The sequence below is a fragment of the Moschus berezovskii genome, chromosome 9 (assembly GCF_049115385.1).
Source record: "Moschus berezovskii isolate FMDL1 chromosome 9, NW_MosBer_1.0, whole genome shotgun sequence".
NCBI lineage: Eukaryota > Metazoa > Chordata > Mammalia > Artiodactyla > Moschidae > Moschus > Moschus berezovskii.
In genome coordinates, this window is record NC_142468.1 from 87,619,792 (window position 1) to 87,737,627 (window position 117,836).

At 39.9% G+C, this 117,836-nt stretch overlaps 2 protein-coding genes and 1 pseudogene across 8 annotated transcripts; 1 reads left to right on the forward strand and 2 right to left on the reverse strand.

The window, feature by feature from the left end:
* Positions 1 to 7,261: 7,261 nt before the first annotated feature.
* DPP8 (dipeptidyl peptidase 8) lies at positions 7,262 to 69,446 on the reverse strand. 7 transcript variants are annotated; one of them, XM_055435626.2, is made up of 21 exons: positions 69,308 to 69,446; positions 67,453 to 67,589; positions 65,020 to 65,289; positions 55,424 to 55,536; positions 49,686 to 49,859; positions 48,708 to 48,876; positions 42,911 to 43,021; positions 41,430 to 41,558; positions 40,831 to 40,892; positions 37,522 to 37,622; positions 36,572 to 36,749; positions 35,523 to 35,682; positions 32,280 to 32,359; positions 29,525 to 29,677; positions 29,139 to 29,274; positions 27,840 to 27,985; positions 17,610 to 17,756; positions 16,259 to 16,411; positions 14,903 to 15,045; positions 13,812 to 13,923; positions 7,262 to 11,473 (listed from the first exon to the last, which is right to left on the reverse strand). In XM_055435626.2, the coding sequence occupies exons 2-21, from the start codon at positions 67,487 to 67,489 to the stop codon at positions 11,351 to 11,353; spliced, it is 2,697 nt and encodes an 898-aa protein (XP_055291601.1). In that variant the 5' UTR covers positions 67,490 to 67,589; positions 69,308 to 69,446; the 3' UTR covers positions 7,262 to 11,350. The 7 variants fall into 7 exon arrangements, with proteins under 7 accessions (XP_055291601.1, XP_055291600.1, XP_055291603.1 ...); XM_055435625.2 differs by having other exon boundaries at positions 69,204 to 69,342; XM_055435628.2 differs by lacking the exon at positions 69,308 to 69,446 and adding an exon at positions 68,861 to 69,175.
* Positions 69,447 to 75,438: 5,992 nt separating this feature from the next.
* Positions 75,439 to 76,106, reverse strand: LOC129562771 (large ribosomal subunit protein eL13 pseudogene; annotated as a pseudogene).
* An 8,521-nt stretch (positions 76,107 to 84,627) lies between these two features.
* Positions 84,628 to 117,629, forward strand: HACD3 (3-hydroxyacyl-CoA dehydratase 3). Its single transcript, XM_055435716.2, has 11 exons — positions 84,628 to 84,869; positions 91,063 to 91,105; positions 93,418 to 93,491; positions 94,442 to 94,606; positions 96,173 to 96,224; positions 99,413 to 99,523; positions 106,675 to 106,802; positions 107,088 to 107,200; positions 112,039 to 112,145; positions 112,713 to 112,844; positions 115,933 to 117,629. Exons 1-11 carry the CDS (start codon positions 84,783 to 84,785, stop codon positions 116,007 to 116,009), a joined length of 1,089 nt encoding a protein of 362 aa, XP_055291691.1. The 5' UTR covers positions 84,628 to 84,782; the 3' UTR covers positions 116,010 to 117,629.
* The last annotated feature ends 207 nt before the right edge of the window (positions 117,630 to 117,836 follow it).

Consider the following 117,836-nt stretch of genomic DNA (forward strand, 5'->3'; position numbering starts at 1 on the left):
TCTTCCCAGACCAGGAATCGAACCAGTGTCCCCTGTACTGCAAGGTGGATTCTTAATCACTGGGAAGCCCTGACCATTCTCTTTTCCACTGCCCAGAGAAAACAGTCACTCATATTTGTTGAGTGCTGTGTGTCAGACACTAGGAATTCTGCATGCATTTTTTTCATACTGAAGCTCACAGCAACTCCAAGAAGTAGTACCATTAATAACTCTATGTTATAGAAGAGGTGGCAGAAGCACAGAGAGGTTAAGTAACTTGCCCAAGGTCACAGAGTAGAAAGTGATTCGGTGGGAAACAGGAAGACAGGCTCTCTAGGTAAAAGCCCATTGTTCTAACTGCTGTTCTTCCCTGCCTCCTGGGGGTAGGGGGCTCACACAAGACTCAGCACTCAACATCTCTCTTTGTACTGACCCTCTTTTCTTGATACATCTATCTCCACTTCTGGATTGAGAACCCTTTGAGAGTAGACTGACTCCTCTGAGCATTCCCAGATCCATGAATCCTTCAGCATGAGCCAGGTCATGGCAGCTGCTCAACTCATGTTGCTTGCTCAAGGATGAGTGAAGCCAGGAATAGCATTCTGCTTCTGCACTGTGACCTTGGACAAGGCACACAACCTCCCTGAACTCTCATTTCTTTCTCTGGAGGAAAAAAAAAAAAAAAGCAACGTGGCGGGAAGGGTATTAATACTGCATAACTAAGTTTACTATGAAGATCAAATTGAACATGATGCTGTCATGAGGAAATATAGTGTAAGCAGTGGAGAAGGCAATGGCAACCCACTCCAGTGTTCTTGCCTGGAGAATCCCAGGGATGGGGGAGCCTAGTGGGCTTCCGTCTATGGGGTCACACAGAGTCAGACACGACTGAAGTGATGCAGCAGCAGCAGCAGCAGCAGCAGCAGTGGGGCACTCACCATATAAGTGCTAGCAGTTGATATTCAGGGTTTCCTTGGTGGCCCAGTGGTAAAGAACCAAGGTGCCAATGCAGGAGACATAAGAGATATGGGTTTGATCCCTGAGTCAGGAAGATCCCCTGGAGAAGGACATGGCAACCGACTGCAGTATTCTTGCCTGGAGAACCTCCATGGACAGAGGAGCCTGGCAGGCTATAGTCCGTACAGTCGTAGAGTCAGACATGACTGAAGCAACTTAGCATGCAGCTGGTATTCAGAGGGAAATGTGTCAACTGCTCACAGGTAAAACATGTTATCCTAACAAGGGTCTTACAGTTAATGATACCTTCATCCATGTGTAATTCCGGAAGATCAGCCTTCAGTCAGGCCGATGAGAAGTATCTGAGGTCAAGGCAGAGCCTGGTCACCCCCATGGGACGCTTCTGTCCTCACCCTCCTTACTTGTCCTGGAACCTGGTCTTCTCCCAAGGTCTCTGGGGCTGACTCATGTTTCACTCCCCACCCAGCATCTAACTTCTCCCCAGGGCTTGGGTCTGACAGCTCAGGTCTTGGAAAGCAGACTGCTCCCTTTGGCAGCCCTTCACTCCTTGGAGGAGATGAGGTCAGATCAACGGTAGAAGTGCCAACTTGAACTTCATAAATCACTTCCAACATGTTGACCTCATTGCAACTCCGTGAAGAAGGTATTAGAACCCCACTGTAGAGTCCAAGGTTACAGAAGCCAAGGGCTTGCTCAAGAGCACAACTGCTGGACGCGAACACAAGTCTATCAGATTTAAAATATGCTAGTCTTTCTCATGCTCCCCCTTTTCTCTCTGGGCAAGTTCAGGGAGATTCATATCCAAGACCCACCCAGTACAGGCTTTCTGAGCTCAACATGAGCTCAGTCCCTAAAGGAACTCAGATTTCAGGCAAATTCCATATTTCCTTGATTCTAAGATGCATTCTTATTCAGTTTTATGTTTCTGATATGAAGATCATAAAAATGATAACATCTGAGACTTTAGGAAATTTAGGAGGAGTCCTGGGGACCACATTCAAGTGTCTCTATTCAGCTACCAACTGGTTTTTGTGCCTTTGTGATTTTACATGCCTGTACCTCAGGGAGTTGGCCTGATTTTTGGCACTGGCTCTGCCACTTGACAGCTATGTGGCTCTGTGGACCTCTCTGGGATTCAGTTTCCTTATCTCTAAAACAATTAGAGGGGTCGCTGATTTTATTTATTTAAATTTTTGGCCGTGCTGGGTCTTCACTGCTGTGCACGGGCTTTCTCTAGTTGCAGTATGCGGCCTTTTCACGTGATGGCTTCTCTCTTTGTGGAGCACAGGCTCTGAGGCACGCAGGCTCAGTAGTTGTGGCACACAGGATTAGTGGCTCCATGGCATGTGGCATCTTCCCAGACCAGGGATCAAACCCATGTCCCTGCACTGGCAGGAGGATTCTTAACCACCGGACCACCAGGGAAGTCCAAGATGATTTCTAAGACTCTGTTCTGACTCTGACATTCAATGAATACGGTCTTCCATTGCTCTATCTCAAAGGTTCTACATTACTCTGGCTGTACATTAGTATCACCTAGGGAGCTTATAAAAAATTATCAAAATATGGCTGACCTCCTCCCCCACTGACCATGTTGGTGTAACTGACCCCTGGAAAGACTCAGATATCTGCCTTTATATAAGCTCCCCTGGCAATTGTGACTGCAAGCAGGGCTCAGAAGTACCACTCCTCCAGACCTAAAGCCTCAGTGGGGGACAAAGAATAGAAATTCCAATGACATTTTAGAGGAGTCTTAAAAGCTTAAATCTGGGGAGAATTTTCTTTTGCAGTCTTACAAATAGATTGGTGGATGGGTGTTCAGGAACCTATAACCTATCAATTAGATGATCCCATATAGGGGAGGTCAAAATAATTTTTTCATTAAAAATTTTTTGATATTCAAGTATCTAATAAGTGATTCCTACCTGACTACAGTAGGTATGATGGGGAGAGTTAACCAAGTATAATACAGTGCCTAGTCTAACAGTCTCCACTCTGAGTGCAGAAACAAAATCAGAGGCAAACAGTATGGTATAAAATTAAATGCTAAATCTAAGATAATTTTTATTGAGCACTTTTATTGCATGCCAGGCACCAAGTGACTTCTTGTGTATTAAACGAATTTAATCTTCACAATAACCCACTGAGGAGGGTTCTGCTACTATTCCTACTTCTCACTTAAGGAAACCAAGGATCAGAGTGTTATGTAAACATGCACAAGTCCATAAAGATAGCAAGTAGCAGAGGCAAGGGTTGAAGCCAGGCTCCAAAGCTGACGCTGGTACCATTGTGCAATATCACCTATTTTGGTTGGGAGACTCTCATATAAGCTCTGTAGGGTACCAAGAGGAACCTGGGTCTGGCCTCAAAGCATGTGTTCTACTAATTACAAGAAGAAAAAAGGGAACTTTCCAGATGCTTGTGGGTGAGAGAAGAGACCATGTGAGGGAATGTGAGGTGACACAGGGCTTGGAGTGTCGAGTCCCACTTGGATTTGACTAGGGACAGGAGTGAGAAAGTGAATTTATCGTGCCGTTAGAAGGTGGCAGTGTGCTGCTGAGTGTCCTAGTGAGGCGGGCGGTGACGTCGGTCCTGAGAGCCTGCTGGGCAAGGGCTGTGTCCTCTCCACCTTTGTTTCCCCATGGTTTACACCGGCCTGGCACATGATTGCCTCTACGTTTGGTCAGTGAAGTTGGGAATTGCTTCTCTGAAGTCACTTGGAATTCTTTTTAACCTTTTATTTTGTATTGGGGTATAACCAATTAACAATGTCGTGCCAGTTTCAGCTTCAGAACATGGAAGGGACTCAGTCAATACATATAAATGTATCCACTCTCCTCCCAACTCCCCTCCCATCCAGGCTGCCACATAACATTGAGCGGAGTTTCATGGGCTATACTGTAGGTCCTTGCTGGTTATCCATTTAAATATAGCCGTGGGTACATGTCAATCCCAAACTATCTAACTATTCCTTTCCCCTGGCAACCATATCATTTTCAGTCTGTGGGTCTCTGTCTTGTAAGTAGGTTCTTTTATCATTTCTTTTTAGATTCCACCTAGAAGGGATGTCATACTATATTTCTCCTTCTCCGAAGAAAGTCACTTGGAAATCTTTTTGTTTTTTTAAAGTAGAAAACAAAACTTTGATGAAAACTTAAAAGTTCCAGTATGAAGTAACAAAATCAACAACCTCCAAATCTCTTTCAGTCCTTTGCCTTTCAAGCAAAATATTCTCTTCAAAAAAATGCCCATTTCATAATAAATATCCCCATCTATAGGCTAGGCGTGTCTGAGCTGATACATGGATATAAAATTCAAAAGAGAAGGAAACGAAAATATTTTAAAAATAAAAATCTGAACCCTTTCCTTGAGGTGTATTGCAATATGGTTACCAACATATTCAACACCTTGTAATAATCAAGTTACTGATTGGAGTCCTGGAACAGCCCCTGAAATGAAAGAACAAGAGATCCTAGTTGTTCATGAGTCACAAGTTGGCAGCAGAAGAAAAACTGACAGCAACCGGACAGGAGCTCAGATACATGAAATCCTCGTGTTCTGAACAATTACACACTCACTTCAAATAGCTAATAGTCTATATGGTTTTACAAAAGGAAAGAGCTCAGAGCCTGGAATATGGACAGTTGCCCTCTGAGTGATCGGCATTCCTAAAGCATCCTTAATGCCTTTTTAAAATTAATTCATGGCTCCACATGAGGGGACAAGTCAAACATCAGATCTCATCTCACAGATTACCTTGGGTGTAGAAACTTCAGATGTCACTTGTTATTTTGTTGTTTTAGTCGCTATGTCATGTCTGACTCTTTGCGACCCCATAGACTGTAGCCCGCCAGGCTCCTCTGTCCATGGGATTTCCCAGGCAAGAATACTGGAGTGGGTTGCCATTTCCACCTCCAGGTGGAATTCTTCATCTTCACTTTCTACTCCAATCCAGCATGACATTACAAGTCCTAGACTGAGGAGGTAGGAGAAGAGACAGGAATGAGGACGGACAGTTGAGACCACGAAAAACAATTACCTGGCTCAGCAACACACCATTAAGTACCCAAGTACATTAAGTACAGAGGGTGGTATTCACATGCCTGCTGAGGGACAGCACTGTGCATACATGTGCCCAGAAACCGAGCCAACATGGAGAGTCCATTTCACAGAAGAGCACCATAGTTTCCAGAACCTACCTGGCCAGAGGACTTTCCTGCAAATAATTGTCACTTGTGAGAAGAATGCTAAAAGTGAAAGTGTTAGTCACTCAGTCCCATCAAACTCTTTGTGACCCCAGGGACTGTAGCCCACCAGGCTCCTCTGTCCATGGGATTTCCCAGGCAAGAATACTGGAGTGGGTTACCACTTCCTTTTCTAGTGGATCTTTCCCACCCAGGGATCGAACTGCATTGCAGGCAGACTCTTTACCATCTGAGCCACCAGGGAAGTCTGAATGCTTCCACAGAGCGCTTTTCCAGTGAAGATGTATAGGTGGGGGCAGTGTCAGGGAGTGGATTCCTGAAACTTGCTAAGGACAACGGTCCTGTTCCCAAACTTCTATTTCAAGAACTTAAGTAGGGAGCCAATTTGAAGGTGTATCTTTCAGTAAGGAGCACACAAACTCAAAAATCTCATTCCCTGTGTCAGAGCTGATCCCATGTAACCCATTTCAGTGAGAGCTCACCCCCATCCAGGGTGGCATGGCCAGGGCACCAGACCTGCGGACAGAACTAGGCTGATTATTTAAATCCTGCTAATTCCCCAAACTGCTCCAAGCCCCAAATAAAATTATGGCTATGAGATCCTTATACTGCAGTTGTTTTAACTCTGCTCCCCTCCAAAGCACGAAGGGATCAATCCTCATTTCTCACAACCACTGCGTGGCTGAGGTCAGGCCAGAGGGCCATCAGAGGCCTTGAGGTCATACGCTTGATCAGACAGGGCCCTGGAGCCCAAGAGCCACTGGCAAATCCGCACCACCAGCCATCTTTGTGGGATGATTATGGCCAGGTTGAAAGCTGATTTTTGATTAGCAATAATCCTGGCTAAATTAAAGAGATCATATATAAAAGTTTCTCACCTGGAGTGCCATAAATTATATGTATCCTGAGGTATTAAATCTCTTTAGTTTGGGTGGGTCTGGCTGATCATTTCCGGCTAAAAGTAACCTCAACAGGTTAACCCAGTGCACCTTAGTTTATCCCAGAGTCATTTAAATGTCTTTTTTTCCTTTTTTTAAACATGTCATGAGGTAAAATGGATAGGTCTATGGCAGTATGATGCTTAATCTTTTATTTCTAAATTTTTATATATAAAAGTTTAAAGACCCTAATATAGAACACAGCATTAAAAAAAAAAAAATTATCCCTTTGAGAATCTGATGCCAAAGCCCTGCTCCCCAGAATGCACCTCCACTCATTCATGGAGTATCTTGCACACAACCTCAGAGGGCTATAGAATCCAAACTGAAAGTCTGTTCTGGAAGAATGATGAGAGAAATCCAAATTTACTATTTTTAGAGGGGTTCATCTGCTTTCCTCCACCCTTTCTCTAGTTCAGCCTTTAAAGACCAGAGAATTGCCAAAGAAATCTCTGAGGCAAGTATTACACTGAACTCCCTTGTAACTTCCTAGGGAGGATGCAGAAACCACTGTCAACTCCAAGAGGTATTCCAGAGAAACTGCCAGCTGCTCAGGGAGATGCTAATCACTGGCTCCAAGCATCGCCCACCCTTGCAGTACCAGCTCTGGGTGTTGGGAAGCACTTACACATACAAAGCACACCTCCCTCTGTGTCTGGCTCCATCTTTTAAAGTGAAAGTTGCTCAGTTGTATCTGACTCTTTGCAACCCCATGGAATATTCAGTCCATAGAATTCTCCAGGCAAGAATACTGGAGTGGGTAGCTTCTCCCTTCTCCAGGGGATCTTCCCAACCCAGGGATCGAACCCAGGTCTCCTGCATTGCAGGCGGATTCTTTACCAGCTGAGCCATAGGGAAAGCCCAAGAATACTGGAGTGGGTAGCCTATCCCTTCTCCAGGGGATCTTCCTGATTCAGGAATTGAACCAGGGTCTCCTGCATTGCAGGCAGATTTCTTTACCAACTGAACTATCAAGGAAGGCTGGATGTATCTTTGGTTAGTATCTATACTAGAAACCACATGGAACCAATCACCTTGCAGTCTCCATCCTCCACTGCAAGCACATGATATTGTTTCTGTGTTTTAACCAGTCACGGTTGCCACCAGTCAAGGCAAGAGTGTACGAATGCGGAATGGGGGAAAAAGGGACATTTACATCAATTAATTTTAGCAGCATCTTTATTGCAACAAAGAACCTGTAATAAAATGCAACAAAACTAATGTTTCACTTTACATGATTAAAAGCCATGTAGCTGAAAATGAGAAAACCCATAAACTTACTGGAGTGAGACATGCAGTTCTTTTTATACAAGTCAACGCTTAAAACAGCAGGCACTTTATGTTCTAAAATTAAAGACCTGAACTCCAATTGTGCTGAATACAACATAAATTTGTATTTGGGTTATTTAAAAACAAACATACAAACACTACTTCTCTCTCTCTGTGAGGGACTTCTTAAATGATTACCTAGAACTGTCTTTTGACAAAGTAAGAAAAAACTGGAGCCAGCACCTTGCACTAACATGCCTCCATATTTTAGGCTGCAAGATGGATAGGCGAGGTTGGGCTGTGGAAAGGTGAAAGTGAGGAAAATTTCCTATGTCTGCAGGGAATGGACACTCAGCTTCCATATCTTAGTTTAGATATGGCCATGTCTCTTTGCTTACTTTATTTATTTTTTTTTTCTTTGCTTACTTTAAATAGCTCTAATTTGGGTTCCTAGGCTTAAACAAACACTTTATATCCCAAGCCCCAAACCTCCCACTACACCCAGGAAGACACATTGAGTGTAACAATTCTAATTAACTTCAGAATGTCATATACTAATTAGAAGTACTGCTTCATTAATAAGCATGCCTAGCATTTACTTCAGAATGGAAAAATTAACCATTTCATGTTATCTTTAAAATGTTTCATAGGAATATATTAATAAATACTTCTTTAAAAATTTGCCTTTTCTGCATACCATTTAACTTCCATGAGCTGGGATATCTGGATGTAGTCTAATACCGACAAAGCACTAAGGGGCTATGTGGCCATGGGTTTATTTTCTCCTCTCTATATGGAGGTTCCTCCTCTAAAAAACGAGAACATCAGATTATATCAAAGATATAATAGCTTGAAAGTTCTGTAATTCTATAGTAATGAGAGATCTCATAGGAATCATTCCACCTAAAGAGAGAACAATGTTACAGAGAGGTGGGATACACTTTTCTTTAAGAAATAAAACCAGTAAAAGTAAGCATCAGTATCTATTACCTCATTCTTCTGAAAAATCATGCATGCATCATGACTTCTTCTTCTTATGTATGAGGCATTGGAAACAAGCCAGGAATAGCAAGAGGGAAAAACCTTCATTCCAAAATTAATCTCCAGACCAAGGGGAGATACAGTTAATGATACCTTCTGCTTCTTTCAGAGTGAAAACACGGCCAATAATTATTGTATGAGGAGCTATCTTGACTATTGTTTTAGGTTCTTGAAAATCAGTCCAGTGTAAAAACCATCTATTATTTTCTTAATCCAACTCAGTCCTATAGGAGAGTTTCTTAAAGTAGCCCCACAAATGACTTTAGAGTCACCTGGAAAGCTTGTTAGAAATGCAGATTCCGGGTCTCTGCTTAATCAACCAAATCCAAATTTCTAAGAGTGAGGTTCAAGAGTGCATTTCTTTTCAAAAGCATCCCAGATGAATCAGATCTTGAGTCTCTCTGCTCAACACACAAGCAACCATACCTACCTGATGTTTGTTCAAGTGCACCCAATTATCAAACCTGCAAAACTCCCCCTTGATGTTTAACCTAGTGCTTTTTGGTTCTCACTAAAAATGCTGCTATACTCTTGCCTTTTAGTTTGTTGCCCATACACAGGGTACAAACAGTTTTAGTGAGGTTTCTACAGACTGCCTGAATTGACCATGTTTTTCACACTGATTTTAAAAATCAAATTCAGTCAAGTTGTCTTTCAGCATGCAAATTCAGTCAGGTATTTTCCCCCTCCAGAGAAGGAGAATGGCCTTTAACTGACTGACAGGGAATGATAACAGAAGCATTCCTTGTGATGGAGGAAAGCAGATGGCAAGATGCAAAAGGAAAATACCTGTGAATCTGAGAGTCTATGAGGTTCCTTTAAGGTTTGTTTTGGTAAAATACGAGATGCCATTTTGAAAACACAGCCATATTGGGTAGGAGGTTTCAAATGAATAGCTGTCTAAAAGCTACTGTATACCATTTCTACTTTGCATGTTACATAAGGATATATCCTTGGAGGCCAACTAGGTCCACAAGCAAAAATCGTCTTCAGTAATTAGATACAAACTTAAGTCATGGGGGAAAATAGTTTCTTGGGGAAGAATATTACCCAAATCAATTTAATTTAACATTGAAAAGAATATAAACATATCTCAGCATGGGAAAATATCATAAACAAGAAAATCAATACATATACAGTCATAGGGAAAAGTGTGGTACCTATAATACAGTATAAATACAAAAACAGCAAAACCCAATCCCTCTCCACGGACAGAACCACCAGGTCACCCTGCCATCTCTGGACCTCTCCCACCTCCCTTGTGGCCCTCACAGACGAAGTCCACATCTCAAGCACAGTTATCTTTACTAATGGAGGCTGTGCTCTCCAGGATAGGAATCTATTCACTCTGTAATGGTGAGAGAGAGTAAAATTTTTTTCTTTTGGAACACTGTTTAGAAGTACTGATAACGACTTTCCAAACACTGAGGCTTGTGATAAAAAGGGTCAAACTCTTGGGTGCCTTCTCTGACACTGGCTCCAAGGTGACCCAGCCAGCACCCCAAGATTCTAAGATGACAGATCCCAATCAGCACCGTCAGCACTATGAGCTCCCTTACTAGTCAAGCGCTAGGGCTAAATCAGGAAAATGTCATGACCATTCAAGAAATTGCTTAAAAAACACTGAAAAAGAGAGTCATGGCTGGCTGGGGATCAGTTTATGGTAAAGAGGTTGTCTGGAAACCTCTGTATTTTAAGATCACAATATTTAAATAATGCTCAAATAATTTATAAAGGTTAGAGAAAGTTTCAATTTGTAAGGCTTCCAAAATTAAGAAGAAAATAACAAAAAATTAGAATTAGAAATTAACAGTAACTGTAAGGAGCTTTTCTTCCCCTGAATAATGTTAATCTGTAACTCTTGGCAAGAGAGTGATTTCTTAATTCTGGTTTCCTTAGCTAATATTCGAGGAGTTTAAATTTCAGTTCTTAAACTTTTTCATGAGTATTTTTGGTCAGATTATACTTCTACTTAGTTCTTAAGCAGACCCTTGCCTTCTCTCCTTGCCATTCTCCACACCCTGGTTTCCCCGACTCCACCAAAATTCCCTTCCATTGCCCTAAAACTCTGAAACATTTCTATGAGGAAATACCCAATGGAAAACGGCACCACTAAATTTTCTGAAGAATACGAGTGAATGTGTACTTTTTTCTTTTCCCAAAGGGAAAGGAACTGCCTGCAAATATTTAAGCTCTAATTGTCTGATTAAAATTTTCCTGCCTGTAATTATCAATATTATAATCATGCTACATATACAGTTACTTGCCTTTATGTGAAAAGAAAAACCCACTAGGTCATATCATCAAAGAGGACCATTTATACTAGATACAATTTAAATTGGCTAAAAACTGGTCAGTTTGAATGAAACAAATTAAGTGTCTTTAGGAGGCCACTAACTTAACCTTGAACAATCATTAATGATTGGTTAAGTCATAGGTTTAATAGTGATTAGTTTATAACATGCTGGATACACCCCAAGCAATGAAGCAGAAGCGATTCAATTACATTTAAGTGCTATCAAATCTGTAACTAGTCAGAGATTCTGGAATTGAACCAAGCCAATCACTAATTTCATCATATTTTAACAAACTCAAAATATGCTGTAAAAATACACTAAGTCCATGAGGTTTCATAATGCTATTAAAAATGAAAATAAGGTAGTATGAATACACGGTGCTAATGTCTTATTTCTTTCAGTGATTCTCAAGGTATTGCTGGGTCCCTTAGGAATATGTGTCATTTAATTTTGCGTGTGTATGGTTAAAGTATTAGATTACTATCCACAAGCTGTAAACACCTGCATGGCACCAGATATACTTTCAGAAGTAGATGTTATGTGGCAAGTACCAAAATGTGATGATCAATTCTCTATTGATTAAATTTAAACTTCCTCATTTGGTTAACAGCCAGTGTATACCAGAGTTCTACACAGGTCAAAATTATATCACTTTCAGAGCAGCAATACGTGATCCAAGGTTTTCTTGAAGGTAGTGCAAAAGATGCAGTTCATAATGTTCTCCAGATTCAGGAACTCTTATGCTGTGTCTCTCCTGAGGATAGATCTTAAAAAACAACAACAAAATTAAAATGCAAAAATTAAGAACTTAGTATGTCCTTCCAAAGCTTTCCAGAGATTTTCTACAGGATTAATAACATGGAGCAGAGCTTTTCAAATATATTGCATACACACCTCCAATGTAAAGGCCCCCTCCTTTTATTTTCATTAAAAAAAATTTTTTGGCCACGCCCCATGATAGGTAGGCTTTTAGTTCCTGTCCAAGGTAGGAACCCACGCCCCCTGCACTGGAAGTGTGGCATCTCAACCACTGAACTGCTGGGGAAGTCCCTCTTCTGTGTGTAATTCTCTATGTACCTCTAAGCTTACAGAAGGATTGATAGTTCTCCAAGTGTGGTTTGCAGACTTCTGGAGTCTTCAGAAACCCTTTCAAGGGATACACAGGGTCAAAACTACTTTCAGAACAAAACTAAGACGTTAGAGAATACGCGTTTATTCGCTGTGCTGGCATCTGCACTGGTAATGAAAGGCAGTGGTGGGGCAGAGCTGCTGGTGCCTCAGCATGAATCACACTAGTGACATACGCTTTAGCAAAGAAGAAAAAATGCCAGCTTCATCTCAGTAGAAGTAAAATTTAGAATTTTATTAAACTGCAACCCTTGAGCAGAGGTCTTTTTGTATTATTCTGTGGTGATAAAATGGGCAGAATGCATAAAGCACATTCTGCTACAGGATGTCTGAAGGAAAAGACTTGTACAACTGTTTTCTTTCTTTTATCTGTGCCTTGAGGCATGCAAGCTCTAAGTCCCCAACCAGGGATCGAAACCATGCCCCCTGCACTGGAAGTGTGGCGTCTTAACCACTGGATTACCAGGGTCTCTAAAACTGAGCTTTTAAATGGAACTCCGTTTTCTCACTTGAAAGAAAGACATCTACGGTAATTCAGACTTGGCTATTTGGCAAACATTTTCTCAAAAATAATGTGAGCTGGCTACTTCAAAGATAACATTGACAGTATTTGTTGCTAGTGATAAATTTCAAGATTTTAAGTGAAAATTAGAATTTTGGAAAACTTGCATCTACCACTACTATTTCATGAGTTTCCCAATACCTGGAAGACTTTTCTGTTGTGATCAGTGGTAGTATTAATGTATGTGATTTTAAAAATATTGCATGATGAAATGAGTCAACACTTAGAAGTGAACCAGTGTTTTCCAGATGACCAATGCGTGGATAAAAGATGCATCTGAAGTACAAGATCAACCCAACAGACTATACCAGAGCATGAAAAGTTTACAGATATGGCTTCAGATTCCACACTAAAACTAACCTTTAAGAAACTACCATTTGTCCAGTTTCAGTGTAGCAACAAAGAAGAACAGCCATTCTTACCTGAAAAAGCTAAAATATTACTCCCATTTCTTAGCTAGGTATTTTGTGAGGGCGAAATTTCTTCATTTACTTTAGCCAAAACAACATTTCAACAACAGACTATACATGGAAGTTGATATGAGCATTGAGGTGTGTTCTTATTAAGCCAGATATTAAAGGGATTTACAAATATGTAAAACAGTACTACTTTCTCAGTAAAGTTTAAATTGTTTTTCCTCCATTAAAAAAATGCGATCTGTGCTAACATGTAATAATAGTTTATCATTGTTAAATAAATATTTTAAGATTTTCTTAGTCAATATAAAAGCAACACTCACAGACATAACTCACGTGAACAAAAACTTTTTGGTATATAAAAGGGTCCTGAGACCCTTGAAAACTGATGCAATAGCCAAATATCTCATAGTTTACCTAAATAAATGTCAACTAAAACATAAAAGAAGGAAAAGTAACATTTTTCATTTCTTAGGAGCATATAATCCATGCAAGGAGTAGAAATAAGGAAGAAAAGGAAGAATGGTTTCTCTTAAAAGCTTTTTTTTTTTTTAATAATGGAGCAACGGAAGTGGCTAACTTTTGGTTTCTGCTCCAGTGTCAATATAAAATAGAAGAAAATTAAAAGACCATATATTCAGGTCCTAAAAATCCTTTACAACAATGAAATCAAGTAGCATTTCCTCACCCTTCCAAGGGGAAGAAGGAAAGCAAAGGAGGATAGTGAATGGACTCCTGTCATCTTGTCCACGATTACAAACTGAAAGCAGATACAGATACACAAGTCATGTAACCGGATAGGCCAGTTTTCATCCTGACTTCAATAGAATCTTAACTTTTATCCAACTAGAGGCACTGGAACTAAGCCTATTATTTCAGTTCTCTTAAGCAGAGAGTGGCCACAGCTGAAAATTCAACTGCACTCCATAGTTTATTATATTCCAAAGTAACCAATTATGAATCATGACTATTTTAATCAGAAAATTAAAAGAACTTACCTGTAAATCATATGGCTTTCCAGCCCTCACTAAAAAACTCAGTAATATACTGGTGTGTGCAAAATGAACATTCTCATCCAGGAACCCATGTAAGAGTAGTAAACGATTTGGTCTGGAGAAATGGAAATATTAGAGGATGAGGTAAAATAGAGTATTTGGGAAAACTACTTAACTTGTTAAAACTAACCATAACCTACTACAATAACTTCCTTATACTGTAATGTTAGAATAAGGATTCAACATTTCAATATTAAATTAGTAATATATTAACCAGATGCTACACGTGATGAAAAAAATTAAATCATATGTTCAATTTCCTATTAAGATATTAGCATACATCAATAATTACAGCATGTCCCTAGAAAAAGAATAATCATATATGCTATTTGTAAAATCTATGTGAGAAGAAATGGGATTTTTTCCACTCTGAAACAGTGGTGGTGTGCTGTGCTTAGTTGCTCAGTCATGTCTAACTCTTTGAGACCCCATGCACTGTAGCCTGCCAGGCTCCTCTGTCCACGGACATTCTCTAGGCAAGAATACTGGAGTGGGGTGCCATGCCCTCCTCCAGGGAAACAGTGGTATACTTAATTAATAAGCTTCTTTAAGCACTTAAGCAACTGCTTCAAATATAACTTGCTGCTGCTGCTGCTGCTAAGTCGCTTCAGTCGTGTCCGACTCTGTGCGACCCCATAGACGGCAGCCCACCAGGCTCCCCCGTCCTCAGGACTCTCCAGGCAAGAACACTGGAGTAGGTTGCCACTTCCTTCTCTGATGCGTGAAAGTGAAGTTGCTCAGTCGTGTCCTACTCTTCGCAACCCCATGGAGTGCAGCCTACCAGGCTCCTCTGCACATGGGATTTTCCAGGCAAGAGTACTGGAGTGGGTTGCCATTGCCTTCTCCGATATAACTTGCTAAAAAACCCAAATTATATGAACTGGCCTATAATTCAGCTTTAAGAAAACAGCCATGCTTTCTAGTAATCCATAAAATATTAGTTTTATTTTTGTCACATTTGTAGCTTTCCTTATTGTTAAAGACAATCTTAAAAAATACAATTTTAAATTTATAATTTTAAAGCTTGAACTTACTCAGAGGGGAATTTTTCTGCTTGCATGGCCACAGATCCTAAGTAATAGCCCTGTTCATTCTGGTCAGGGTGACCCATATAACGTTCCGTGTAGCCTGTATCATAGAAGATCCATAGAGTGACTGGGGCCCCAGCAATAGCAACCTACAGAAGGTAATAGTGACAGTCAAGTGTGGTTCAGAAAAGAATGGTTAACACCGAGAGTCTATAACTGCAAATTTATAGGCTAAAATTATCTTTAGGCTTTCCTCACAACTATGGTCTCAGGCAACTCAGAAAATCGAAGGGGAATGCCAAGGTCAAGAACTTGATACTTAATGAGTCAGCTAGTTTCATGTTCCACAGCGGTGCCACACACTAAATCCTTAACCTGGGCTGGATGAAACATAAACATGAGTCTCCGTTAGAAGAGGAGGATGAACTAGAACACAGGAATGCCTCAGTGTAAGCTGAGGAAAAAATATGGGACACATGTCAGCTTTACATGAGAAGAGCAGTCATTTTCTTCTTCTTTGGTTTTTTAGCTTCTGTTGGCAGTACAGAATTTAAAACAATGAATGAAATATATTTACGTACTAAACACTTGTCTCATTTAAGGCTCCCACACAGTTTTATATTTAAATATTATAATTATTTTCTTGACAGCTGCAAGACTGGGAAAATTATGGCAGCATTCAGACTTCATTTTGTGGTTACTATTATAAATAAAGATTATCTGAATATACAAAAACCCTATCACTTTTATTCCTAAAAGTAAATAATTTCCACTGTAAAATAAAATCATGTTAATGAAATATTAAAAATAGAAAAATGCTACTCATTATTTCCATTTTCTTAAAAGTTTTTAGCATTTTTTTTCTAACATTTTTCTAAGAGGTTGTTTATAAAGTTGTAATCACTGCTTATATATTTAGTAGTTTATTCATTTGGTACAGATTTACTGAGGACCTACTATGCACCAAGCACTGTGCTTGGCTGCTGGGGATACAATATAGGACAAATAGATCCCTGCCCTCAGAGGCTGTAGCCCAATAATTAAACAAGTTAAGAACAACCCAATACAAATGTGGGTTTTCCTAATCATGATTATCTCCCATAATATTTGGCATATGTCTTTTAAAAGCTAATAACTGATCAAGCTGACAAGTATTTTATACAGATATATACAGATAAAGAAATATAAATATATATCCCACAAGTTGACAAGATAAATCTATTATTTCTCATGGCTGTTAAACACACAAACCCTAACATTTCATAATACTGTCAACTTCAGAAAATTGATTCTTTTCTCGTATCTCAATTTATAGAAAATTCTACCCTTATTGCAAAAGAAATACCATAGGAAATCACATACCCTGAAGATATCTGACCTCTGCATTAACGCCATTAGGGACAGGTATCCTCCATAGGACCAGCCATGGATGCCCACACGATCTAAGTCAATGAAATCATATTGAGAGGCTAGATACTGGAGTCCTTCCACTTGATCGTCAATTTCTATTTGACCCTGTCAAAAAAAAGGGAGAACATTTCACTGATTCTGATAAATAAAAATCTCATTATAAGAGTGTTTTGAAAGCTGGCAGATGTTCTTACTAAAAACACCTGTGGTTTTTTTTTTTAGAAAAGAACTTATTATTGATTGAGATTCTGTGGCTTGGAAAAAAAATTTTTTTAACTCTATTTAGAGATAGGAAAATATAGCTTCTGTTGCTAGCCTGTCCTAGAGTTTAGTTACCCCTTAGTCACAAAGTTCTTTCCTACTGCAACCCAAAATGTCCTTTGTCATATGGGTATTGCCCATTTCCATTTGTTCTGTTGTCTGCTAAGAGGTCAGCATCTTCCTTGTAACAAGCCTTCCTATACCCAAAGATAAAAAATTAGCCCCCTTAAGTGGATGACTCACTTTACTTCTCTTTAAAACTTCATGCAATAAAGTGGAAGGACTCACTCTTGAGGTCTTGTCCTCCTCTTTGCCCATTATCTACCTCTAGGAATTGAACATACAGTTTCTTTAAAGTCCTATATAGTCCTAATTCCTATCACCACCACCCTGTCTGTATTACTAGGCCTGCCAGTGCACACAATCTCACTTCACTGAGCCAAAAACAAACATAAAAACAAAAACTTACATGAGAATACAACATAAGGTCAAAGAACTGGCTGTGGGAGAAAATCCCCATGTCTTACTCAGCATGTCCAATACACTGGCAAACACAGTAACTGCCTTACTGTGCAAAAGGAACATCGGATTCTCATCATTTCCCAAAGCAGCAGAAAGGACATGGGGCATCTCTAAAAGGTAGCATTTAAAGCTTCCTGTAGAGAGAAAGAGGCTTGTCACAAGGAAGGCACTAACCAGTTGGTTTCTCTCTTCACAGAGGACAGAACAAATCTCAATTATTCCTCTTAATAGTGTACAGGATGCTGAAAACTAAATGTGATGCCTTCTGGCTAAACTAGACATAAGAGAGGGGGTTTCTATGTAAAAGTGGTTCTATCTCAGCTCCACAAAGCTACATACAGGTGGACTGGAGTAGCCTAGTGCGTATCAGGTGGCGCCTTCCCTCCCACCCCAAACACATGCTCACACACACACTCACTCACAGTCCCTTCCCCCATTTCTGTCTCTGGGATTTCACATCAAACAAAGCACCAAGAAATGCAAATGTCTTTAAAAGAGAAATGCTGGTATGCTCACACACCATTTTATACTTAAAGGCGCCTTCAAATTTAAGCCCTCGGTGGCAAGACCCCCTGTTGTCTATCACCACAACCACATAGCCCAGAGAGGCCAGGGTGTTCAGTCGGAAGTACTTCACTCCTTTAAACCGATTATTCACCAACTGCACCTGAGGAAGAAAGACAGCTTCAGTGAAATGTATTCTATGGCAGCTACAAAAGCAAATCAGAGAGGCAGGATGCTGCGAAAACTAGAAAGCTTACATTTTTAGTATTAGTTTGCCTATAAAATGAAATTATTTTCCCTTGGCAAAAACACATAAAATGGACCCTCTTAAAAATTTAAGTGTACAACACCATATTGTTAATCATAAGACAATTTTGCACAGTGGATCTCTAGAACTTATTCATCTTGCATAACTCAGATTTTATGGTCACTGTTTAGTAACTCCCTCTTTCCCCTTCCCTGATATATTTTTAAATTAACTTAAAATCTTTTCACATTTATGTTATTTCTTTTCTTTCTTAACTTCACATGCAAAGTTCAGAGGATTAATGAACAATTACAGACTTAAAAATTATAATCTAGATATTAACTACTATAAGATAAATGATTTAGTCTATTCCATAAAAAAAGTTACTAAAATGATACTTCTACCCTGAGAAAGAAATGCACCCTTCAAATGATGGAACAGGACCATTTTTTTTTTCTCCCTACCTGTATCTTCTGGGATTATCTCTGACCAGTAGAGGGAAAACCTAAGTACTTTAATAAAATACTGTGACCAATCAGCTTATTTTTTCCTGTTACACAGATCAGTGCAAAAGGTAAGATAATTCTTAAAAAAACTTTAGCACCCTAGAAATTATACTTCAAAATGACTGAGAAATTAAATGTAGTTTATTGCTTCACCAGAAGTAAACTCTCCAGTGAAAAGAAGACTTTTAACTAACCGGCAAAAGGCTACAGAAGTTCAAGGTTTTGTTGGACACTAAGAGCACAGAGGGGCAAGAGACGCCGGCCCTGGCGGCGCAGACGCAAGAGACGCCAGCCCCGGTGCAACGGACCACGCAAAGAGGCGCGGCCGAGAGGAGCTGCCCCACATCCAATAGGCGGTGGCTGCGCGGGCGCAGGAGGGCGGAGAGGAGCTACTCCACGTTCAAGGTCAGGAGGGGCGGCGGCCTTGAGGAGACACCCCTCATCCAAGGTAAGGTGCAGCGGCTGCGCTTTCTTGGAGCAGCTGTGAAGAGATATCCCACGCCCAAGGTAAGAGAAACCCAAATAAGACGGTAGGTATTGCGAGGGGGCATCAGAGGGCAGACACACTGAAATCATAATCACAGGAAACTAGTCGATCTGATCACATGGACCACAGCCGAATGTGGTCCACTGGAGAAGGGAATGGCAAACCACTTCAGTATACTTGCCTTGAGAACCCCATGAACAGTATTAAAGGGCAAAATGATAGGATACTGAATGAGGAATTCCCCAGGTCGGTAGGTGCCAAGTATGCTACTGGAGCTCAGTGGAGAAGTAACTCTAGAAGGAATAAAGGGATGGAGCAAAAGCAAAACCAATACCCAGTTGTGGATGTGACTGGTGATAGAAGCAAGGTCCGGTGCTGTAAAGAGCAATATTGCATAGGAACCTGGACTGTTAGGTCCATGAATCAAGGCAAATTGGAAGTGGTCAAACAGGAGATGGCAAGAGTGAACATAGACATTCTAGGAATCAGTGAATTAAAATGGACTGGAATGGGTGAATTTAACTCAGATGACCATTATATCTACTACTGTGGGCAGGAATCCTTTAGAAGAAATGGAGTAGCCATTATGGTCAACAAAAGAGTCCGAAATGCAGTACTTGGATGCAATCTTAAAAACGACAGAATGATTTCTGTTCGTTTCCAAGGCAAACCATTCAATATTACAGTAATCCAGGCCTATGCCCCAACCAGTAACGCTGAAGAAGCCAAAGTTGAATGGTTCTATGAAGACCTACAAGACCTTTTAGAACTAACACCCAAAAAAGATGTCCTTTTCATTCTAGGGGACTGGAATGCAAAAGTAGGAAGTCAAGAAACACCTGGAGTAACAGGCAAATTTGGCCTTGGAGCACGGAATGAAGCAGGGCAAAGGCTAATAGAGTTTTGTCAAGAGAACGCACTGGTCATAGCAAACACCCTCTTCCAACAACACAAGAGAAGACTCTACACATGGACATCACCAGATGGTCAACATCGAAATCAGATTGATTATATTCTTTGCAGCCAAAGATAGAGAAGCTATATACAGTTAGCAAAAACAAAACCAGGAGCTGACTGTGGCTCAGATCATGAACTCCTCATTGCCAAATTCAGACTTGAAGAAAGTAGGGAAAACCACTAGACCATTCAGATATGACCTAAATCAAATCCCTTATGATTATACAGTGGAAGTGAGAAATAGCTTTAAGGGACTAGATCTGACAGACAGAGTGCCTGATGAACTCTGGACGGAGGTTTGTGACACTGTACAGGAGACAGGGACCAAGACCATCCCCATGGAAAAGAAATGCAAAAAAGCAAAATGGCTGTCTGAGGAGGCCTTACAAATAGCTGTGAAAAGAAGAGAAGCGAAAAGCAAAGGAGAAAAGGAAAGATATAAGCATCTGAATGCAGGGTTCCAAAGAATAGCAAGGAGAGATAAGAAAGCCGTCCTCAGTGATCAATGCAAAGAAACAGAGGAAAACAACAGAATAGGAAAAACAAGAGATCTCTTCAAGAAAATTAGAGATTCCAAGGGAATATTTCATGCAAAGATGGGCTCGATAAAGGACAGAAATGGTATGGACCTAATAGAAGCAGAAGATATTAAAAAGAGGTGGCAAGAATACACAGAAGAATTGTACAAAAAAGATCTTCACGACCAAGATAGTCACGATAATGTGATCACTGACCTAGAGCCAGACCTCTTGGAATGTGAAGTCAAGTGGGCCTTAGAAAGCATCACTACGAGGTGACGGAATTCCAGTTGAGCTATTTCAAATCTTGAAAGATGATGCTGTGAAAGTGCTGCACTCAATATGCCAGCAAATTTGGAAAACTCAGCAGTGGCCACAGGACTGGAAAAGGTCAGTCTTCATTCCAATCCAGAAGAAAGGCAATGCCAAAGAATGCTCAAACTACCGCACAATTGCACTCATCTCACACGCTAGTAAAGTCATGCTCAAAATTCTCCAAGCCAGGCTTCAGCAATATGTGAACCGTGAACTCCCAGATGTTCAAGCCGGTTTTAGAAAAGGCAGAGGCACCAGAGATCAAATTGCCAACATCTGCTGGATCATGGAGAAAGCAAGAGTTCCAGAAAAACATCTATTTCTGCTTCATTGACTATGCCAAAGCCTTTGACTGTGTGGATCACAATAAACTGTGGAAAATTCTGAGAGATGGGAATACCAGACCACCTGACCTGCCTCTTGAGAAACCTGTATGCAGGTCAGGAAGCAACAATCAGAACTGGACATGGAACAACAGACTGGTTCCAAATAGGAAAAGGAGTACGTCAAGGCTGTATATTGTCACCTTGCTTATTTAACTTATATGCAGAGTACATCATTAGGAACGCTGGGCTGGAAGAAGCACAAGCTGGAATCAAGATTGCTGGGAGAAATATTAATAACCTCAGATATGCAGATGATACTACCCTTATGGCAGAAAGTGAAGAGGAACTCAAAAGCCTCTTGATGAAAGTGAAAGAGGAGAGTGAAAAGGTTGGCTTGAAGCTCAACATTCAGAAAACAAAGATCATGGCATCTGGTCCCATCACTTCATGGGAAACAGATGGGAAAACAGTGGAAACAGTGTCAGACTTTATTGTTTTGGGCTCCAAAATCACTGCAGATGCTGACTGCAGCCATGAAATTAAAAGACACTTGCTCCTTGGAAGGAAAGTTATGACCAACCTTGATAGTATATTAAAAAGCAGAGACATTACTTTGCCAACAAAGGTCCATCTAGTCAAGGCTATGGTTTTTCCAGTGGTCATGTATGGATGTGAGTTGGACTGTGAAGAAAGCTGATCGCCGAAGAATTGATGCTTTTGAACTGTGGTGTTGGAGAAGACTCTTGAGAGTCCCTTGTACTGCAAGGAGATCCAACCAGTCCATTCTAAAGGAGATCAGTCCTGGGTGTTCATTGGAAGGACTGATGCTAGAGCTGAAACTGCAGTGCTTTGGCCACCTCATGCGACGAGTTGACTCACTGGAAAAGACTCTGATGCTGGGAAGGGTTGGGGGCGGGAGGAGAAGGGGACAACAGAGAATGAGATGGCTGGATGGCATCACTGACTCTGTAGACATGAGTTTAAGTGAACTCCGGGAGTTCGTGATGGACAGGGAGGCCTGGCATGCTGTGATTCGGGGGGTCGCGGAGAGTTGGACACGACTGAGCGACTGAACTGAACTGAAGAGCAAAGAGGAACTAAAGAGCCTCTTGATGAGGGTGAAGGAGGAGCGTGTAAGAGCTGGCCTAAGACTAAATATTTAAAAAACTAAGATAACGGCATCCAGCCTCATTACTGCATGGCAAACAGAAGGGAAAAGGCGGAAGTAGTGACAGATTTCCTCTTCTTGGGCTCCAAAATCACTGCAGATGGTGACTGCAGCCATGAAATCAGAAGACAATTGCTTCTTGGCAGGAAAGCGATGACAAACCTAGACAGTGTGTTGAAAAGCAGGGACATTACTCTGCCGACAAAGGTCTGTATAGTCAAGGCGATGGTCTTCCCAGGGGTCAGGTACGGTTGTGAGAGCTGGACCATAAAGAAGGTAGAACACCAAAGAACTGATGCCTTCAACTGCGGTGCTGGAGAAGACTCCTGAAAGTCCCTTGGACAGCAAGAAATCAAACCAATCTTTTGTTTTGTTCCGTTTCTTGGTGCCAGAACCTGGGACAAACCAGTCAATCTTAAGGAAGATCAACCCTGAATATTCACTGGAAGGACTGAAGCTGAAGCTCCAGTATCCTGGGCATCTGACGCAAACAGATGACTCATTGGAAAAGTCCCTGATGCTGGGAAAGATTGAGGGCAGAAGGAGAAGAGGGCGTCAGAGGAAGAGATGGCTGGAAGGCATCACCAATGCAATGAACATGAACTTGGGCAAACTCCAGGAGATGGTGAGGGACAGGGAGGCCTGGTGTGCTGCAATCCATGGGGTCGCAAAGAGTCAGACACAACTGGGGGACTGAACAACGACCAACAAAGACAGATAATAAACAAAAAATGGATTCTGGCAAAATTGAGAAAGTGTTCTCTGATGGAAACCATTGGTAAAACCAAGTTGGCCAGGAATTAAAATAAGAATTGATGCTGTCTTCACTCAATAAATACCTACTGATCATTTACTGGGCTAGACTGGAGGTGGGCATGTACAAAAATCTTCCTTTTGAACTTCTGGATGTTTAGTTACCACTGTAACAACTGCCAAACAGGTCTTTCTGTTTCTATACTTGTCCTCCATATAATCTATTCTCACAGTAACAGAATGATGTTTTAAAAATGTAAACCAGGTATGACTTTATAGCTTGGCTCCTCCTAATGGTAGGGCATTTAGATCAGAGTAAGATCTAAATTCCTTACCACTGCCTTTGAGACCCTACATTATTTGGTCCTTGGCTATTTTCTCTCACCTCATCTCATACCATTTCTCCCCCCGAGCACTGTATTCTAGTCTTACTATCAATTATATCAACTTGGTTCTAACCCCAGGACCTTGACATTTATTTTTCCCTCAGTCTGGAATGCTCTTCCCTCAGATCTTTAACATGGCTTATCCCTTCTCATCCTCTGCAACCTCAGAGAGCTTCCTTGAGCTTCCAATCAGAACCCTCATTTTAGTCACTTTGTTATCTTCCTTCTCAACAATTATTCGTAACACTTCCATTATATGAAGTTATATAATTTATCTTATTTTCCTCATTAATCTTCATGAGGGTGGGACATTACTCTGATTTGTTCATTATGGTACCCTCACTGCCTAGAATACTGCTTAGTACATAACAGGCACTCAGTAACTATTTGCTGAATAAATGAATGAAAAATAGAGAATGATGGTTTTCCTTTCTACCTTGGGAAGAGGTGTGTGGTGGGCAAAGGTGCTTGTTTTTAAAGAAGGGAGCTGCAAAAAGAAGTAGTAAGCCTAGATGAACACAGATACGAACATATAAGAAAATTAACTCACTTCTTTGCCTGCCGTAAATCACCGAAGACAGCCTCAGTTGCCCGATAGGAACTTTTCCCCCCAGAGCCAGTGTTTTTGCCTTTGCAGCCTCAAGGCCTGCTTCTTCTTAGAAGAAGGTACTTAAACATAATGCCCTTTAGCACCAAGAATTCAAAAGTTTTCTTCAGTATCAATTCTTCAAAGCCTGTATTCTGCTATTTTAACCTCTCATGCATTTATGTTTGCAGAACAGTGTCCGACACATAGGAAGTATTGTATTTGTTAAATAAACATTTTTAAACAACACTGCTGCTGCTGATGCTAAGTCGCTTCAGTCGTGTCCAACTCTATGAGACCACATGGATGGCAGCTTTGTTAAATAAACATTTTTAAACAACACTACTGTTATCAATAAAAAGTTTAAAGCAATAAGCCTTAACAACTTCAAATAGAATTATTTGTTGCTTTCTGTGGTTTCACTTATGTCCTACTGCAGGCATTGCTACATTTAATCAGGAAGTAATTCCTTTCATGTTATGAATTGAGACACTGTTCCTATTCAAAAAGACTCCCACTTTGACCTGAATACCCACCAAGGAAAGGAAAAAAAAAAAAAGGCTTGGATCACTTTTAGGATTTAATCAAATTTTGCAAGGTTACTGTGTGCTAGTAGAAAGATTCTGGTCTTACATTAAGGAGTCTCTTCATAACTAATCAAAATGACTATCAAACACAAGGATGAATGATCTCCCAATGGGTTGAAGTGCCAACCAATTCTATCACTCAAAGTCTTATGGTGATATCTCCCTGCAGACTGAATACCAGATTTTCCTGGGGCCGCACCAAATTTGAACGCATCCAAAGAACACTCTGAGAAACAAACAGCTCTATTTTAGTGGTATTACATACATTCACACTGTTGTACAACCACCACCACTACTGATTTCCAGAGCCTCTTCATCATCTCAAACAGAAACTTTAAATCTTTAACCAATAATCCCTATCCCTCCCCCAGTCCCTGACAAGCTCTATTCTACTTTCTATCTCTATGAATTTCCTTCTTCTGGGTATCTCACACAAGTGGAATAATACAACACTTATCCTTTTGTGCCTGGCTTATTTCACTTAGCATAATGTCCTCAAGGTTCATCCATGCAGCCTAAGTCAGAATTTCCTCCTTTTTTAAGGCTGCATAATATTCCTTGATGTATCACATTTTGTTTACCCATTCATCTATCAAAGGACACCGGGGTTGCTTCCACCTTTTGGCTATGGTCAATGATGTTGCAACTGACACTGCATACTTGTAACTCAAACAAATATCTGAGTCTCTGCTTTCAATTCTTTTGGGTATATAACCTGAAATGGAATTGCTGGATCAGATTATAATTCTATGTATAAATTTTTGAAGTACTGCTATATTTTTTTTCACAGCAGCTGCATCATTTTACATTCCCATCAGCAAAGTAGAGTTCCAATTTTCCTATACCCTTACCAACATTTATTATTTTTTTATTAAAAAAGAGCTATTCTAAAGGGTATGAAGTGCTATCTCATTGTGGTTTTGATTTGCATTTCCCTAATGATTAGTGACACTATCTTTTCTTATGGCTTAGACTTTTTAAACTTAATTACTAATATATGGGGGGCTTCCCTGGTAGCTCAGACAGTAAAGCGTCTGTCTACAATGCAGGAGATCTGGGTTCAATCAATGGGTTGGGAAGATGCCCTGGAAAAGAAAATGGCAACCCATTCCAGTACTCTTGCCTAGAAAATCCCATGGACTGAGGACCCTGGCAGGCTATAGTCCATGGGGTCACAAAGAGTTGGACACGACTGAGTGACTTCACTTCACTAATATAAGGAGTCCTTTAGTCTTAAAAATCTAGATGACCAGCTAGTTTTTATAGTATGTTTTTCACATATCTCATATATCATTTCTTCATTGGGAAGAAGAAACATCCTTTTTATTTAAATAACAGAACATGTAAAGCTTTTAAGAGTGTCCTGTAATTTCTCTCGAATTTCTTTATATTACGCCTTTTTTTTAAGTTCACAAAGATCTGGCTTCCAAGTTTTTAAGAGAAATCTCATTTAACTCTTTCATAATTTATGTGTAGATAACTACTATATAAATGCAAATCACGTTTTGTTTGTAAAACACATTAAACAATGGCAAAGTGACTTAAATTGATATATGATCATCACTGCTGAGATGTTATGGCTTATGTAGCTACCTTTTATGTTTTCAATAACGTGACACCTACATACACTTCCAGATCTGAATAACTGGATATAACTGTAAAATAGGATATTTACTGAATTCTAGAGAGTTGTAATTGGACCTCCCTGATGGTGAAGTAGGTAAGAATCCATCTGCGAATGCAGGAGACACAGGTTTGATCCCTGGTCTGGGAAGATCCTACATGCCACGGTGCAACTAAGTCCACGGGCCACAACTGCTGAGCCTGTGCTCTAGAGCCCAGGAGCCACAACTCCTGAAGCTGGGAAGCCCATGCACCTAGAGCTTGTGCTCTGCAGCAAGAGAAGCCATCACAGTGAGAAACCTGCGCAAGTGCAACAACGAGTAGCCCCTGCTGGCCAAACCTACAGAATGCCCGAGTACAGCAACAAAGACCCACACAATCGAAAAGCAGACTAATTTTAAAAGAGAGAGAGAGTTATATTAGGAAAAAACATATATATATGTATAATTCTAATTTCTTTAGGGGCTCAATGTGAGATATATAACCAAGATTAAACTTTAAAAAAAAATTACCAGTTAACCAACTAACCTACCCAAAACATTTTACTCTGATAGTAAAATTTCCTTAATACTCACATGCTAATATTTAATGCAGAAAAGAAAAAGAAAATCAAGGTGTAAACTTCTTGCAGTGCTAAAGAATAGTACGTGCTGTACTAAGCTGCTTCAGTCATGACTCTGTGCGACCCCATGGACTGTAGCCCACCAGGTTCCTCTGTCCATGGGGTTCTTCTCCAGGCAAGAACACTGGAGTGGGTTGCCATGTCCTTTTCCAGGGCATCTTCCCAACCCAGGGATCGAAACTGCATGTCTTGGGTCTCCTGCATTGGCAGGCAGATTCTTTACCACTAATGCCATCTCGGAAGCCCCGGGTTTAAATTCTAGCGTCTCTATTTAAAATCCGTGTGACATGTGTGGACTAGTGCCATTTAGCAGCTGCCTTGCTGCTGCTGCTGTGTCGCTTCAGTCGTGTCCAACTCTGTGTGACCCCATAGACGGCAGCCCACCAGGCTCTGCCGTCCCTGGGATTCTCGAGGCAAGAATACTGGAGAGGGTTGCCATTTCCTTCTCCAGTGCATGCATGTATGCTAAGTCGCTTCAGTTGTGTCCGACTCTGTGCGACCCTATGGACAGCAGCCCACCAGGCTTCTCTGTCCACGGGATTCTCTAGGCAAGAATACTGCAGTGGGTTGCCATTTCCTTCTCCAGCAGCTGCCCTAACTAGCTGATAAAAGTATTATAGCGTGCTTGAGAGATCTGGCCTTAGAATGAAGAGGGGGAATTCATTAGGATACCAAAGGTTTCAAAAATATCTGTTAAGACTCTTTATTAACCAAGACATTTAATTATTTAATATCATTTTCCAAACAAGTTCTCTGCCTAGAATACAACATATTTACTAACTGACATGACTATTACATTCCCCATGACAGTTACAGTCCTCACTGTGAATTAAGAAATTGACATTGAGGGAATTCCCTGGCAGTCCAGTGGTTAAGACTCTGCACTTTCACTGCCAAGGGCCCTGGTTCAATCCCTGGTTGGGGAACTAAGATCCCACAAGCAAAGCAGCATGGCCAAAAAAAAAAGAAAGTGACACTGATTTTCAAATTCACTACCTAACCAAACCCAGCTTCCTAAACTCCTAAACTGGGTAATGAGAGCATAAGCCAGAGTCAGCAACAGCAGAGGCTCAGCAATGCTCAAATCTTAAACAACTGACCAGACATTTAAATAACAAATTATCTAAAACAAAACACAGACACATATGTACATAAATATGCCTACCTGAGGCCCACCATATATAAACAGCACAGTGGGGTATTTCTTTCCAGGTTGTAGATCATGAGGTTTGTACAGCATCCCATACAATGTAAATCCAGTAGTGCTTTCAAAAGAAAAAATTTCTGGAGGGGTATAGTCAGGAAGAGGACCTGGGAGGAGGTAATACATTCTGTAAAGTTCTTATGGGAGCTTGACAATCTGAGAGCAAGGAAAAAATACCATAAACCCACTACCCTAATGACTAACTATCCCTCCTTTAGATGATAAGAAATTAAGCACAAATAGTTATATTTAAAAAAGGAAATCTAATGAACACATCAAATTATCTATTTCAGAAGCAGACACAAAGTATTATCAATAATCATTGGAGCCCAGGAGGTATTTACATGCAGAACACAAATACTTTGCACTCAGCTTGTATAACTTATCGATGGTTAAGCCATATACCTGATGAGAAACTGAAAGCACAAATTAACTTGCTCACAGCAGGTGCTCAAAAAACATTTCTTTACGGTCATTAGAGAATAAGCCTAATCAGAACCCAGAAAAAAAAAATCATGATCAGTGTTTGGCTTTACAAAGCTACACAGACCTCTCCCAAGTGTGTGTATACTGGATGATGTTCCAGTTGAAGCAGAGATCAGCGTATTACAAATTCTAATTGTGGACATCAGAACATACCTATACCTTGTGGTTTTGCACTAATTTCTTAACCCCTTAGGAGATATTTATGAGTGAAAATACCTAACAGAAAAAAGGACTTGGGTATAAAATGAATTAAAAGATATAAAATATTAGTCCATTATTTATATTTAAGAAATCAAGCATTTTAAATTCAGGTAATCACAGTGCTCTTCACTCCCATACAAAATGAGGATTTATCTTTTATTAAGATGGTCATTGCAAGTGCTGGTAGAAGTTTAAGAAAGCTAGCAGCTGGGTATTCCTTAAAGCTGCAGCTTCCTTGCTCAAGACTATTACTAGTTCACTCTATATGATGTTTGAGTTCAGTTGTTTACCTGGGAAACCATCCATACATGAATAAATCACTTCCTAGCTGTTATCCTGATTATTTTAATCTTATTTTCAAAAAGGCCTTCCAGTCTTGCTCCTGCCTGGAGTAGGAGGTAACCAGCCTTATTTGATAATCGATAGACTAGGAGGGATGGGGTCAATCAGCAGTTGAAGGACAGGCAGTGCTGAGAGATGGGAAGGCTCTGTTCAGGAAATGTGGACCTATGACACAGGTTCAGAGTATCAAGTACTAATCTTACTTAAGATCGGGTTCAGGAAAATGAGTACCTGCTGAATCCAAGATAGTGGCCCAGAATTCTTTTGTTTTGCAGGTTGGGTCATCGTCAGGACTTGACAGCTTGTAAAGGGACACACAGTGTGGATTCTTCTGGTTACTATACTTACTTATAAAGAAGTCACAATGCTAGAGAAAGGAAAAACAATTATTTTTTTCCCTCAGGGAAAACTAAAGAAAGGTTATCTGTTGCTATATCTGCACTGATGCTATAGCAGGAGTATGGTAACAGTCTGAGCATTCATGCAAATATACAATGCTAAAGTTAAGGCTAAGGTTTTTATAGGCCATTTCACTTTTCACATTACTAAAAAGGAGTATTATATGAGCAGAAGTTTTTTATATGACAGGAAACCCTTTTCAAACAGGGACTTAGTACCCGGCTGATGCAGCAAGAGTGCGAATAACCACGGTCAGTCAGCCTCGTCACCTCTCCAGGATTTACATAACTGACCACATACAGGTGATGTTCTAAAGGAGAGTCTTTGGTGCCTTCAAAATATACGAGTTTTCTGACTTCATCAACCTGGATCTGTGAAAATAACAACACAAAAGTCAGTGCTGGTAGGACCTTGGCAAGACCAGTCAATTTTACTCAGCATCATTTGAGTCACAGTCTGACTTGTGCCTCTCTTTAAAAATTTGTCACCGATGTTAATAAGCTTGAGTCGGTTTTGTTCATGTCTCAATAGATCCTGTTCAAAAAGTTAAAAGGACACCCGAGCTGCATGCTGCTGATAATATGGTAAAATGTGTGCTTTTCTTAAAATACAAAAATTATTTCATTAAAACGACTACCCTTTACAGAGATAAAATATCTATATCACAGCTCAGGTCAACCATTCATGCACACCTAGACGAGTCTAATTTAGGCATCCTGTCTATTTCTCAGCAGTAGCTCCTATTGCTCAGTTAGTGCAGCAGTATCTTAGGCAGTGTTTGTTTTGTTTGTTTGTTTGGTCTTTTGTACAAATTTGCAAAACTGTTTTATCTACTGGGTTGGGGAATAACTCTACTGAATCACTCAATCAGTTTCAGTACTGGCATAGTTTATAAATAAGTATGAAGGATCTTTTAAGTCTTCATTCAGAACACAAAAAAACTGCAAGTACACTCACAGCTGAATTCACTTAATATTCCTCCCAAATTACAGTGAGATTCTAAATAAATGGCTTTTATTGTTCCTTTTCAAAATCTTCCAGCAGCCTACTCAAATAATGTTTAATAAAACCCAAACTTTTATACAGAAACAAAGGTGTATTTCTAAAAGCAAATATTTCTAAATGCCACATTTTCTTCAAGAAGCTTCTTAATCACTGCAAACATATTTTAGCATGCATGGATACAGAAATAAACACAGCTGACATTAAGTAAGGCCTATATGACACAGACAGAAAGGATACAAAGGTTAAGAGATGGCAGAACAAACTTTCATGAAGCTTCACAGGTATGTGTTAATCTGTGTAAAAGGTCAGGACCGGTTCTGCTCTTGACTTAGCAGTTAGAAGTCAGCCTTTCAAAACTAAATAAATAGTTAATTTCTTATTCCTTTTTCCTTTGTTTCATGTAACAACTTTACATCAGAATCACCTGAGGAGTTTCTAAAACAGGTTGCTGGATCCCACCTCCAGACAACTTTCTCCATTCAAGAGGTCTAGGGTGGGCCTAGTAGTTCTAAAGTTTCCAGGTGATATTGATACTTTGTGGTTTAGAGACCACACTTTGAGAACCCTAAGTGGCTAACAGACTTAAAAGCCTCAAAGATTCAATCAATTACCGGCATTAAAAATCTTTGGGTGAACAAGTCACCTGCAAAAGTAGAAAATGGAAAGATTAACTTAAAAAAAAAAAATAAAGCAAGACTAGAGGGAAAATAGAAGAGTAAGAAAGAGAGACAAACATATCACACAAATAGGCATGATAGAAAAGAACTGATGCACGTTACAGCAAGTACCAGAAAGACATTTAGGTTGCCCAAAGAAGGTTCAGCTCTATATAATTTTGGGGTTTCCCTCAGTATTATCCAACCATTACACAGCATGAAGTTTATATTAGTGTACATTTTTATTATCAGAACTTAAGAATTCCACTAGCATCTAACAGTAATATTTAAGGGTCCCAGGGACGGGGGAGCCTGGTGGGCTTCCGTCTATGCGGTCACAGAGAGTTGGACACGACTGAAGTGACTTAGCAGCAGCAGCAGCAAATAGAAAAAAACATATTGAGTATATAACCAGAAGGCTAATTGACACTGTCAGTGGAAATGAGACTTTAAAGGTCGTCTATTCTAAAGTTATCACCAACAAAAACAAACCTGGGGCCTGTATCTTCATTCTTTCTCCTTAATCACCTAAGGAACTATGAGTGACTTCTATAGTAGCCAGTATACATGATTCTTCAATACATTTCTGAATCAATTTGAGGAAGTCATAGGCCTTCACTAAATCCTGGTAGCATACCTCAACTTAACTTTATGTATCACACATATAAAGGATGGCACTCTTAGAGAGCTCATGAAACTGACTACCTAACTGAAAGTTGAAACAAACACAAGGTACTATGAAAGGCAAAAGAAAAACATTAGAATTCACTGAACTGCTACAGCAAGCCATATGCCAACAGTGAAACAGAGGGTGGACGTCTTCCCTTTCCTTAGCTATCTATGCTCTGTATAAATGTCCACTATGATTTGCAAGTGGTGTATGAGACTTTAAATGTGTGAGATAAGATAAACAGGCGAATGAAAGAGCATCACTACCTCAGGAACTGTAAAGGACTAGTGCAGAAATGACACAAGTAGTCTATAAGAGATTCAGAAATAATTTTCAAACTATATCCTCACTCACTCTTGCGAGACTTGGAAAGTATGGACCAGCCCTTTCCTTACTAAGACACAACACTGAATCTGAAAATGGTGACCTTTAGTAACCAGAACACATCTAATATCAGCATTATTAAATGGGTGAGATTTAGAATTTAAACTAAAATTCTCCCTTTCCAACAACTTGAGTTCTTTGAGGCCCTAGCAGTATTTTCAAAACACTGGGGTCATATGAAGTTGCACTACTGATTTTCAGTACTGCATACACACAGCTGATGTTGACTAAACATATCAGTAGAATAAAAGAACATACATTAGATCCATGCCGGCCAAGAACTTCCCATTCACCACTGGTAATTGCTATTTCCTCTTTGATAGGACACTTGAAATCACCTAAAGATAAATATAATTATAATTCAGTACTTTACATCAGTCTATAAGCAAATGAAACAATGAAAAATAGTATTCTAAACTCTTTTTTTCAAAAAGGGAACACTGAAAAATTCAGTTATGTCTAGAATAATGAAAATCCTTTGGAACTAAAGAGAGGTGGTAGTTGCACAACACTGAATGTACTAAATGCCACCGTTCATTCGAAACGTTCCCTTTAAAATGGTTAATGTCATGTGAATTTCACCTCAACATTAAGTCTACAGTTAAAAAAAATTCCAAGTTATGAGTCTTCTTAATAGTAATGGAATGATCCATGTAACTAAAGTTAAAACAGCAAAATAGACTCCTACGGTAAAGACAGAAAATAACTCAAAAGCACTTGCATTCCTAGACCTTTGGTTAGATAGACAAAAACAGTCTAATGCGTCAACGAGACATTTCTTCTAGAAATGCAACAAACTACTTAAGCCAGAAAAGGAAAATTTTTTATTATTTGCAAAAAAACAAATTGAATAGTACCATAGTAAATAACAACATGTTCCATTTATTTTTGTAAGATTTTGTCTTGGTAGATGAGGCTCTCTCAGTGGCCTAAGGAGAAGGTTAAAATAAAAAAAGAAAGAAACCCCTGCTCTCTGCCTAGCTGCTGCCAGCTCTGGCTCTCAAAGTGATAGCTGAGAAGAGGCTGAGATGATACAGGATAAGTAGGGTCCTACTCAAGTTAAAAAAAAAAGACTCATTTTCTTTTTCTTAGATACAAAAATTCAACTTACTACTTTAAATTTTATCACCAGAAAATAAGTATTATTTAATATATAACAAATACTAATTGTTACACATTATAGCCACTTATGGAAGAAAAAAAGAAGAGGGAAGAGGAAAATAAAATGGACATCAAGGAAAAGGACAAAGACCTGGAGCGAGAAAGTCCAAGTAAAAAGGAAGGAAATGGAAAGAGGCAGACAAGCTGACGGGCCCAGAAGCAGATACTGAGAGGGAACAGGGGCTAGTGTTCTGAAAAGAGCATCAGCTGAGGTGACAGTGCTTCTTACTCTTCAACAGGAGTATAAAATTTTAAGTTATCTTTTAATCCCTGTCCCAAGAATGTTGTTTCAGTGAATTACTATTCATAGCTCTTTTACCAGTCTTCACCACTAAACTTTCTGGAATCTGTAAGTAGATTTAATTTCTGAACAGAGGAACAAGTAAGAGCAATTTCACACCAAGCATCAAATTAAACTAAGGCTCTTAGGGAAGAAATCTCCATCTTGGATATACAAGACCTAGTCTGATTTAAAAAAAAAATTCATGCTAAGACAAGGAGCAAGTCACAGGTAGTATTTACTCTGCTGTCCTAAATTGTAGGTGTTTCCCAAATAAGAATGATGTTAAAGGGCATGTTGAAAAAAAAATAATCCAATTAAAAAGTCCACAAAGGATTCAAATAGACATTTCTCTAAAGAAATACAAACTGGCTAAATAATATGATGTTACTAAACACTAGGAAAATGCAAATCAAAAGCACAATGATATACCATTGCATATCCATTAGCATGGCTCTTACCAAAACCCCGCCACAAAACCAAAACCAAAACAAAACAAACAAAAACAGAACTACACCCAGAAAACAACAAGCGTTAGCAAGGATATAGAGAAACTGGAACTTCTGTGCACTTTCTAATGGAAATGTATTAAGGTGTATTAAGGTGCAGCTGCTATTGAAAGTGTATGGTGGTTCCTCAAAAAACTTTAAAGAATTAAAATACTAAACAATTTCATTTCTGGATATATACCCAAAAGAATTGAAAGCAGGGTTTCAAACTGGTATTTGTCCACCCACGCTCATTACAGCATTATTTTAAATGGTCAAAAGAAGTAACCTCACTGTTAATAGACAGATGAATGGGTAAACAAAATGTGTTTACACGTACAATGGAATATTATTCAACCTTAAAAAGGCAGGACATCTGACACATTCTACAATCCGGACGAACCTTCAAGACACTATGCTAAATGAAATAAGCCTGTCATTAAAGGACACATACTATGTGATTCCATGAATATGAGGTAGCTAGAGCAGTCAAATTCATAAAGATAGAAAGTGGCTGCCAGGGGCTAAAAGGAGGAAGGAACGAGAAGCTATTAATTATTCACCACTAAATTGGATATTACTTATTGGACAGAATCAGTTCTGGAAGACGAAAAAAATCCTGGAGATGGATGGTGGTGACAGTTGCAGAACAGTAAGTATATACTTAATGTCATGAAACCACACACTTAAAATGGTAAATTTTGTTATGCATATTTTACCACAATTTTTAAAAAATGGCTATGCTGAGTCTGTTAAGTTATAAATGGCAGTAAAGCATACAACATAACATCATTAAATGTCTAGTATTCTAAAACAAACTCTGTATTATTAAAGTAGAAAACCATAATTCAGTCTTTTTAAAAACACAGAAGTATCCAATGCACTATTTCACTTTTTCTAGGCTTACACATTCTCCTTTCAGCCCCCGGCAGCCACTTTCTACGTTTATGAATTTGACTGCTCTAGCTACGTCATATACATGGAATCACACAGTATGTGTCCTTTAATGACTGGGTTATTTCATTTAGTATAGTGTCTTCAAAGTTCATTCAGATTGCAGAATGTGTCAGATGTCCTGCCTTTTTAAGGTTGAATAATATTCCATTGTATGTATAAACACATTTTGTTTACCCATTCATCTGTATTACATTTCCCAGAATGAAACCCAACACTTTAAAAAAATAAATTAATTTCAGCTGACATGATATTTAATTTCACTTTGGAAAACAATTATATCAATATGAAGAGCTATACCTATAAATCAACTTCAGTGTAGGTGCAGACAGTATAAAAAAATCTAGTATGTACAAGTATCTAATAACTTTGTAACATTTTAAAAGTAGCTTTCTCAACCTAAAAATTACATGAGCTCACTTGAAACAAAAAGTATAGTCAAGGCAAAAACAAAGTTACAATAAGTAATTTCAATACCCAAATATTACCCATTATTAATAGTTTATTATGTATCCTTCAAAAACTTTGTCCTATGCTTATAAAGTACACAAAAGAGACTTTACATTGCCCTGACCCTCCCACCTTCTGCCTCTTTTTAAATAGAAAATAACTTCTTACTTGGGGCAGGCAGCCCACCACTGGATCGTTTATATTTGCTCTCCTTTAAAATGGATGTGATTTTATATAAATGACGGAAACCTGTTTTGCATTCAGAGGCAAAAATAAATTCAATTTCATCTTCATGACTTTGGGGAAAAACATGAAAGATGTCATGGATCTGTAAAATAAATAGATTAATTTACTATATACATTAATGAGAATACTACACAAACAATCTGACTAAGCCAGAGAGAAAGAAAAATTACTTGATAAACATTTTCTGAAATATAAGTAACTGTCAGATTACGGGGTATGGTATACGTACAATTGCAGATTTTGCCTGGGCCTTTCATATTTATCCTACTTTAGTAAAATACATCATCTACTGAGAAATAAATGTTTCCAAACGGAGAAAAATGAAAAATACAACCTAAAGCTGTTTCTTACTTACCATCTCTGCAGTTCTCTGAAAAATGGCATGAAGTTTATTTAATGATATAAATCTTATTACAAGAATTATGAGAAAAAATGTTTTTATTACTTTTCTTTTCCAGAGAGAAATATTCTAACAATTCAAGGGAAAACAGATGTTATCTGTTAGGTGAATCACATGAAGACTATATGCAGCCAGAGGAGAGTGAACTGGCTTTATTTATTTTGTATCTTGTGTAAGTTTTTTCCATTAAACTGGAAAATGAAAAATTCAATCCAAAACTGGTATACTTTGGGATAGTTTACCAACTTAAAAGAGAAAGTCTCTTCTAGTCAGGACTCTCGTGGTCCTCTCAGAGGCACTGGTGAGGTGTGTTTTCAGTATCTGATGTGTCCAGAAACAAGGGCAATTCTGCATCCAGGGAGATGTCATTGGAATGGCATTGACCTTTCATCTACAAACCATTCCCCATTTTGGAACCAACATTCCAATTTGAAATGTTCAAACTAAGCAAATAACATTCAAAATTATTGTGAACTTAAAAAATTCCTTTTGATAGTTTGCTATCAAGTTTCAGTTACTTTAGCATTCTGAGAAAATATTTAAACCAAGTATTACAAGAAAACATGTATACATTTATCCAGATGTCTGTTGTTTCTTCATAGATAATAAGAGGTGTCACAGAGTCAGGCACTGACTCAATGAATCTCTGTCTTTCCATGGCATCATCTTCTACTGGGATAAATAATTCAGGTGAGATCAACACTATCTGTAGGCGAGTCTGGGAGCGATCTAGTAGGATGGCCCACGCACTATTTAAATAAACAAAAGAAAAGCACAAAATAAAGCTCACTTTCGTAAAATGAATATTCCACTAATCTTTCCCCTAGCACCCATCAGTTATTTCTGTAATCACAATGACAGTATTGCTTTAGTATATGTTAAATTATCACTTACAAACAGCTAATGAAAAGTATTAGTTCATTCTACACTTATTTTTTTAAGGTTATTTTTAATTGAAGGATAATTAAAATATAGTGTTGGTTTCTGCCTTACATCAACATGGATCAGCCATAGGTATACATATTCCACTTATTTTTTTAAAGTTAAGCTTGAGTAGAGGTTTTAAAAGTAGTTTTCTTTAAATTTCTAAAATCACAGATGGCCTTTGAAATTATTTTCTCCTTTTAATGTCAACAAATGCCAGCCCCATGAAAACCATTGTCCACATCAGACACAGGAAATACATGTAATCATCTTCACATAAGGCTGTACAATTATTTCTGCTTAAATTATACAATTAAAAATATATATATACTTACATATGAGCCTGAAAGTCCTACTTTAACCACAAATAACACTGTGAAACTGTCACTGGCTAAGTAAGAGACAGAAATAAAATGCAATGCACCTATGCTTATAGGATTACAAGTCCACTTAGTTCAGGAAAAATTCTTTGTGTAGAACTAACTACATTGCAAATTTATATGTGAGAACAGCTCCAAAGGAAAGGAAGGGCCTAATAGCACAGACAGTTCTGGGTCCTAAATTATTTGTAAAGAAGTGACAGTTTAACATACGCACTATTTTCCCTCTGGAGTCCATCCAGCTCTGGCAATATATTCAACTCCTTCAAACAGAATCTCAAAAGGTTGAATTAGTTCCTTATCTATGACATCTATAATCTGTTGAAAAAGAAAAAAGGAATCTAGTTATAGAAGACTGACACTGGTCTACTTAAAGCACTATCTTTAACAGCATGACCCTTGTTCAGTCTTAGGTACACAAGATATGGCAAAACCAGCAGTAAGTCATGGGTTACCTTTATTGGTGTTCTTATGTCTAAAAAAAGTTCTAAATAAAAGAATTAGCATAATCTAAAAGTTTTTTTCCATGAGTTTATACTAATAGAACTCTTGATCAGTTCAGTTCAGTTCAGTCGCTCAGTCGTGTCCGACTCTCTGCGACCCCATGAATCACAGCACGCCAGGCCTCCCTGTCCATCACCAACTCCCGGAGTTCACTCAAACTCATGTCCACAGAGTCGGTGATGCCATCCAGCCATCTCATTCTCTGTCGTCCCCTTCTCCTCCCACCCCCAACCTTTCCCAGCATCAGAGTCTTTTCCAGTGAGTCAACTCGTCGCATGAGGTGGCCAAAGTATTGCAGTTTCAGCTTTAGCATCAATCCTTCCAATGAACACCCAGGATTGATCTCCTTTAGAATGGACTGACTGGATCTCCTTGCAGTCCAAGGGACTCTCAAGAGTCTTCTCCAGCACCACAGTTCAAAAGCATCAATTCTTCGGCGATCAGCTTTCTTCACAGTCCAACTCTCACATCCATACATGACCACGGGAAAAACCATAGCCTTGACTAGACGGACTTTGTTGGCAAAGTAATGTCTCTGCTTTTTAATATACTATCAAGGTTGGTCATAACTTTCCTTCCAAGGAGTAAGCGTCTTTTAATTTCATGGCTGTAATCACCATCTGCAGTGATTTTGGAGCCCAAAAAAATAAAGTCTGACACTGTTTCCACTGTTTTTCCATCTATTTCCCATGAAGTGATGGGACCAGATGCCATGATCTTTGTTTTCTGAATGTTGAGCTTCAAGCCAACCTTTTCAATCTCCTCTTTCACTTTCATCAAGAGGCTTTTGAGTTCCTCTTCACTTTCTGCCATAAGGGTAGTGTCATCTGCATATCTGAGGTTATTGATATTTCTCCCAGCAATCTTGATTCCAGCTTGTGCTTCTTCCAGCCCAGCGTTCCTAATGATGTACTCTGCATATAAGTTAAATAAGCAAGGTGACAATATACAGCCTTGACGTACTCCTTTTCCTATTTGGAACCAGTCTGTTGTTCCATGTCCAGTTCTAACTGTTGCTTCCTGACCTGCATATAGGTTTCTCAAGAGGCAGGTCAGGTGGTCTGGTATTCCCATCTCTTTCAGAATTTTCCACAGTTTATTGTGATCCACACAGTCAAAGGCTTTGGCATAGTCAATGAAGCAGAAATAGATGTTTTTCTGGAACTCTCTTGCTTTCTCCATGATCCAGCGGATGTTGGCAATTTGATCTCTGGTGCCTCTGCCTTTTCTAAAACCAGCTTGAACATCTGGGAGTTCACGGTTCACATATTGCTGAAGCCTGGCTTGGAGAATTTTGAGCATGACTTTACTAGCGTGTGAGATGAGTGCAATTGTGCGGTAGTTTGAGCATTCTTTGGCATTGCCTTTCTTTGGGATTGGAATGAAGACTGACCTTTTCCAGTCCTGTGGCCACTGCTGAGTTTTCCAAATTTGCTGGCATATTGAGTGCAGCACTTTCACAGCATCATCTTTCAAGATTTGAAATAGCTCAACTGGAATTCCATCACCTCCACTAGCTTTGTTCATAGTGATGCTTTCTAAGGCCCACTTGACTTCACATTCCAAGATGTCTGGCTCTAGGTCAGTGAACTCTTGATAGTAACTGGTAAAATCAGATTTTAATCACTTTATAGACTCTAGTATCTAAGAAAAATAGTCTCCAGTTCCTTACATTTTAGTTTAAAATACTATATTTATAATATATTAGTGAAATGGTGTTGAGTAAGCAAACGTTTTTCCCTAAATAGTCTGTCTAACACACTTTAAAATATAAATTTTTAAAAATGAACAAAAGGATCTGAATAGATTGCTCTCCAAAGAAGATATACAAATGGCCAATAAGTACACGAAAAGATGCTCAACATCATTAGTCATTAGAAAAATGTAAAACAAAACCACAATAAGATGCAACTTCAAATCCCCTAGGATGGCTATAAGACAAATAATAACAGGAGTTGATGAAGATGTGGAGAAGTTGGAAACCTCATACACTGCTGGTAGAAATATAAAATAGTGCAGCCACTGCAGAAACTCTTTGGAAGTTCCTCAAAAGGTTAAAACACAGAATTATAATATGACCCAAGAATTCCACTCCTAGGTAGGTATCTAACCAAGAGAAATGAAAATGTATGACCGTACAAAAACTTGTACGCTCACATTATTGGTAGCATTACATTTAGTAACCAAAATTTGGAAGAACCCAAATGTCTGAAACTGATGAGTGGATAAATAAAATGTGGTATATATCCACACAATAGAGTATTTTTAGGTGATAAAAAGTAGTAAAGTGCTGTTACTTGGTGCCACAGGATTAGTGCTTGAAAACAAGAGGTTAAGTGAAAGAACAGACTAGATACTGTATGATTCCATTTATATGAAATGTCCAGAACAGGTAAATCCATAGACAGAAAATAGTGGTCGCTAGGGTTGGGGGACATGGAGAGGTTTGGGGGTGATGAATTTCCTTTAGGAGTAAGGAAAATGTTCTAAAATTGACCGTGGTGATAGCTGCACAAATCCTGAGAATATACTAAAAGCCATTTTAAACTTTAAATGAGTGAATTATATTGTATGTGAATTATGCTTCAATAAAAGTTTTTAAAAAGTCTAGCAAAGAAGATTGTTTTTTAAATTAATTCCATATACATTAAGCTTATAGGCATCTGACTGTGGAAAGCATCAGTATAAAAGACATGAGGGATATTTAATCTAAGACAGACAACTATTCAGCACAGAGGGTAACTCATCAGTCAATAACCACCATTTAAGAAACACCAATCAGGAGAATCAACAAAGGCGAAGAGGGAGACTACTGGAAAGGAGTGGTAAATGTGCATCTCCCCGTAGTCCTAACTTGGGAGCCAGTAAGACCAATTTTCAAAATGAAAATGAGGTCAACCTGAAATCATGATCTACAGATGTCTCAGCAACTTCCACAAGTCCAAAATATAAGAAAGCATATCTACAATCTCCGTTGACAGACAAAATGACACAAAATGCTAACTCAGCATTTTATACTCACCCTTCCTTCAGCATCAATCAGTATTTCTGACATCTTAAAAGTGACTTTTGGATTTGCTGTGCCTTTAGGAAGAGATATAAACAAATAGTAATACAACGCTACTCAAACTAACTTTACCAGATGAATCCTTTTTAGTCAAATCAGGAATACTGTATTTAGTCAGGGCTTTATTATATAAAAGCTCAAAATTCCATCTCAAATTCATAATTTTCAATATGACTAAAAAGAAGGAGCCAAAAAACATCAGGAGTTAGCAGGTAATGAAGGGGAATCCTATATCATTTCACAATTGAAATGCTGTAAATAGCAATATGGGAAAAAAATTGCTAATTTATTAAGAACATAATCCCTTAAAAATCTTTATTTTGTAGCAAAGATACTTCTTTATCCGTTCCTTGAAATAGTCAGTTTTGTGCACTTCCCTACCTTTAAAATAATTTAAAAGGATCAGCCTATAATTAAAAAAATTTACTTCAGAGACTCTTAACAATCTATCCTTCGGTCTGTAAAGGATCAATGTTAACCAAACTTTTGAACGCAGAAGAATCTTGTTTGAAAAGTAGGAATGAGTGTATATAAACATCAATGGAATGCAGTACCTGTTTTAGGATAACGGAATGAATCTGCTCTCCTTGTTTCCAACATAGGGGATGTAACATGAATAATTTCCACCTCAGATTCATCATTTTCTTCATATAGAATTCTAAGAATTTTACTGCCACTGGGAGCTTAAAAGGAAATTAAATATTGAAAATTTGGGAGTATTATGCAGAAAATCATGACAATTGACCATTCCCTCTAATATTCTATTTCCCATAGTAAAAAGTAGTTTATGTATAAAATATACTGCCTTTCATGGATGAAAATACTACTAATCTTTGCAGTAGCAACGTGAGTTACTGCTAAGCCACTTTTATTGCTTAAAGGTTACTACTCTTGGAGATAAAAACTGAAGATCATCACATACACACACACACAAAATGGAAGAAACAGACTTGTGAAGTATTTCAGTTCCTGAATACCTTAAAATGCATTTCTTTCAGGAATTATTACACTTACAATATTTTCTACAACAAAATAAACCCCACTTTAAAAGAGTCCAGGTTTTTTTAATGGTTTCTCTAATACATGTTATAATCTTGTTCTAACAACATAGTTATGGCAAAACATTTTACATCTTAAAATGTCCAAGTCTAAGATATGGCTTAAATACTTTTCATGGTCCCTTAGAGATGTGTTCAGAATGCTATGTGCAATCCATTAGTGGGTCATGAAATCTTTTAGTTGGTCATAATCAGCATTTAAAAAATAAGACAAACAAAAAAAATATGAGTGCATTACATGTAAGATTAAGCATTGCTTCATGAAATTTGTTTTCAGTTTTATATAGAATATATGTACAATGTATTAGGCTAGAATGTAAAGCAAATTTCTAACCAGATCACAGTCAAAAAGTTTGAAAGCTTCTGCTTTAGAGAGAGCTGTTTCTCAGCTAGTGAAATACTTGTGAATTCACAAAGAAAAAGAAGGAATTTTTGCCTTTTTTTCCTGATCCATTCATATACTAATTTGGCCATCTGTTCATGCAGACTCTCTAGGCAATCCTTTTATTTTTATAGCAACTCCCACTAAAGGGTGGTATTTTTTATTTTGCTACCAATGTTGCCACCAACCAGCTTCTAAATGAAAAACTGGTGGGACTTCCATGGTGTCCAGTGGTTGAGACTCTGTGCTTCCAAGACAGGGGGCACAGGTTCGATCCCTGATCAAGAAACTATCCCATAAGCTGCATGGTACAGCCAAAAAATTAAAAATGAAAAAAAGGAAGAAAAAAAGAAAAACTGGCAAGGAGAGTTGAAGGACCTGGGGCACTGAACCATAATACAACCAATTTTTTTTTAATGAGAATTCATTATGGTGGTATACAGCCTGAATATTCACAGTAACTACTGGTAAGATCCAATCTTCATCACTTAAGAATCTACTATTCAGAATTAAGAATCTGTGCAGATAACTAACCAGTAGTTGAATCTCATAATACTTTAACTGACTTATAGTATATTATTTTGAACCCTCTTACTTGTTTCAGCTTCTGGACACCACCAATAACCAGAGTATCTATCAAATTCTTCTTGAAGAACAAAGGTAGCAACTCCGGCTGATCTGGGATCCTCTTCCATGTTGGCTAGCTCTAAACAAACATAAAGGCAAAATTTTCATAGAAATTCTCATCTTTTCACAGGTACAAAGCAGAATGATCCATTTATTTTGAAACGCAGCTGTAGTATCATGGTGAACTGTGAAGCCAAGCGGACTGAATTCAAATCTGGATTCCATCATCCACCAAATGACTGATCCTGGGCAAATCACCTGATCACATTCCATTGCAGTGTCCCATTTGTAAATGGCGATAAGAACCTACCTTGTATGGTTGTTATGAGGATTAAATGAGCTATTTTACATACAGCACTTACAACCAAGCCTGAACCACAGTATGTGCTCCACAAATGTCAGTTTTTATTTTCCCATTCATCTAGGACCATGGGGAAAAGAATACATATGAAGGGTCACAGTGACTTGTAACTCTCCTAACCCTATCAAGACATAGAATGTTTCCATTCTCATGTCCCTTCCCAGTCAATGTCCATTCCTGCCTCAGAAGAAGCACCATTGATCTGATGTCTGTCACCAAAGGTTAGTTTTACATATTCCAGACTCTCATGTAAGTGAAATCATACATACTTTAGGTTTGTTGCTGAGTGATAATCCATTGTATATCACAATTCTTTTACCCATTTATCTGTTAACGGACATCTGAACAGCTTCTAGTTGCTATTATGAATAAAGACGCTAAAATCACTCTTTTCTTTCTCTGACACTAGTCACATTTATTGGAGTGCTCACAGAATTCAAGTAATCTCTCCATCTCAAAAACTTCACATTCTACAGTGAGTTTGTGTACAAGTAAATATATTCTTGTATAGTTTCTATGAAACTTGATCTTACAACAAAACAGAAGTTTGATACATCAGTTTTAGCTAAGAATTTTATTTTCAATTCTGAAACTCATACATTCGCTCAGAAAAAATTTATCTGAAGCAAACTAAGCATTTGTTTTAAAATGTCATTTATCAATTTACAAAAATGTAAGATTTTAGTTTAATCTTATTTGATGTTTAAAGTTTACTCTGCAGAAAATGTTTTTGTGTTTTTCCCTGAGATTTCTGATTTTCATTCAAGTTTTCTGATCAGTCAGGATACTGACAGAAGTTTGAATTATCCCCATGGAAACTCTGATATACAAAGATAGGTTAAATACTTATAGGTCTTCTGACATTTATTATATTCATAGGTTTCATCCAATCCTAACAGTTAGCTGAGCTATGTGCATTTAGCCAACAGACCAAAATCTGTAAGAGCTCAACAGAAATCATTCTTGTATAAAAATCTTTGTGAACATGTGTTTTCATTTCTTTGAATAAAAACCTAGGACTGGAATGGCTGGGTAGTGTGATAATTTTATGTTTATAAGAAACTGCCACATAGTTTTCCAAAGTATCTGTATTATTTTATACACTTACTAGCAATGTATGAAAATTATTCTCCAACATTTGGTGTTCTAATGGGTGTATAGTGATATTTCACAGTGATTTTAATTTTATATGTAAGTTTCAATGTATTATTTTTTTATCTGTATTTTCTATATATTGTCTGAAAAGAATGTGTAATATGAACCAACTGCCCCTTACCAAAAAATTTTGAGAAGGAAATGGCAAAAGAGTTGGACACAACTAATGACTAAACAACAAATATTGGTTTCTATACACACACGTAAAAGAAAAGAAATTGGCACTCTTAACATAAATAAACTACTATATATAAAATATTAGATAACCCAAAAGGACTTACTGTAAATCACAGGGAACTCTACTCAATATTCTGTAATAATCTAAATGGGAAAATCATTTGAAAAAGAATAGATATAACTGAAACACTGCTATACACTTAAAACTAACACAACACTGTAAATAAACTATGCTCTAATATAAAATAAAAATCAAGTAAAAAAACAACAAAAATTTTGAGTCCAGAAGTGTTCAGAACACAGAATCTGGGGAATTCTTTTCACGTTTATATATCAACACATAATTATGTCATATCTCCAGCAGGGTAATCAAATATCTTGTAATCAAAGACACTAATATTCCTGCAGCAAATTTAGGAATAGGCAAACTAAGTAGGATTAAGACTATAAATAACCTCAGGTCAGTTCAGGTCACATCTTGCCAACCAAAGAAGTTTTAGCACCAACTTAATCAAAACTAAGCTCCGTTTTCCGGGTTTCTGAATTTTGTAATTAATGATATAGCAATCAGCGCTCAGTTTTCTTGGATCATTCAACGACTCCAAAGTTATATCTCCCATACTGTTTTATGTTTTGTTCTCCTGTAGATGTGATAATATGTATCACTCATTTATATCTATCGCTTATTATGGGTGTTCCTGGTGATGACCTCAATTACTAAGATGAATTAGATGAATAGATGGTATCACCTTGTTCTCAATAAGATATGTCCTTTGAGAGTAGAGGTTGGTATGACATTACTTTTAAGTTTCTCTATTATACAAGGCAGAGAATAAGCAAATGTACCTGCTGAGTCTAATAAACCCACGCAAAAGAAGACTTTCATTTGGAAATTTATTGTGATAAGAGAAATAAAAGTGATGATGCTTACTCTCTACCTACTTTTCTAAACAAACAAATTAAACAGTACTTACTGTGTTTCAGACTCTGTCTAAAACACTTCACAAATATTAAAACTTCAATAACAACCTTATGATGACATGCTATTCATTAACCTTTTTACAGATATGAAAACAAAGATAGGTTAAACAACTTACTCAAAGGAACAGAAGCAAAAAAGAGTAGATGAGACTCAAATCTAGATACGCCAGTTCTAGACTGTATTTTTAACTACTACACTAACCCTGAAAATAAAAAATATACCATATACCTACATAAACGGAAAAGAAATTAATAAAAACACTATTATAGTGGGCTTCCCTGGTGGCTCAGTGGTAAAGATTCTGCCTGCCAATGCAGGAGACACAGGTTCAATCCCCGGTCTGGGAACATGCCATATGCCACAGAGCAACTAAGCCTGTGCACCGCACTGCTGAGTATGTGCTTTAGAGCTTGGGAGCCACAAATACCGAGCCCACGTGCATCAGCTACTGAAGCCCACGTGCCTGCAGCCCCTGCTCTGCAACAAAAGAAGCTACCACGATAAGCAGCCTACACATGGCAACGAAGACTAGCCCCCACTCACCTCAACTACAGAAAAGCCTACGCAGCAGCAAAGACCCAGCAGGGCCAAACATAAAAATGTCACACAAGAGAATCACTTCTCAGATTTATAAAATAAATTCCAACACACACACACACACACACTCAGCATATACACACACATCCAGCAGGATTTCAGTGGTTTCTACTTTAAATTCTGCCAATTTTCACAATAATCCTGTATGGAAAACAATTCTACCGAAGGAAAAAATATACAGACTAAAAACCTGCCTTATTTCTAACAGTCACTGTCAAAGCAGTCCCAGCCTCAAGTACAACAACTAGTACATAGTGAGTCTCTAATGTTTGTTGAAACCATGAACAAATGACTAGGATTTCCAACCCAGATTTACTAACTACTAACCTAAACTTTGTTTTGCCAGTGGTAGCTCTCCTGATTTCCTGACTCCAGATGAAGACTCACTAAACACCAAAACATGGACATTTTACTTAAAAATTTCCCCACTCCACCCCCTTTTCTCTATTCTACACCCTAGTTTTAGGTTGTTAAGACCTGGGTACTTACAGTATTTACACTGGTTAAGCTTTGCCCTGTCTCTAGACTTGCACTTCTCAAATATAACTTTCGCAAAGTATTCAGAACAATTTATCTACAATATGACTCTGACCACACTACTCAACTGCTAAAAGCTTTTTCCAATGAAGCCCCAAATCATGATAAAGGCCATGTTCATTTACATAAGAAACAGTCCACCCTTCTCCTTGCCCTTATGTGCCAGCCTCATCTTTCTCTATATCTTGACTCACACCTCATGCTTTAGGAGCGCAGGACTGCTTCTAATTCATACAAACTACGGTGCCTTCTGCTTCAAGGCCTTTGCAGGCTGTCCTCTTGCCTGGAGTGTACTGGCTAATGTACAGTCACTATTTGAGAGCAGTGTAAGTGTCATCTCTTCAGGTAAGCCTTCTGGGACCACTACCCTGGCTTGTACTCTTATAACACCTAATGTTTGCTGTTTATCATTCTATTTTGTTATTTGTTTATAAAGTTTTCTTTAGGGCCAGGACTGTGTCTTATTCAATTCTGTATCCTTAGTTCCTGCCACATTGTCTGGCACACAGGAACTTAATGTATCTTTGTTGACTGACAATGGTTAGAACAGATTTCTTGACTTCTAATTCAGTGCTTTTTAAAATCAATGTAAGTTGTTCAGGAAAAGGTTTCTATAACACTGATTATCCTAATAATGGAAAAACTGTTGCCAATACACTATCATACTCTAAAATAATTTATTAAGGAAGATGCTCATGCCCAATAAATCAGTTTTATGACCATTAAATTATGGGAAAGTTGGACAATAAATTTTTAGAGGGACTGTCCGTCATCATGGAGCTTAACCTTAAGGTCTATTTCCATGTTAAAAAAAAATACATTATTTCCCTTCTTTCACTTGTATAAAAGCTTTAGAGGCAAAAGGAAAAAATCCATATCATTTCTGTGCTTTTAGTGAAAGTGGCTCAGTCATGTGTGACTCTTTGCGACCCCATGGACTACATATATAGCCCCAAGGAATTCTAGGCCAGAATACTGGAGTGGGTGGCCTTTCCCTTTTCCAGGGGATCGTCCTAACCCAGGGATCAAACCCAGGTCTCCTGCACTGCAGGCAGATTCTTTACTAGCTGAGCCACAAGGGAAGCCCTTTAAGTAGTGCTTAGCATTATTAAAGTCATTTCAATAAAAATTAAATATTTCCACAACACAGAAAGTTTAATTTTTCCTATTATGACAAAATAACTAAGCAGGCTCTCCAAAAAGGGAAAATAAAATTTTAAGTAGTTCTTACAGTGTGTATTTTTTCTGTTTGTTTTCCTAAAAATAAGATTTTTTAAATTAAATTTTATTTCAATCAGAGAAGTGCTATTGCTGTGCTGTCTGAAAATAGCCATTAAAACAAGGTAGTATTACAATGATTCTTTTTGTTTCTGTTATTTCATTTTAGTGGTGGTAGAGGTAGTTCTTTCTTTTCCCCCATAGGAAATTTTCTGTAATCTAGTGTTCTCAGACGGAGAGGGCAATGGCAACCCACTCCAGTACTCTTGCCTGGAAAATTCCATGGACAGAGGAGCCTGTAGGCTGCAATCCATGGGGTCACACAGAATCAGACACGACTGAAGCGACTTAGCAGCAGCAGCAGTAGTGTTCTCAGAAACTTGTATTCTTTTTGTTGTTTAAGCTTCACTATCATCTTTTCTAGTTTACTGAGGTATAATTGACATTAAAAGTGCATGCATTGAATATATACTTGATTATTTTGGACATGTGAAGACACCTATAATATCAGCAAAATCATGACATTAAACATAGCCATCAACTTCTAAAAAAACAAGTAGCATTATATAGGTGATTCGTACAAGTTTATAAAAAGAGTTGTATTTCTTTTTTAATTTTAAAGGTTTAAATTTAAAATATAAAGATCACCCAGCGTGCTTTGATTTCAAAACATAAGCAAAAGCATATTAAATTTTAAAAATACTTTTTAGGAAAATTGATTTGAAGAACCTGAATTACCATTGTGCACATAAGTGAGCCTCCTTTCTTCTCTCGTTACAATGTTTGATATCCAAATGTCATTGCTATGTATAAAAGCAATCCAGTCTGGATCAGCTGGGCATAGTTTTGGATCCATCCGAATGTTGGGACAACTAGTCTCCACTAAATTGGGCCGTAAGGGTTGTTGCTAGAAAAGTAAACAACATTTAAAGGCAAGTATCAGGCTTACATATACGTATTACATACATATAATACAAGGTGTTCACCAGCACCCTTCCTATAAAATGAACAATAATCCAAAGTATAATACCAACTGTGATAACTGCTCTCCAGAAAAATGTACTTATATGCCTTAACTTCCAAGAAACGAATCATTTTTTCCTATGAATTAATAAGCTACTAAGCATAACAGGAACGGAAATAAAGACAATATAATAGCATCTCATAAATTTTGTTGACTAAACCTGTTAAATAGAGTAATTATCGTTTGTTGCATACTTTTATTAAATTATACACCTATTTCACTTACCAGTATAAAATAATTTGTTCATAAAATTGTAATGAAAGCTAAGAGCATCACAATTCTATCAGAAGAATAGTTCTAATATTACATGAAAAACTGCCTGGAATAAAATCAAAATTTAGAACTATTTACTGAGATGAATTAAGCTTTTAGAAGAACCAAAAAGGGATTGTCTTGTGATATTATCTTTGAAAGTCCAACTCAGCAATTACACAAAAAATGGCACAATGATTCCCTTTACTAACTCTTCCTACATAACAAGTGTTTTCAGTATTTTAAAAATTATATAACTAATGTCACTGAAAAATTATTAACTAAAAATTGGAAATTAATACCCATATTTCCTATTTTCTTTACTACTAAGTTAGTGGTAAATAACTGGTAAGCAGAAGGGTTAGTTTAACTATCTTTCTGATTTGGACACACAAATTTTAGGACACCTAACAGTTCATCAAGCAGTAAAATCAACTTACAGTAAATCCTTGTGGCCCTCCATCTTTTACATGGTAAATTCCACTACCAGCTTGAAATAGAAATGTTCCACTTCCTTGATGATAATCGTAAGAAGCAATTCCAACTGTTCCAATGCGTTTTCTTTCCCGTAATAGTTCTTCTTCTCGAGAATACATTCCATAGTCCAGTGTCGCCTAATAGAGAGAGAGGTCTCCTATTCCAGTTTTCTGAAAGCCAGCTTTTTGCTTTTATTAATAGCACTGAAATTCTAGCATCTACAGTATTACTGAGTTTACATTTTGAGTGATTCCAAAATTTGTTAAGACTTTAAACAGATTAATTTCGGAAAGTCTGCTGAAACATTTGGTAAAAGGTCCCTAGATGAATACTGCATACGTTAGAGAGCAAGAGTTAAGCTTCATCATTTTGACTTGGCCTTCAAGATCTCCTGCAACTTAAATGGAATACAGCAGCTCTGCATGCATTTAAGAGGAGACTCTGAAGTAGTTTAATTTCTTCAAAAGTAATTTTCATCACTTTCAGAGTAGTAATAAACCATCTACTTCAGCACTGTGAAGATTAACTTAGATAAAAATATGTAAAATGTTTATTAGCACAGTGACTGGCACAGAGTAAAGTTCTCAAACATCAGCTGTCATTAGTACCTTTCCACTACATCCGCTAATACTACTCTCATAAAACCCCAGGTCAGGCCCATCATATTACTGATGTAACACAGTATGTGGTGTTCTTGCTCTTGGCCTCTGTTCCATTTCCCTTCACACCAAGAGGCCATTTTTCTTTCTATCCATCTGAGTTCTACTGTTATCCCAAAACCTTAGCCCTAACTCAACGCTGGCCAGGAAAGTTTCCTGATATTTATTTAAGAGATAATATCTCTTTTACTCATTTGGCTATTGTTTTGTTTTTCACTTTCTTTCAGTAAATGAATAAAAAAAAACCTTGAGAGCAGAATCTGTCTCATTTTGTTTTCCCACCTAAAGCAACAGCTAAAATCTCCCTCAAAGAATATTTTTAATTAATGATTGATGATGATGAGGGGCATTCCCAAACTAAAAGTATTATCTGATACATATATATAAAATTTCACATGTATAAGAAGAAACATAAAGAAAACAAATCTATTAAGTGCTAGTTTTAAGAATTTATATCCACATCTTCCCTAAGAGCTCTTTATGATAAATAAAGGGATAAATAAGGGAAACAGACATGGTTTCTACTATCAAGGACTTTTTATTTTATTTTATTTAGCCATGACACAGCTTGCAGGATTTTAGTTTCCCAATCAAACTTTGGTCTCCCACAGTGGAAGCACGGAGTCCCAATCACTGGACCATCAGGGATGTCTCAAGGACTAATACTTTAAAAGTAGTCAAGTTTATATGTCTGGAAAAACACATAATTTAAAAAGATATATGCACCCCAACATGCACTGCAGCACTGTTTACAATAACCAGGACATGGAAGCAACCTAAATGTCCATCAACAAAGGAATAAACAAAAAAAGATATGGTACATATGTATGTACAATGGAATATCACTCAGCCACAAAAAAGGATGAAATAATGCCATTTGCAGCAATATGGATGGACCCAGAGATTGCCACATTGAGTGAAGTCAAAGATATGATACTGATTATATGTGGAATCTAAAAATAAATACACGTATCTGTATTTATTCTTTCTCCCACCATAAAGAAAGTGGGAGGAGGGATAAACTGGGAAATCGGGACTGACATATACAGACTATTATGTACAAACTAGATAACTGCTAAGGACCTATTCTACACCACAGGAAACTCACTCAATATTCTGAAATGGCCTATATGAGACAATAAGCTACAAAAGCGTGCATATGTAAATATATAACTGATTTACTCTGCTGTATACCTGAAACTAAGATAACACTGTAAGCCAACTATACTCTAATAAAAAATAAATAAAATAATCATATGGATTGAAATCTTTGTATTTTCCTCTCAACTTTATGGTAAGCTTAAAATTGTTTTAAAAAATCATTTTTAATGAAAAAAATAAAAGTATGTATGCATATCCAAATCTATTAAACCGTACACTTGAATACTTGCAATTTTTATATGTCAATTATACCTCAATAAACCTTTAAAAAGTGAAACCATATAAAGCACTAGATGAAAACATGGGTAAATTCTTTTATAACCCGAGTGCAGAAAAACTGTCCTATGACAGAAGACAAATTCTAGAAGCAATATCAAAAGGATATACTTTATCACACAAGAATCTTTCATGTGGTGCGTGAGCACACGTGCACACACACACATACACACCATAAAGAAAGTAAAAATACAAATTACAACTTCATGAAAACATCGAAAACTATATCACAAGGGGTTAGTATCTCCAGGAAATAAAAGGCTTCTAAAAATGAAAAAAGGACCACGTTACATAAAAATGGTTTATAGATTAAAAAGATGATCAACTCTGCCTATAAAAGAATAGCAAATTAAACTACAATTGTGATAGCATTTCTATCAGATTTGCAAAAAATCCAAATGTCTGACTACAAACTGTGCTGGAGAATCTATGGGGGCTTCCCTGCTGGCTCAGTGGCAAAGAATCTGCCTACAGTGCAAGAGAATCTATGGGAAAACAGGTACAATTAATCCTTGCAGATGGAAATTCATAATGGCACAGCTCCTATGGAAGGAAATTTGATACCTAGCAAAATTACAAAACCATGTACTGTTTGGTCCAATGATTTCAGCTCTAGGAATCTAGTTTACAGATACACTGGCAAAATGCAAAAAGTTGTATGCCCAAGCCATTTTACTGCAGTACTATTTATAATACAAAGATTGAAAATAACTAAAATGTCCATCAAGAGGGATCTGGTTGAATATGATTTGTCTGTACAATCACAACACAGATGTAAAAACAAATAAAGATTATGTATATTGCTTGTCCCTCAGTATCTAGTACCCAGACCAAAGTCTCTTAATACCACTTTGCTCTAAAGGAAGCAGACAGATATGGCTGACTCCAAGCATGGAAAAAGCAACGTGAAAGATGATCATGAAACATCTCCATATCACCAAGTAAGAGAAATACCAACTACTACCAGATCATGTCAAAACGATTTGATATGTCAAGTTGACGGGGATTCTAACAGTCAAAAATAAGATAATTTATACAATAACAACTGTCAATGGATCAAAAGATACCAAATAGGCTTACACTGTAAGTTTATAAAGATATAAAAATGAAAACAAAATACCCTCCAAAACTTCTAATCTATCACACATAGAAGACTGTGTTTGAAAAATGGAAAATAAAGGAAAGAAACATCCGGCCTTTCTATTGTGAACTCCTCCTCAGGATAACTGAATAATTGTTGAATAGCACTTTTCTCTTTATAGAAATTTCTCAGTTAATAAATGAAGAAGGAATAATAAAAACAGTTTTATAATAGATTTAGGTAATGATCAAATGATGCTATCATCACAAGCAACTAAAGCTCTATATGACTTTTGATGGGGGCATACAACATTATCAATGAAGTATTCTTTACTTTTTAAACTGTTGTACAAAAAATATATATACATAAAAATAATATATATAACATAAAACTTACCACCGTAATAACTTTTTTAAGTGTACCATTCAGTACTGTTAACTACATTCACATTGTTGTGCAACCCATCTCCAGAACTTCGCCACTTTGCAAAACTAAAACTCTATATCCATTAAACTTATTAAACAGCACCTCCTCACTTTTCTTTCCCTCAGTCCCTGGCAACTACCATTCTGGTAGTCTACTTGACTACTTCAGGCACCCCATATATGTGGAGCCATATAGCGTTTGTCCTTTCCTGACTGGCTTATTTCACTTAACATAATGTCTTCACGGCTCCTTGATGTTGTAGCATGTCACAATTTCCTTCCTTTTTAAGGCTGAATAATAGTCTATCACATGTATATGCCAGATTTTGTTTATTCGTTCATCTGTCCATGGACACTTCGGCTATTATGAATAATGTTGCTATGGACATGGTGTAGAATTATTTGTTCAAGACCTTGCTTTCAATTTTTTTGATCTGTAAAGTAGTCTTGGGCAGGGAGGGGAAGCAAACCTGTGTTTAATCAAACTTCTAGATCTGACTACTTATTTCTGTTTACAGAAAATACAGGAAACTGAAGAATGTATCAAATAACACCATAGGACTACAATCAGCAGAACAGACCCTCTTTCTTTAATAGATAAACCGCAATGGGGAGAAAAAGAAAGAAAATCAGAGGATTAAAAGTAAGAGGAACTTAAGAAACCTATCAATCAAATGTAACATATGAAATTTATTTCAGTCTTATTTAACAAATTGTGTAAAAAAAAAAAAAGAACATTCATCTAAAAATCAAGAAAATTTGAATATTTTATATGAAGAAATGATCAATGATTTTTTTAAGATATGATGATACTGTGGTAATGTCTAAAAAGAATATATATTCTTTAGAGACATGATCTATTTAGGAGTGAAATGATATATTTGGGAACTCTTTCAAAATAATCTGAAAAGTAGGGGTGGTGACTGGTAAGGCTGTAATGAACCACCAATGGCCAAGATGTGATAATTGTTAAAACTAGTTCACATGGGATTCTACTTTTGTATGGTTTGAAATTTTCCACCTCAAAAAAACACACAAAAACCTCTGACTCACTAATTTACAACCTAGTCCATGTGAAAACTACAATTATTTCAGTTCAACACACTGTTCTTAGAATAAGAAATGTTTCTGCTTTAAAGAAAAGTCACAAACCAATGTGAAAAACAACATCCTTGATAAACAGTTATAGTCAAAATGGTTAGCTGTCATGGAAGCTATTTTTTTTTTTTAACTTCCTAAGAGAAATATCACATTTTGGTTCATTTAGCCCAAAAATGCCATTCAATAATATTCAATGTAAAAATATTAAGTGAGAACCTAAAAGGCAAACAATTGTACCCAAACTATGATCTTGTTCTTATGTTTTCGACCATTTACATTTTGTTTAAAGACAAAATATTGAAGGAAAAAAACTTAACCTTTGATTTTCCCTAAATTGAATCATGCTATTTAAAAACAAAAACTGAAATAAAAATACCTTTATTTAATCCTTATATTAGTACTGTTACTAAATATTAGAACTACAAATTCAATTTAAAGATTTAAATAAAAGCTTTCTGGAAATATATATTACTTTTTTTATGTGAACAATTCTCTCCCAAAATGTGAGTACCATGTAACTAGCAAGTTTACAGAAGGGAAAGGTGGTTAAACAGGGACAAGGTAGTTAAAAAAAAAAAAACCTGCGAACTTCCCTGGTGGTTTAGTAGTTAAGAGTCCATGCTTCTACTGCAGGGGGTGTGGGTTTGATCCCTGGTAGGGGAACTAAGATCCTACATGCCACACCACACTGGGTAGCCAAAAAAAAACACCTGAATTGTATTAATAACATCCAATATCCCTAGTCTCAGAGATTGAGAATTAATATTTCAGGGTCACACACGAAAAAACATAAAAATGTTTTAATTCTTTTTTTATATTATGGCTTATTGGTCTTTTAAAATTATTTTTTATTTACTATTATTTTATTAACATATATCTTAATTCCTTTTGATTCATATCTACTTCAAATGTAAGATCCCAATTGAATTTCTGCCCCTAAATAAATGCAATACTAAAAACATACACAAAATCATAATAATAACAACATTTAATCCTACCTGAAAAAGATCCAAAAGAGGCTTCCAAGAGAGCATTAAGACTGCTGCTCTGTTGATGGTTTTGGGAATTTCAGAATAAAACAGTGTATTTTCTCTGTTCTCTCCAGACATAGCTATAAAAGAAAACAATCATTTTTGTTACTTTAAAAATGGCAATCTGTTTACTACAATCACAGTAGTCAGTACACAATGCCTCTTCATACTGCAGGATGCTGTATTCTGTGGGACCTATAACACATGTTAACAAGGCAGAGATGCACACGCCATACGCCATGGCAATTTCCTTCAATAAAACCCAGGCTCCTAGAAAATATTCAAATTTTAGTCCTTCTCAAAGCAAACATAAAAAGTGTATAAGATGTTGTAAGGGGGAGTGTCATTTTTAGTTTTTTTTTAAATTGTTAGTGTCTTACAAATTGGCAACAGACTTACTAGATTTCAAGTGGGGGTGCTTTGCAACAACTTCAGATGATTAAGCTTCTTTTTCTGAATCATTTACAGTATTCATTTAGAAATATACATAGGTCTAACTGAATGAGTTTTTCTTCATTATAAATATTTTATCACTATAATCACTAATAAGCTTTAAATAAAAGGACATTCACATTAAAACAATATCTGATTTGCTAAAAGTCTCTTTATCCACACTAAATAGAAGACGGGTCTATTCTGTGAAATCATACGACAACTGAATGGGAAGAGCACAGCAGTGCAGAATAAACTACATAACAGAGAAAAGTAACAGAAATACAACATGGTTATGAAGAGGTGAGCCAAAGAAAACTCATAGTAAAATAAAGTCCTTCGACTCTACCATAAAGGTATCACTTCCAAAAAAAAGCTAGGGTAGAGTGAAAGAGAAAGTAAATAACACAGGAAGAACAAAAACTCTCTCCTAGTGGAACAATTCTTCAGCCTTGTCGTTTCTGATAATGGCAGAGAAGGTAGTCTATGGAAGGACATGCTAACTTCCATGCTAACCCTTGCAAAGATTGGGGATGAGTCCCCAAAGATCCACAGCCTCCTGTATCCCTTTATTACCCTAAATTTTACTTAAACCTTTCTTAGTCTGTCTTGCCTTTTGGAGTAAAAAGTTAGCTATCAGCTGATACTTATTTCAGCATTTGTGGGAGTGTTAGTCGTTCAGTGTGTCTGACTCTTTTGTGACCCCATGGATTGTAGCCCGCCAGGCTCCTCTGACCATGGGACTCTCCAGGCAAGAATACTGGAGCAGGTTGCCACTTCCTTGTTCAGGGGATCTTCCCAACCCAGCACTTCAGTTCAGTTCAGTCGCTCAGTTGTGTCTGCCTCTTTGCGACCCCATGAATCACAGCACGCCAGACCTCCCTGTCCATCACCAACTCTCGGAGTCTACCCAAATCCATGTCCATCAAGTTGGTGATGCCATCCAGCCATCTCATCCTCTGTCGTCCCCTTCTCCTCCTGCCCCCAATCCTTCCCAGCATTAGGGACTTTTCCAATAAGTCAACTCTTCACATGAGGTGGCCAAAGTATTGGAGTTTCAGCTTTAGCATCAGTCCTTCCAGTGAACACCCAGGACCGATCTCCTTTAGGATGGACTGGTTGGATCTCCCTGCAGTCCAAGGGACTCTCAAGTCCTCTCCAGCACCACAGTTCAAAAGCATCAATTCTTCAGCGCTCAGCTTTCTTCACCGTCCAGCTCTCACATCCATACATGACTACTGGAAAAACCATAGCCTTGACTAGACGGACCTTTGTTGGCAAAGTAATGTCTCTGCTTTTAAATATGCTGTCCAGGTTGGTCAAACGTTCCTTCCAAGGAGTGCCTTAAATCTACTTTGCACATTCCGGAGTTACTTTGTTACATATTTCTTAAGACCGTAGCCACCTATCCATAACCTTACAAAACATGATCATATCCTCCTTAAGCCTTTCCCTTCTGAGAGCTTTCAGTATGCAACTAGGATGAAGTTGGTTCTCATCTATTCTCAGTGAGTCACTCCCCACAATCCCTTCACATTCCCCTCTTGAAACCGCTACTGCTCCACGTCTTCCAGGATTCAACTGTGAGCAATGAACATCTCTAAGGCACACACTCCAGCTCTGTGTAACACAGAGTGACCTTTCCCCATTGTCTCTTTCTTGGTGACACAACAGTATTTACTGGTGTCTGAAGTATATTAATTTTTTTTAAACAAACTTATATGGAAAAAATTAGTATTCAGGTAGATATAAAACACTTGAGCAAATAAAATGGCATACAGCTTTCTTGAAAAGCTCATTATTTTAAAGAGGACTTCTCTGGTGGTCCAGCAGTTAAGAATCAGCCTGCCAATGCAGAAGACACGGTTTCATTCCTTGGTCCAGGAAGATTCACACATCACAGGGCAACTAAACCCATGCATCACAAGTGCAGGGCCCATGCACTGCAGCTACTGAACCCTCGGGCACTAGAGTCTGTGCTCCACAGCAAGAGAAGTCACTGCAATGAGAAGCCTGAGCATGACAACAGAGTAATAACCCCTGCTCACTGCAACTAGAGAAAGCCCTCATGCAGAAATGACCCAGAGCACAGCCAAAAAGAAATAAATATTTTAAAGACTGTCAATTTTCCCAACTTCATCTATAAATATAATGCAATCCTAACACACTTTAAGTAGCATTGGGAGAAAGGAGCTTTAAGCTAATTTAAAATTCTCACAGAAAAACAAGCAAACAAAAATAATCAGGAAAAGTATGAAAAAAAGTAATGAAAAGTACTGTTTGCTTACTATCAAACAGTAAAACATCTAAAGTTATAGTAATAACAGTAAGAGCAGCACAGTATTGGCACTTGATTTGACAGACAGATCAATGGAGCAAAACAAAGTCCAAAGTACATAAGTTCAGTTCAGTTCAGTTCAGTCACTCAGTCATGTCCGACTCTTTGCGACCCTATGAATCACAGCACGCCAGGCCTCCCTGTCCATCACCAAATCCCGGAGTTCACTCAAACTCATGTCCATCAAGTCGGTGATGCCATGCAGCCATCTCATTCTCTGTCGTCCCCGTCTCCTCCTGCCCCCAATCCTTCCCAGAATCAGACTCTTCCAGTGAGTCAGCTCGTCGCATGAGGTGGCCAAAGTATTGCAGTTTCAGCTTTAGCATCAGTCCTTCCAATGTACACCCAGGATTGATCTCCTCTAGAATGGACTGGTTGGATCTCCTTGCAGTCCAAGGGACTCTCAAGAGTCTTCTCCAGAACCACAGTTCAAAAGCATCAATTCTTCGGCGATCAGCTTTCTTCACAGTCCAACTCTCACATCCATACATGACCACGGGAAAAACCATAGCCTTGACTAGACGGACCTTTGTTGGCAAAGTAATGTCTCTGCTTTTTAATATACTATCTAGGTGGGTCATTACTTTTCTTCCAAGGAGTAAGCGTCTTTTAATTTCATGGCTGCAATTAACATCTGCAGTGATTTTGGAGCCCAAAAAAATAAAGTCTGACACTGTTTCCACTGTTTCCCCATCTACTTCCCATGAAGTGATGGGACCAGATGCCATGATCTTTGTTTTCTGAATGTTGAGCTTCAAGCCAACCTTTTCACTCTCCTCTTTCACTTTCATCAAGAGGCTTTTTAGTTCCTCTTCACTTTCTGCCGTAAGGGTGGTGTCATCTGCATTTCTGAGGTTATTGATATTTCTCCCAGCAGTCTTGATTACAGCTCGTGCTTCTTCCAGCCCAGCGTTCCTAATGATGTACTCTGCATATAAGTTAATTAAGCAGGGTGACAATATACAACCTTGACGTACTCCTTTTCCTATTTGGAACCAGTCTGTTGTTCCATGTACAGTTCTGACTGTTGCTTCCTGACCTGCATACAGGTTTCTTAAAAGGCAGGTTAGGTGGTCTGGTATTCCCATCTCTTTCAGAATTTTCCAGTTTATTGTGATCCACACTGTCAAAGGCTTTGGCATAGTCAATGAAGTAGAAATAGATGTTTTTCTGGAACTCTCTTGCTTTCTCCATGATCCAGCGGATGTTGGCAATTTGACCTCTGGTGCCTCTGCCTTTTCTAAAACCTGCTTGAACATCTGGGAGTTCACGGTTCACATATTGTTGAAGCCTGGCTTGGAGCATTTTGAGCATGACTTTACTAGCGTGTGAGATGAGTGCAATTGTGCGGTAGTTTGAGCATTCTTTGGCATTCCCTTTCTTTGGAATTGGAATGAACACTGACTTTTTCCAGTCCTGTGACCACTGCTGAGTTTTCCAAATTTGCTGGCATATTGAGTGCAGCACTTTCACAGCATCATCTTTCAAGATTTGAAATAGCTCAACTGGAATTCCATCACCTCCACTAGCTTTGTTCATAGTGATGCTTTCTAAGGCCCACTTGACTTCACATTCCAAGAGGTCTGGCTCTAGGTCAGTGATCATATTATCGTGACTATCTTGGTCGTGAAGATCTTTTTTGTACAATTCTTCTGTGTATTCTTGCCACCTCTTTTTAATATCTTCTGCTTCTATTAGGTCCATACCATTTCTGTCCTTTATCGAGCCCATCTTTGCATGAAATGTTCCCTTGGAATCTCTAATTTTCTTGAAGAGATCTCTTGTTTTTCCTATTCTGTTGTTTTCCTCTGTTTCTTTGCATTGATCACTGAGGACGGCTTTCTTATCTCTCCTTACTATTCTTTGGAACCCTGCATTCAGATGCTTATATCTTTCCTTTTCTCCTTTGCTTTTCGCTTCTCTTCTTTTCACAGCTATTTGTAAGGCCTCCTCAGACAGCCATTTTGCTTTTTTGCATTTCTTTTCCATGGGGATGGTCTTGGTCCCTGTCTCCTGTACAATGTCACAAACCTCCGTCCAGAATTCATCAGGCACTCTGTCTGTCAGATCTTGTCCCTTAAAGCTATTTCTCACTTCCACTGTGTAATCATAAGGGATTTGATTTAGGTCATATCTGAATGGCCTAGTGGTTTTCCCTACTTTCTTCAATTTAAGTCTGAATTTGGCAATGAGGAGTTCATGATCTGAGCCACAGTCAGCTCCTGGTCTTGTTTTTGCTATCTGTATAGAGCTTCTCCATCTTTGGCTGCAAAGAATATAATCAATCTGATTTCGGTGTTGACCATCTGGTGATGTCCATGTGTAGAGTCTTCTCTTGCTTTGTTGGAAGAGGGTGACCAGTGCGTTCTCTTGGCAAAACTCTATTAGCCTTTGCCCTGCTTCATTCTGTGCTCCAAGGCCAAATTACGTAAAGATTTCAAAAAAATACAATCTGGAGTTAAGATAGCCTTTCTAGATGTCTAAACGGGATACAAAACTACATAAAAAGTAAAAATTTAACTACCAAAAAAAAAAAAAAAAACCCACAAATTTCTACAAAAGGGCAAAAGGCACCAAAGGCAAAAAACATTCAACATTCAGGGAAAAAAATTCAACATTGAGGAAAAAATATCACAATGGATTAATTCCCTCACTGTACAAAAAAATGCTTTAAGTTGACAAGAAAAGTACCCATAGCTCAATAAAAAATAGACAGTGATTACAAACAGATCAGTCACAGAAAAAAAAAACACAAATGCCTTGTAAATATGTGAAAGGATGCTCAACTTCTCTCATAGGAGAAATACGAATCAAAACTACAACGAAACATGGAGATACAATGAACAGCATGATGCCTGTAATTAACAATACTATACTGCATATTTGAAAGTAGCTAAGAGAATAAGTCTTAACAGTTCTCATCACAAGGAAAAAGTTGTTTTAATTAACTATATGGTGACAGATGTTAATTCGACTTACTGCATTGGTCATTTCACAGTGCATACAAACATTGAATCATTATATTGTACACATGAAACTAATAACATGTCAATTACACTTCAATTAAAAAACAAGAATAAATTAAAAAATTACAGTGAGGGATTGCTGTTCACCAATTAGACTGGGAAAGATAAAAAGTTTGCTCACTCACTATTGGTACAGGTATCGAGAAATACATACTCTGAGACAATGCTGACAGGGATGTAAACTCTATAACCTCCGTGGAGGGGCAGTCTGGCAATATCAGTAAGAATTCAGAATCTGTACACCTTTTTCCGAGTAACTCCACTCTTGGCAATTAGTCCTATTAAGTAAATTCACACACGGCCAAAATGATCTACAGTGATATTTGCTCCCTCATTTTTTGTAATACCAAAATAGAAAGACCTAAATGCCCATTATTAGGGGCCTGGTAAAGTAAAATATGGCACAATTATGTAATGGAATACTCTGAAATTGCTTTAAAAAAATCTATAATTACTAATGTGGACTCATGCAGAGAATATCTCTTTAAAAAAAAAAAAAAATCAAACACTTTTGGAGGAGGGCAGGAGACCTATTTTTAAAAACTTAGTAAACAAAGGCACATTAGGTCAGTGCCCTCAAACTCATCTCAGCCCTTCCTTTCCCACCCAACTCAGCTGTGGGAGTTTACTCAGGCCTCAGTTCCTTCTGTGTTCTCATCTCCCACATTCTTTTCTTTCTCACTCTACCAACCAACACCAACCAAACATCCATTCCCTCAGGCTGTGGGTTAGGAAAATAAAAATAGCATAGAATGACTACATGAAGGAACTCCAAAATTTATGGGCTTGGTATCCCATTTCAACTACTGTATCAGGGGTGAAATTCCTTTTGGTAAGCACTTTTAATGGTAATTAATAAACATTTTTTGTGAGACATTTGTTTACAGTTAAGAACTACAGACAGTATGGCTATAATTTTTAAATACTATACAAAATATAAGGCCTTCCCCCCTAATTTTGCCCAAACTCTCTTCTAACCAAATTGCCTGATTTAGCAATTATGGATGAGCTTTTCTTAAAATGCTTCTCCAATAAAGGAAAGTCTGATTGTCTGTCTCCAATAAAGCCGTAGCATAAGTTTCTTGAGAAAGATATATATTTCCTACAAGATGACTTGGGCTTCCCTGGTGGCTCAGATGGAAAAGAATCTGCCTGCTTACCGGAGACCTGGGTTTGATCCCCGGGTTGGGAAAATTCCCTGGAGAAAGGAATGGCTACCCACACCAGTATTCTTGCCTGGAGAATTCTATGGGGAGGAGTCTGGCGGGCTACAGCCCATGGGATCACAAACAGCAGGCATGTCTGAAAGACTCACTTTCACCGAGACGACTACCTAAATATTTCAGCACCATCTCTCAATAAATTCATTCAATGAGTGACAACGAATGAATGAATGGGCCTTTGGGACTTAAGCTAATAACAGTACAAATAATAATTACCAGTTGGTGAACACTAGGTAGCATACTGTAATTTACAACTATTATTTGGGTTTTTTTCTGTATTTTTTACAACTATTCTAATTCTAAAAAATAATACTGTAGTGCAGACAATTGCTTGGGAGATCACATAACAAAGGTTTTTTTTTTCTTTTCCTTTTTAGTTTTTTCCTTCAGACTAGCTGTAGTAAAATTTATTTTGGTTGTACACAAACAGTATTGTGTTTATTAACATTTGTTTAAATTTGGGTTGGCCAAAAAGTTCGTTCAAGTTTTTCCAAAGAGCATACACAAACCCGAACAAACTTTTTGGTCAACTCAACACTTAAGACAATCCTACACCAACCAGTTCATTCTAGAGGAGATCAATCCTGGGTGTTCATTGGAAGGACTGATGCTAAAACTGAAACTCCAATACTCTGGCCACCTCATGCGACGAGCTGACTCACTGGAAAAAACTCTGATGCTGGGAGGGATTGGGGGCGGGAGGAGAAGGGGACAACGGAGAATGAGATGGCTGGATGGCATCACCAGCTCGATGGACATGAGTTTGAGTGAACTCCGGGAGTTGGTGATGGACAGGGAGGCCTGGCGTGCTGTGATTCATGGGGTCGCAAAGAGTCGGACATGACTGAGCGACTGAACTGAACTGAATAAGACAGATATTAATCCTTGTTTGATAGATGAGGAAACTGAGACTCACAGGGTTAGTAAGTCAGCCATGGAGTTGATACCAGAGCCTAGGCTTCTGACTCCACGACCGCCTCTTTATCTACTGCCCTGTGTCTATGTATGTAATATATTAGTCATTTCTTTCAATGCTGTGTTGTGCTTAGTCGCTCAATTGTGTCCGATTCTTTGCAACCCCATGGACTGTATAGCCCACCAGGCTCCTCTGTCCTTGGGGATTCTCCAGGCAAGAATACTGGAGTGGGTAGCCTTTCTCCAGGGGGATGTTTCCTACCCAGGAATCGAACCAGGGTCTCCTGCATTACAGGCGGATTCGTTACCAGCTGAGCTATCAGCTGTGCCTAAGCTTGCTTGGTGCTCAGTCTTTACTACCTATGCCTTTTACCACATCTTAGCAAAGCATTCCGGAGAAGGCAATGGCAAGCCACTCCAGTACTCTTGCCTAGAAAATCCCATGGATGGAGGAGCCTGGTAGGCTGCAGTCCGTGGGGTCACTAAGGGTCGGACACGACTTCACTTTTCACTTTCACACATTGGAGAAGGAAATGGCAACCCACTCCAGTGTTCTTGCCTGGAGAATCCCAGGGACGGGGGAGCCTGGTGGGCTTCCATCCATGGGGTCACACAGAGTTGGACACGACTGAAGTGACTTAGCAGCAGCAGCAAAGCATTTAAGGTGTATAAACAAAAAAGAAACAAAAAAGTCCATCAGTGATATAATATACTTAATGTCAACAGATCTTAAATTTGGACTGAATGGGCTCAGGAAGAAGAGACCAAGATCAGCCTTGATTTAAAAAAATGAAAGCAGCAGCTGCTGAGAGTGGGAACAAACTACTGGTTTTATTATTTGTGTTCCTCATCTACCATTCCTAAAGAATCTGACCATTCTGAAGGAAAGTAATTTTAAATTGGCTTTGCTGCTGCTGCTGCTAAGTCACTTCAGTTGTGTCCGACTCTGTGCGACCCCATAGATGGCAGCCTACCAGGCTCCTCCGTCCCTGGGATTCTCCAGGCAAGAACAATGGAGTGGGTTGCCATTTCCTTCTCCAATGCATGAAAGTGAAAAGTGAAAGTGAAGTCGCTCAGTCGTATCCGACTCTTTGCAACTCCACGGACTGCAGCCTACCAGGCTCCTCAGTCCATGGGATTTTCCAGGCAAGAGTACTGGAGTGGGGTGCCAGTGCCTTCTCCCTAAATTAGCTTTAGGAAGAAGTAATATCTGGCATCTTTACTTTGAAAGTAAGATCATGGGATTTCCCTGGTGGTCTAGTGGCTAAGACTCTGTGCTCCCTATGCAGGGTACTCTGGTTCCATCCCCAGTCAGAGAACTAAATCCCACATGCTGCAACTAAGACCCAGTTCAGCCAAATAAATTAATTAATTAAAAAAAAAAAAGATTCTAAAGAAAGTAGGATCATGATCAATTGATGATTTGTTATCTGCAAATAAAAACAAAATTAACTGAACAAAAAGTTAAAACAGTACCAAAACTGAAGTTCTGCAAATTATCTTTTTCTCTTTAGTGGGACCACACTGATTCACTTATTTATTCATCAAAATTTGAGTGCCAGTTGCATCTAGCCTCTAATTTTGAATTAAGAAAGCATTTCCTTTCAGAAACTATGACTTCACACTTACCAAGGTAATAGATCCTGTCCGAATGAGGCCCATCTGGGTCATTCCTCTTCACAAACATAAAATCATGTGGTGCCTTAGCCATCATGTAGCCATGATATTTTCTGGTATCAGCAAGCAGTTTTTTAAGCTGACTCCAGGAATATCGCTCGACATAAAATGGCTCCAATTTAGGCCGATCTTGTGATTCAATATTCTCCTCACACTCTGCAGTTTCAAAGATCTCAACACCCAGCTGTTCTGTTTCCATCGCTGCTGCCATGTTGCATTTTCCTAAAATAAATAAATAAGCCACATTAAGTTCACAGATCTGTCCTCTCTTACATTAATCAGAATGACAGCCTGATTAGGGTCCCCTCCCCCCCCCCAAAAAAAGGGAAAAAATGCTTTTCAGTACAGTTGCAATGAAACTTAGTTAGAAAAGCAATAGCTCTCCCTTCTCTGTGTTCAGTTTGAAACTGAGATTTTAAAAAAAAATTGAGGTCATGTCTATTTCACACTGACTATAAATCTCTTTGAGAACGTTTATAAAAGGCTCTCCTTAGGTATCTCTTGCCAAAATTCCTTCTTCTTTCCCACACTGGAAGGAAACAGGCCATATGCCAGTTGGCTGCTGTGTTCCTTCAAAAAGCATGTCAACAGTGAAGCTAAATGTGCCAAGGGAGTAAGTGTTTTTGCACTTTAAAAATGTAATACATTTGATAAATTGTGGACTTCTTCAGCTAACAAATAATCACAACCAATTAGAACACTAATAAAATTGTTGCGAAAAATGTACTTGTAATAATCATCCTGGAGCATTTACCCAAGATAATACAAATACTGTTTCCTTTTATATAGGAACTCCAAACACCGAAAGACCGAACTGGTTGGGGCGTTTTTCGCGTCTTTCGCTCTTGCCTAGGCAGCACTATTTTGGCATCCCTTGTGCACCTTTATACTTTTATTACAGATTACACAACTTTTACTCTCATGATTAAATGAGAAGAAAGTGGCTTTAGTTGTAATTTATGCTGAAAACATTTAATGTTTGTATTATCAATATTTTGACAAAAGTCTGAACCCAATTTATCAGTTTAACCCCAAAACAATATTAACATTTCATCTACTAATGATGTTTCTTTCATTTTTCAAATCCAGAAGATGATTTTTTCTTCTATCCAGTTCAATATTTAAATATAACAGGTGCAAAGGATCAGAAAAAATAACAAGAAGTGTTATTACAAGCCACTGTAAGATACTCTGACATGCATTATTTATAACACTACCAAAAAGGAGCAACATACAAATCTGGGGCAACCTGCTCTTTTTGAACTAAGAAACGCCAAAAACACGAGGACCTGGGAGACAAACTACACTGTATTTGTGTAACCAACTCACATAATTATTAACCACTGCTACCACAAAAATCAATACACAGCTGTAAATTTAACATGTCTTTTTTAAGGTTTAATTTCACAGGTTAACAGGAGTTCATGGTAAAAAACTACCAACCACAGAGAAAAAGACTAGTAAGTGTAGGCTATGAATTACTCCATCAGGTATGCTGTGTGATGAAATAAACAAAACTGAATGGCTAGGATACTGTGTCTTTTTTCAAGTTACGGTGAATTACAATGCCATTTTCAATATAACAGTAGCAAGCACTGTCAGAAAACCTATTTCGAGAGTTTTATAGGTATACAACTTGGAACATTATTACAACTGGGCATTTACCTCCAATGATTAAAATCCACACAGCTCAATAGAAAAGTCATTCAGCTCAACTGATACTCAGCACACCGAAGTAGCAGTATATGACAGTAGTGGTTGTTTGCTCATCTAAAAGCTGCTGGAGGTCTGTTTTCTATCAAATATATAAATAGATCTAGTTTGATCCCTAAGAGAGTGAGGGACAGGTTAAACAAGGAGATATACAAACCGGGCTCATTCTTGTCCACTCCTTGTGTTAAATTTGGAACTTCATCTCCAAATCACTGCTTGAAACAATAGAGCATGGGGATGGAACAGGGAAGCTCACCGCCCAGCTTCTTGAGCTGCTGACATCTCTTGTATGTAAAACTTGCATTACCTTGCACTTACGTGTAACTATCAGATATTCCTAAATTGTACTAGATGCCCACACTCACCATTTCTCTTTCCCCACACTCTCTCACACACACACATTCTACAGTTCAAATGACACTACTACTCTGTCTTTTATGGTAAATGTATATTCTGCATTTCCTTGCATAGACCTGATATTACATAATTTTAGTAATATACACAAATGTGTAACTAATTTCCATAACACCTTATATATACATCCTCAAAACATGTGACCAGAATTTTCTAATTTCAACAATTAGAAAACAGGTCAGTATACATTCTCAGTACTGTGCATTTATTTCACTGCCCCACCTACCTCTTCACTTGAGGCCCTTCCCTGGTGCCTACCTGATTGTATTTTCATCTGTTCAGATCTCTTCCACATTCAAAGAGATCTTTTTCAAGTGACTCAACTTCAAGCATAGATCCCTCTGCTCATCCTGCTCTCTTCTCACAGGAGTCTTTCCTTTTCTCACCATCCAATCCTGCTTACCAGGATAATGAAATAAGACATAAGCCTGTTGATCATTATTAAAATGGATCATATGTGTCCCCAAAATATTAAACCTAACGTCTCAGTTAGTACTTAAAACTGATACATATTCTTTTTGATATAATATACAATGCCTGGATTATTTTGTATCTCCATTTTCTGAAAATTATAAAATGATTTTATTTCAGAAATGTACAGCTGAATCTACTCAAAAGACTATCTACACAGTAGTTTAACCTTGACATCTGGATACATATTAAAAGGTAAATTATAGAAATTCTTTTAAAAGTATAAAAGGCATACAGATGTGAGATTACTCAGTGGCTATTACAAATTCTCAAAAATGATAGATAATGGATAATAAATTTTATTTCTCTGTGCCTGGTCCTGTTTTTCTGTCTTTTACATAATAATCAATTTGTATTATTTTACAGAATTCATATTTAGCAGATTGGAAACAGAACAGATTCAGCATAACCAGTAAGAACTATTAATACAAAATAGGCCACTTCTGTGGAAAGAGAACATGCTGTTAAGATCAAGATTTTCACAAGATAAAGAATGTACTATCCATTTTCAGTGCACTCCATTTTTGCTTCTTTCCTTTCCATGTATACTTCGAAAATATTGATAACTGAATTAGGTAACTTCTCTGAAAAAGAGAAGTGTTAAGTTTGTTGAAATTCTGCCTTAGTAAAAGAAAAAAAGCAGAGCCTGTGGTTACACCCGTTATTTGGTTATCGGTTTTAATCAGAGGCTTTCATGGCCCTGGCAGGCGATGGAGAGACCTGTGGGTCACTGGCAAACGGAGGGGGGAAAGTGAAGTTGTGCTAACACAGCCAACAACAGGACTAAGGTCAAGACACCTTCTCATGCACTAAGACTCATTCAGAGAAGAGTATGTCGGGTTAGAAAACAGGACTCTTGAATCTGGACCCACTCAAATATCGTTCCTTAATCTTTAATCCAGGCGTCAGTTTGTCCACTTAAACACCCCAAGCCTCACTGAAGTCTAGTTATTTCACTCGCCAGGATCCACACAGCTAGTTGAGAGGTTTATCATCACAAAGTGCGCAAAGACCTTGAGAGCTACAATGAAGAAGAGCAGAAGTGCAGCAGAGAATATTAAGGGCACTTGGGAAGGTGCCAAGACTTAAGAAGAAAAATGTGTAAGAGGGCAGGTTTGAAATAGGGAAGGAAAGAACCTATCCTGCCCTGGTGGGTGAAATAGAATGAGAAGTGAACGAGGAGGGAAGGATCGACCTAGACATGGGGCAGTAGCAAGAACAGCAGCTAGGAAACCAGCAAATCTCAGTCCGAATCCGGTCTGCCACAGTCGGACTTTAGGGAAATCCCTTTGCCTCCGTGGACTTCCGCTTCTCATCTGTAAGCCTGGACAACACCCGGCTCCCAACCCCAGCAAGGCTCAACTAAGATAACGGACGTGGAAGTCCGGCGGCCAGCACCCCGCGCTCAGGGGCGCCCAGTGGACGTTGGCGGACTCGGAATCTGAGCGCCTCGGCTTCCTGTTCCGGCACCCGGGGCTCTACCAGCGGCTGCGGCCCGCGCGGGCCGGCGCGCCGGGTAAACCGCGGGGCGAGCTAACCGGGAGAAAGCGCCGGGCAGCTGCTCCGAGCGGCGGAGAGGCCCGAGCGGGCAGGGGCGCAGGCCTCGCGGGCGAAGGGGAAGGAGAGAGGGCGGATACTGCACCTTCTCCCCTCCCCGGCCCCGCCCGGACCGTCCTGGCGCGCGCTAAGGAGCGGGCCTGCGCCGCTTCATGCCGCGCCGCCTCCACTCCAGGCCCGGCTGCAGAGCGGCTTCCTCGGCGACGGCGCCGGCGGTAACCGAAGGGGTGAACACGGCACTTAAAGGCGGCGGCGGCGGCTTCGGCACTTCCGGTTTCTTGCGCGCTGCCCTCCGACCGGGGAAGGCGCTACGGGGCCAAGAAGGGCGCCGCTTTCGGTTAGACGGGCTTCGCTTTCGACAGTGCCGTCTAGTGGCCAGCGGAGCGAACGAGGCGCGGGAAAGAAACTGCGCGACAGTGGGGGACAGAACAAATCCAGAAAGCGGCAGTAACTTGCTGGAAATTACAGGAAGAATCGTGGCACGTCTCATCTTTTTTTTTTTTTTTTTCCATCGACAAATACATATCGAGTGCCTCTTATGTGCCAGGCGGAATTGTAGACCCTGAGGTTAGAACAGGGACCAAGTCAGGCAAAAATCCCTGTCCCTCCATGGAGAAGACATGGAGAGGGAACGGACCTCCGTTTGGGGATTTCTAGGTGCCTCATGGTTATGGTGCAAAGAAACCTGCAAGGACGTCCCTGGTGGCTCAGATGGTAAAGAATTGGCCTGCAATCGGACAGACCTGGCTTCGATCCCTGGGTTGGAAAGATTCCCCTGGAGAAGGAAATGGCAACCCACTCTGGTATTCTTGCCTGGAGAATTCCATGGACAGAGGAGCCCCGTGCGCTACAGTCCACGGGATCGCAAAGAGTCGGACACGACTGAGCAACTGACACACAAAGAAATCTGAAGTTGGCGTCAGAAAGCTTGGCTCTGGTACTAATTAATGACCTTCAGCGGGTTAGTCTCTGAGCCATGGTTTCTTGATCTGTGAAAGTGATATACTAACATCACTCAGTTACAATTAAGGAAAACCACGTGTGTCATACAGATACATAAAGATGAAGAAACGGGGGTTCCGGGCAGGGAAGTGAGTGATCTTGCTTTTAGCAGAACCAGAGGCAGGTCTCTTGACGGGTAATTTATTTTCTCTTCTGCACTACACATTGGCTGAGAGAAAGAGGAAAAAGGAGATGACTGGGAAGGTGCTAGGTGTAGAATGAAACAGTGGACAAGCTGGGCTTCCCTATTTTCTATTATTGCAAGGAATCATTTGTCAGAAGTATCATGAGGGTTTATTGTAATAGCAGTAATAAAAGATCCATTTGGGTGCCATGTTCTACTCTTCAGTATGTAATTATTCACCCTGAGCTTAAATGTGTCTTCACTCAGAATTTTTTTTTCAGTTCTTCCCCTGAAAGAAAAGTATAGTCATCGTTTCACTGGGACTCCTCTATGAATTTTGTGCAAAAAACGAAAACAAACACAAAACACCTGAAAGGACTGTGAAAGCACATGCTAACAAAATAAACAAAACATCTTCATTTCATTAGTGAAAAAGCTGGCTTTAAACTAAACAAATAACTAAGATATCATGGCATCCAGTCCCATCACTTCATGGTAAATAGACGGGGGAAAAATGGAAACAGTGACTTTATTTTTGGGGGCTCCAAAATCACTTCGGACAGTGACTGCAGCCATGAAATTAAAAGATGCTTGCTCCTTGGAAGAAAAGCTATGATGAACCTCGACAGCGTATTCAAAAGCAGAGACATCACTTTGCTGACAAAGGTCCATATAGTCAAAGCTATGGTTTTTGCAGTAGTCATGGGATGTGAGAATTGGACCATAAAGAAGACTGACCGCCTAAGAATTGATGCTTTTGAATTGTGGTCCTGGGGAAGACTCTAGAGAGTTCCTTAGACAACAAAGAGATCAAACTAGTCAGTCCTAAAGGAAATCAACCCTGAATATTCATTGGAAGGACTGATGCGGAAGCGGCCAGTCCTTTGGCCACCTGCTGCGAAGAGCCTACTCAATAGAAAAGACCCTGATGCTGGGGAAGACTGACGTCAGGAGGAGAAGGAGGATGAGATGGTTGGATGGCATCATTGACGCAATGGACATGAGTTTGAGCAAACTCCAGAAGATCGTGAAGGACAGGGAAGCTGCCTGCAGTCCATGGGGTTGCAAAGAGTCCGACATGACTGAGTGACTGAACAACAACAAAAATATTTACTGAATCTCTGCCATGTGCCTGCCACTGTTCCCAAGCACTGCGGCTATAATACTAAACAAAGTAGGCAAAATCCCTGACTTTGTGCAGTTTACATTCAAATAAGAGGAAAGAGACCTCAAAAGCAAACAAAAACTACATAATGTTATCGGTTAAAAAAAAACAAGCTCCAATAGATAACCAACAAGGACCTACTGTGTAGCACAGGGAATCCTGCTTAATACTCTTTAATAACCTATATGGGAAAATGACTTGAAAAGGAATAGAAACATGTGTGTGTATAACTGAATCACTTTGCTGTAGACACAAAAGTAGCACAACATTGTTAATCAACTGTATCAACATAAAGTAAAAAAAATTTAAAAATTAACAGTAAAGCTCAGGGGAAAAGAAAAACACCAACCCCCTCAAAACAAACACACTTCAGAGAGGTAAAAGATTTTCTGAAGTCATGTGGCTAATGACGGACTGAACTAGATTTGAATTCAGATTTCTTGTCTTCAGTCTTACTTTCTCTTTCTATGGCAGGGTTAAGGCTCCGTGGGTAAAGAATCTGCCTGCAATGCAGGAGACATCGGAGACAAGGGTTCAGTCCCTGGGTCAGGAAGACACTTGGAGCAAGAAGTAGCAGCCCACTCCAGTGTTCTTGCCTGGAAAATTCCATGGACAGAGAAGCCTGGTGGGGTACAGTCCAAAGGGTTGCAAAGAGTTGGACACGACTGAGCGACTACGCACACATACATGGCAGGCTTAAAAAGCCTCTAACCCTGAGAAAGTTGTGGGCCAACATCTCCTTCATGAACCCTGGCCACCTTGTGTGTAACCACAAAGGCCTCCCTTCCAGGTCAAAGGGTCAAACCATTACTTACCTGAGTTGTAGCAGAATGCTTTGTGACTTTTCTGAAACTGGAGAGGACCAGAAGCCTCTGAAGACCTTGTCCCCCTGCAGGTTCTGAAGAGCTGGAGACTTTCTGCCCCAATCCCCACTACTCCCCCAGAAAAGAGCTGAGAATATAAAAACCTCTTAGCTGCAGCCTAGAACTGGCTCCTCAGCAGGCAGTTATCCTATAACTTACATTGCAGTCACCTGGCCCCTTTTGCTTCAGGAGTGTCCTTTTTCATACGTGGGATAAGGATCACTGGCAGCTGGGACCTTGATACATTCTTCCCTTTGTGTTATATGTAAATAATAAACTGTCTGAGGCTAAACTGGCTCCTTGCTTTTCTGTTTTTTGACCATGCCATGTGGCATGTGGGATCTTAGTTTCCCGGCCAGAAATTGAACCCAAACCCCCCTGAGTTGGAAGGGTGGACTCTTAACCATTGGACTGCCAGGGAAGTCCCTAAACTGGCTCCTTGTATATTTACTGGCTGAATCAGTCAGGTCTGGGCCTTGTATGTGTGTGCTTGACAAAACCTACTTAATTGTATCATATTAGGCTACACTCTAGGAACGCCTCAGGAAAAGGCAAGTTATCTAGCACACATGGTCTGAATAAATAGCACGGTGGGGATGACATCGAAACAAGTCAAAAAGCATCATAAAACCATCCTGTTCTGACATAATGGACAGCAGGAAGGTAAGTGTGAGTGAAAGAGTGGTAAGGCCAAGTGAGAACCGCTTTCAGGGAACCCTGGCTGCAACTTAAAAAAATTTTTTTTTTAATTTAAATTTGGCTACGTCAGATATCAGTTGGTTAGGTATTAGCTGCAGCCTGGAGGATCTTTTTTCCCCACCTTGTGGCCTATGGCCTTCTTTGCAGTTGTGGTTCAGGAGCACAGGGGTTCAGTAGCCCCTCTCGCCTCTTTTATCAGATCTTAGTCCCAGAACAGGGATAGAACCTGTGTCCCCTGCACTGGAAAGTGGATTCTTAACCACTGGGCCAGTAGGGAAGTCTCTGGACTGCATTTTGAAATCCATGCCTATTTGAGGTAATCAGGTTCTCATACAGTTCTGGGCTTCGCAGGTGGCTCAGTGGTGAAGAATCTGCCGGCAATGCAGGAGACAAGGGTTCGATTCCTGGAAGAACCCTGAAGTAGGTAATAAACTATTTCCCCTGAAGTAGGTTCTTCCCTGGGTCAGGAAGAACCCCTGAAATAGCAACCCACTCCAGTATTCTTGCCTGGAAAACTCCATGGACAGAGAAACCTGGCAGGCTGCAGTCCAGGGGGTCACAGAGTCAGACATGACTGAGCACACCTGCATTTCTTGACCTCACTTTTAGAAAACCTGACACCTTTTCACACTGGGCCTCATCAGAGACCTACCTGTCTCCCAGTCCTTCTGCATCTACCAGTCCATGATCTTCAGGCAGTGGGACTTTTGCTCAGGTACTCATGGGTCAGAGCCTGGATTTCTGGAGTCAGGCAGTCCTGGGTTTCCATCCTGGCTCCTCTCCTTACTAACAGATTAATATCAGGCCTCTCTTTTTATTTCCCTAATCTGTAAACATTCTCCTCCCTCTTATACTTGGAAATTTTTAAATAAAGTTTTAAGTATAAAAGAGATAGAGAAAGCTTCTGACATGGACATCAGAAGAAGGCAGAAAGAATGCCCCCAAAATGTTTATTTAGTCTGCATATTATTCCAAATATTTTCTGTCTTGAATGTTCAACTGAGATTAAAAGAGAAGAATCTGATGTCTTTGTTTTCTAACCCCAAAGTTACAACTCCCAGAAAGCAATGGTTGCCTCATGCTAGCTCTATTGGGAAGGATCAAGGGTTAAAAAGGAAGAAAACAAAAACACAAGTTTCTCCCTAGTATCTTACCACTATATAAAGTTGTAATCAAAATTTTTGTATCTTTTATCATAAATATTTTCAATACTGCTAATTTCTTATTATTTTGCACAGCTGTATAGTTTTTCTACTGAATTGGCATACCACAATTCATTTGGTCATTCTTAAGTCACAACGTTTTTCTATGTAACACTGTAAACATCTTCATATATACATCTTTCTTCCTCGAAATTATTGTCTTAGAATAAAATCTCCAAAGGGGAATTACAAAGCCAACCAGCATAAACATCTCCATTTTTCTTGCTACCTCTTGCAAAATTGCTTTTCAAAATGATGCCACAAATTCACACTGCCCTTAGCTACACTCAGCATGAGTGTGTCAATTTTGCTAAAACTTTTCTAGCACTGGGCATTATCATCAACATGCACATTTTATTTTTTATTGTTAAATGTGAAGATAGTATTTTAATAGTCAGTAACAGGAACACTCTTGCCTAGAAAATCCCATGGATGGAGGAGCCTGGTAGGCTGCTGTCCTTGGGGTCTCTAAGGGTCGGACACGACTGAGCGACTTCACTTTCACTTTTCACTTTCACACATTGGAGAAGGAAATGGCAACCCACTCCAGTGTTATTGCCTGGAGAATCCCAGGGACGGGGGAGCCTGGTGGGCTTCCATCTGTGGGGTCACACAAGAGTCGGACACGACTGAAGTGACTTAGCAGCAGCAGCAGCAACAACAGGAACACCGGAGAAGGCAATGGCAAGCCACTCCAGTACTCTTGCCTAGAAAATCCCATGGATGGAGGAGCCTGGTAGGCTGCAGTCCAGGGGTCGCTACAAGTCAGACATGACTGAGCGACTTCACTTTCACTTTTCACTTTCACACATTGGAGAAGGAAATGTCAACCCACTCCAGTGTTCTTGCCTGGAGAATCCCAGGGATGGGGGAGCCTGGTGGGCTGCCGTCTATGGGGTCACACAGAGTCGGACACGACTTAAGTGACAGCAGCAGCAACAGGAACACACAGCACCTCCTGGACTGGAGGGTCCAGACAAGAACACTCACTAAGCACAAGCCTCCCAGGTACCAAAGCTGCTTCCCTCACAGCTCTGTTGTGACAAAGGTCAGACACACCTCAGGTCCCACTCGAGGAGCCCCGCCCCCCCGGGCCCTGGCTCCTTACACAATGAAGGTCACATGGACACTGCAGGTTTATCATAAGTTGCCAACAGCACTTTATTTTTTCTTTTCAACATAATGTTCTGCGGCTTCCTCGGCCCTTTTTGCCTGGATGCCAAAGAGCCGGGCGTTGGTGCGGGCCCTGCGGAGACTGGCAAACGCCTTAAAGTTCTTCTCCTCCTCTGTGATGACTCTGGCTTTCTCCTTCTTATAGACGTTCCGTATAGGCCTAACAGGTCCAGTCGGCTGAGTGGCCAGTTTGAGCTCTTCAGCAGAGCTGTCTCCCTTCTTGGGGGCCGAGGGCTTCCTGGGAAACAGGATAAGCTTGAAGCGGTACTCCTTGAGCCGCTGTACGTTGGCCTGCAGGGACTCCGTGCACTTGTTCCGCCGCCTAGGGTCCACCGAGATCCCAATGGTCCGGGCCACCTTCTTATGGATGCCGGCCACCCTAAGCTCCTCCAGGCTGAAGCCCCTGCCGGCGCGAACCTTCGTGTGGTACCTGACCGTCAGGCATCTCACCACCAGCCGGAGAGGACCGGACGCGGGGCGCGGGGCAATGCGGCGCGCCTTGGCCTGCCGGGCCTTGCGTCCACCAATCTTGCGAGCCGGCTGGCCACGCGCCGCTGCCAGTCCTTGTGGAAGTGGGGCTTCAGGATCATGCCATTCCGGCTGGGCGCCATGGCTGCGGCCAAAAGGCCTCCTCTGAGGGCTCACGGCCGGGAAAGCCAACATGCACATTTTAAGCGTTTACTTTCTAAAATATTGTACTTGATGCTATAGGATACCAAAAGGAGACACAGTCTGTGTTGCAGGGAGGTTTACAACCTAGTTCAGGGGTCCCCAACCTCTGGACCATGGACTGGTACCTCCTGTCAGATCAGCAGCATTAGATTAGAAATAAAGTGCACAATAAATGTAAGGCGATTGAATTATCCCCAAACCATCTGCCCTGTCTGTGGAAAACCTGTCTTCCATGAAATCCATCCCTGGTACCAAAAAGGCTGGGGACCACTGATCTAGTTGAGGAAACAGATCACAAACACATAACAGCAGTTGACTACATCATATCCGACGGGTTAGAGTTTGTTTCTCCACTTCCTCCTTATTTTGTACCTTTTGGAGGCATAGTACAAACCAAGCTGCAATAAAAAAAAAAAAGGAGTCTTTTCAGTTAATTTTCTTTTCATATTTAGTTTTTTGAATAAAAGCATATATATAGTAAAAATATTCCCCTATTCTCTTTTTTGCAACCACATGGACTGTAGCCCACCAGGCTCCCTTATCCATGAGATTTCCCAGGCAAGGATACTGGGGCGGCTTGCCATTTTCTTCTCCAGGGGATCTTCCTGACCCAGGGATTGATCTCATGTCTCTTGCATTGCAGGCAGATTCTTTACCACTGGGTCACCTGGGAAGCCCATTTTATGATACTGACTTGGTCAAAAATCCTTTTGTAACAGTGTACAGAAAAGCCCGAACTTTTTGGCCGACACAAAACATAAATTTATTGTTGTTCAGTCGCAAGTTGTGTCCGACTCTTTGCAAACGACTCTTTGCAACTCCCACGGACTGCAGCACACCAAGCCTCCCTGTCTCTCACCATCTCTTGGAGTTTGCCCAAGTTTGCCCATAAACAAATGCCTATATGTAAATGTAGTATTCTTCTCTTCACTCCACTATTTTTCCATAAATGGTAGCACACCAGATGTCTTCCAGGCAACCATATGGGCGGCCCAGAAAGCCAAGACTTATCAGGCAGGTCAAATTGAACAGGGTGGAAAGGCCACTCCCCACACTCAAAGAAAGGGACATCTCTGCACAGTCATCCGAACTGGGGATTGACAGGTTGAAGGGAAGGTTTTTACAGCAATGATTGGCCGCAATGCTCACCACCCTCTTGGTATAGTTAAGAGGTTACAGGGATGTGATGGGTGGGCACAGATTCCCCAGTAGATGCCTGGGCTGGTCTCTCAGTCTCTCTCCACTCAACTCTGTGCCATCTAGATAGAGTAACTTGATTTCGGTTAAGGATCTCTGGTTGGGTGATCCTGGGTGAGACACAGCACAGCCAAACTCAATAGTTCATTTCCCAAAGTTTCTCATAGATATGAAAAGCTTCTGTAAAATGCTGGACAAGGAGAATGTGTATGATGACTTGCCAAAGGCAGGAGTACAGATTTATGTACTGAGCATGTGCTTCAGTCCCAGGAGAAGGAAAAGACAACCCACTCCAGTATTCTGCCTTGGGAATCCCATGGATAGAGGAGCCTGGCAGGCTACAGTCCATGGGGTCACAAGAGTTGGACGTGACTCAGCAACTACACCACCACCACCCTGTGCTTCAGCCACAGAAAGCATTCACAAATTCTTCTGGCAGTCGGAGGAGGGAAGGGTGACCCTAGGTCAACGAGGGCTGGGGAGGCTGACCTGGGAAGCAGGGCACAAAGCCAGTGCTTCATTTGCATTTTCATTTGACTGGTCTTAGCATAAAACCCTGGAGAAGGAAATGGCAACCCACGCCAGTGTTCTTGCCTGGAGAATCCCAGGGACAGCGGAGCCTGGCCGGCTGCCGTCTATGGGGTCACACAGAGTCGGACACGACGGAAGCGACTTAGCAGCAGCAGCAGCATAAAACCCTCAGCCCTTCCTAATTCACCTTGGCAGGGCTACTTCTGCTCTGCCTTTTTACCCCCTCTGCTATCTTTTATAATTTACCTGGATGCCACTCTTTCCCTTCCCCATTTCTATATATATGTATTTTTTTTTTCTGGATTATGGAGAAAGCAAGAGAGTTCCAGAAAAACATCTATTTCTGCTTCACTAACTATGCCAAGGCCTTTGACTGTGTGGATCACAATAAACTGTGGAAAATTCTGAAAGAGATGGGAATACCAGACCACCTGACCTGCCTCTTGAGAAACCTGTATGCAGGTCAGGAAGCAACAGTTAGAACTGGACATGGAACAACAGACTGGTTCCAAATAGGAAAAGGAGTACGTCAAGGCTGTATATTGTCACCCTGCTTATTTAACTTCTATGCAGAGTACATCGTGAGGAACGCTGGGCTGGAAGAAGCACAAGCTGGAATCAAGATTTCTGGGAGAAATATCAATAACCTCAGATATGCAGATGACACCACCCTTATGGAAGAAAGTGAAGAGGAACTCAAAGGCCTCTTGATGAAAGTGAAAGAGGAGAGTGAAAAGGTTGGCTTGAAGCTCAACGTTTAGAAAACGAAGATCATGGCATCTGGTCCCATCACTTCTTGGGAAATAGATGGGGAAACAGTGGAAACAGTGTCAGACTTTATTTTTTTGGGTTCCAGGATCACTGCAGATGCTGATTGCAGCCATGAAATTAAAAGACGCTTACTCCTTGGAAAGAAAGTTATGACCAGCCTAGATGGCATATTAAAAAGCAGAGACATTACTTTGCCAACCAAGGTCCGTCTAGTCAAGGCTATGGTTTTTCCCATGGTCGTGTATGGATGTGAGAGTTGGACTGTGAAGAAAGCTGATTGCCGAAGAATTGATGCTTTTGAACTGTGGTGCTGGAGAAGACTCTTGAGAGTCCCTTGGACTGCAAGGAGATCCAACCAGTCCATTCTAAAAGAGATCAATCCTGGGTGTTCATTGGAAGGACTGATGCTAAAGCTGAAACTCCAATACTTTGGCCACCTCATGCGACGAGTTGACTCACTGGAAAAGACTCTGATGCTGGGAGCGATTGAGGGTAGGAGGAGATGTGGATGACACAGAATGAGATGGCTGGATGGCATCACCGACTCGATGGATATGAGTTTGAGTGAACTCCAGGAGTTGGTGATGGACAGGGAGGCCTGGCGTGCTGTGGTTCATGGGGTCGCAAAGAGTCGGACACGACTGAGCGACTGAACTGAACTGAACTGAACTGTATTTTTTTTTTTACTGTATTTCCCATGGAGAGAGAGGCCCACAGTAGCAGTCCTCACAGGAAACTTTAGGAATAGCTGAGAATATTGGAGGGCACTGACTCTAACTCTCTCATTTGATGGATATGGAAGCTCAGGCCCAGAGAAGTCATCCAATGGGTTAGTGGTGGTGGAACCAGTCTGGATAAATCCCCTTCCACTGGACTTTTGTTATGGTGTATCTGAGGCAAAATGTCAACATTCACTCTCCTTGCTTACCAAAAGCCTTGAATTCAATTCACCTTGGATAGAGGTCAGTTGATAAACCTCAGGGTTCAGATATGCTGGACTAAAATTATTTTTATTATACAGTTTCCAGATGACCAGGGCTTTCTTAGTAGCTCAGCTGGTAAATAACCTGCCTGCAAAGCAGGAGACTTTGGTTTGATTCCTGGGTCTGGAAGATCCACTGAAGAAGGGAATGGTTACCCACTCCACTATTCTGACCTGGAGAATTCCATGGACGGTATAGTCCACAGGTTCGAAAGGAGTCGGACACGACTGAGTGACTTTCACTAACACTATCAGGATGACTAAAATTTAAAAGACTGAAAATACCAAGGAATTAGAGCAACTAGAAAAAGAGAGTTCCAGAAAAACATCTACTTCTGCTTTATTGACTGTGCCAAAGCCTTGGACTCTGTGGATCACAACAAACTGTGGAAAATTGTTCAAGAGATGGGAATACTAGACCACCTTACCTGCCTCCTGAGAAATTTGTATGCAGGTCAAGAAGCAACAGTTAGAACTGGACATGGAACAACAGACTGGTTCTAAATTGGGAAAGGAGTATGTCAAGGATGTGTATTGTCACCCTGTCTATTTAACTTATATGCATAGTACATCATGCCAAATGCTGGGCTGGAGGAAGCCCAAGCTGGAATCAAGATTGCCGGGAGAAATATCAATAACCTCAGATACGCAGAAGACACCACCCTTATGGCAGAAAGTGAAAAAAAACTAAAGAGCCTCTTGATGAAAGTGAAAGAGGAGAATGAAAAAGCTGGCTTCAAACTCAATGTTCAAAAAATTAAGATCATGGCATCCAGTCCCATCACTTCATGGCAAATAGATGGGGAAACAATGGAAACACTGAGAGACTTTATTATATTGGGCTCCAAAATCACTGCAGATGAAATTAAAAGACACTTGCTTCCTGGAAGAAAAGCTATGACCAACATAGACAGCATATTAGAAAGCAGAGACATTATTTTGCCGACAAAGGCCCATCTAGTCAAAGCTATGGTTTTTCCAGTAGTCATGTATGGATGTGACAGTTGGACCGTAAAGAAAGCTGAGTGCTGAAAAATTGATGCTTTTGAACTGTGGAGTTGGAGAAGACTCTTGAGAGTCCCTTGGACTGCAACAGATCAAACCAGTCAATCCTAAAAGAAATCAGTCCATAATATTCATTGGAAGGACTGATGCTGATGCTGAAGCTCCAATACTTTGGCCACCTGATGTGAAGAACTAACTCATTGGAAAAGACCCTGATGCAGGGAAAGATTGAAGGCAGGAGGAGAAGGGGACGACGGAGGATGAGATGGTTGGATGGCATCACTGACTCGATGGACATGAGTTTGAGCAAGCTCTGGGAGTTGGTGATGGACAGGGAAGCCTGGCGTGATGAGGTCCATGGGGTCACAAAGAGTTGGACATGACTGAGTGACTGAACTGACTGACTGAGAGCAACTAGAACTTTCAAACGTTGCTTGTGCGAGTGTAAATTGAACAAAACTCTTTGTAAAACTGCCTAATAGTATCTACAAAAGCTGAACATACATAGTCTATGACCTAGCAATTCCATTTCTAGGTATTTACCCAAAAGAATTGAGTAGTATATCCACCAAAAGGCAAGTACGTAAACATTCATGGCTAAAAATGGAAAACAATGCAATGTCCATCATCAGGAGAATGGACAATTTGTGAAAACTTTATACAGTGAAAAGCTATAAAAAACCAAAAAAGTATGAACTGTTGATTCATACAACACAGATAAATCTCCAATACATTACGTTGAATGAAAGAAACCAGACACAAAGTGTACATATGTTGATCACATTTACACGAGATTCAAGAATAGACAAAAACTACTCTACAGTGATCGAAGTCATGATAGTAATTATTGGGGTGTAGGGAAGGGTAGGCAAATGTATACTGACATGAAACAGCATGTAGTATGCTAGAAATGTTCCAGACCTTGATCTGGATAGTAATTAATTATACAGGTATAAGCGTGCAAAAATTCAGCTGAAGTCAAATATTTAAAATTTGGCTGGTTCCTATACCTGTTTTTAAAATGTGCCCTGTACTGTGTCTACACTGTAGTAAAAGCAATGCAATAAAAGTACTTTTATAATTAAAAAAAATTTACTTTTAAAATTCAAGGCTATCAAAGTTACTGTTTGCATTATGTCATAACAGGAAGATTGTATCACCTCCAACTGGTTTCAGTTCAGTTCAGTTCAGTTCAGTCGCTCAGTCGTGTCCGACTCTTTGCGACCCCATGAATCACAGCACGCCAGGTCTCCCTGTCCATCACCAACTCCCGGAGTTCACTCAAACTCATGTCCATCGAGTCGGTGATGCCATCCAGCCATCTCATTCTCTGTCGTCCCCTTCTCCTCCCACCCCCAATCCTTCCCAGCATCAGAGTCTTTTCCAGTGAGTCAACTCGTCGCATGAGGTGGCCGAAGTATTGGAGTTTCAGCTTTAGCATCAGTCCTTCCAATGAACACCCAGGATTGATCTCCTTTAGAATGGACTGGTTGGATCTCCTTGCAGTCCAAGGGACTCTCAAGAGTCTTCTCCAGCACCACAGTTCAAAAGCATCAATTCTTCGGCGATCAGCTTTCTTCACAGTCCAACTCTCACATCCATACATGACCACTGGAAAAACCATAGCCTTGACTAGACGGACCTTTGTTGGCAAAGTAATGTCTCTGCTTTTTAATATGCTATCTAGGTTGGTCATAACTTTCCTTCCAAGGAGTAAGCGTCTTTTAATTTCATGGCTGCAGTCAGCATCTGCAGTGATTTTGGAGCCCCAAAAAATAAAGTCTGACACGGTTTCCACTGTTTCCCCATCTATTTCCCATGAAATGATGGGACCAGATGCCATGATCTTTGTTTTCTGAATGTTGAACTTCTAGCCAACCTTTTCACTCTCCTCTTTCACTTTCATCAAGAGGCTTCTTAGTTCCTCTTCACTTTCTTCCATAAGGGTGGTGTCATCTGCATATCTGAGGTTATTGATATTTCTCCCGGCAATCTTGATTCCAGCTTGTGCTTCTTCCAGCCCAGCGTTCCTCATGATGTACTCTGCATAGAAGTTAAATAAGCAGGGTGACAATATACAGCCTTGACGTACTCCTTTTCCTATTTGGAACCAGTCTGTTGTTCCATGTCCAGTTCTGACTGTTGCTTCCTGACCTGCATACAGGTTTCTCAAGAGGCAGGTCAGGTGGTCTGGTATTCCCATCTCTTTCAGAATTTTCCACAGTTTATTGTGATCCACACAGTCAAAGGCTTTGGCATAGTCAGTGAAGCAGAAATAGATGTTTTTCTGGAACTCTCTTGCTTTCTCCATGATCCAGCTGGTTTGCCTACTACTAATTCCTCCTCACTGTTTTTTTTGGCCCAGTGCATATGTGATTTTGCTAATCTCCTGTAACAAACTTCCTTGACTCCCCAGTGTCTGTGGGATAAAGTACAAACAGCTATTAAAACAGACTTCCCTCATCCAATTCCTATCTGTCTTTCCAGACCCAGGGCGACTTCTCTTCTCCACGCCCTTAACCCCCAGTATGTGTGCATGTGGGCTCAGTCCCTCAGTCATGTTGGGCTCTGCAACCCCACAGACTGCAGTCCACCAGGTTCTGTCCACAGGATTTTCCATGCAAGAATGCTGGGGTCTGTTGCCATTTCTCCCTCCAGGGATGTAACCCATGTCTCCTGCATCTCCTGCACTGGCAGGCGAGTTCTTTACCACTGAGCCACCTGGGACACCCCCACCTCCCAATATGCAGAACCTTCCATATCTCTTCAACTTTGGACTCCTGCCCTGTGGGTCTATTGCCCTACCTCTGCTTCTTCCTCTATCAAATTCCCCCTCACATTTCACAGCCCAGCTCACAAGGATTTGCTCTCAAATGTCTGCTACTGGTTTCTACAACCCTCAGCTCCTACCTTCCTGCCTCTTTGTGAGCTCAGCATATTTCTCATATTGAAACCCTCTATATTTTATATGACCCACTCCCTGAGCTAAATGTTTTCTGAGAACTGGCATCCTTTCATCTCTGGATCCCTGTGCTCAGGACTTTGCTAAATAAATGGGTACTAAGTGACTTAGCAGCAGCAGCAGCAGCAGCAACAGACTGAATTATAAAGTTCAATTTTGTCCCAGATTTCTGGTTTTCGTTGTCGTGTTGCTTCCTATCGAATTCTTCGCTGCAAGCCGACTTGGGACTGAAAGTGGATACAGACGCGATAGTTTAAATTAGATATAAATTGGTATCCTCTCTAGTTTGGGTTTCCTATTTAAAGAGATACAAGTCTCCTGCGCTGTCCCATAGAAGAGCCATTAATTTGCGACTATTTAAACTAATTAGAAGTAAAGGAAATTAAAAATTCAGTTTATCAGTTTCTCTAGCCACATTTCAAGTAGTCAAAAAGCCCCATGTGGGCAGTGGTTACCGTTATGGACAGCGCAGAATGGAATATTTCCGTCACCGTAGAAAGTTCCATAGGATAGCGTTGGAAATCTTTGGCCTTTATGCCTACTCTCCTCTCTTAGAACACTCTTCCGTCCTCTTCCTCGCTTTCCCACCGCTTCCCTTATAACCATCATCATACTTACTATGTCTATAATTACTTGAGGCTTTTAATAGACTGAGGGTTTCAAGATGTCAGGTACCGTGACTTACTCCTGAAGCCTCGGTTTTATCTTTGCAGCCCAGGCACATAGCAGACGCTCAACAAATATTGAATTAATGAGTGACAAATGGGAGGAACCTTCCAGATACACCAATCCCAAGCCCTTTCTCTATGCTGATCGGTGCTTCATGACTCTCCAGCATTTTTCAGTTTTTACGCTTATTTTTTAACCGTCCTCCAGCAGGTAAGAGGAAACCGCAAGGCACCAGCCAACTCCGGAGGAGTTCGCAGCGAGCTGCGGCGCCACACGCTCCTGTGGCCCGCCCCCGCCCGGCTAGCCCCGCCCCCGCACGGCTCGCCCCCGCCCCCGCACGGCTCGCCGCCAGGCCTGGAACAGGCGCCGCGGCCCCCGCCACGCTCACCACTGCGCAGGCGCGGCCCGCGAGCGTGGGTCGTGTGGAGGGTGCGGGCTGCCGGCACTTCGGAGCGCGGGGGTTTGCGGCCTTCGTCTGACCAGTTCCAGCCGCGCACTACCTGAGATAGCGAGGCGCAGCGAGCCGCTCTGGGCAGTGTGGTCATGGAGAATCAGGTGCTGACGCCTCACGTCTATTGGGCTCAGCGGCACCGCGAGCTGTATCTGCGCGTGGAGCTGAGTGATGTGCAGGTAAAGGCCGGGCGGCGGGACGTGCGCCGGGTCTCGGCTCTGGGGACCCGCTGGGACCCCGTCCTCTTTGTCCGGAGAGCCAGCAGCGCGTCGGCGGGATCCAGGACGCGGTGCGCCCTGGGCCGCCAGGCCAGAGCTCGGGCTGGCCCTCATCAAGGCAGACCCCGGGCGCGACCCCCTGAAGGCTCAGGTACCTTGGGTGCTGCGTGAGCCCCGCGCAACAGAGGCTGCCCCGGCAGCCTCTTTGTTCGCAGTTTGCGGCCTGGTGGAGCCCGAGCCTGGCCCTGGAGGCCTGGCTGTCTGGATTCGGGCTTGCCGAGGCCCCTCGAGGCGTGGGATGAGCTCGCTGGGTCGGAGATGTAGTGTGACAGTGGCTTGCCGGGCCACGGCTGGACGTCCAGCGCTGGTCTTAGAGGCCCAGCGGCCCCCTCGGACCTTCAGGAGGCCCGCCGCTGCCCCGGGCGGGGGGCACACCCACCTCCCAGCCATTCAGTGATGGAAATCATTGTTGTTCATTTAAAGTCCAGAAGACCCCGAAGGAGTGATTTCCCTCCTCCCCCCGCTTCTGAAGACTGTGGGCTCATGTTTGCTGAGTTGCATACAGAACTTCAAAACTATCTTAACTCACATTGAGCATTTATGCTTGATCTCATTGACTTCCATGTGAACAAGCTGAGGCTTCCTAAATGGTGGCCATCTCAGGACCTATGTACCCCTCTGTCTCTGTCAAAACCATCCAGGAGCCCCATCTTTGAGGAGCTGAAGTTTTTAGTCTGGAATGTTCTTTCTACAGTCGCTCTTACTCCCTACTCTCCTTGACATCTATGGCGCTTTATAACCTTCACTCCGGCTTAACTCTCTCTGCCTCTGAGTCAGGCGTTTATATTCTGTTCTGTCAGCCCATGTGGCATATTGTCTTGCAAGGTATAGGTGATCTTTGATTGTAGACTTGAGTTTGTTGAATTCAATCTTTGCTTCTGGAATATAAACCTGTTTTCCTATTGAAAGATGGTACTGGCCAGAATGCTTTAGGCTGTGACACTGCTTACTGTGTCGTTTAATATGTTAAACCAGGTTGAATTATACTTTTACCTCAGAGGATGAATAAATGTTCTGTGCAGTGTTCCTCTACTCTGCTTCAGGGTGTTTTAATAAAAAAGGAAAAAAGCAAAATCTTTGTAGATGGGGATCAAAGTCTCTTTCTAGAGAGAATTCTAACAATAATCAATAAGAAGAGTATGGATCTTGTGTCGTGGCAATGTCTCTTAGATATTCAGTTAAACATTTTGTAGACCAGTTAAACTCAGAGACCCTCTCTAGTTGTAATAAGGATGTGATATCCTGGCATACTTCTGAAACACAAACAGAAAAGCTGTTTTTAGGGGAGGTAGGGTGGTGGTGGTGGGGAAAAAAAAATGTAAATTTGTTGGGCAAATGAAAGCATCACACTTAAATTTTTCCTGAAAGTTCTAAACCTTTTAGTTAAGAACATAAACATATGTGTTAATTGTATTTGGTATATTTTCAAATATAAACATATGCGTTTGGAATATCTTATAGATAAAGGTAAAGGTGGAGGGAAAAAATGGGATTTTCTTTTGGAAAGAGAAATCCTTTTTTATTTTTAGGGAAAAAAATAAATATTTTGTCCCCAGTTGAATTTTTTATTTTTCCTCCCGTAGATTTCTAGTCTGTAATTCTGAGGCATCCATTGGAGCTACCATTAGTTTTAAAGTAACATGTCAGTATCATTCATAAAAGAAATCCCCTACCATGTGTGAAATGCTACAGATTTACAAAGATGAGTCAGACAGACTCAGCTTTCCAAGGGTATTCTAACTAGGAGGAAGGATATTATATACAAACAAAAAGTTCTGTGCATGAGTATGTTTATTTATAGATTTGGGGTTGAGTATTAAACTAGGTCCCTGGTGTTAAAGGAATTTGTTTCTTTTATTAATTCCCTGGTGGCTTTTATTAATTCTTTTATCACTTCGCTGGTGGCTCAGATGGTAAAGCCTCTTTCTGCAATGCAGGAAGTCTGGGTTTGATCCTTGGGTTGGGAAGGAGAAGGAAATGGCAGCCCACTCTGGTACTCTTGCCTGGAAAATCCCTTGGGCAAAGGAGCCTGGTAGGCTATGGTCCATGGGGTTGCAAAGAGTCGGACCTGACTGAGCAACTTCACTTTCACTTTACAGAAATGATGAAGTATTCTTGTCAGACTGAAACTGGGAGAACTTTCTGGAAAGAGGACGGCGTAGACTTTCAGATCATCTGATTTGTTGTAGGAGTCAATGCCCTATAACCAGAGACTGCTTGTTTAACACACCTCTCAACAAGTTGATCACCTGATTTGTTGTAGGAGTCAATGCCCTATAACCAGAGACTGCTTGTTTAACACACCTCTAGTTAAACAAGTTGTGTTTATTGCTCATACCAGCAACGGAGAGCATACCCTGTGGGCTAGCTTATTAGAATGTTAGAACGGATTATAGGATTTGGACTTTGGAGACTGAGGAATAGACTAAGGAAGCAAGGATTCACTTTAGATGCTGTCAGAAAATAGGAACAATGCTATGGTTGGATATCTGAATAAATCATATATAGGGAAGAGAGACTAGAACAAGAATGAAACTAATTGGTAGAGAAGTGGCAGTCACTTATTTTGGCCGAGAGGCACAGTGACTGATGTTTTGTGAGTGGCAGTGTGGCCATGTTTTTGTCTGTGCTTGCACAGAATTATGAAATGGCTTTATCTCATTTTATCAAGGTATTCTGTTCGTGTATAATAGCAGAGTAACGTGTCCTAGCTGTGAATGCCAGGCCAGCTTTTGAATGTCATCGGCTGCTCCTTTTTAAAAACTTCCCAATTAATTGCTCCATGCATGGCCTGTGGAACTGGTGATTCTGGCTTGGAATGAAGCGTTTCGTTTGTTTGCTTAATGAAGACCGTTTGCGGAGTACCTGCTTTTGTCTCACGTTAAGCTGGGTTCTGGGTTGTTGGACAGTTCTCTATCGCCCCCTGCTTTCTGTTGCTTATGTGTAAGTGAGTTTCAGTGTTGAATTTCCAGTTTGGGGGCATCAGACATGCTCCCTTCCCGAGACACAGAGAACTGTCAGGTTTTCACATCTCTCCTTCGTCTTTGGAGCTATAGAGCTAGTGCCTGATAAGAAACCACCACTGAGGTGAGAAGAAACAGACTTCATCAGCAGCTGTTTCTGTGTTTGAGTTGAACAGTAGCAAAGACACCAGTGAAAGTCCATTGGGGCTAAGGCACGGTTACGTTCAGAATAAAGTTGGTTTACAGGATAAGCATGAAAGACAGATTTGTGCCAGCAACCATAGTTGTTAAAACATTTGTTCATTTTTCGAGGTTTTTGTTCATTTCAGTTGTATGAGGGCTGTGTGTTTAGCTTTGTTTGGGAGCTGTTTGAAAGATACTGTTCTTGACCTTACCTAATAGAGAGTTTGGTGGAAAGAGTTGGTTCCTTACTCTTCCACTTAATATCTGGTGTCCATGGATTATTCACTTAACCTTTATGAGCCTCAGTCTCTTCATACAAATAAATGTGAATAATAACACCTAATTCATGGGATTGTTTTGAGGCTTGAATTGGATAATAGATTTGAAAGTGCTTTGTGAATTCTAGTGTGCTACTCAAGTGTAAAACATTATTATTGTGATACTAAACCTTAGATGGGAAACACAAAGAGCAATAGAACGAAATAGACTTATCCATGTGTGAAAACTTACTGAACAGCAGTGCTGGCTTTACAGATTAATGGAGGAAAGGGTGAACCATTCAGGAGATCGTGTTGGGACAATTGGTAATCCAAGTGGCAAAAAGGTAAAATAAGATCTTGTCTTATGCCTTACACAAAAGTCAGTCTGTCCGTTTCTGAGTCCTTCAGAAAGGACTCAGTTGGGTGTTGTGGCTTGGGATCTCTCATGTGGTTGCTCAGATGTCATTTGTGGTTGACAACATATGATGACCTGAAGTAGGCTCTTCAAGGATGTGTCACTGACCTTATTGGCATGTGGGTATCCATGAGTTAATCCTCCACAGAGAATACGTGGGACTGCTTGAGTGTTCTCATGCCCTGGTGTCTGAGTTTTCCCAGAGCAAGCTCAGAAGGAAGCTGCAGTGCCTTTTATGACCTAGCATGAGAAGTCACATTGTTCATTTCCACTGTGTTCTATTGGTTACACAGATTCCTGATGTCATTTGGAAGGCGATTACACAAGAGTATAAGTACCAGGGGGAGAAGATCATGGGGGTGCATCTTGCAGGTGGCAACCACAGCAGACTTATACTTGCATTTCCAGAAAAGAGAGAGAACATTCTCCAATTTATTTGATGATGCAGTTATAAGAAAGGGAAATTATAGGCCAATCTCATTTATAGACACAGATGTTAATTTTTTTTATCGCTTCTGTGTCTCTTCCTTCCCCGTTTTGAGCTTGTTTCTGGCAAAAAAAAATTTTTTAATTGAAATATCTTCCTTAATTACCAACACCTTTGGAGAAGCTGAACCTGACATGCCCAGTGTACTGCTGGGTAGGAGTTGATGGTGGTTTAGTTGCTAAGTCGTGTCCGACTCTTGTGACCCCATGGACTGTAGCCCACCAGGTTCCTCTGTCGATGGGATTCTCCAGGCAAGAATACTGGAGTAGGTTGCCATTTCTTTCTTCAGGGGATCTTCCTGACCCAAGGATTGAACCCTGGTCTCCTGCTCTGCAGGCAGTTTCTTTACTGACTTAGCTACCAGGGAAGGAGTTAGCATCTAAAATCTGACTCAGAATGCTTAATGAACTGCAGGCCTGTGCTGTGGCTAGAGCTTAAACCTTGGCTGCACACATCTTATGTCTGAGGAGAATAAACTGAGCCCTCCACAAACTCCTTTTTTCCCTTCCCAGTGAATTAGGATATGGGGAACACAGCAGGGAAAGAAGTGACTTAGGAAATGTATCACTAAGACATCCCAGAACTCAAACTTTCATGATACTACTCACACTAAAACCCTGCTTCCCTTATAGAGGAACCATGCCCCTGAAAGTATAGCTTTTTTTGGTGAAGTTCCTTAATTCCCTCTTCCTGGCACAGAAAAGATCATCTGGATTATTAGCCCCTGTGGGTGAGCTTCTCAGCTTCAAGTCTGTACTCTCACTGGGAAGGTTCTTGGCTTAAAAGCTCCCTCACCCAGCCTTCATGCTCCGCCTTTTCCTAACACTTGGCTATGAATGAAGCATTTAGGCTTCCACTATTAGAATAAACATACCCTTCACCTTCTCTCTATCTCATTTGTTTTTCTTTGATGCAAGATGGAACACAGAGCAGAGCCTACAGAAGAAGAGTCAATGAACTAGTTATGGCACTGGAAACATGCTGCTTCTTGCCTGTCAGTTTTGATCTGGGAACTAGGATGCAAACTGTTTCTCATCCCCTGAAAAAAAAAAGTTGCTAAAAGGCACAGAGCAACTTCTGGGAATAAATGAACAATTTGGAGAATTTCTATCTCTTCTAGTCTTGGTTTGGATAGAGGTTAAGAGAGTGTGGAGCCTAAGACTAAGGGACTGCCCATTTTCATTGTCATCCAACTGCCTGTAATCTGCAGCCCTTCACTTAACATGCAGGAATTAATTTGTTCTTCACTATGCGGTATGGGTGTCACTCCTGGTAAGGCTGTCCCCGACTGTGCTGTTTCTCTTGTACTCACTCTCTTCTTAAACTCCTGTAACACTGAACTGTTTTCACTACTCTTTTGGTCTTGAGCATATGTTACTTGATACTATATTGTGTCTTCTCACAGGATATGACTCATCTGTTCTACTAGATTCCCTGCCTCCACAGCTCAGGGACTGAGTCTTAGAGATCTGTGTATTCCCCCATGGCACCTCACATGGCACCGTCTACCTCTGACCATGAGTAGAATGGACTGATTCAGTATATGATTAGGGTTTAGGGTCCTTCTTGTGGGAGCCTGCAATCTCCCATGTGTACAGATAGATACAGAGAAACCCTCCACAGAGATAGGAGTAAATGACCGAATATATTCTCTGGAGGAAGCACAGGGCAGGAAGGTCGAGTCCCCAAGGTGGAAGGATGTAGGGAGGGAAGTAAGTCACGGGTTTTAATTTGATTTTTCTCTTCATTAAAATGTCCTTCTTGCTTTCTTGGTCTCTTTCCACAGAATCCTGCCATCAGCATCACTGAAAATGTGCTACATTTCAAAGGTCAGTATCTGGGCAAAGGTTCTCAGGCCTCTACACAGTTAAAGAGACATTGTGATGATTGCTTTTTGTTTTTATCTGTTTATTTTACTCACTCTCTGTTGATGTTCACATTTCTGATACTCGTGGGGTAAATTATATTGTTTTGAGGTATATGATCAGAGAGCTCAGTAATTTGTTTAGCATCCCACTTTCCCCTGGGAAAGGCAGTAGATATAGCAAAATGGTATCCTAGGTTAGAAATTAGGAGATTTATCTTTTAGCTTAAAATTCTGTTACTACTTTGGACAACTTACTGATTTCTGTGGGCCTATAAAATTAGGATATTGGGTTATAATCTGTGTTTCTTAAACTTGAAAATCCAAGGACGCCTGAACATATATCTACAGGATCCTCTAGGGCCATAGACCCTAGATTGAGAAACATGTTAAGAGTTAAATATGGTCACTGTAAGTGATATTTGACTCCACTACACTTGTGAATGCAGTGGCAAAAAGCCACTGAACTCATATAGTAAATATTACTTGATTATAAGGTAGCCATGTAGATGACTCTGAATATGCTTCTTTTAAAAGATATTAGAATAAACCCCCAAAACAGAAATTTTCCTAGCAAGACTTTGTGGCTCCCTTATGTTATACTTACAAACCAGTTTAATAAACACTGTACTTTAGATGATATCTGAAGCCTTTCCAGCTCTGAGAGTCTTTAATTCTGTGAATTCACCTCTGTCTCCTCCTTAGTTCATCAGCAGATTTTCTGCTGAGCCTGAGAGGGTAGGTCAGGATTCATTGATACCCAGTGGAGTGGGATTCTCCCTGCTGTCTTTCTATTCTGGTTCCTTGGAATGTCATTAGTAAGTGATTGGGATTATGGGAGATTGAAGAGTTTCTGCCTTGTATGAGACTCTATCTACGTTAATATACTTATGTGAAAGCACAGCTTGGCTTTTGAATCTACTTTTCCAAGTGAGAGCCATGGTGGTAATGGCTCAGATTTTGGAGGGAGCTCAGCATTTGAACGGAGAAGGCAATGGCAAGCCACTCCAGTACTCTTGCCTGGAAAATCCCATGGATGAAGGAGCCTGGTAGGCTGCAGTCCATGGGGTCGCTAAGGGTCGGACACGACTGAGCGACTTCACTTTCACTTTTCACTTTCACACATTGGAGAAGGAAATGGCAACCCACTAAGAGTTGGACACGACTGAAGTGACTTAGCAGCAGCAGCAGCAGCATTTGAAAGGAAATTAAAATGATAAACGTGTATGTTGCCATGTGGAGCTTTCTAGACTGTCCTGCCTTAAGGAATTGATGGTCTTAGAGAATAGCTACCTGTAGCACATAATAGGCAAGTCCTTCCACACACGATCAGATGAGGCAAGATAATCCCAAGAGTTAGAGGGCAGGGACATCCCGGAGTCACTGGCTTTTAGGCGTCGCAACTGCTTCCTTTGGGGAAAAATGCCATGTCAGGGCACAGGAATGGCATGATGGTCAACCTGAGGACTTTCCTCCTAGTTCCATTTGTCCTCTCGGGATGAGCTGAGAAAATGTTACTTCTCTTTTTTATTCCATTTGGAATGTGCTAAAGGAGCAGTCAGCTGCTCCATTGTCTGTCCCTGGCTGTGTGTGCAAGTTGCTTCACTCGTGTCTGACTCTTTGTGACCCCATGGACTGTGACCCCCCAGGCTCCTCTGTCCATGGGAGTCTCCAGGCAGGAATACTGGAGTGGGTTGCCATGCCCTTCTCCAGGGGATCTTCCCGACCCAGGGATAGAACCCATGTTTTATGTTTCCTGCACTGACCAGCAGGTTCTTTAACACTGGTGTCACCTGGAAAGTCTCCCGTCTCTGGTTGGAAGGTGTTAAATTTAGAATTTTCTTTGAGACGGTACATGAGAGGGTCCATGTACCCCGCAGCTTTCCTTAACTGCAGTCAAGAGAATACACCTACTTGACTTTTCTCTGCTGTGGATTCAGAGCCAAAGTAAGTGTGAACGTTAAATTTATATAGAGTGTTACCTTTGGCTTTGCTTTCTGTGTTCTTTTTTCTTGTCTGTTAGTTATACTAGCCATCATTGAGGCCTCATTAGAAGATTAAGTAAATATTCTGGAACTGATCACCAGAAAGTCATAAGGAGATAAGCTTTTGTCCAGGATTTAGCTTTCATCTAGCTGTTGAGTACCTCTGCTCACAAGCCCCCACTCACTTGGCAGGACCTGTTACTATTTGCATACTTCTGAAAGAACTGCACCAAGCTAAAATTTGAATGGCATTGCTCTGCTCAAGTTCACAGCAACTCACATTTCTTTATAGCTCAGGGGCATGGTGCCAAAGGAGACAATGTTTATGAATTTCACCTGGAGTTCTTAGACCTTGTAAAGCCAGAGGTATGTTCTTTTCTTCCTTACTTCCCTTTCTATTTTAAGAAATAAATACTTACAGTTTTGTGAAATGGGGGGGCAAGCCTTATGGGGAGGAAGAAGATAAACCTAAGCAGAATATACTTTTGTTTGGAACAGAGCCCAGGTGTTAGCCACAGAGTAAGAGGAAAATTGGAGAACCTGAGTTGAATCTGGGCTCTGTCATTGTTAATGGTGTGAAGAAGTCTCCTCACTTCTTTGCATTTCAGTTTTCTCATATGTTATATGAAGGACTGGGTTAAGTGGATCTCTAAGGTTCTTTCCAGCTGTGAGTTTCTTAATAGCAGTGGTTTAAGGCTTTCTTAATAGTCAGCAGTCTGGGACTTGCTTTGGAGGCAAAGAGAGAGGCCATACAGAGAAATAATGAGCTGGATCAGCCCCTAGGAATTTGAGTTTAGTTGAGAAGGCTCGAAAGACTGCTTGTAAAAAAGCTGTATCTGATATAGTACAGTTCTGGCTTTGATGCAGGTCTTTCTAAATGATGCATCAAAATGGAAACCACTGATCATTTGAATTGAGTCATCTTCATGGCAAGAAGATTTGGAAGGCAGTGGTGCGCTTCAGAAGGTGGTTGGATGTAGTGCCTGGCATGATGTAGATCCAGTAGGGTGTTCATGCTAATTTCTGCCGAGATAACCAAGACTATCTGCCTTTCTTGTCCGGCTTTCCTCCTGTGTCCTCAATGGGGCAGGGTGGTGGGGAGGGAACCAGAGCAAGACACTGCTGTTCTTAGCAGTTCTTCCTCATACCAGCCCTTGGTCTAGATGTTCTCTTTGCCTCAGGACTTTTAGGAACCGAGAAGGAACGGCAGTGAGTACCATGCAGCTTCTCTGTACAGCCACAGTGGTTTGTGCAGTTTCAAGGGAAGGAGTGGGGGATGGGAACACGCATTCTCACATTCTTGCTTTCTCTCCTAGCTGGTTTACAAACTGACCCAGAGGCAGGTAAACATCACGGTACAGAAGAAGGTGAGTCAATGGTGGGAGAGACTCACCAAGCAGGAGAAGCGCCCACTGTTTTTGGCCCCTGACTTTGATCGTTGGCTGGACGAGTCTGATGCTGAAATGGAGCTCAGAGCCAAGGTCAGTAAGGATCTGGGATCTAGAAAGAAGTCACGAGGAACCCAAGTTATTTGGGCCACCTTAGATATCTATCAGGATCTGATAGAATGAGGACAAAAATATAAATTCACTGAATGACCTGGAGACGTGGTTTTATATAAGTATCTGTCATGTATTTTGTAGACTGTTCCTCAGTCTGGTTTCGTTTGGTGTTTTTCTCATGATTAACTTAGGGTGATGGGTGTTGGGTAGGAAGCCCACAGAGGTAAAGTGCTATTCTTACCATGTCATATCAAGCTTGTATACTCTCACCATGACCTACGGCTGTTGATGTTAATCTTGATCACCTGGATGTGGTTCAATTTTGGTAGGTTTCTCTAATGTTACTCCTCTCCTTTCTTTACTGTTTTCTTTGGAAGGAAGTAACTATGCACAGTCCACACTTAAGGAGCCAGCAGTTATGCTTCCCATTCTTAGGGTGGAGTATCTGTATACTTTATTTGGAATTCTTCTGCATGGGAGATTTTTCTTTTCTCCTTTATTTATTGTCATTTATTTATATCAGTATAGATTTGTTTTATAGTTTGGGCTGTAATCCAGTACTTTGTTATATATCTTGTTGCTCAGATTGTTCTATCTTTTGCCACTGGAAGCTCTTGCAATTGGCTTTTGTGTCCCTTTGACACAGCTCCGTCATCATGGGCCTTTTTTTTTTTAAGTGCATCCTTACTTTCTGGCACTGCAAGCTGCTCCAGGTTTATCATGTGTATTCCCAGGCCTGTTCTTTTTATTGCAGAATGACAGTGGAAACCAGGATCTGGGGGATCTGGGTGCTAGGTGTGCTCATTGCTACTGAGGTATTGCTTTTAGGTTCTCTCAGCTGACAACACAAGGAAATACACGTGTGTATACTACCCCATGTATATACATGTATTTACAAGTATTTCCATATATGTCCATCTACATCTATATTATCCTAATGTAAGTTCACACTGATGTTGGAGATTTGATTTTAGCTTCTAGAAAATCATCAAAGTCTTAAAAAATGAAACAGCAATCTGTTTCCTGTCTTAAATTTCTGTTTTGTTTCTACAACCATGACAAATTCTCTAGATGTCTTTTCCAGCTCTAAGATCTTAATGCCTCCCACTTTGTAGTTTGGAAGCCAGCTGACTGGTTAATTGTGTGAGCACTGGATGGTCATTCAATAGTGCCAGTGCTACCCAGTAAGGAGTCAGGCTCTTTAGTACTATGAGTTCAGACATTTTCCCCAAGGAAGTGAGAACACAATTGGAGGAGGAGGTGGCTTTGAAGGAGTCAGATCATTTATCTCTCATGTAGGCTTCTGCAAGCATCTGGGAATTTTAACTTGTGTTTTTTTTTTTTTCATTTTTTTTATTGAAGTATAATTAAAATAGGGTTAAATACATTATTGCTGTACAGCAGAGTGACTCATTTATACACATATATACACATTCGTTTTCATATTCTTTTCCCTTATGGTTTATGACAGGATATTGAATATAGTTCCCTGTACCATACAGTAGTCTAACTTGTGTTCTTGGAAAACTTCTATCCAAATTCTAGGAAGAAGAACGCTTAAATAAACTCAGACTCGAAAGCCAAGGCTCCCCTGAAAGTAAGTTGCCCCTACTGCTGTGGTAGTTACCAGTTAACTTGTGACAGAGATGGGAGTATGGATGAGTGTGAAACGGCAGGAGCGGTCGTATTGGGTGGATGAGTTTATGAGAAATTCTTAATGCCCAACGCGTAAGCTGTGCAAACCCACATCAAAAGTGTTATTTACTTTTAATGTTTTCCTGCCGTTGGGGGGCCTGACATCATCTGAGTACACCAAGGTTGGTGTAGCAGAATGGAAGAACCTTAGCCTCCTGGACTAGCCTAGAAGGGTGCTGCTGCTGCTGCTAAATCGCTTCAGTTGTGTCCGACTCTGTGCGACCCCATAGACGGCAGCCCACCAGGCTCCCCCATCCCTGGGATTCTCAGTGGCAGCAAGTCCTGCAGAGACCTGGAAATTACTGCATAGGTCCATGACTACAGTTCTTCCAGTGTGGTGGTGTTTTCCTAACTGAGATCATAAGGGCTGTGGTTGTCAGCATTAAAGATGGAAAGTATTCTGTATAGTCCTGCTGTTCATTAACCTTTTAAAAATTCAGTTCTATTCCTATGTGTATCCAAGTGTGTCTGTCTCTAAAGTGTGTTATCTTCTGGGTATCATAGATTAAATTCAGCAGCTATCTTAAATTCATGCTTTATGGAAAGTATTGTCCTAGGCCTTTGAGCTTTGGAGCCAGTGAATCCATCAGAGCACCTGTGCTTGAAGAGCTTATCCATTCTAGTTGGAGGACCATGCAGGTCTATACAAAACTAATGCTGAAAAGCAGAATGAATAAGTGTTCCTCATGTGTCCAAAATCAAAAACTTTTCAAGTTTTAGTGGCACTTACTTGGCATGCCATAAGTAGGGAAAGAGCTTCCATGATAGCTCAGTTGGTAAAGAATCTGCCTGCAATGCAGGAGACCCTGGTTTGATTCCTCGGTTGGAAAGATCCTCTGCAGAAGGGATAGGCTACCCACTCCAGTATCTTGGGCTTCCCTTGTGGCTCAGCTGGTAAAGAATCGGCTGGAAATGCGGGAGACCTGGGTTTGACCCTTGGATTGGGAAGATCCCCTGGAGAAGGAAAAGGCTACCCACTCCAGTATTCTGGCTTAGAGAATTCCATGGACTATATAGTCCATGGGGTTGCAAAGAGTCGGACACGACTGAAGGGGAAATTTTAGAGCAGTTGTTTTCAAGCTATGTTCCATGGTACCCCAGGGATTCCCAGAGATGCTTTCGAGAGGTAGGCCAAGCAGGCAGGTCCACTTCAATTAGAGCAGCTTGGCTTTTGTGTTTTATGTATTAGTGTCCTGAATAACACTTCTTATGAAATTATTTATGTAAGTCCATAACATTTCTGGAAAAGACAATTTGTTGCTTTAAAAATTTTTTTAATAACCACTAATTTAGAGGAATTTTCTGCTTTAAAAATGCAGAAGAGGGGAGAGGATTAGTGGAGATGAAGAATAACGACATAAAAAGGCCACCTTTGATGTTTTAGAGGGATAAACTTCTGAAATATGTACAAATTCTTATGTATGGATTATTTTATGATCTTAGAAAAAGCTTTAGCAGTTTTATCTAAATTCATAAAGTCTCCCGATAAAGTTCTTTAAATGGGGAAATGTAATCTTTTGAACTGTGGTGTTGGAGAAGACTCTTGAGAGTCCCTTATACTGCAAGGAGATCCAACCAGTCCATTCTAAAGGAGATCAATCCTGGATGTTCATTGGAGGGACTGATGCTAAAGCTGAAACTCCAATACTTTGGCCACCTCATGAGACGAGTTGACTCACTGGAAAAGACTCTGATGCTGGGAAAGGTTGGGGGCGGGAGGAGAAGGGGACGACGGAGAATGAGATGGCTGGATGGCATCACCGACTCTGTGGACATGAGTTTGAGTGTACTCCGGGAGTTGGTGATGGACAGGGAGGCCTGGCGTGCTGTGATTCATGGGGTCGCGGAGAGTCGGACACGACTGAGCGACTGAACTGAACTGAACTGAATACATTTTTGTAGTTTTGAAGAAAAAAATTTTAATTTGTTAAATATTTCTACAAGTATGACTTTTCTGACCCCTTGAGATAAGGCTGTTTTTGATTGGACATACTAAGTGTGATTATTTGAGCATCAACCAAGTGTCTATGCTGGATATCTCTATAGAAACATTGATATGTGGCTATAAAAATATGTAGGTAGGAATAAATGTGTAGCAGCAAAACCTGAACTCCAAAGCTCTTCTTAAGAATTATCCTTTCCTTTGCCCTACTCCTTTGACTCAACCGTGACTCTGTCTAAGCTCCTTCAGTTCAGTTCAGTTCAGTTTCTAAGCTCCTTACTCCTCCCTTAATTCCATTACTGGCTATGTCTTTGAAAACACTTAGGCTTCTAAGTTAATGACCTTTATTCTCCTTCCTTCTTCTTGGTTTGCAGTTTTCGGCCTTTGGTTATATCCTCATTCTTCCATCTTCCAAAGCCCTGATTAGATAACCATCTCATCCATGCAGACTTGGCCTGATACATGCTTCTCTATTCTAAAGTCATTTTCTGTCCTTGAAATTCTCACAGGGTATTACCTGTCGCTCTCAATCTTGTAATGTGGATTTTAGATTGTAAACTCTCTGAGGGGAGCATCATGTCTTAACCATCTTTGGAGCTCAGTGATGCCACTCACAGTATCTTGCATGTTGCAGGTGTTCACTTAATGTTCGGTTGGATGGATACATGATCAAATATTAGATTTTTTTTATTCAGTTTGTATTTCTTTGAGGTAGTTTGACCTACATGCCCTAAAAAAATTCTAGAAAAGAAGAAACTGTAGGTTATATCAAGGTGACAGGAGCAAGGACTGAATATAGCTTTATTTCCTTTCCTTATAATGCCTCCTTAGCTAGTCAGTTATCCTTTGCCAGATGTAATTTTTCCGTTTCCTTCTTGGATTTGTTAAGTCTGTATACTTACCCTTCAAGACTGTGAGGGAAAAGACCACTGAAGATTGCCTTGGACTGCAACATTCCTTATAATTTTCCTTATCTGTTTTCTATGGGATCAAGAGCCTGGTTGGTGCAGACCTGGCCCAGGTATTTGTTGAGGAGCTTAGGGCTCCATGTAGGAAAGAGGGATGCAGTCATGCCGGTAAACCCCACATACCTGTCTCCTGCTGTGACTACTACTTTTAACATCTTTCTGCCTTTCTTTGCTTTTCAGCTCTTACAAGCTTGAAGAAAGGATACCTGTTCATGTATAATCTAGTGCAGTTCTTGGGATTCTCCTGGATATTTGTCAACATGACTGTGAGATTCTTTATCTTGGGAAAAGGCAAGTACACAGTTTCTAAGCTTGCTTGCTTTTTTGAGTCGTTTGGCCCACTGTTCACCAGAAGTAACACTTTCTGCCTTTGGTATTAACAATACTGGCCTGCTCCACCAACCCCTTCCACCCCCACCATATTTATGTAGCACTTCAGACCTTTCATTGTGTGTTCACATCTTTCACTTCCCATGACCTTGTGAAACAGGCTGCCTGTATGTTCTGTTCATTAGATAGGCGAGGAAACAGATCTGGAGATTGTCAAAGAAATGGTCCACATCTACACAGCTAGCCAGGGGTACATCTTGGACTAACATCCCCTGATAATTCATTTATAACTAACTAAATTGATGTGATACTCCTAGTGTCAAAGTTACACAAAGTCCTAAAGGGATCTCACTCCTTTGGAGTCTAAATAGACTAAATGGACTGTTGTGAAACTGAATGAAAAGACTATCAAAAGGTATTAGTTCTTGCTAAATTAATTTATATGTTTACCAGATTTCTGGCCAAAGTAAATGACAATAGAACATTTTTGAGAATGTGATCTAAAGTATTCTGAAATTTTATTGTGAACCATAAATAGTAAAATTTAAGGGAAGAAACGTAATGGGAGAGGATTTTCTCTATCTGCTATGAAAAAATATTATTAAAATAGTATAGTATTAGTATAAGGATAGACTAATTAATCGGAGAAGGCAATGGCAAGCCACTCCAGTACTATTGCCTAGAAAATCCCATGGATGGAGGAGCCTGGTAGGCTGTAGTCCATGGGGTCGCTAAGGGTTGGACATGACTGAGCGACTTCACTTTCACTTTTCACTTTCACACATTGGAGAAGGAAATGGCAACCCACTCCAGTGTTCTTGCCTGGAGAATCCCAGGGACGGGGGAGCCTGGTGGGCTTCCATCTATGGGGTCACACACAGTCGGACACGACTGAAGTGACTTAGCAGCAGTAGCAGACTAATTAATAGAGCAGATTAAGTAGCTCAAAAATAGCTCTTACATTATATATTATTATTATTTTTACAATATTACATTATGTAATATATAATGTATATCCAGATTATGTATATGATAAAAAGGAATTTTGAATCAATGTAAAGGAAAATATTATCCAGTCATTTTTTTCTGTTAGATGGGAAATCTAATAATGTTCCCAAGGCAAATTGGCTTGGTTTGCGAGGCAGATAAACTGTTTAACTCTTCTCACACTGTATATAAAGGAAAAAAAAAATCCCCTCAAAAGACTTAGGAGTCATATAGCAAAAAGTCATAGTAGAAGATATAAGTAAATGTTTATGAAAATCACATGTGGATGGTTAGGATTTTCTAACTTTAAAAATAATAGAAGAAATCATAAAGAAAAAGGTCAATGTATTTGACCACATAAAATGCCTAATTTCTATATGTCTGAAAATATCTGTCCAAAACAACATTAAAGATTAAAAGCATATTGAGTTGAGCAAAATGGGGATGGAGGGTTGGTGGAAAATTGTAACAAATATTGGCAACTTTTTTTTTTTTTAACATATAAACAACTTTTAAAATTGATTTTAAAATGTGAAAACTCTACTCAATAGATAAAGATCATGTACAGGCAGTTCATAAGAGGAAATAAAACTAATTCAACATACAACAAAATGTTTAATTCAGTAATGGTGAAGGAAATGAAAGATATTATTTTTTATGTATCAGTTTTGCAAAGTTCTAAAGGATGCCTAGTTTTTAAACAACATGTGCTAAAATAAACACAGCAGTGGCTACTGGGGAGGGTGCATAAGTACAACTCTTTGGGAAAATCATTTTGCAAGGTACTCAAGAACCTCAGTGACCCAGATAACCACGATGGTGTAATCACTTGTCTAGATCCAGACATCCTGGAGTGCGCAGTCAAATGGGCCTTAAGAAGCATCACTGCAAACAAAGCTAGTGGAGGTGATGGAATTCCAGCTGAGCTATTTCAGATCTATAAAAGATGATACTGTTAAAATGCTGCACTCAATATGCCACCAAATTTGGAAAACTTAACAGTGGTCACAGGACTGGAAAAGGTCAGATTTTCATTCCAATACCAAAAAAAGGCAATGCCAAAGAATGTTCAAACTACCGCACAATTATTCTCATCTCACACTCTAGCAAAGTAATGCTCAAAATTCTCCAAACTAGGGTTCAACAGTACGTGAACTGAGAACTTCCAGATGTTCAAGCTGGATTTAGAAAAAGCAGAGGAACCAGAGATCAAATTGCCAACATCTGTTGGCTCATAGAAAAAGCAAGAGAGTTCTGGAAAAGCATCTACTTCTGTTTCATTGACTTTGCCAAAACCTTTGACTGTGTGGATCACAACACACTGTGGAAAATTCTTAAAGAGATGGGAATACCAGACCACCTTACCTGCCTCCTGAGAAATCTGTATGCAGGTCAAGAAGCAACAGTTAGAACCAGACATGGAACAACAGACTGGTTTCAAATTGGGAAAGGAGTATGTCAAGGCTGTATATTGTCACCCTGCTTGTTCAACTTATATGCAGAGTACATCAAGTGAAATGCTGAGCTGGATGAAGCACAAGCTGAAATCAAGATTACTGGGAGAAATATCAATAACCTCAGATACACAGATGACACTACCCTTATGGCAGAAAACAAAGAGGAACTAAGAGCCTCTTAATGAAAGGGAAAGAGGAGAGTGAAAACGCTGGCTTAAAACTCAGCATTCAAAAAATTAATATATGGCATCCAGTTCCATCACTTCCTGTCTAATAGATGGAGAAACAATGGAAACAGTGACAGACTTTTCTTTCTTGGGCTCTGAAATCACTGCAGATGATGACTGCAGCCATGAAATTAAAAGACGCTTACTCCTTGGAAGAAAAGCTATGACCAACCTAGACAGCATATTAAAAAGCAGAGACATTACTTTGGTGGCAAAGGTCCATATAATCAAAGCTATGTTTTTTCCAGTGTGAGAATTGGACCATAAAGAAGTCTGAGCACCAAAGAATTGATGCTTTTGAACTGCGGTGTTGAGAGTCCCTTAGACTGCAAGGAGATCAAATCAGTTAATCCTAAGGAAATCAATCCTGAATATTCATTGGAAGGACTGATGCTGAAGCTGACATTCCAATACTCTGGCCACCTGATGGGAATAGCTGACTTACTAGAAAAGACCCTGATACTGGGAAAGATTAAAGGCAGGAGGAGAAGGGGATGACAGAGGATGAAATGGTTGGATGGCATCATCGACTCAATGGACATGAGTTTGAGCAAGCTCTGGGAGATGAAGGACAGGGAAGCCTAGTGTGCTGTAGTCCATGCAGTCAGAAAGAGTCGGACATGACTGAATGACTGAACAGCAACAGTAGCAACATCAAGAACCTTAATTATTCATGTCCAGAAAGTAATTATAAAAAATACATTACGGCATTATTTAGTGACAAATTAGACACTGTGTAAATGTCCATGAATGAAGGGCTGCTTTAGATTGTTCACTCGGTGGAATGTTGTGAAGCACATGTAAAGTATTTAAAGAGGTTGTAAAGTATGGAAAAATACTTATGATAGGCTAAAAAAGTAACATGCAAACTTGTTCTTCGAGTTTGTTCACATCAATATAAAAAGGAGAAAAAAAACAACCAATAATTGTGGAATGATTGGAAGAAAAGGCACCATTTTCCAATGGCTTGAATGGATCATTTAAAATTTTTCTTTATTTTGTAAAGTAAATATGAGGGAAAATATGAGCATAATGGAAAATAAGAAACTATTTAAAAAGAGAAAAAGTCCTATAGACTATTTTATTCTTCGGTCCTAAATTTTCCCATCTGAGGTTTGTAAAGGTGAATTGTAGTTAGCTCCAGAATCTTTAGAATGAAGTGCACATTGGTTTTCCAGTCTTTCCTTGGAATTCTGCAAAGCAGAGTAGTAGGCTAGTGAAAAACTTCCCAAATGCCTAGCATCTTATAGTCATGTGTAACCAGAAGTCCACTGATGGTTATTTAAAGAAGCAAAGGAAGTCTCGGACAGTTGTTCTCAAATCTGTAGCTCTTAGTATGGATTTAATATAAGTTTCATAGAATGAGTAGAGACTTTCCAATTCATAAATAATTTATTTAATCTATCATAGTTGCATTGGTTCTGAATGTGCCTGTGCAAGCCTGCTAGCCATTAGGTGATCCACTCCAAAAGCTGCTAAATTATCTGGGTCATGTGTTTAAAGTTAGCTGCCTGGATCTGTAATTTCTATTTTGGCTCTGAGCCCCTTCCTAACCACATATTGGAATGGAGCTGCTGTTGTAATTCTTCCCTCATCAGTCCTCAGAAGTATAGTAAGGACCTGGGCCTGGTACCAAGGGTCATAGTTTGTCCTTTGCAGTTATCTCTTTTTGAATAAAAGGTGTTGGTGAATGGCAAATTATACACATGTACTTGTTTTATTCACATAAACATGTATAAGCTGAACTCATGTTAAGGAAATAGCAAACTTGTAGAAACTCATGTCTGTCTCTCTAGTAATACTTTTTTTAATTAAATAAAGTTTTTTTCTAATTATAAAAATGTGTTAATTACTTAAATACTTAAACTCTGCCGTAATTCCATCTATCAGTGTGATGGATTCTTGGCACTTTGTTGGATATCTTTCTAATAAACCTATGTACCTTTTTTAGGAAAAGTTCTTGAAGAAGAATTATGAGACTAAAGGGCAGATTGTTTTTAAGGATTCTGATGTATACTGCCCAGAAAGAATGTACTGTTTTATACTACCACTATTTAAATCCTTGTCAATTAACATGAGTACCTTGTTAGTACTTTCAAACAATTTTTTTCAGACTATAAAAGTAAATGGGCTGGAGCTTCCCTAGTGGTCCAGTGGTTAAGAATCTGCCTGCTAATGCAGGGGACATGGGTTCAATCCCTCGTCTGGGAAGATCCCACATGCCACAGGGCAACTAAGCCCATGTGCCACAGCTGCTGAGCCTGTGCACCTAGAGCCCACCCTCCAAACAGGAGAAGCCACTGCAATGAGAAGCCTGCGCTCGACAAGGAGGAGTGGCCCCGCTCACTGCAGCTAGAGAAAGCTCATGGGCAGCGATGAAGGCCCAGCACAACCACAAATAATAAAAATTTAAAAAAAGTAAACGGAGCAATTTAAGAACGTTTGGAAAATGGGAGAAAACTGGGGAGCAGGTATGGGGGGCCTGGAAGGGGAGGTGAATAAGCCGTTGTCCATCACTGTTAATATTTCCATACGTTTCCTTTACTCTTTATTTTTCCTCCTGCAGTTAAAAACTATAATCATGCTGTGTATACAGTTTTGCATCTTGTTTTTAAAACAGTATTATAAGCATGTTAGTGTTATTGATATTCTTTATAACAGTCATTTTAGAAATCAGATTTTTATTCCTGAATTGAAACAAGGATGAATTTCCCATAAAATCAGAGGCAAAGCAACAAGATCTACTTTTATTTCAGTTCAGATCTACTTTTATTTTATTATTTATTTATGCTCAGTTGTGTCCGCCTCTCTGCGACCCCATGAATCACAGCACACCAGGCCTCCCTGTCCATCACCAACTCCCGGAGTTCACTCAAACTCATGTCCATAGAGTTAGTGATGCCATCCAACCATCTCATTCTCTGTCGTCCCCTTCTCCTCCCGCCCCCAACCTTTCCCAGCATCAGAGTCTTTTCCAGTGAGTCAACTTGTCGCATGAGGTGGCCAAAGTATTGCAGTTTCAATTTTAGCATGTGCCAAATCTTAAGTCACAATTTTCTAGTTCAAAATAATGGAGAACCTCATTTGTCAAAGATAATTTGTCCAAAAAATTAAGAAGTGAATCTCCTGAAGAAAGATACCAGAATTTCACTGTAAATGGTAAAAAAAAAATTGTGATTTTTGTCTTCACAAGGGATGTTTAAAATTATGAATAATTTTTTCATATTATAGCAAAATTTAAATTGTAATTTTGCATTACTTCTTCAAAGAAAATAACTAATCAAATTTTGAACTTATTTTTGTGGATTCACATTTGACTTTGTAGCAGGATTGTATAGTGGATCAGTTTTGCGATTAGAGAGTGTTTTCAGTCTTGCCAGGGCCTGTTTTATTCATTTGATATTTAAACTGTATTCTTTTGAGGAGCCTGCAGTGTCATCTTTACCGGTAACTTGTCTAACTCTGCCATTTCTTAAAGACTCTACTATAATAGGCAGGGAGACAAGAATCCTAAACCTTTACAATATGCAGGACTGAAAACTGTCTTGCTCAAAATGTCAGTGGTGCCCTGCTTGAGCAACACTGCAGAGAGGAATGTAAGAATTCAGGATGTCAAGTGAAGGTCAGTATGAAAAGTGAAGGACATTAAATTATGGACCACTCCAAATTGATAGCACAATTCTTGACCTCATATAAGCAACGACTCATTTTAATTTGTTATATAATATTCCATGAAATAGATACACTATAGTTTACTCAGACTTTCCATACTTGTAGGTTTAGACCATTTCTGTTTCAGTGCTTTTAGAAATACATAATATTTCAGAGAACAATCTCCTTGCTGAGGCTTTTATTCTTTTTCATTTTAGACTTTTTAGTTAGGATATGTTCTCAGAATGAGAATTAATAGGATTAAATATATAAATATAATTAAGGATTTTGAAAGTTAATTTTATTCAGTACTTTTGTACCTCTGCATGTATTTTTGGTTGTGTAGTTTAGATATTCTAAAAAGCTAGGTTTCATTCAATATATATAATACAGTTTTAGCTTTAAATTAAATGAGATAATGGATCTGAAAAGAATTACCAATGTGCCTGATACATAGATTTTTCAGCGTATAATAAGTGAGTGAAATCTAGGTATGCTTTTTATCTTGCCTTTTAAAATTGAGAAGGGCATACAAGGTTTATGTGTTAACTTCAGTGCAGTTCAGTTCAGTTGCTCAGTCATGTCCGACTGGTAACCAATAAAACTTACAAATTAGGCCCATGGAGGCCTGCTCCCCTCCAGCTTAGTTGAGTAGTGAAATTGAATCTGACAGGATGTTTATTATACTTTTCCTAAAATTCATTTCATGTAAAGGCTTATCTAGATTGCAAAATACTTCTGTGTTGGCATTTGCCAATTGATTTACCCTTAATATGTATTTGTCCCATAGAGTCCTTCTATGACACGTTCCACACTGTGGCTGACATGATGTATTTTTGCCAGATGCTGGCAGCCGTGGAATCTATCAATGCAGCAATTGGAGTCACTAAGACACCAGTAATACCTTCTCTTTTCCAGGTATTGAACAGTGGAGCTCAAGGGTGGGGAATGCAGGGTTTCGATGTTTATTTAGTAGGTGTCCACACTTTGCTTTTCTACCTGTTTGCAGAGAAATAGCAGTGTTTTATCTGAACACACATACACACACACACTCTGTAATACTAGGTTGGTACTTAAACTTGTTCTCAGTCTTTTTCTATTTACCTTGAATTTAATGGGGTAGTGTTTCAGATAACACATTTACCTGTTGTCTTAAAAATGTATTTTAAAACTTTTTTTTTCTCTTTTGGGTCTTTTTAATAGCTTCTTGGAAGAAACTTCATTTTGTTTATCATCTTTGGTACCATGGAAGAAATGCAAAACAAAGCTGTGGTTTTCTTTGTGTTTTATATATGGAGCACAGCTGAAATTTTCAGGTGGGTAGAAATGCCAGGATGGTGTTCGAATGCTCCTCCTGCTATGGATAAGACTCTGTCTTATCCAGAGTCTCATTTGATTTGAGATTAAAATTTCATGTGTGGAGAGTTCTACCTGCATCTGTGTGCTCTGCAAAGTTGAGACAGTGTTTTCTTTTTAATTAAAAAATTAAAAATACTTTTAAAATTAATTTTATTTTTTAATTAATTTATTGTAATTGGAGGATAATTACAACATTGTGATGGTCTTTGCCATGCTTCAGCATGAATTGGCCACAGGTATACATGTATCCATTCAATATTACAGTAATCCAAGCCTATGCCCCAACCAGTAATGCTGAAGAAGCCGAAGTTGAAGGGTTCTGTGAAGACCTACAAGACCTTTTAGAACTAACACCCAAAAAAGATGTCCTTTTCATTATAGGGAACTGGAATGCAAAAGTAGGAAGTCAAGAAACACCTGGAGTAATAGGCAAATTTGGCCTTGGAGCACGGAATGAAGCAGGGCAAAGGCTAATAGAGTTTTGCCAAGAGAACGCACTGGTCATAGCAAACACCCTCTTCCAACAACACAGGAGAAGACTCTACACATGGATATCACCAGATGGTCAACACCGAAATCAGATTGATTATATTCTTTGCAGCCAAAGATGGAGAAGCTCTATACAGATAGCAAAAACAAGACCAGGAGCTGACTGTGGCTCAGATCATGAACTCCTTATTGCCAAATTCAGACTTAAATTGAAAAAAGTAGGGAAAACCACTAGACCATTCAGATATGACCTAAATCAAAACCCTTATGATTATACAGTGGAAGTGAGAAATAGATTTAAGGGACTAGATCTGATAGAGTGCCTGATGAACTATGGACGGAGGTTCTTGACATTGTACAGGAGACAGGGACCAAGACCATCCCCATGGAAAAGAAATGCAAAAAAGCAAAATGGCTGTCTGAGGAGGCCTTACAAATAGCTGTGAAAAGAAGAGAAGCGAAAAGCAAAGGAGAAAAGGAAAGATATAAGCATCTGAATGCAGAGTTCCAAAGAATAGCAAGGAGAGATAAGAAAGCCTTCCTCAGCAATCAGTGCAAAGAAATAGAGGAAAACAACAGAATTGGAAAAACAAGAGATCTCTTCAAGAAAATTAGAGATTCCAAGGGAACATTTCATGCAAAGATGGGCTCGATAAAGGACAGAAATGGTATGGACCTAATCGAAGCAGAAGATATTAAGAAGAGGTGGCAAGAATACACAGAAGAATTGTACAAAAAAGATCTTCACGACCAAGATAATCACGATGGCGTGATCACTCACCTGGAGCTAGACCTCTTGGAATGTGAAGTCGAGTGGGCCTTAGAGAGCATCACTACGAACAAAGCTAGTGGAGGTGATCGAATTCCAGTTGAGCTATTTCAAATCCTGAAAGATGATGCTGTGAAAGTGCTGCACTCAATATGCCAGCAAATTTGGAAAACTCAGCAGTGGCCACAGGACTGGAAAAGGTCAGTCTTCATTCCAATACCAAAGAAAGGCAATGCCAAAGAATGCTCAAACTACCACACAGTTGCACTCATCTCACACACTAGTAAAGTCATGCTCAAAATTCTCCAAGCCAGGCTTCAGCAATATGTGAACCATGAACTTCCAGATGTTCAAGCAGGTTTTAGAAAAGGCAGAGGCACCAGAGATCAAATTGCCAACATCCGCTGGATCATGGTGAAAGCAGGAGAGTTCCAGAAAAACATCTATTTCTGCTTCATTGACTATGCCAAAGCCTTTGACTGTGTGGATCACAATAAACTGTGGAACATTCTGAAAGAGTTGGGAATACCAGACCACCTGACCTGCCTCTTGAGAAACCTGTATGCAGGTCAGGAAGCAACAGTTAGAACTGGACATGGAACAACAGACTGGTTCCAAATAGGAAAAGGAGTACGTCAAGGTTGTATATTGTCACCCTGCTTATTTAACTTATATGCAGAGTACATCATGAGGAACGCTGGGCTGGAAGAAGCACAAGCTGGAACCAAGATTTCTGGGAGAAATATCAATAACCTCAGATATGCAGATGACACCACCCTTATGGCAGAAAGTGAAGAGGAACTAAGAAGCCTCTTGATGAAAGTGAAAGAGGAGAGTGAAAAGGTTGGCTTGAAGCTCAACATTCAGAAAACAAATATCATGGCATCTGGTCCCATCACTTCATGGGAAATGGATGGAAAAACAGTGGAAACAGTGTCAGACTTTATATTTTTGGGCTCCACAATCACTGCAGATGCTGATTACAGCCATGAAATTAAAAGACGCTTGCTCCTTGGAAGGAAAGTTATGACCAACCTAGACAGCATATTAAAAAGCAGAGACATTACTTTGCCAACAAAGATCCATCTAGTCAAGGCTATGGTTTTTCCCGTGGTCATGTGTGGATGGGAGAGTTGGACTGTGAAGAAAGCTGATCGCCGAAGAATTGATGCTTTTAAACTGTGGTGCTAGAGAAGACTCTTGAGAGTCCCTTGGACTGCAAGGAGATCCAACCAGTCCATTCTAAAGGAGATCAGTCCTGGGTGTTCACTGGAAGGACTGATGCTAAAGCTGAAACTCCAATACTTTGGCCACCTCATGCGACGAGTTGACTCACTGGAAAAGACTCTGATGCTGGGAGGGACTGGGGGCAGGAGGAGACGGGGACGACAGAGAATGAGATGGCTGGATGGCATCACCGACTCGATGGACATGAGTTTGAGTGAACTCCGGGAGTTGGTAATGGACAGGGAGGCCTGGCGTGCTGTGATTCATGGGGTCGCAAAGAGTTGGACACGACTGAGCGATTGAACTGAACTGAACTGATACATGTTTCCTCCCCATCCTGAACCCCGCACCTTCTTCCCTCCCTACCCTATCTCTCTGGGTTGTCCCAGGGCACTGACTTTGGATACCCTGCTTCATGCATTGAACTTGCACTGGTCATCTATGTTACATGTGGTAATATACAGGTCTCAATGCTATTCTCTCAAATCACCCAACCCTCACCTTCTCCCCCTGAGTCTGAAAGTCTGTTCTTTACATCTGTGTGTCCTTTGCTGCCCTGCATGTAGGATTGTCAGTATTGTCTTTCTGATTTCCATATATATGCATTAATATGCAATATTTGTCTTTCTCTTTCTTACTTCGCTCTGTATAATAGGCTCCAGGTTTCTCCACCTCATTAGAACTGACTCAGATGTGTTCCTTTTTTATAGCTGAGTAATATTCCACTGTGTACATGTACCACAACTTCCTTAGCCATTCATCTGCTGATGGACATCTAGGCTGCTTCCATAAAAGACTAGTCAAGTGAAGTAGTGAGAAGGGGGAAGAGTAGAATGAGGAGTTCGATCTGTAACTGACTGTGGACAATCGAGATAACTCACTACCTTCGGACAAGTCTGTTTATTTGAAAAAAATTTTATGTTTTGGCCTCACGTCATGTGGGATCTTAGTTCCCTGACCAGGGATCAGACCCATGTCCCCTGCAATGGAAGCACGGAGTCGGACTGCCAGGAAGTCTGAGGCAGTTTTTTTTTTTAAAGCACTCAGTGGCTCATAATACCAGCCTGGACACTGTGGAGCCCAGGGAGAGATTCAGAGAAACCAAAGACCTATCTTACCCTTTAGGATCTTGCTGTTTTGTTGGAAAGAGAGGACTCATTCACATGGAAAAATTCTTCAAAGGGCTGAAGAAACATGTGACTGAAGAAGCATCCCAAGCTGGATGAAGTCCTGACGACCAGCCTTCGAGAAGGGATGATAGAATAAATCTTTTGCTACAAGATTACTGAAGTTTGAATTGACCTCTTCTCTCATTCTTCCATTTTTGATTGTCAGTAGAAGAAATTATCTTTTTTAAAACATTAATTTTGCTTTTGGCTGTGCTGGGTCTTCATTGCTTTGTGCGAGCTTTCTCTATTTGTGGAGAGTGGGGGCTACTCTCTAGTTGTGCATGGGCTCTAAACCACAGGCTCAGTCGATGTGGCACATAGGCTTTAGTTGCCCCGAGGCATGTAGACTCTTCCCAGACCAGGGATTGAACCTGTGTCCCCTTCATTGGCAGGTGAATTCTTTATCACTGGACCACCAGGGAAATCCAGAAATTATCCTTTTTTTTTTTAAAAAAAGATCTGATTAAAGTAGATGTGTTCTGTACCAGACCATACATATTCATACTTCTTCCCTTTTCAGCCAAGTGGAGCATTGGTTTTGCAAACTGACTCAGTTCTAGGTTTGATGATATTTTGGTAAAGTTGACAGTTAAGAGGGAGAAAAGACATTAGCAGCCCTAGATTATGTCTTAACTGTAGTCTGCATCCCATGGCATCCTGTATACCCTCTAGTCTGCTTAACACAAAACTGAGAGAGATTATAGGGTCTTAATAGTAACTTTTACTCTTTGGGAGAAACACATTTATATTAGCTCTTTTTAAGTAGAGTATGCCTGATTACAGATTAGAAGTCTTTTTTTATACTTTTAATTTTGGTAATGTTCATTTAGGCAGAGATAAAGTGTCAAAGTATCTGTCTTTACCTACTTGGAACATAGATCAGAACCAGGAATAAAGCCAAAATGCTTCTGAGCATCTGTTCCATGTACGGAACTTTTTCATAGAGGGTTCCTTTGAGACCTAAATTTACTTTGCCATTATCAAGAATTCATATCTTTGACGATTGGAGGAAGAGCATGATGGGAGTTCATTAATTCTGCGAAAAAGAAGCCATGTGTGACTGACTGTGAAATTACTCTTGAATGATATTCTAGAATTGCATTCAGTGGTTTTTAACATGTGAATGCCTTATTTCCAATAGGTACCCCTTCTACATGCTTTCCTGCATTGACATGGATTGGAAGGTGCTCACATGGCTTCGTTACACTGTGTGTATTCTCCTATATCCTATGGGATGTTTGGCAGAAGGTACTTTAAAGAACTCTAGGTGTTATATCTTACCTCCACTGAGTAGCCAGACCTCTCTTCCTCCCTCTGCCAGCTTTAGTCTGATACATGGGTGTTGAACTTTTCAAGAATTTCTTTCTAGTGGTTTCCTTCCACAATACTCCTGCTGTCCAGATTGTTCCAAGGAAGCAGTTCATTTTGTTAAGGTTTGGAAGCTGGGTAGTCATGCATTGCATGCTTCCTATTTATATGGTAGTTTTAATCTTCCAAAGCAAGTTCATATTGATGACTTCATTCCATTATGCCAAACACCTAATGAGTGAGTCGGTACTTTTCTCTCCATTTTATAGAATAGGAAGCTCAGTGCTATCAAATGACTGTTCCTCATTTACCTTTGCTATCAGCTTGAAGGCTTATTTCCTAGGAAAACTAGTGGGGAAAAAAGAAGAGGCATGAGCCTGTTGTACAAAGGGAGGAGGAAGCATTTTCAGCAAACCTAGAACTGAAACTTTGAGGAGTTAGAAGGTTCTATCAGTAAAGGTAACTGTATTTCATTTGCTTCTAAAAAGTTCTTGTTTCTGCTTTCAGCTGTCTCAGTGATTCAGTCCATTCCAATATTTAATGAAACAGGAAGATTCAGCTTCACATTGCCATATCCAGTGAAAATCAAAGTTAGATTTTCCTTTTTTCTTCAGATTTACCTTATATTACTATTTTTAGGTAAGTACTGGCTCCGTAATACTTTTTCTGTTGCTTCTTAGAAGGTAGTTAAATGATTCAAAGTTTTAGAAATCCCTGTTAGTATTCTTGCTTTCAAAAGAGTGGAAATAAGTTCAAGAATGAATTACATTGCAGAACAGACCCACTGGAGAATATGCCACGTAGAAATATTTCTTCCCATATCTTGATTGGCTGAGTTCTTGTCTTGAAATGCTCTTGGTCTTTCAGACTTTCCTGTATTTCATGTTTAAAATAATGTAAGAAGCACTTTTAAAACTGAATAAAAAGCTCATTTTACTTTTGCTGATTTCAGTAGCAGATTTCTTATCCAGAGGAATTATTACAGAGGTGGTAATACAGCTGGCAGCAAGGAAGAAGGCAATAAAGGCCTCTGAGCAGCTGCAAGATGTCAGGAAGCCTTCTGCCTGACAACAGGAAAGCCTCCTATTCCTCATGTAAAACCTTGCTTATCAACTTTTATATAAAATCATAAATTCTTGTCTTAACTCATAAAAACTAGGGACCTCCTAAGAACTAAAAGAAGGGATAGAGAAGTAAACCTAAATTATTGCAAATTTGAGAGATTTAAAAGCCTTCCTAACTAGGAGGACTGTTTACTTTGGATAAAGTTCTGACACATTTTAATATAATTTATATGTAAACTTCTCCTTGTTGTATTTCACAAAAGTCATGAGGTGGCCTTAAGATGGCTGTTTGGTCTCCTGGCAACAGAAGGATGTGACACAGATAGTGTACTAGTTATCTTTTTCTGTGTAACAAATTGCCCCAACATTTAGCAGCTTAAGACAACAAACATTTATTATCTCCCATGTATCCTGGGTCAGGAAGCAGGCAAGCTGGGTGGGCCTGGCTCAGGGACCCTCATGAGGTTTCAGTCAAGCTGTCAGCTCAGTTGGGGATATAGTTTCTGCAGAATTGACTGGGGCTGGAGGCTCTGCTGCAAGCTCACTTGTATAGCTGTGGGCAGGAAGGCTTTGGTGTCCTGCCATAGTATTTTTCCATGTGGATGCTCATAACATGGCTTCTCTCCAAAGCAAGTGATCTGGAAGAAAGCCAGTGCCTTTTTTTTTTTTTCCTTTAAAAAATTTATGTATTATTGAAATATATTTGACATAAAACATTGTGTAACTTTAAGGTTATATATAACACTGATTTGATACATCAGTTGTAATAAGATTGCCATTGTAGTGATAATTAGCACTTCTGTCACATCCACCCTTTTTATAACCTAAACTCAGACTTACTGTTACTTTTGCTGTGTTCTCTTTGTTACACAGATCAACCTTGTACAGTGTGGGAGGGGACTACACAGGATATGGGATACCAGGAAGTAGGGATTATTGGGGACCAGGTTGGAGGCTGGCTTCCCCAGACCGAGAGGGAGACCACAAAAAGTGAACCCAAGAAGTTGGAAAGCCCAGTGATCTTGGTTTCTTCTTTATTTGGTTGTGCCATGCATCTTGTGGGATCTTAGTTCCCCGACCAGAGACTGAACCTGGGCCCTTGGCAGTGAAAGCGCAGAGTCCTAACCACTGGACCACCAGGGAATTCCTGATCTTGGCCATTTAGAAATGGGGGAGAAAGAACTGCATCCTTTTGGAGACCCTCAGGGAATCAGCATGTGGCAGAAGCGCAGTTAAATAAGACACATTATGAATACCCTCATAACAAAGGTTACCTTTTGTTCCATTTCTTCTTTTCCATTTCAGAAAGGATATTACCCATTTCAGAAAGGTTTCAAACCGAAAATGTTAAAATGTTTGGTGCCTGAAGAGAGTAAGCATCAGTTTGGAAAATGCACTCATTAAAAGAGCTCATTACTTCTAGTACTACTGTAATTAGGCTGCATGCAGTGGACCTACTGAGAGCAGGAATAAGTATTGGAAAGACCCTTAAAATACTTCAGTAAAAAAGATAGAAGACCCTTAAAATATTTTAGTAAAAAAGATGAATGCTAATGTTCACTAACCCTAGTGGCTTTTCCTTGTGTTGCATATTCTAACTTACAAGGTTCTATGCTCATATTTAGCATGCCTACAATGAGTGTGTAGTTGTTCTTATTCTTGAGAATGATACCCTAAATCTGCATAATTTAGGAGCAGTAAAACAAGCAATTATATTTGTATATAGATCAAACATTCATTCTCTCACAGTAAGTCTATAAAATAAGTGTTTTTAACCCTCTTGTACAATGGAAAAGACTCTGATGCTGGGAAGGATTGGGGGCGGGAGGAGAAGGGGACGACAGAGAATGAGATGGCTGGATGGCATCACCGACTCGATGAGTTTGAGTGAACTCCGGGAGTTGGTGATGGACAGGGAGGCCTGGCGTGCTGTGATTCATGGGGTCGCAAAGAGTCGGACACGACTGAGCGACTGAACTGACTGACTGACTGACAATGAAAAAATGGAGGTGAGGCTTCGCTACAGAACCCCTCAGTGATCACATGGGATTGAAATTTCTTTCTGGCTCTGAAATCCTTTGTTTTCTAGTTCACTGAATTTTGCTTCCTAGAAAAGTGTCTCATACCTTTTAGGCTATTGCTTAATACATATTATTGCCTAGCCTTGAATTAAAAATTAGGTTCTCTTTCTGTTTCAGATTTGTATATTTCAGTTTATGTAAATCCTACCTTAAAAGAAAGGAAAAAAAAGAATATTGAATTCTAATTAATGAAATTTTTAGGGGTGAAGTGTACTGATGTCGTCAACTTACATTGAAATACGTAAAAAATGAGATGGGAATGGGTATGTGATAAAGTAAGTGTAATAAACAGTTAAAGTTTAAATTTAGGTGGTGTTCACTGTACAGTGATTTAATCTTCTGTATATTTGAAATTTTTCATAGTAAAGCATGGGAGAAAATTAAATTGTAAAACCCACTGGGGAAAAACTGAACTGTCTCTAGTGCATTGTTAATATGTGTTCTAGGTTGTGCTTCCTGAGGAACTGCAGGAAGCACAGGGCAGTGGGATATGGAAAACAGACAGCTAGGGACTGTTCTACCCCAAGAACTTCTGCTTATAAACAGAGACAAAGATTCTAATTGGTCTCTTTTCTTTTCCAGGGTTATACGTAAATTTCCGTCATCTTTATAAACAGCGCAGGCGGCGCTTTGGACAAAAAAAGAAAAAGATCCACTAAAGAAGAGATTTAGATGACTTCTTGCCAGTTTGAGCCTAATCTATAGTTCTTACAGTTTTACCTTCTTGTACTGATGTAAAAGTTTTTTTAAAGTTAAATGATTGAATTCTCAGTGGAGTTATCTTCTTTTTTCCCCAGTAACATTCCTGAATTTACTGTATTACCTTAGTGTAGTCCTTGCATGACATGGATTCCCGATACCCGATGACAGGTTCATTCTTGTGTATTCTGTTAGTGACAAGCAAAAGACTCAGCCATACCCCCACCCACTCCATCTCTAGTCAGTCTGTTTCACACAGGCCCTAGATATTTCTTCAGTGCCGAGGCTACCAGCTACTGGCCGTGTGTATAGCTGAGATGTGTTCTTTGCAGCTATTGCTTGTGGGGAAAAAAACACAAAAGACTATGTAGCTGTATAGGAGGCTCCAAAAGTGACTCAGAAAAAGACCTAATATATTCTGTACCCAAGGGGCTACTTGTTAAGTGGGTTGGCATTGACTTTTTTTTTTGAAAATTAAGTTTGACTCAGTTACTGATAAAAACATTTCTGAGTCCAGGTAGGGCTGGAGGACACATATTACCTGTGAAACTTCTGGTCTCTCTAGCAACATCTTAACCTGCACGGGCACTGGAGAGCCACAGGGTGATTTGAGAGAAACCAGTCAGAACCTTGGAACACCATGATCACTTACTTCATTCGTAGCTAAATCACAGCTGCTTTCAACATGAAAGAAAGATGAAAACCTTAGTTAGGAAACAGTGAGACTGTAAGAGTTCCAAACCCAGACAGCACTACAGGGATCAAAAAGGTCAATCTGGCGATGCAGCCTGTGGCACACTGGAAACATCAGAGTAGACCACACTAAAAGTACCTATAGAACTGTCTTAGGCTGTGCACAAACATAAAGACACTCAGCCTTCCTTCCCCTGCACTGACTGAGTTCATGTACTTGTGTACCTGTCAGAGTCAGCTGGTGAGATTGTCTGTTTTTGAACATGCCTCAAAAACACCAGGTTTTTATTTTGCTATTGTTTCACCTGTTTGCAGTAAGCCAGTGAAAACAGAGTGAGAACTTTGGCTGAAGAACCACCATCTGAGCCTTAACGAAGATTCCTTACAGGAAATCCACCAACAAAGGAATTGAAAAAAATCTTAAGATATAGCTATCATCAAAAAAATTAGTTTTCCCTAGTACATTCCAAGTAAACCAAGTAAAATAAGTAATGTTTGTCTATAAGAATTTAAGGTATGATAGCTCTTTCTGTTCTGCCATTCCCACTGTTCCTGGGGGAAGGGGGACTTGGATTATGCTGTTTCTCTGAGCCCAAGATGGAAACTTGGTTTGACCTAAAGACATCTGGTTAGCATAGGTTGACTGATTTTTTTACAAGTCCACTGCACTGAAGGATATTTTGCATGTCAGCAACTTCTGTCAACATTTGTTTGTATTAATTTCTGGTGTCTTCTCAACTGACTTTCTATGTGTAATTGGGCAGATCAGCTTTACAGTAGATTATGCTGTAAAGAATCTTGTATTAGTGATTGTTACAAACTTTACTGCTGTCTGGAAAAGCTAAAGATTGTGTATTTCTATTAAAACATTTACAGTCAAAATCCTAGTAACTTGTGTTTGAAGATCATTTAGTCTAATGGTTTCAAAATTATTAGTGATAAATTCTTTTGTTTAGATAAAATATTATATAGGCCTATCTTGATTTATTACACTTCACAGATACCTGCATTTTTCAGAAACTGAAGATCCCTGTGTTGTCAGAGGATGGTTGGATTTTCTTTTTTTAACCAATAAACTAGTTTTTACTCAAGGT

Bases quoted from the DNA above. Each gene is read 5' to 3' on its own strand.
- DPP8 (XM_055435626.2), bottom strand. From the start codon at position 67,489: ATGTGGAAGAGATCTGAACAGATGAAAATACAATCAG. The intron at 49,860-55,423 runs GTAGGATTAAAT...TCTCTCTATTAG, and splicing joins CTCTTTTGGATCTTTTTCAG to GCGACACTGGACTATGGAAT. The intron at 35,683-36,571 runs GTATACATGTTT...TTTATTTTACAG, and splicing joins CAACAGACATCTGGATAAAT to ATCCATGACATCTTTCATGT.
- HACD3 (XM_055435716.2), top strand. From the start codon at position 84,783: ATGGAGAATCAGGTGCTGACGCCTCACGTCTATTGGGCTCAGCGGCAC. The intron at 84,870-91,062 runs GTAAAGGCCGGG...CTCTTTCCACAG, and splicing joins TGGAGCTGAGTGATGTGCAG to AATCCTGCCATCAGCATCAC. The intron at 91,106-93,417 runs GTCAGTATCTGG...ATTTCTTTATAG, and splicing joins AAATGTGCTACATTTCAAAG to CTCAGGGGCATGGTGCCAAA.